Raw genomic sequence first — 144,179 nt, 5'->3', positions numbered from 1 at the left:
GGCACCGGATGCTGTCCCAGTTGCCCCTCTTCCAGGCCAGCTCTCTGCTATGGCCAGGGAGTGCAGTGGAGGATGGTCCAAGTGCTTGGGCCCTGCACCCCATGGGAGACCAGGATAAGTACCTGGATCCTGCCATCGGATCAGCGCGGCGCGCCGGCCGCGGCGGCCATTGGAGGGTGAACCAACAGCAAAGGAAAACCTTTCTCTCTGTCTCTCTCTCTCACTGTCCATTCTGCCTGTCAAAAAAAAAAAAAAAGAATTTTTTTATTTATTTGAAAAGCAAAGCTACAGAGAGAGAAGGAAAGACAGAGAGAGAGAGAGAGAGAGAGAGAGATCGATCTTCCATCTGCTGGTTTACTCCCCAAATGACTGCAATGGCCAGAGCTGGGCTGGTCGGAAGCCAGGAGCCAGGAGCTTCTTTCATGTCTCCCACATGGGTGCAGGGGCCCAAGGATTTGGGCTATCCCCTGCTGCTTTCTCAGGTGCATTAGCAGGGAGCTGGATTAGAAGTGGAGCAGCTGGAACTCGAACCAGTGTCCAAATGGCATGCCAGCACTGCAGGAGTGGCTTTACCACTGCACCACAGTGCCAGCCACAGCCAAAACTTTTTATACAAAAATTGTCATAGATATATCTAGATCTATATGTATCATTTATCTATCTATCTATCTATCTATCTATCTATCAATCACCTACCTAGGCCCATAAATTAAAATTGAAAAAGCAAAACTGCTAGAACCTTAGTAGTCAGGAGTTATATTTGCATTGTGAACTTAAGGATGATTCTTGTACTCTCTTTTATACTTTTCTGTATTTTCCATATTTCTTCAGTAACTGTGAGTAATGCTTAGAATCAAGGAATCCGTTTCTTTTACAACGGCCTGAGCCTATGGTGGGGAAATAGAAGCTAGGAATGAAGCTGTCTTGTAGGAACTTCAGCAGGGGCTGGAGCTGTGGCGCAGCAGGTTAAGCTGCCACCTGAAATACCAGCATCCATATGGGCACCGGTTCAAGTTCCGGATCATCTGCTTCTGATTCAGCTCCCTGTTAATGCACCTGGGAAAGCGCTGGAGGATGGCCCAAGTGCTTGGGCCCCTGCCACCCATGTGGGAGACCTGGATAGAGTTCCAGGCTCCTGGCTTTGGACCTGGCCCAGCCCTGGCCATTGTGGAGCGAACCAACAGATGGAAAGATTTTTTTCTTTCTCTCTTCCTTTCAAATAAATAAATTTTAAAAAGAAGAAGAAAGAAGAGAGTGACTCATGGAAGCTTGGTTTGGGTTGATTTTTAAAGATGGTACAATAGACCGGACTTTTAGGAAGTGAGAATACATCAGGGAGGGTACAGCCGAAGACCCCAGATGGGGAAATTAATGAGAACCACCTGCCTCACGCGGGCCCTAGGAGGTTAGATCAGTGGTGGTGGGAGACGTTGGTTTTCAGAGGAAGAGGGACAGCTTCTTCCCTGCCAGGTAGGAAAGAAGGCAGAGAGGAAGGAGTGGAGAAGAGCTGGAAGTGGCCTCACGAACAGTCATGTGCACTGGTGCTTGGCACCGCTCCTAGGGATGGGGCAGGGTTTGGGCTCTGGGAAGAAGACGCCTTGCTCAGACGTCTGCAGGTCCACGTCCAGTGCCCGGATCCCTCTTGCCTCCTCATTTCAATACCTTCCAGCAACCAAAGCTCTTCCCACTTCCGTATCGTCTTGCACATGGAACACAAATGGATGTAGCATGCTACCAGATACTGACCTTCTGTCCTTTGCGCATGCCAGCACTGTATATCTCTAATGTACCCAAAGACACAACGGTATCATCATTCTGTCTCCACCTCCCGAGTGAAATTCCATGGTGACTGCAAAGCTTAGACATCAGGAAGCAGCTCCTTTGCCTGGAAATGTAGGACTTCTGACAAACAGCCTTATGTTATCCATGCGTCTGTAAATATCTAGTTGCCTTCCCGTCAGATGGAGAGGTCCTTGCAGACAGGGACTGTGTCATTTATCTGCCTTCAACCTACAGTTCCTGTCAAGTTGTATTTTGTAAATATTTACCGACTTGATGATCCAATCATTCGTCAATCTCTTAAGTGAGATGATGAGAGTGGATTCTCTCGAGTCTGGACAGGAAGAATCTTTGAGCAGACGATCTGTTCCAGCACCCATCAGATTATACCAGATGGGTCATTTGCTGAGCACAGGGCTAGCCCTGAGGCTGTAGATAGAACAAATTTAAATTCATGATGAATTCATTAAAAATTCCAGGATAAGAAATCTTTCAGGACCACTAATGACATCTCCATTTAAAAGGAAATTAATTCTGTGTGGTTTAAATGTTATTATAGCGAAGTGCAAATGAACATAATCGTGATGAGACCCTGCTTCTGGAAAGGATTCCATTAAAGAGTCCGTCAATCATCGTGGCTTAGCCATTCATTAATCCTGCTCCACATCTTCTGTGTTGTGTCACTTTTCTCGGTTCGTTCAGCCAACGTGTGTTCCAATCTGTTCACACAACACACGGGCGGTTGGAAAAACGCAGCAGCAACGGAAAGCTGTGGAGGGCCTTGCAGCTCCAAGTGTGGTCTGGGATCCACAGCACCAGCATCCCGTGAGGGCTTGTTAAAGGGGCAGCCTCTCATCCCCTGCCCCAGACCTACTGAATCTGACTGTGCAATTTAACAACATCTCCAGGGGATTTTTGTTCAGTCACTGGAATTTGAGAAACACCAAAGAAATCACTGTTACCCAGTGGGCAACATAGGACAGGCAAATCAAATGATTGCTTAATGATAGAAAATCTTCTCAAGGCGTACCTACTGGACACCTTATTTACTCCTGCCACCTCAATGTCCCCATCCCAACACCCTCATAATCTCCTCACCCTGCCCTAGTTTCCTTTTTTTTCCATGATACAGATGGTTTTCTCACATGTAGGACACATGCATTTTGCATATAGTTTACTCTCTGTCTCTTCTTGCTGGAATTTCAATTGTTTGTGCTGCCTGACAGGCCAGAAGCATCAATGCTTGAGGTCTTTCAGGGGTCCTGAGGCTTTCCAAATACAGAACAAATGTGCCCCGGGAGTCCAAAGGTGCTATGGCTGGCCACTTCCAGGTCCCAGGGACTTTTCCTGGAGTCTTCCCGCTGCCCTCCTTGTCCTGAGTCAGGTGTTTGGAATCTGCAGACCCCATGGCTGGCACGACCCTATCACCCAAACTGGGGACACGTTCAAGATTGTTGGGCTGAGGGATGTACGTGTGTAGGGGACTATTCATAATTTTGCAGGAGTTCCTCATGAGGACCTTCTCAATCAACTGGGACCCACTGGGTTCTGGTAGAGTCTACGTTCAGTTCCAGGAGGGATAGATTGAAATGTTGCCTTCATATTAGTTCTTCTCATATTCATTCATATTTCAATGTTTTTGTGGCAAAGTAGTTCCAGTTACTTCGCTGCCATTCTCCTATGGAAACAGATCATTTAGATACATAAGCTTGTATTTTTGTTTCTACCGTACGTAACAATGCAATTTTCAGTCTGAAGAGGAAAAACATAAATGTATCTATTTCTCTAGAATTGGATCAGATGCAGGAAGGCTTGTTTTGCATCCCAATGCTAAAGTAGAGGAAGCAGCATGTGCAGGAGCATGGTGAGGGCGAGGGCAGGTGTGAGAGGTGGGGCCCACAGCGTCTCAGAGCTTGGGTTACACTGTCTCTGCTCCCTTTCCTTTCGCCCAAACGTGGAGCGTGTGCCTGGATCGCAGACCAAACAACAAAATAAACAAGCATTCTCTCCGACACATACCTTTTGTTCTTTCTGTCCTGAGTTCCAAGTATATATTATACATACACTTTTATTTATTTTGGGGGTTGAGCACATTTGATTTTTTTACTATTTACCAAGATAATGTAGAAAAGGAACCATTTTCATGCTACCTTTAGTAAAGCAAAGACTGACATGATACGTTGTCATGGGAACACAGCACCATCACTAATGAAGGTGTGGCATGATGCTTGGTGTTGCTCACTTCCACTGTCCTGCCTCTCAGCTGAGATCTGAGCTCATCAGGGAAGGGTCACGCGTATACTTTTGTCTAGACTCCTGTGGTCCCAAGAAACAGAAACCATTTGAAATGTCAAGTTAAAAAAAAATATGCCCCTTTGGAAGGTTCTAGGAGCAGCATAGAATCAAATGCAGGTGCTGTAGCCGGGCCGGCAGACACCGGGAAGTGCACACAGAGTGGAACCCTGCTGCCACCCTCGGAGTCCTTTGCTTCCCTCGGTCTCCTTCCTCTGCACCATCTCTCTCTCCTCGCCTGTGTCCCAACAACAAAACCCACTGTTTCCTAGACTTTGTGTTCATCCAATAGGAGCACCATTGGCAGCTTGGGTGGGGAAATTTTTGTCAAACTGATTTTCCTGCACATTTTCTGATATTTGCTTCTTTGCCCTGGCCCAATGAACACCAGTAATGGCTCCTTAAGTGTTCTTTTTTTTTTTTTTTTTTTTTTTTTTTTTTTGATAGGCAGAGTTAGTGAGAGACAGAGAGACAGAGAGAAAGGTCTTCCTTCCGTTGGTTCACCCCCCAAATGGCTGCTACAGCCCGTGCTGCAACAATCCGAAGCCAGGAGCCAGGTGCTTCCTCCTGGTCTCCCATGCAGGTGCAGGGCCCAAGCACTTGGGCCATCCTCCACTGCCCTTCTGGGCCACAGCAGAGAGCTGGACTGGAAGAGGAGCAGCCGGGACTAGAACCGGAGTACCAGTGCCACAGGCGGAAGATTAGCCTAGTGAGGCGCGGCACCGGCCTCCTTAAGTGTTCATTGAAACAACCTTAAAAACGGATGTTCCTCACTTAGCAATGGTTTGACTGACTTCTCAGTTTTATGATGGTAAGAGAGCAGAGCATACTCCATAGAAATCATACTTTGAATTTTGAATTTTGATCTGTTCCTAGGCTAGACATATGCAATAAGACACTCTGGTGGGGCCGGCACCGCGGCTCACTAGGCTAATCCTCCGCCTTGTGGCACCAGCACACCGGGTTCGAGTCCCGGTCGGGGCGCCGGATTCTGTCCCGGTTGCCCCTCTTCCAGGCCAGCTCTCTGCTGTGGCCAGGGAGTGCAGTGGAGGATGGCCCAGGTGCTTGGGCCCTGCACCCCATGGGAGACCAGGAAAAGCACCTGGCTCCTGGCTCCTGCCATCGGATCAGCGCGGTACGCTGGTCGTAGCGCACTGGCCGTGGCGGCCGTTGGAGGGTGAACCAACGGCACAAGGAAGACCTTTCTGTCTGTCTGTCTGTCTCTCTCTCTCACTATCCACTCTCCTGTCAAAAAAAAATAATAATAAAATAAAAGACACTCTGGTGATGCTGGGCTACAGTAGCAGCCACAGCCCCCAGCTACCCTACAGTCACAAAGGGAAGTAACTGATACCGCACTGTGTGCTTTGTTGCTAAGCCATGATGTTTAGTAGCTTGGGTGTATGAAATGGCATTTTTCATGTGATGTTGTCGCCTTATGACAGGTTTGTTGGGACCTAAGCCCAGTGCAAGTTGAACAGCCTCTATGGAGCTGGCATGTGGTATAGTACTGGCAACGCTGTGAGTGCTGGTTCACGTCCGAGCTGTTCCACTTTCAATTCCAGTTCCCTGCTAATGTGCCTGGGAAGGCTACAAATGATGGCCTGAGTGCTTGACACCCTGTCACCCACGTGGGAGACCAGGGTGGAGTTCCTGGTCCTTATTTCAGCCTGGGCCAGAATCCATCTATTGTGGCCATTTGGAAAGTGAATCAGGGGATGCAAGATCTTCCTCTCTGGCTCTCTCCATCTCTGTGTCTTTCAGATAAATAATCGTAGCCCTTGTCTCTAGGGTTGAGGAAGTTTTTTTTTATACTATTTGTTACTATTGTAACAAATTTTTATACTATTTGTATACTTTACTTAGTATACAGCTAATCGTATGTGTATAAAGTTAATTGAAAATATATGTTAGTAAAAAGTAAGAATGGCAATAGGAGAGGGAGGAGAAGAAGGGTGGGAATGCGGGTGGGGGTAGGGTGAGAAGAATCACTAGATTCCTAAAATTGTATTTATGAAATGCATGAAGTTTGTATACCTTAAATAAAAGATTTCTGGAGGGGAAAAAGGCACCAATATAAAAAGAAAAAGAAAAAAAGGTGAGGCCCTTCTGTATTTCCATGCATTTCCAGATGGCTCTGACGATGTGGTACCACAGGTGCAGTGTTCACCTCCAGCAGAGTTTCAGTGTGTCTTACTTCAAATTCCCAAGAGAGAAAGTGGTTGCTCAAGCTGCACCCATGGAACTGCCTGGCCGTGTGAATGGTCATAGCATACTCACAGGCCACCACGGCCTGCTCCTACACATGGGCTGAAGGGAGGAGAAATTCTTAGAGGGGAGACAGTGATCGGGCAGGTAGCCCCTGAGAGTTAACTATTTGTTCTCTCCCCATCCCCTGCCCTGGGGGTGGGGGGAATCTAGAATTTGGTAAGTGCCTGTAAGTAGGTGTGTTATTATTGGCTGATTGACTGAGGGTGGGGCTAATAGGACGAGTTCTCAGGAACTTGCATGGGAGGGCCCACACACAGGGCTCCCTCGCCTGCCTTTGCCTTTGGAACCAATGACTTCCCTTCCCTTTCCCTCTAATGCTGTCCTTACCTTTTCCATTTTCTCCACGTCCACATTTGTTCATCTTGCAGTTTGTTATGCCTCGTGCCAGCTTTCATATCCACACACACGTGGTCTTAGTGCTTCTTACTCTTCTTGCATACCAGATAGCGTAATACTAATTTACTAAAGCTTGGTCATACTCTTTATAGTTACAAAAGCACATGAACCTGCCCTAATGTATCCCCCAAACTAACATACTTTCTCCTGTGGTGTTTGCCTTGCACAGCTGTTCACCATTTGAAGAGGCCATAATAGTTTTCAGAAATAAAGAAACGACTTACGAATAATATCCTGCCTTTAAATAAAGAAAGAAAGAAAACAGTGCCCAGGCTGAACTCAGAATGGTAATGAGCTCAGGCAGGAACCCAACTGAGACCTCCAAGGCCAACCCACCCAGCTGGGAGATTTGCATTTTATACAATCCATTTTATTATGCTATAAATCCCACCTTTTTTTACAGTTACAGGTCTTAATCATCAGGAAAGTCATTTCTGCACGTATCTTTGGTAAACGGAATTAAAATTTCCACATGATCTGAAAAACGCTAAGTTGTTAATAGCATCTCCAGGACGTTGTGGCTTGCTCTGACCTCTGATGATTTCATCATTGTTAAGGCATATAAAATCACAATTTAGGCTGATGAGCCCAATGTAAGTCTCCAGGCACTTTTCTGTGCATTTTTGCTGCATTTCGATATTCAAACTAGGAACAGTTGTTTTATAAGCAGCCTGAGTAAAAATGATGGAGAATGATGGAGATAGCAATGAATAAAACCAGTGTATCAGGGCTGGTGTTGTGGTACAGTGGATTAAGCTGCCACCTGCAACGCTGACATCCCCTATTGGAGTGCTGGTTCAAGACCTGGCTGCGGGGCCAGCACTGTGGCATAGTGGGTAAAGCCGCTTCCTCCAGTGCCAGCATCCTGTATGGGCACTGGTTCGAGTCCCAGTTGCTCGCCTTCCAATCCAGTTCTCTGCTGTGGCCTGGGAAAGCAGTAGAAGATGGCCCAAGTCCTTGGGCCCCTGCACGTGGGAGACCCGGAAGAAGCTCCTGGCTCCTGGTTTTGGTCAGCATAGCTCCAGCCGTTGTAGCCAATTGGGGAGTATACCAGTGGATGGAAGATCTCCCTCTCCCTCTCCCTCTCCCTCTCCCTCTCCCTCTCCCTCTCCCTCTCCCTCTCCCTCTCCCTCTCCCTCTCCTTCTCCCTCTTCCTCTCCCTCTCTCTGTATAACTATGACTTTCAAATACAAATAAATAAATCTTTAAAAAAAACAACCTGGCTGCTCCACTTCTCATCCAGCTCCCTGCTAATGTACTTGGGAAAGCAACAGAAGGTGGCCCAAGTTCTTGGGCCTCTGCCAGCCATGTGAGAGACCCACATGGAGTTTCTGTCTTCTGGCTTTGCCCTGGCCTAGCCCCAGCTGTCACAGCCACTTGGGAAGTGAACCAGAGAATAGAAGATCTCTTTCTCTCTCTCTCCTCTCTCTCTCTCTCCCTACCCCCTCTCTCTGTATGCGTGTGTGTGTGTGTGCGTGTGTGCGTGTGTGTGTGTGTGTGAGAGAGAGAGAGAGAGAGACCCCCTTTCTCTCTGTCACTCTGCCTTTCAAACAAATAAATACATCTTTTTTTTTTCAGGGACATCTTTTTTTTTTTTTTTTTTTTTTTTTTTGACAGGCAGAGTGGACAGTGAGAGAGAGACAGAGAGAAAGGTCTTCCTTTTGCCATTGGTTCACCCTCCAATGGCCGCCACGGCACACCGCGCTGATCTGATGGCAGGATCCAGGTGCTTCTCCTGGTCTCCCATGGGGTGCAGGGCCCAAGCACCTGGGCCATCCTCCACTGCCTTCCCGGGCCACAGCAGAGAGCTGGCCTGGAAGAGGGGCAACCAGGACAGAATCCGGCGCCCTGACCGGGACTAGAACCTGGTGTACCGGCGCCGCTAGGTGGAGGACTGGCCTATTGAGCTGCGGCGCCGGCTCAGGGACATCTTTTTAAAAAATCCAGCATATATTATAAACACCACTGCATCTACTGATGGCAAAGGTCTGGCCTGTGAGCTAAATAAGACCCGGAAAAACCACATGGTGTGGTCCATGCATAGGCAGCTGCAGGTGGGACTCGAAATTTAATGTATCTTTAGCAGGCAAGCTTTTAAGTTGGTAATTGTGTAAGGCCCACGAGTGATGTTATAAATATTCAAATGGCCCTTGGCAGAAAAATGCTTCCCCATCCCTGCTTCATTTATGACATCCAATCGTAATGTGTAACTCGCAGTGTTTTTGGTGTTCTGTTTAGTACTTGGCTCTTAACTCTGCCTTCCCATTTAGAATCTTTTCCTCAGACTCCTTTTAGCCTCACGTATCTGAAGTTTTAAACTTGTCCTTTTCATATCTGCTGACTTTTAGGTCACCGAGCTTTTTGAAGCAGATTCAAGCAACTTTCTTGGATGTAGATAAGAATTTGCTTTAGAAGTTATCTTTGAGCTGTTTGATAACTAAACTTATGAATGACATGTGCAATTCTATGGGAATAATTCTGAATTTTGCATTCCATGGTATTTATCAATTCTGTCTGGATTGGGTAAAGAACATAGAGAGAGCATTCATAAGACAATCAGTTGAACAAGCTGTTCTTGATTTAACCATGATGTGAAAGCCAGTGCTTCCTTGAAGACATCTTTTGCATGAAGACATTGATTACGTCTATTGCTATAACCTGCCAGTGCGGCTCCATAGTGCAGAATGAATACTGAGCAGGAAGTCAAGTGGAGCCTGGCTCAGGGACCTGCTTCCAGCCTCTCCCTGCTCCTGAGGACTCGGGACTGAACAGCCTTGAGTGTGTCAGCTGAGGCTTACAGATCATGTTATCACACCCGGAGTGGATGGCTGGTGCAGTAATGGGGTGATAGGGAAAAGACTGTTACCTAACCATCCATGTTACGACATGGAAGCTGAAGCACTCGGACACATCTGTCAAGGATGTGACAAGTCCTGCCCGTGGGTGTGACAAAGCCATTTTGTCTAAAGGGTTTGGGGCTGTGAAAAGTCGCTGAGTCTGATGTAGCTCACCTCACCCACTTCAGCCTCAAGGCTGCCCCCAGTTTATGCTTCTAAATGCAAGATGGATTCTATCTTGCCCTCTTTAAAACTGTTTGATTTTTTCCTATGATTTGGAGGGGGAAAAAGTACAAGTGAGTTGGTGAGACCTCTAGCGCTAGCGTCACTTGGCCCCTGGCCACTCCAGTGGCCTCAAAGCTCTCCCCATTTGCCCATTCCGGTCAGGCCTTTCAGAGCTGTGTGGAGCTTCTGCAAGGAGCCATTTTTCCTTTCATGTGTGCGTGTGCATCCAAAGGGCCCTCCCTCCTTCGCCCCGTCACCCCTCGGAAAATCCCTAATCATCCTTCCAGGCCCAGTTAAGAAGTTCAAAATCATGACGCTTGCACTGACGGCTCAGCCCCTGCAAACAACTGAATTAGTGCATCTCTCCTTGCAGACACAGCTCATACTCAGGCATCTATGCCAGCCCTTACCCAGTCGCCTGTGACTGTTTTCTCCCGAAGACTGAAGTTCCTCACCTTGAGCACATAACAAAGACACTTGGGAAGATTTTTTTTTTTCTAAACTCTTATTCTTAGGTCACACCCTTGAAGATTCCGATTTAGTAGGTCTGGGGTGGGGTACAGGAGTCTTCTAATTCTAAGTGTTCCAGGTGATTCTGATGTGCATGCCTGGTTGAGAACCATCTTTCTGAACTGTGAGCTCTGGGTAGGCCATGAGCCATGAGCCATGGCCACACTTATGTACTCTCACATCAGGAACCTGGGCACGGCTGTCATTTTGCTGAACAGTGTTGGGCAGACAAAGAGAAGATTCCAGTGTGAGATCAGAAAGAAATCCTTCCATTTCTGGAGGGGTTTTCCAGCCATTGGAAGAGTGCCATCCTTTTCCCCTGTACTGAATATCAGGCTTAGGGCTAAGCAACCAAAATCAGCCCCACCAGGGCTGCCAGATTCAGGCAAAAATAAGTCTCTCCCAACCCCTGGGCTAACTCTTTCACACTCCTGGTTTTCATAATCATTGGAAAACAACCCTCAAGGTTTTAGCAGCCAAGATGGCCAGTAGAATGAACCTGGTCAGAGCAGCCTGGCACTGCTAACAACTGTGGGACTTTGCTTTTAAATGTACGCCCTGCTTGGAGAAGGAAAACTCATTGTGCAGGGTCCTGCATTCCTAGCACAAAACATGATATGAAGAAGAATTATGATTGCAGCAACCACAGCGCAGCTCTACTTTGGGGCTCTGCCAGAGTCCCCATAAAACCCTCCTTTTTCTGGAGTCTACACCATGCACTCTGATGTAATCAATTTAAGAGGTTTTATGAGATGCCAGAGCATGTTACTTAAAGCATTCCCATTTATTTTGCCTTCCTTTATGTTTTTATTACATGGAATTTGAATTACATCCATTTGGCAATGTTTTACAGTGGAGGGAGGCAGGGGTCCATCAGGAAGAGAGAAGGAATTTGTCAGCCCAGGAAAGCTCATGTGCACAGACCGTGTAGACCCCAGTGGAGGGGACAGAGATACAGGTGCCTCAGAGCGCCCCCTCAGCAGGGTGAGGTAGGGAAGTTCCTTTTGTTCCCTGGGCTGACTTCCCTCCTATGATTTTTGGGTAGTGTTTCTAAGGGCTAGCTCTACCCGCCATTGTTCTGTTTCAGAGCCTTCAAGGATGTCACGTGGCCATCACAATAAAGCCCGCCTTCCACCTGGTGATATTTTCATCCCCCAAGGTCTGCCTTCAGTCTGCCTCTACAACTCGATTTCAGTTCTTCTCAGCAAAACACGAGCTGCTATACTTCCTCTTGATGCTGCCTGCTCACCGGACTTCAGATCCTACCCCATGGTCAAGGCCCAGAAAACTGCTATCTCAGCTTCAACATTTCTCTTAATTCTTCCCGATAGAAGGGGTTCCTGCTCTGATTGCTGTGGCGCTGCATTGGTACTTCTTACGGCCATGATCACTTGTATCTTCATTTCTGCAGTATGTGCCCTCTCCTTTTCAAAATCCAAAGTCTGGAGCAGCGGCGGCCTCAGCACCTAGTCTGATCCCTTGCACAGCCGAGGGACTCCACCAGTGCCTGTTCCGTGACTAGGTATACACTGACCCCAATAAGAAGTTCTGGGATGAAGACACATTTGTCATTTAGCTTTTAATAAGCCTAAAGTGCTTGTTCTAGAGGCTGCTCCCAGAATCACATATCCCACCCTAGAGCAGCCCCAGCCAGCACGCAGATCTGCTTTATGCTTCCGTTGGTCACCCCACCATCCCCACCCGACACGCCCCAAGCCCAGGCCACAGCCAGGCCACTTTGCTTTGATGCCAAGGATTGGCACTTGGATGGTGTCTTGTAGAAGATCAGGTGAGCCAGAAAAGACTTTGGAGTGGAATAGGAAAGAGCTCTTTCTCCTCTCTGAAGGGGGTTTTCCAGCTGCAAAGATAATGCCACCATCTACCTCTGTACCGAATGTCTGGGGTGGGGCTACGCAATCGATGTCAGCCCCACGGGGCCGGGTGGAGGGAGCAGAGAGGGAGAGATTGGGGGCGGGGGGTTTGAACACTTTAATAAGCAGCTGAGGCCAGTCTTTTGAACTGAGTGCTATCTTCAATGCTGCATTAAAACCTCAAATAGAGTGTCTTTGTCCTGGCCTGGGCCCTCATTTTGAACACATGTGACATTTGGCCTTGGCTATTTAAAGAGGAGAAACCCTCATAAGACATTGCCTGACTCGTGCCTGAGACGAGTGCTCTCACTGTGCGTTCCATGGCGAGTTCTGCCTCTCCGATTGCATTGCATGCGCCGAGCGGTCCACCCTCAGTGTCTCTCACGGCTTCACCATCACAGGTGCAGCCACGACCAGCTGCTCCTCTGGGGCCACAGGCACTGCTGTTGGTTTTGAGCAGATTCAAGCAATCGTCTCCATGGATCTTGGAGAAAAGTCTGCTAAGATGGATTACAGGTGCTAATGGTCACCCCTGGCCCAGTGTCCTCTTCTCTCCTTCCCCTCCGCCCTCCTGTGGCTTTCCTCTTGCTCCCTTCAGGACTGCTCCAAGTGGAGAGCGCAACTCCCATGACGATCATAAGAGCCAACATCTACGGCGTGCGTGGCAGCAGCTGCACGCTGACCTTTAATCCTCACGACAGCCCGCGGGGTAGCACCATCTGAGTCTCTGTTCTACAGAGGGACTCGGAAGCAGAGAGTACCCGGGCGGCTCGGCCGGCATCACAGCCCTGGGGAGGATGCGACCAGACCGGCCAACCCCAGAACTGTTCACCTGGGGAGGCACTGGAAGGGGAGGGGAGGGAGGGCGTGGGGAGAGAAAGGCAGGGCCCATGCCTGGCAAGGCCAGACTTGACAGAACTTACTGGGAATGGGGCACAGAGTGAACGATGTAAACTCTCTGTGCCTCTGCTTCCAGAGGTGCAGACGGGGGAGAATAACAGTATCCACCTCGAAAGGTTGTTAGGAGGAGTAGCTCACGCCTGGGACAGGCAGCGTCTCTGGGAAAGGAAGTGGCCATAGTAGCACCGCCGTATCAGGGTGTTGATTTCCAACCCAGGGCTATCGGTGGCCCATCCCAGAAGGCCTTGCTTCCAGGATCAGCTGTGGAACTATGGAGCCATCCATGGTATGGTCTCAGTAATTGGAGCTTCCTGAATATCTCTTTCTAAAAATAAAAAAATGTGCAACTCTTTAACAAGAGGAACCCTTTCTAAGGAAGGACTTTCTGGCTCCACAATAAGCTATGGTGAACCTACGTAACCATCAGATGGAGATTCTCCAAAGAATGATAGTGATAGGTTGAGAATAGCAGAACCTTGCAGTGGGCACACGCACGCCAGGCTGAACACTGTGCCTACGCCAGGAGGTTGAGGCAAGGGGAGGAGGATGACATAGATATATATATTTTTTAAAGATTTTATTTATTTATTTGAGAGGTAGGGTTACAGACAGTGGGAGGGAGAGACAGAGAGAAAGGTCTTCCTTCTGTTGGTTCACTCCCCAAATGGTCGCAACGGCTGGAGCTGTGCCAATCTGAAGCCAGGAGCCAGAGCTTCTTCCAGCTCTCCCACGCAGGTGCAGGGGCCCAAGCACTCAGGTCATCATCCACTGCTTTCCTAGGCCACAGCAGAGAGCTGGATGGGAAGAGGAGCAGCCAGGACTAGAACTGGTGCCCATATGGGATGCTGGCGCCGCAGGCAGAAGATTAACTTACTGCACCATGGCGCCGACCCCAACATAGATATTTTGAAACAGTGATCCTTGGCTGCAAGGATCCATAGCCAGAGACCGAGATTAGACAGATAGCTGTTGGGCAGACAGCCTTGCGGATTCGTGCTGTAAGGTTGTAGTTCTGGCAGAGTCTTTATAAATAGTTATTATCAGGCACCTGGGTGTGCAAACACCTCTTCCCCACACTCCTGGCTTTATTTAATTTTCTTTTATTAGAGTTCGTCAAAAGGGACCCCATTTTAATTCTCGTAACTTTTACAGTGATATAATGTTCTTATATAGTGGCACATAGCACTCGTTTATTTAATTTGCACAATAATTTCTGAGACACAGTAGATGTTATTATCCTCAGTTTTAAAATGGGAAAACTGGCCGTTGCTGTGGCGCAGCAGGTTAATCCTCCACCTGCGGTGCCGGCATCCCATATGGGTGCTGGTTCTAGCCCCGGTTGCTCCTCCTCCAGTCCAGCTCTCTGCTGTGGCCCGGGAGTGCAGTGCAGGATGGCCCAAGTGCTTGGGCCCTGCACCCGCATGGGAGACCAGGAGAAGCACCTGGCTCCTGACTTCGGATCAGTGTAGCTCCGGCCATTGTGGCCATTTGGGGAGTGAACCAGCGGACGGAAGACCTTTCTCTCTATCTCTTCCTCTCACTATTTGTAACTCTACCGCTCAAATAAATAAATAAAATATTTTTTAAAAAATGAAATAAAATAAAAATGGGAAAACTGCAGCACCTGCTCAACATCAAAATTGGGTGGGGTGCCGAGCGAGCATCTGGACACGGGCACCGGGACGGCAGCCGCCCCAGCACTCAGGTCACCGAGCTGCCAGGAGAAGAGCAGGGAGCCATGCAAACATATCCTAGAGGCACCTGCTCCTAGTCAGGGGGCCCCTGTCCCTGTGTGCCTTTTCAGCACAGAGCAGACTTGCCACAACCTGCTGCTCGCGTACCTAGCAACCCATCGTGCCCATGAGCACCCTTCCTCCGTCTTCACCCCCCACAGCACACAACGGGAGAAGCAGGCGAGGGAAAGAAAAGTACCTGGCTATGTCTAGGGAGACTTAGCTACAGGAATTAATCCTGCTTTAGCACCAAGATGGCCGAAACGTGCGATTATTATGGGGAACTTATGTTGTCAATTGATTTTTAATTTGACATTATTTCTACTTACTTTCTTAGGGAAAACTCTGACTTTTGCTCCTCTGACCTTGGGGTGGACATCTCAAGCTCTCTACCAGGTCCTGCTTGTTATTTTCACCCTTAATGCTTTTTGAAAAAATAAACATTTTATTCGTCATTCCCTGGGGCTTTATGAAGTTACGAAGCACAGCCACAATTATCACTTCTCAGTGGGCAGCAACAAAATTGACGCCTGCGCCCCAGCCCTCACCCGCTGCCTGCGTGGGGTGTCTCACCTCCTCCAGCCCAGCTGGGAACAGCTCCTTCTCTTTTCCCAACTCTGCTGGTGCAGGGAGATAAAAGCGAGGAGGCTTCCGTTTTAAAGTCTGGTCACAACCCTGTGTTCCGCATCCACTGGCTTTTGGTTAGACAGCATGTGCTCTTTGAACAAAAACTTCACCAGTTATTCTCACCTCTAAAAAACAGAATGCAGCTTTCCCAGATTCACATACTTTTTCTTCTTCCAATAGAAAGACCCTTAGGGGTCTTTGCCCTGGGCATCCCAGGCTGGAGTAATTCCATTTCAGCAGCCAATCACCCTCAGAGGCTCCACCCACCCACCCTGCCCTGCCCTGCCTGCACAGTGCATTTCCCACTGCTGCAGGCTGATGGGTGTGGCTTACACTCTTCCCCATAACTGGGAAAGGAAGAAGGGGTCCCCGATCCCAGAGTCATTGATTCATTATGCAACAGTGAGCACCTGCTGTATACCAGGCACCGTGCTAGTCCTAAGGATAGACGTGATAGAAGCCCTAACAAGGTTCTAGGGGAGAAATGAGTCACTTCAGCCTGTCTGCATCCTTGGAGTTCTGTCTGCATCCTTGGAGTTCAAAACCAATGGAGAGGTATTCAGGAGTCTGCCAGTGAGGGCTAAAACAGGACAATAACAACACGGCGATAAGGCCCAGCAAAGCTTGCTCGAAGGAGGCGGCTTAGGGTTCAGTTTCTATCATCTTACAAAACTGCCCACCCCATACTGCAGAGTTGAACCCCTCCAGCCCCCCTGCCCCCAAAAAGGCAGAGGCTGCCCTGGGAGCTCTGCGAGGCAGAACAGGTAGGTGCAGGCTGGCTCCTCCAAGGGCAGCCAAATCCGCACGAGAGAGAAAGGCAAAGGCAGAGGCCCTTCTCTGTGCAAACGACGTCAGTTTCTTCTCTACAAAGAAGAGTGAGGGTGCGGGGAGGCCCAGGAGTGTGGTCCTGGTGGCTGCCTCTCCACCTGGGAATGCGACACTGGGGAAACGGAGATGCCCCAACCCACCTGTTCCCTCCCCTGATAGAAGGGACAGCCCAGCGGGGTGGGGTGGGGGACAGAAAACAAGACGGTGGTTGAATTACAGAGCAGGTGATCTCAGCCTATGGTCAGAAGGTTGGGCTGGGCGCTGCGGCCGGCCGGGCAAGCCTCAGGAGGGTGAGGGCACCCCATTGCTCAGTGCACACCCTGATCTGAAGATGCGAACCAGGCGGGGGTGGCTGTGCGGGAAGTGACCGAGGTGCAAGTCCTCTGCCTGCCTCTCCTTTGCAGTCAAGGACTAAGGAATGGAGCAAGCGATGCAGGCAGAGGATGCTTCCCAGGGCAGAGGCTGGCTTGCCCCTGTGCCTACCACAGCGCCTGGTACGTGTGGGTGCTTGGCAACAACTCATTCGTAGAATTCACATCCTATCGCCTTGGCCACCAGCCACCCCCCCGGGACAGACCACTTCTCATTTGTGCCTGTTTCTTATGACTGCAGAGGCCCCAGTCCGAGTCACCTTCTCACATCCCTGAGCCTCTGTTGCAAGCACTCCAGAGAGATGTTTGCACAAAGCCGGGGCGCTCGGAGGCACAGCCCTCTGCAAACATGGTTTTATTATTAGAAGACGATGAATTTTTAAAATGCCAATTCTGGCCTTTTCACCGGGACAGAGCATAACTCAAGTCTGTATACAATTTCCTCCTCCTTTGTCCGACACCTTGCAGGCCTCAGCTGTGTGCTGAGGGCATGACTTTGGGCAGCGGTCAAGGCCACAGATACCCTGGGGAGCCAGGCAGGTCCTGTGAGCCATGGAGCCCTCTGGCCCCCAGAGTGGCGCTGCCCCACCCCCTGGGAAATGTTCAGGAATAGAGGGCCAGTGGTGACTTGTCAAGAGAAGGCAGACATCTCTGATGTTTAAATGCCGGCCTTGAATATATATTTATAATTTTGGAATCTCCAAATGCTGTGATAGTCTGACATGGGCTGAGTTTTCTTTGTGCTACCTGCCCCAGCAAACTGTCCTCAGATCCACTGCAATGTGACCCTAACGCCAAGCTTCTGCAGGTGCACCCTGTGGGTGCAAGCAAGGGTGCTGAGGCCTCCAGGGGTCAGCTTCTGTGTGGACCGTGAGGAACAGGAGCTAGGTCTTCAAAGCTTCTCCATTCAGGTGACATTCCAAGTACATAAAATTCACCATTCCGAAGTGCACAATTCAGCGGCGTTTAGGACAGTCGCACTGTTGTGTGAGTACAACCACCACCTTTATCCAGTTCCAAATAATTCTGTCATCCCAAAGAAAATCCCACACCTGGCCATCCGTCACCCGCTCTGCTCCATACCCTCCAGCACCTGTGTTCTGCCTCTACAGATTGACCCGGTCTGGATGTTTTGCGTATCTGGACTCATAATATGAAATTGATCTAGGCGAGAAGGAAGCTAGCAAGGAGGAGCTGAGGCCTCAAGCCCCTCCCTGCAGCCCCACCTGCTCCAACCAAAACCCTCCCTTTCTGTGCAGCGGAAAACCACAGCGTCCTCGAACCCGCTGCTTAGAACCCGTGCTGGCCAAAAACAGTCAACGTGACTGTCAGCTGCATTCCCATGACAACTTGTAGCTAATTATAATGTCAGTGCAATAAAATTACCATGGCTGACACTCCTACTCCCATGATGCACCTGATGCCATGAAACTTTTGCGATTTCCAAAAAGAGCAAGGAAGTAGGTGGGAATCAAATCCCATCCAAGCCTCACTCCTGATCAATATTCAATTAAACTCGCCCCAGACACCACTCCTATGCCTCCAGGTCATACAAAGGGAAGACCCTGAGTCTTCTTGAGTTCAGCTCACCTTCAAGCTGCCTGTACACCCTCTTGAGTATTTTTGCTTTGGATGCAAATAAATATTGTTCTTCTGCTTAACTTTCCCCCCTTCTCATCCCTGAATTCCTACATTGGAGACAGAAACCTGGACCCAGCCATACTGTGACTTGGTTTAATTTAGTTTAATGTTTTCAAGGTTCATCCCTAGAGCATATTCAGGATTTCTCCTCTTTTTCACGGCTAAGTAATATTCTATTGCATGTATATATCACATTTTGTTTATCTCTTCAGCTGTTGATGGATACTTGGGTTGTTCCCATGTTGCCTATGATGAATAATACTGCTATGGACATGCTTGCGGAACTGGTCTTGTTCACCGTTGTATGCTTAGGGCATTAGGCCTGCAATAAATGCATGTTAAATTATTGGGTGAGAGGGCCAGCATTGTGGCACCTTGTGTTAAACTAACACATGTGACACTAGCATTCCACATGAGTACCTGTTCAAGTCTTGGTTGCTCCACTTTCTATCCAGCTCCCTACTAATGTACCTGGGAAAACAACAAAAGATGGCCCAAGTACTTGGGCCCCTGCCACCCGTGTGAGAGACTCAGCTGGAATTCCAGGCTCCTGGCTTCAGACTGGCCCAAGACTCTGTCGTTGTGTCCATTGAAGAGTGAACTAGAAGATAGACAATCTCTCTCTCACCCGTGTGTGTGTGTGTGTGTGTGTGTGCACGCATTTCCCTCTCTCTGTAATTTAACTCTTTCAAATAAATAAATCTTAAAAAAAAAGTTGGATGAGTGTGCAAAAAAAAAACATTTGTGGAAAAACATACCAACGTAATAGATTTTAAGCTCAAAGCTTAAATGTTTCTATTACCTTATCTCCAGCTCCAACGCACACAGTTCACACTGCTCAGTGCTTGACCAATGTTATGGGTGCTGACAATGATGACAGTATGAGCAATGATAGGGAAACTGAGAATGACATTATTCTCACCCTGGTTCTGGTGGTAGCTCTGGACTTTATAGAATCATAGATGAATTTATAATGGAAGGACTGGATACTTGAAAGACACTCCAACCTGTGTTTGATGTTCCTTAGCTCCCACAGAAATGCAGAAGAAACAGGCATTGCAGCACAGGGGGTTAAGCCGCTCTGGAAATACAGCATCTGAAATCATGCTGCCGGTTCAAGTCCTGCGTGCTCCGCTTCCAAGCCAGCTTCCTGCTGATGCACCACGGAGAGCAGCTGATTATGGCCCAAGAACTTGGGTCCCTGCCACCCATATGGGAGACATGAATGGAATTCTGGGCTCCTGGCTGCAGCCTGGCCCACCCCAGCCATCATGGCCATTTGGGGAGTGAACCAGCGAATGGGAAGGTCTCTTTCACTGTGCCTCCCCCTCTCTCTGTCATTCTGCCTTTCCAATAAATACATCTTTAAAAAAGAAAAAAACAAGGACTTGCAGAAGACGAAAACACACATCCTAAACTTGGAAAAGAACATCACGTTTGTCCCCACCCTGCACCAGGAAGCACTGGGACCGTGGCCCACAGGGCAAAGCTGTCACACGCGCAGACACAGAAGCCGCCAAGGGACAGGAGTGGAAGAGAAGAAGCTGTGAAACCAACACTGACAGGCCTTGTGCAGAGAGCCAGGTGAGGGCCAAACACTGACTGATGAAAGAGCCATCCCAGTGGGAGAAGGAAGAGCAGTCAGACACTGGCCTTGCTCAGTGACACCTGAACAGATGGTAACTATGGCCAAGGTGTTTGTGTGAATACAAACCTTGTCCTAGTGGCATGTTTTGAAGTGTAATGAATTGCACGGTTCTGTTTTTGGAGTGTCACTTTCAGGCTATGTGATTTGGAGAGCTTGGAATAATCAGTGATCCCACATCCATCTGTCCACCCACCCGCCCATCCATCCATCCATCCACCCATCCATGCATCCATCCATCCATCCATCAGACGTTTATGGGGCAATGACTATGTGTGCTCAGGGGTAGGCTGACAGAGGAACTCAGAGTTGATTGATTAGGTATTAGGTATTGAATAGGTATTTACCAGGATGGGCATGGGTTGTAAAGAGGAAAATCAAATGAGAAAGATGGAAAGCTAAGACATAGAGATAAGTTTTTTTAAAGACTTATTTATTCATTTAGATGTCAGAGTTACAGAGAGGAAAAGGCAGAGAGAGAGAGAGAGAGAGAGAGAGAGAGAGGTCTTCCATCTGTTGGTTCACTCGCCAGATGGCCACAACAGCTGGAGCTCTGCCGATCTGAAGCCAGGAGCCGGGAGCTTCCTTCATGTCTCCCACACAGGTGCAGGGGCCCAAGGACTTGGGCCATCTTCTACTGCTTTCCCAGGCCACAGCAGAGAGCTGGATGGGAAGTGGAGCAGCTGGGATTTGAACTGGTGCCCATATGGGATATCAGCACTGCAGGCGGCAGCTTTACCCGCTATGCCAAGACGCTGATCCCGACAAGGTTATTTTAAACTTCTCGTAATACAGTTATACATTTAAAATATTTGGGATGATCTATAGCTGGGAAATAGTTGAAGAAAATGATTTTAGAGTAAAATATGAAGCGATGGTTACCTGCCAATTTCCTAAAGGAAATTGAGGTGATTTACAACTTACAAATCCCTTACTCTTAATAAAAAAGCAAGTCCCATTTTTCTGAAGTTATGGCAGCTGCTCCTGGCAGCCCACAACGGCCCACTATTTCATGCGCAATGATTTCTTTTCTTTATTAATATTTTATTTATTTATTTGAGAGGCAGAGTTACAGACAGGCAGAGGCAGAGACAGAGAGAGAAGTCTTCCATCTGCTGGTTCACTCCCCAAATGGCCACAACAGCCAGAGCTGCGCCGATCCGAAGCCAGGAGCCAGGAGCTTCTGCGAGGTCTTCCATGCAGGTGCAGGGGCTCAAGCACTTGGGCCATCTTCTACTGCTTTCCCAGGATATAGCAGAGAGCTGGCTCAGAAGTGGAGCAGCCAGGACTCGAACTGGTGCCCACATGGGATGCCAGCACTGCAGGCAGCGGCCTTAACCCGCTACACCACAGCGTCAGCCCTGCAATGATTTCTTAGTGAGCCAGGGCTTCCTTGGGTGGGCTCAACCCCCTGGTGTGCAGACTAGGGAGGCGATGTGCCAGCAGCCCTCAGCCAAGCACAGAGGCAACTGCACTGGCCTGAGTCCCCCAGCAGGCCCGAGCCCCACCCGCTCACTCGGCCCCGTGCTCATACGGGACCTCTTGTGTTGGTTTCCTTTCTCTGCCTTTCTCTCTTCCCAGTGCTTTCGGGGACCTCCTCACAGCTTATTTGCATTCAAGTCTTTCTCTCAGAGTCTGTTTCAGGAGGAATCTAACTGTTGGATCTCACACACACACACACACAAAATGCATTTAGAGTCCTAACCTCCCACTTCCCAACCTGTGCATGCGCAGTTGTTTGGAAGTAGGATCTTTGCAGGTGTAATTTAGTTTAAGGTGAGGCTGTCTTGGATGAGGGTGGTCCCTACCCCAGTGCAATGCTGTCCTTACAAGAAAAGACGAGACACAGATGCAGCAGAGAGCAGAGCGGTGTATCTGAAAGCGAAGAATGCCAAGGCTGCCACTCTCTCCCGGGAGAGTGTGTGGAAAGTGTCCTCTCTCGGGACCTCGACAAGCAACCAGTCTCCCTGATGCCTGGACTTTGTACTTCTGACCTAGAGAACTGTGAGAGAATGAATTCCTGGTCTTCTCTGCCACCTGAGTTATGGTCCTCTATTAGGACACAACCTATGGCAGAAGGGAATGCTTCACTCTTTTGAAATTCCCCAAGCCTGGGGCTCCTTGCCCATGTGCTTCCTAGTGGTTCATGATCTGTTGTCCAACGGCAATGGCTGGAGAGATCAGGCAGAAGGGATGGGCGAAGGACACCACTGGACCCTTCTGGAATGCTCCTGGGTGGTTCCAGCCAATGAAAGAAGCCATGTGACCTGGCAGGACTGGAAGAGCCTGATGTGGCCTTGACATTTACAGATCTTTTCCATCTACATCCATAACAACCTGCAGTACATGGAGCTGAGCTTGTATGCCTTTTAAATGCTGAGGTATGGTGCTTGCCATCTTTAGATAGATCATGATACCAATAGATACTGGAAGAGCATTGAATTATGGGAGTGTATAACTCTAGAACTTTCTTCTGTCAAACTATACGTTCTAAACTTCTTGGCTGTTTATATCTCTGTTTCATTCTTGGGAGTGGGGATGATGGGGGGAGGCGGGGAAACACAATCATTTAAGCTCTCTTGAAAATTACCTTAATCCATTATCAAAACTAAATCTTAGTCTCCAAACCTTCAATGTTTCTATCATCTGTTATGGAGTCAGCTACCTCTTCACAAGCTTGCATGCCAGGTCTCTAAGAGTAAATCTGCTTTTATGTGTCTGACCTTGAGCCTGGAAGATGGAGGAAGATCAGCACAGCTTGATAAAGACACTGCAAACCCACTCCTGAGGCTGGGGAGTGGGGGGTGGCGGGGAAAGAGGGAGAAGCTCATAGGTCCTTGGTAGTAGCTTTGAGTTTTTCCCCTGGATTTTCCTGCCTTAGGCCAGAGTCATCAGCAAGGCGCCCAGAGCGGAATCCAGCATGGGCCAATGGCTGAAAGTGGCCCCACCGATTTGGAAGTCTCTTTTAAGAATTTGATCCTGTACTGTTCTGCAGACAGGGGTTGCCATGGTAACTCCCGGGGTTGGGGGGCATCTTCAACAAGACAGAAACATTCCAGTACTTGGAGAGGGTTGGCTACGAAGATCCATCTTGACAAGTAGTTGGCGTTTTAATTTGAAGCCGAGTCGGAAACTCTGCCTGCAGCTCTGAGTGACCCTTGGAGCAGCAGAAGGCTAGTGATCAAAGTAATCCGTAATGTCTGTAATCATGCTGCCAACGGGGCAGAGCAGGGCCCGAGGCCCTTGGGGGAGGTCGCCCCTTGAGAAAGCAGCCCAGCCAGCTAAAGCCCTGTAAGTGCTGTTCAGAGCAGCGTCCACGCTGCCGATTCCCCCCAGAGAGAGAGAGATCAGTGCTCCCTCACTTATTCACTCACTCCCCCTCCTATTCCCCTCCCAGAATCTTCCTGTCTCTCCAAGTTCTTTTCCTTTGAAGCAGTTCCACGCTGGATTCATTTGAACGGGAAGTTCAATCCCAGCTGGTGACCTTGTCCCTTAGCCTCCCTGGGCCACAGTGGGTGTTGAATGGAGATAACACCGTTTTTGGTGGAGGATGCTTATGCAGTCCATAAATGACATCTGTCAATCGCTTAGTGCAGATGGAGCACGGTGCCATCCGGGAGACACTGGCCCCTTCCCTGCTTGCAACGTTTCCTATGTGGTCTTAGTGTTAGGAAGAGTGACTCCACATGAGTACTAGAGATAAATACGCCATTCCTATCGTCCTGTGGGTGTTTGACTAAAATGAGAGTTTGATCATAGTTACAAGGAGAGACTCTCATGGGGAAAAGGCACAATATCCCAACAGAGTTGGAATGGGATGAGCAAAAATGCCAATCAAGCAACAAAATCTTGACATGACCACCTGTGTGAGTCCAGACTCCTGGGATGGCTGGGGAGAAGGAAGTGCAAAAGTGTCCAGACAGCACAGTGATGCGAATGTACTTGATGCCACAGGACTGTATGCTTGAAAATGGACTAGATGTTCAATTTCATGTTATATGTATTTTTAGCATAACTTTTTAAGAAAGATTTTATTTATTTATTGGAAAGGCAAAGTTACAGAGAGGTAGAGAAAGAGAGAGAGAGAGAGAGATCAATCTTCCATCTGCTGGTTCATTCCACAGTTGCAACAGTCTGGCCTTGGCCTTGGAATTCCATTGGGGCTCCCACGGAGGTGGCAGGAGCCAAGCGCTTGGACCATCTTCCAAAGCCTTCCCATGTGAATTACCAGGGAGGTGGATCGGAAGTGGAGCAGCTAGGACTTGAATGGGCACCCATATGTGATGTCCGTGACACAAGAGTCAGCTTGACCCACGGCACCGCTACACCAGCCCCTCAGCACAATGTTTAAAAGGAGTGTCAAGTAGCTCCCTGGGGAGTTGAGCCCCTATAGAACAACAAAGTATAATACAATGAATGCATCCAGCTGACAGTTAAATCCATTTGAGCTTCTCATTAATAGCAACAGTGGTATACTTAACCCAAGCTCTGCAAAGTAAACAGGCTCTGGAAATTTTGAAAGCCAGTAAGAGAAGGAAAAGTCATTAAATCCCACACATCACAAAGCTCTTTTCCAATCCTTTTGAACTAGGATGTTATGTACACACAACACTAGTAAGGCTTCAGGCTACCTTTAAAACATCTGATTCTTCTCTCTTAAATGCCTGTGTCTTTTACCCCAAAGGTAAATTGATCTCCGTGGAATTGCAAAGTCCTTAGATTGCACATCTCTGACTTGGTTGCTTTTGGTACAGGCTGGAAAGTATTTCAGGGCCTCTGACTTCTCCTAGTTAGACACCCACTTCCAAGGAACACAGCCTCCACCCAGAAGGCTGCTTCTCATCTGTGGGACAGGCTTCAGTTGGATGCTAGGAAAATAGTGGTGGCTTCAAACGTTATTAGATTAAGTTACCACTTAAAATAACAAGTGCCAGAAGTTAACTGAAGAATCTTCGGCTGCTGGCCTCGGGCTTTTATAACAAAAACCTTTGCAGTGGATCACTTGCAAACCTGTGCAGTTTTGTTCCAGGCTCTGTCCCCAGAAAAACCACAAGTCACTTATGCAACTGAGAGAAGCCGGAAGGAGAAAGACTTTCCAGGGCAGCCCGGGCCCAAGGCGCCAGGACAGGTGCAGCAGTCACCAAGTGGTTCCGGCTGTTCTGGAGTGAATGGGGCCAGGGCTCCAGGTATCAGAGATGTGAGGACACTCATGGGGCACTGGACAGGGACCCCACAGGGCATGAACCAGTCTGTTCCTGCCATTGGGCTCATGGGGTGCTTTTAAAGGGAAGGAATCGTGTTTTCCCATGACAGGTGAGGTGCGGGGCTTACCCCTGGGAGTCCTTGCACCAACCCCGCCATCAGAACAGCTCTGCCTGCCTCCTGCCAAGTGGAAGACGCCTCAGAGCCAGGGATCGAGGAGGCCTTCAGAGTTCCGCCAGCTTCCATCCCAGCAGCGACACTGCATTCGGCCGCCTGGGGGAGGGACCCCGGCTGCACACCGAAAGGCAGGTGTCCAGTCCCACTGGGACAAAGAGAAGCGGGAAGACAGCCGTGAAGTACGACTACAGTGCTGCCCAGCACAGCCCACCAGGAGGGCTGTGAGTGCTGGGAGGGGCTAACTGCCTGTGTTGACGGATCGATGGGGAGCCACTGAGGGTCCTATCAGGATGGCAGCATCAACGTCAGATCCAAACTCTCTCAAGCTCTGCCTCTTCATAGCTGTGTGATTTAGGGTGAACTACTTCCCTCTCTGTGTTTAGTTTCCTCTTCTTCAAAACGGGCACAGGAATATGCATTTCAGAGGGTGGTTGTGAAAGATACGTGAGGGAAATGTTATTTTTACACTTGGACGGCTGTTGCAGATCAAGACATGACTGCCTGCCAGTGTTATCACGGTCGGGAAGGAATAAGAGCACCGCGCTCCTTCAATATAATTGGCGAACAGATCTGGCTGGAACCCAAACCATGGGTAAGTGCAAGTAACCTTTATTCTCCTTCCATCTCAAGTCCCTCTTCCCAGGCTCCAAAATCCAAGCTTTGGTAACTCATTTGGTGGCAAACCTGGAGCCGGATTCAAGGCAGGCCCACGACAGACTTGGGCCCACTTTGTGTGCAGACTCGCACATTCTGTGCTGCATTGTTCCCGTGTTTGTGGGTGGGCGGTTAGACCACGGTGCCCAGTTGCTTGGTCAAACACTAGCTAAGTTGTGAAGACATGTTCAAGGTGGGATTACCATCTGCAAGCAGTCGACTTGAGGTAAAGCACCATTCCCTTCACTAGGGGGTCTCCATGTGGGTTTTGCCATAAAAAAAAAAAAGGCACCTCTGGGGGCCAGCATTGTGGCGTAGTAGGCTAAGCCTCTGCCTGTGGTGCGGGCATCCATATGGATGCCGGTTCTTGTCCTGGCCACTCCTCTTCTGAATCTGTTACTGGTGAATGGCAGGGTTCTTGTCTTAGCGCAAGAAAGAATTCAGGTGTGAGACAGAGTAGTGGAAAGTAAAATAGCAACGTTTATTAGGGTAGGGACATCCATAAGAACGGATGGGCACCTCTCCGGACAGGACCTGAGAGAGAGTGCCCAGTCGCTCGGACTGTGTGTGTGTGGGGGCGGGGGAGTGAGGTTACATGGTTGAGTGGAGAAAATACACCTGGGCAGGCCAGGCGGGCGGCTCAGCAGAGAGGCAGAGGGCTGAGCGCCCAGTCCGGTTGAGGACAGGGGTTTTTAAGAAGATGGGTCTTGTTTCCCCACCTCTGCTCCTCTTGGAACAGAGGGCTTCTTGGATGTAAATAGAAAAACTTCTGAGTTTTCCCTTGAAGGTATATTTCCTCCTGAAACAAAGGACTCTATGGATGCAAATGTTATCAGACAGGAGGAAGGGTGAGCAGGACCCCCTAGAGAATTGGGATCCGGAGCAGAGTGTTTGAAATGCAGATACTGGGCTTCATCTGGGAGATTGTGGAAGGTTTGTCAGGCAGAAGGGGTGGGGACCCCCCCCACACACACACCTGGCAGGTTATCAGGTAGAAGGGGGCAGGGCAGGGCAGGATGTGAATACCGGGCTGTCCCTGAAACACCATCAGGATGACTTTGAGATGCAGATGCATATGCTGGACATAGATGTCTTTTCTTTAGGCCTTTGTCACACACACATAAGCTCATAACTGACTTCCTACCTAACAAATCCAGCTATGAATCAGCTATGGTCGTCTGGGCAAGCAGTGGAAGATGGGAGACCCAAAGGAAGCTCCTGGCTCCAGATGGGCTCAGCCTCAGCCATTTGCGGAGTGAACCAGCAGACAGAAGACCTCTCTCTCTCTGTCTCTCCCTCTCTCTGTAACTCTGCTTCTCAAATAAATAAGTAAAATCTTTAAAGCAAGACAAACCACCCCCGGCTGGGGCCTTCAACAACAGAAATGCATTCCTTCCCCTCCTGGAGGTCGGATCAGGATGGCGGCAGGGCTGATTTCTTCTCGGTTGCCTTGTGCCTGGCTGCCTTCTACCCCTTGTGCTCGCATGGCCGTTTCTTGGGTTTCCCTGTCACTCCTAAGGACACCAGTCCTGTGGGATTAGTGCCCAACCCTCAGGCCTCACTGGGCCTTAACGACCTCTTTCCAGAGCCTGCGTCCACGTCTGTCACACTGAGGGTGAGGGCTTCAAGACACGAGTTTGAACAACACAGTTCAGTCCTTAGCTTTGGTGTCCAGTCTCTTGACGCCATCCTCAAGACGCCATCACAGAAACCCTGCTTGAGTTCCCAGCCTGCCCTGCAAATGTCATACTTGCCGTTCTCCACTCTCACATGAACCCATTCCTTAAATCACGTCTTTAGATATGGATCAGTGACATGTAATAGAGTTTTTATATACTGCCTATCACATTGACTATATAGCTGGACATTTTGTCTGGAGAACCCAGACTGATATCCTGTGTGTTAGCAACCATCTCAGTGTCCTTCTAAAGAACTCTGTAAGGGAAGAGGGGGAAGTTGCTGGCCCCTCCCTGCTTCAGTTGTGAAGTGGATTCAGCACATGGCAGTGACTCTGTGACTCTCAGGGTTCTAAAGCTGGCGGCGGGGGTGTGTGTGTGTGTGTGTGTGCACATCTGTCTTCTGCCACCGTGAACCGGGCTCTGCAGGGCCCCAGGGTCTGAGATGTCAGGGCGCTCTCCCGGAGTGGTGTTGGGTTGAATAAAGAATACGAGGAACCTTGCTTCTCCAGGGCAGCTCACTCCATCCGAGTCCTGTTCAAGAGAGACTGGCCTTCGGCAGCGAGCCCCATTAGATGAAATGAAAACTCTTTTATTTCCGTAGAGAACACACTTTCTCTGTCTTTGGCGGTCCAGGTTTCCAGCCACTTCATCTCCTCCGTTGGTCTTATGAATGTCCTCAATTGTAATGCGGAGCTACCAATTAAGTCTTCGAGCACTCCCCGGGTCCCCTGCCTCCAGCAGGGCCACAGAAATCAAGGGTTTTGCTGATAAGTGACTAATCTGTCTGAACATATTCATTATTGTGTGAACAGTCAGGGCTTTGAAAACATTCTAAGATGACCTTGATAATGAAATATTTTCCCTGTGATTGGCCTCTTCATGGCTCACACTAAAGAAAACTTCCTTCTGTGTCAGAGCTGTCAAAATAAGTCCTCACGGAACGAGAATGAATGCAAGCGCTCACGGGGTTGTAACAGTGAGGACTGGTGAGGCTAGACTGCAGGAACAAGCAGCTCCCCGCACGTGGCCACTTAACAACAACCAACACTCCTCTCTTGCTTGTCCTTCCAGGCCACGGGCTCCGTTCTGGGGTCTTCTCCCACCAGGACCCAGGCTCCCAGCTGTTTCTGGGCATATATTTCTTACTGCTGTGCCAGAGGAGGAAGAGCACGCTGAGGGCACTCCCTTGGGTGGTGCAAAGCTCAGACCCACAGTGTTGTTCAGCTCTTGCTCTCACAGCTCCTTGGCTAAAATTGGTCACATGGCCCCACCCCATCACAGGGGCCAGGAAATAATGCATGCACCCAGGAAGCAGAGAGCTGTGGGTAGCATGCATAACTACCACAACACTATTATGCATAGTAATCTACTCATAGGAGTCTCCCCTTATCTGTGCTTTATTTTTTAGATTTATTTATTTATTTATTTGAAAGTCAGAGTTACACAGAGAGGAGAGGTAGAGAGAGATCTTCCATCCGCATTCACTCCCCAATTGGCCACAATGACTGCAGCTGCACTGATCCGAAGTCAGGATCCAGGAGCTTCTTCTGGGTCTCCCACGTGGGTGCAGGGGCCCAAGGACTTGGGCCATCTTCTACTGCTTTCCCAGGCCACAGCAGAGAGCGGGATTGGAAGTGGAGCAGCTGGGTCTCGAACCAGTGCCCATTTGGGATGCCGGTGCTTCAGGCCAGGGCATTAACCCGCTGAGCCACAGCACCAGCCCTATCTATGCTTTTGATTTCCATAGTTTCAATTACTTGTGGTTAACTATAGTCTGACAATATTAAAGAAGAAATTTCAGAAATAAAAAATTCATAAGTTTTAAATTACACATGATCCGAGTAGCATGATGAAACCTCAGGCCATCCTGCTCTGTCCCACCTGGGACCTGCACCATCCCTTGTCCCGTGGATCTGCCGTGTACACGCATATCCCCTGCCTGTCAGTTGCCTAGTCACTGCTACAGTTCTCAGATCAATTGCTATGATATTGCAGTGCTTGTACTCAAGTTGTCAGTATTTTACTCAGTACAGTCCCAGCTCATGAGAGCAGTGATGGAAGGAGGCACCCAGGCAGAAAACATCAAGGACAGATGAACCCAGGTACTACGTAGCAATGCTGCAGGAGGTAGAGGAGAAAACACAGCATACGTAGGGTTCAGGACGAACTGTGGTCTCCGGCATCCACTGAGAGCCTTGAATGTGTCTCCTGTGAATGAAGGGGAACTATCCTTTTTTAAAGATTTATTTATTTATTTGAAAGTGAGAATTACAGAGAGAGAGGTGGAGACAGAGAAAGAGGTTTTCCATCTACTTGCTTACTCTCTAGATGGCTGGGCCAGGCCAAAGCCAGGAGCCAGGAGCTGCATTCGTGTATCTCACATTGGCCATCTTGTGCTGCTTTTTCCAGGCCTTAGCAGGGAGCTAGATTAGAAGTGGAGCGACTGGGATTTAAACAGGAGTCCATGTGGGATGCTGGAATCCCAGGCGCTAGCTTTGCCCACTATGCTACAAAGCCGGACCGAGGAGGAACTATTTTATCTGTGACTTGACAAGCTTCCCAGGCACTGGCTATGTATTATGCCCTCTGTAACCCGAGACCTAGCCATCTTCAGAGTTCCTGAGCGTGTTTAGTGAACAAGTGTCCTTTCCCCGGGTTTCTCCATCATGGACTTTTTTTTTTTTTTTTTTTTTTTTTTTTTTTTTTTGACAGGCAGAGTGGACAGTGAGAGACAGAGAGAACGGTCTTCCTTTGCCGTTGGTTCACCCTCCAGTGGCTGCCGCGGCCGGCCCACTGCGGCCGGCGCACCACGCTGATCCGATGGCAGGAGCCAGGTACTTGTCCTGGTCTCCCATGGGGTGCAGGGCCCAAGCACTTGGGCCATCCTCCACTGCACTCCCTGGCCACAGCAGAGAGCTGGCCTGGAAGAGGGGCAACTGGGACAGAATCAGGCGCCCCGACCGGGACTAGAACCTGGTGTGCCCGAGCTGCTAGGTGGAGGATTAGCCTAGTGAGCCGGCGGCGCCGGCCCATGGACTTTGTTTTAAATGAAGGGAGATAGCTCCTCGGCTACAAGCAGCCACCCTGATCTTGTTGGAGAAGTCTGATGAGCTCTTTAGGACGGAGTCAGGAAGAACCACTGCTGGGTTATAAATAAGAAACTGCAGGTTGGTGGTCACTCAGGGTGGGCGGGATTTGGCCACCTGAATATCTCAGACCACTGTGTGGTCCTGGTCAGATCAGGCCTCCTGTGTGCAGGGGTATGTGTCGGGTCAGCCAGTTCAAGTGGCTGAGACTTCACCCCTAGACAACAGTTGGGGGTGGGGTGGGGGCGGCTAAGGAATGACCCCTTTTAATATGAAACTCCCTGTGTGTGATCAACATGTTACTCTCAAAGAGGAAGAAAGGCTGAGTAAACCCTTTGCATGAGACAGCATCCGGCGAGTGGGAAGAGATGTCCGAGCTGCTCTGTGACCGGGCAGGCTGTGCAGGGCTAAGCACCTGGAGCGCATATGTGGGCTGGTGGCCGGGTGGCCAGCAAAGGGACGCCAGGCTGGAGTGCCTCCCTCTCCATGATGTCAAGGGCAGCTGTGGCCAAGGCCATGGGCCCAGAAGGCAGAGGTGCACAGCAGGAGGTGTGAGGGCCCCAGGGAGAGCACCTAAAGTAGGACAGAGCTCAGACTTTGGAGACACGTAGGGCTGGTTCAAACGCCACCTCCAGCGAGTTCCCAGCTTGGTGCCTTTGGGTGTATTCTTTATTTCCTTTGAGCCTCCGTCTCCTCTTTAGCCAAGCAGGATTAACCACATCTTGTAAGGTCAGTGTGAAGATTTAGGGGATGGTATATGCTGAGCACTGAGCTCGGAGAGTGGCAGGTGCCGACAAGGTTTGACAACAGGGACGGGTGATTTTATTGTATGAGCACCAGAGAGTGCTTGGGCAAACCTTTACAGCATAGCCATCCGCACACCGAAGCTGCATGGCGTATCGCCATCCTGAAAGGAAGTCCCTCGCTGCCCACTTCATGGCCATCCTCAAAGAATGTGAGCGTCCATTTTTCCTTTCTCTTGCTCCAACTCCTTTCCAACCCAACCCCTCAGAAGCGCACACAGGCACTGAGAAAATGTTTCAATGTACCACCTGCCCTTCCTTAGGAGCCATCGGACCCATGTTCTCTCAACTTTCTTGACCACAGCCCACAGTCAGCTGCACAGGTTAACAAAACCATCTGGGGGTCGTGGGTGCAAACACTAGATGCCTCCTCATCGCGCTGAATACAAGCACCGCAAACCCAACCTCTCTCTCCTGTGTACTCAGAGAAACACCTGCAAACGGGTGCTGAGGCAGTAAGGGGGAAGGTGCGCGCAGCACTGTTGGTAAACACCTGTCTGGGACAAAGACAGCTTTGGTGCTGCTCCGTAAATCGCAGTCCAGTGAAAGGCAGGGATGCTACATGGCGGTGACCATGGCCTGCAGCGGCTCGCAGCACAGGGCTGCATCTCACAAACATTCTGAGGAGTGCAGGATGCAAATCTGAGGGCGATGGGTTGCACAGAGCTCACCGACAGGCCAAACTTAACTCTATTCTCCCAATGTGTGTGTGGATCTTCAATAAGTTCATGCAAAATGCATGCTATGAAAAACTGCACTTGGATTTCACATTTTTTTTTATCAAAATTAACTTTTAATTTCATTTTCTGTGAGCTTTTGGAAGTGCCCTCTTACATGATGGTACAGTTATAAAGAAAATCAGTGGTGTTAGGAGGGTAGGAGTCGGAATGCTGGTTGCTATGGGAGAGGCAGGGAAACGAGGAGACGAGGACAACACAGTTGGCTTCTGAGACACCAGCCCTGTGCTAGTTCTCAGCAATGCGAAGCCAGGCTTCAGCTTCATTCATTCATCTTCAAAACACACATATTGTTTTTATGTTCCTGTGAGTTTAATATGGCTCACAATAAAAAACAAAGGCTAAAAATAAACAAAAATACATTTTATGTCTCACTAGGGGACACGCAGTATAGCACAGCAGGGTGAGTATCCCATTGATATCCCAAGAGTATTGGCTCAAGTCCTGGCTTCTCCGTTTTTTTTAAAGATTTATTTATTTATTTGAAAGTCAGAGTTACACAGAGAGAAAGAGAGAGAGAGAGAGAGGTCTTCCATCCACTGGTTCACTCCCCAGTTGGCCTCAATAGCTGGAGCTGCTCCGATCTGAAGCCAGGAGCCTGGAGCTTCCTCCAGGTCTCCAACACGGGTGCAGGGGTCCAAGGACTTGGGCCATCTTCCACTGCTTTCTCAGGCCACAGCAGAGAGCTGGATTGGACGTGGAGCAGCCAGGACTCAAACTGGCACCCATATGGGATGCCAGCACTGCAGGCTTTACCCGCGACACCACAGTGTCGGCCTTGTCTTCCCCATTTTTGATCTAACTTCTTGCTGGTACACCTGAGAAGACTGAAGATGATGGGTCATGTACTTGGATCCCTGTCACCCACATGGGAGATCTGGATACAGTTCCCAGCTCCTGGTTTCAGCCTGGTGCAGCCCTACTGTTGCAGCCATTTGGGGAGTGAACCAGCGTATGTAAGATCTCTCTTTCTCTCTCTCTCTGCCTTTCTAATAAGCAAATAAACCTAAAACATATAGAAACATTTAGATTTCCATGAGTTTATTTACACACTAAAACAAAAACATCACAAAGAAATAGACCTTTATGAAATGAAGTGCACTTCTACTTGTATTCTATCCGATATGGTTCAACCCTAGTTTTTGTGCCAGCTTGAACTGCTAAACTGATTTCAGAAGCCACCAATGGGCTTTGACCTATACAGAAGGACACTGCTCAAGGTGAGTGACAAATACCAACATTGCACCTTGCCTAGGGCAGAAAGGCTATCGGAAATATTTGGTCAAGGCGGAAGTGGCAAAGGCGCCCTAATGCTCGTGAGGAATTTACCTCTTCTTCATCCATTTGCAACTCAACAGTAGAACCTTTTCCCTGGAAAACGCTTCTAGTAACAGACTGCTGGTTATTGTACATAATCAGGCATCTTTATCATCTGATTCAAACAGCTCAAAAATGAAAAAAAAAAAAAAAGAAGATGCAACAGTTTGGGAGCTGTTTCTAGGGTGGAGTGACAGCATTTCCAAAAGGCAAACCAAAGTGTAGCACCAGGAAATAAGCAATGGAAACGATTTACAAATGTAGCCGGGGGTGAGAATTGCAGCAGGCACACCTGAAGAACGAGGGATGCTGAGATGAAAATGGAGCCATAATGGAGCATCCCACGGAAGGGCGCTTCGAGCAGGACCGTCCTGTTGCGGTTGGCAAATTATGTGAAGGGAGCAGCTTGTCGATGAGAGAGCTCCTCACCGGCCAGATAACAGAGCAGCAGCAATGATCAATAGACAAACCTCTGGACACTCTGTTAGTGCTAAATTACTCAGAACAGTCCTTGCCGGTGCCTCCATGTTAGCACTCCCATGGCTCAAAGCCACAACCATCATGCTTTGCGCAAAGGACACCATGCACCTGCTTGGACGGACCCATGCCTTTCAGGACCTCTGCCTTTCCCACAGACTCCCAAGCCCAGCAAAGCTGGGTCCCACACAGGCTCCAGAACCCAGGTGGGTCAGAATGGGAGATGGTTGGGGGGATACTTCCAGGGCCCCAGAGCCATCCAGCAAAATGCCAGTGGGTCATTTGAGATGATTCTTCCCTGGGCTGGCCTCAGACCCTTCCCCAGGGAGAAGACCTGAGGAAGGCAGGCTCTGGTTGTTCCTATGTTCTTTGGGAAACACTCTATTCTGCATGGAACGGCCAGGTGTTACCCTGTGGCTGGGGCCAAACTTAACTACTGCCCAGTTCTTGCATTGAACCACAAGAAGGTGGAGCACAAGCATTGCTCTGATAAATACGATACATGCCTGGCGGGGAGATAGAACCAGAACCTCTGGCAGGAGCTGCCAGGGAGCAAAGACACAGTCTGGGCTCTCTGGGGGCTCTGAGTGATGGCAAGGCCGCCGGAGTCCAGCCCGGTCATGGGGTGGGCTGCAGCAGGGTGGGGGAAAAGCAGTAGCAGAGCTCTCACATGCCCCTGGGTTCTGCACAATCACTGAGAATTTCCAGCCGCAAAACTAAAAGTTTTGCAGCCTTCCTCTCCCTGAGCAGGGAGGAGAAATGTTCTGCTCCATCACTGGGGCTTCACAAATCCTCTGTTGCCTCGTGTGTGGGAGGGAAAGCTGTCGCCCTGTGCATCTGGGCCCTGCACACTTCACAGTGCGGAAGATCAGGGGCTTTTGTCCCCTAAAAGTGACAATACAGGAGGTGCAATGCCAGAAGGAAACAAAATGCATAACCTTCGTCCCCCCAAAACAGGCCGTGGATAGCAGCTTGCAGTTTTACAGCTGCGTGTGTTGCGTGCCTCCATGTGTGTGCATACATAAACTAATGGCAGGAGCAAGCCCCAGACAGAAAGATCAGACTGGAAAGGAGACGTAGTCTGTGAGGCAAATACTGGCACGGTCAGACTGGGCGTTCATCGCACAGGGTCCTCTTCCCCCCAGAACTCAACTGTTTATTAGCCCAGTCTCTTGATCAGAAAGGCCAGCTTCCACCCTTTGTAAGGGTTGAAGTACATTTGAGGGAGCCCCTCCAAGGAAGATCGGGGTTTGATAAGTCCACCAGAAAAGCTTTATTAAACAAAGACAATGCTTCCCAGGAGGTGCCCACTTCTTGGTAAAAATGGAAATTAAGCTGCCTGGCTTTTTTTCCTGTCCTACTTGTAAATGCACCCAGAGGGTAATAAGACATGAGCACATCCAATAACTCTCATAATTGAATAATAAATAAGCATCATGTCAGGAGAGACTGTGTGAGAGAGTGATGCCAACAGGCTGGACCAGCCCCTCCCCAGGTGGAGACAGATCAAAGAGGAAATACAAGGATAAAGCTCCATGGATTTCCTGACCTTGGCATTTGTCCAGGAGACACAGCCACAAGCGAACAAACTCCAGAATGCACACCTCACACACACCACCAGCAGCCTGAAATGAAAAGGTGGGGTTGTCTCAGTGTGGGCTCAGACCGGCACTGGCAGCTACAGGCCAATTGCCTTGAGTACTTAGACCATCACGAAATTGGATGGATTCTGACTTCAGCATCAATCAGGTTCTTCACCAGCAAAGGGAAAACCGTGTGTGGTGGGGGAAGGGGAACAAGGTTCCTGAGTTGGAAAATTAACATCACGGAAGGGATTTAAGAGCTCCAAGAGCATATAAATTCAGTGCCCTGTATAACTCAATCTGTGAAGCTTTTCCTACATCTTTAACAGTTCCCAGCAAGTTGGGCCCAGTGGTTTGGGCAATGCGTGAGGCTCCATCCAAGCCTGGCGTGGGAGAAAGTGGAGCCCATTCGTGAAAGCAAGGACCATGGGCAGCTGTGAGGCAGGAAGGGACGGCTGCTGTCTGTGTTAAAATCCACAGCTCAGGGTGGGCATTTGGCCTCGCCGCTGAGACCCTGGTTAAGATGCGTGCAGCCCAGGTCGGAGCGCTAAGATCTCAGGCTCACGGCCACCTCCGGGCTCCAGCTTCCTACTAATGCAGACCCTGGGAGGCAGCGACCACGGCTGCAGCGCTTGGGTCCCTGCCTCCTGTTCTCAGCTACTGGTTCTGGCATCAGCTCAGCTGGCCATCATGGTATTTGGGAACCGAACCAGCACCTGTGAGCTCTTGCTCACTCTTTCTTCAGCCTCTCAAAGAAATAAATTTTGTGAATGCATAGCTCAGGCTTCTTGGAGAGCTCAAGGAGGGGTACTACCTAATTAGAAGGGCGGCCTCTCCCTCCCAACAGCTTCTGTCTGGAACGCCAGGGCCACCATTAACGGAAACACCCAGAGCTTGCCTCTGGCCATGCTCCTTGGGGCCCTGAGGGAGGGAAGGGGGAGTGGCACCAGTAAATCGTGGTGCATCCTATTAATGTTATTAGCATGCCATGCAGAGTAGCAGCAATGAACCGGGTGTCATTTAGAAATGACAGATACTGTCTCTATTTCAGTCCTCAAGTGTCAAACAGTGCCAAAGCCACACACAAATTAATCTAACTTCTCTGTATTCATTTTATACACTTAGTATAGAACCCGGTACACAGGGCTGTTGATAAAGGTTGTGGCTGATGTCTGAGAAGGAGGGAGGGGAGACAACGAAGAGAGGAGGAAGAGAAGGAGGTACTAATGATGGTGACCTCCTGGAATAATTTGGCACAGTATTTTCTGAAAAAAAAAAAAATGGATTAAGTGATCTATACTATTCCTTCTAATCTATGAAAAACTACTTTATTTTCCCATTCTGTCCAAAAATTCCATAAAGATGAGCATTTTATCTCTCAGTGTTGAGCACATAAGAGTTGGGTAATAAATACCTATTGACTGATTTTATGAGTCCATTTAATAGATTGGAAGTGGAAAGACTAAGTGTGTTCCACCACGAGACAGCTTGTTAGCATTATCGTGTAAAGAGAAATGGACTAGGCAGAGTCGCAGAGGGAAGAACAGGTGCTTGAATAATGAACATTTTCAATGTCATTGCTAAGCCCACCTTTTCTGCTGGGACGGGAACAGTAAGAAAGCATCGAAGCTGTGATATTGCAGCAACACCTTTCTTGAAGAGGGGGAATCATACAGAGCCACTAGGAACTTGAAAAATCAACCCTGGTTTTTTCTTCAAGAGCTCCAACTTCTTGTTCTCGCTGTCTGTGAGAGTGAGCAAACTCTTGGTCCCTACCGTCCGTTCATTCATCCAAAGATTTTCTTTAACTGAACTTCCGCTAGGTACTGTGCCTGGTCTATGTCAAGCCAGTATGCAAAGTACCAGTGGTCCAGGGAGCTGGCAATCTAGTAAGTCTAATACACACTCACCTATTACTACAACACATGGTGGGATATGGTGAACACCCCGAAAGAATGCCCACAAAGGCTAGCTACAAAGTGGTAGAGATGCTGCCAGAGAAGCACGTGCCACCTCCATTGTTGCCTGAAAATGGAGAAAGGGAAGGTTGACTTCCTGGCTCTTGAAACCATTACACTGCAGGTGCATGGGCAGGGGGTGGGCTTTCCTGCCCCCAGTCACCTCCTGGACTTTTTACTTCCCACTCTTCAAGAAACAGAGTGAGGGCTGGCATTGTGGCACAGTATGTTAAGCCTACTCGTGCAATGCTGGAATCCTATATGGATGCCAATTGGAGTCCTGTCTGTTCCACTTCCAATCCAGCTCCCTACTGACATGTCTGGGAACACATCAGAGGATAACCCAAGTGCCTGGGCCCCTGCACAGGAGACCCAGAGGGAGTCCCAGGCTCCTGATTTCAGCCTGGCCCAACCCTGGCCACTGTGGCCATTTGTGGGAGTGAACCAGTAGATGGAAGACATCTCTCTCTCTCTTTCTCTTTCATCTCTCCCTCTTTCTGTCTTTCAAATAACTAAAATAAATCTTAAAAAAAAAGAAAGAAACAGAGTGACCTTTGGCTTTCTGTGTTGTGTTTCAGGGTCTTAAACACTGAGACCACATCGAGCACCCTTAACAGTTGTGCAGTCCAGAAGCTGAATCCCTGATTCCAAATCCACAGCCCAAGAGAAGGACTAGGGAAGGGGACTATGTGTCGCGGATTCCGCACTCCCCACCTGAAACAGTGCTGCCTGTTTTCAGGGTTATCTACACCGAGAGCACTCAGGGTGAACTCTCCCAGCATTATCAGGAAGCAGCATCGTTGCCTGCCCTGCCATTACACACGCTGAAAATATCAGATCTCAGCTTCTGTCAAGGAAAATCATCAACCCTGTGCACACACACACACACACACACCCCTAAGGTTTCTCTCTGCTACCTGTGTTTACATTTCTGACTTTCCATTTCACCATGAACTCCAGAAACTTCTGGATGAGTCTGGGTTAGTACACCTCAAAGACATATCGTCTCTGTGGTGGTATGGGCGGCAGGGTCTCTTAGGAATTAACTGGCTGCTTTGCCTCACTAGAAGACACCACTCAGCCTTTACAAAGAGCTATTGTTGGTTCTGTTTTCTTTGCTTACAGGAGAAAATCAGTCTGAGAGGTTACCATCAACGTCGATGTTAAAATGCCGGTGGAGGGTGAAGAATAACAGAGACAAGAGACTGAGAACAATTTTCCTCCCCAGACGCCACGTGGGCCCCAGCATGCCCAGCATCCGCTTCTAACCAGAGGTTCACGATCAGAGGGTAGCATATCATTAATGTCTATGAAATGCACTTCCCCTTTGTTTTGTTTAACATGCAAGTAATCATATACTCAATGCAGCAAAAGAGAAGATACAGATGAATAAAAAGACGTAAAACCACCAACCAAGCTGTTACTACCTGGGGAAGATGACTGTACTCATCCATCAAAACTGTGTGTGCGCACGCGTGTGTATTTTTAAATGGAATTAAACCTCAATACAATATTTTGTGACCAATTGCCCCTGTAATATATCATGAATATCCATGCATACATAGCCATACATATACATATGTTCATTATATACACACACAATTGCACATCATCCTTTGATTATTTTTAATAGTTAGATAATACTCTGTTCTGCAGATGGACTGTAATTCCACCTATTGCTCCAGCTCTCTGCTATGGCCTGGGAAGGCAGTGGAAGATGGTTCAAGTCCTTGGATCCCTGCACCCATGTGGGAGACCTGAAAGAAGCTCCTGGCTCCTGGCTTTGGGTCGGCGCAGCTCCAGCCACTGTGGCCATTTGGGGAGTGAACAAGCGGATGGAAGACCTCTCTCTCTCTCTCTCTCTCTCTCTCTCTCTCTTTCTCTCTCTCTCTCTGCCTCTGCTTCTCTGTAAATCTGCCTTCAAAATAAATAAATCTTTAGAAATTTATTATAAAAAAAAACCTAATGAGCACCCTGTACACACATTTGCAGACTTATTCACAATTTTCTCGGGCTAAGTTGTTAAAAATGGAATTACTTGGCCCATACATATTTTTGAAGCATTTACTATATATTTCTGAACTGTATTCTAGGAATATTGCACTGAGTTACACTTTTACCATTAGAATCGAAGAGCTCCTCTTTCCCCAGACCTATGAGAGGCAACGTCTAAAGTCCTGGCTACCTACCATCTCTGCCAGGGTTTCCTCCTTCTCTGACAGCAAGTTATGGAAAGAGCCCCGCACCACTCCTGTGCACCAGACAAAGGAAGATGGGCAGGCAGCCACACACTAGAGGAATAACTAAGATGTGCTGTCAGGACCTGGTGAGATTTTGCTCAAGAGAAAGAAAGATCGAAAAGAGCGAGGTGTCATCCTCAGAGATGTGCGGCTCTGATCTCACTCCTTCTTTTCTGTCTTAAAGCAGCCACACCTTGTATGTACATAGCACCACTCTTCTGAGAAAGTTAAGAGACTCCAGCAAGATTTCAGTTCTCAGTGCTGTTCCAGGTTCAAGAGCAGTTGACCCTGGTGCACTTTGACCTGGGGTAATGTAGCACACCTTCCCTGTCGTTACAGTCGGTATGGGTTTGAAGATTGGTTTCATGGTGGCAGCCTGTAGGGCAAGGTAGAATGTTGAGACCCTGGCCCCACTCCTGTGCTCCCTTAAAATATGCTTCTCTTTCACTTAACATGTACAAGATTTGAATAAGAATTTATCAACCCCAGAATCTATGGTGGAATTGCCTTTTCACGTGATTCTTGGTGTCACGCTTTGTTGTCCTTTGCATATCAAATAAAGGAAAACTAAGAGCTGGCCCCAGCTACTCTACAGAACCCATGCCACGCCCTGTGTTAGAAGAACCCTCTTCATGTGCCAGCAACTCTTTGAGGTCATGACTACAGACATGCCACAAAGTTCGCAGGGTAGGAATCCCCAGCTTTTGCACAGAGCTCTGAGGGCCCTGTGATGTTGTTATGTGTCAATTTGGTTAACTCAGCGTATCTGGATATTCGGTCAAACACTAGTCTAGATGTTTCTGTGAGTTTTTTTCCATGAGATTAGCATTTCAATTGTGGAGGACAGCAGATTACAGTTCATAACGTGGTTGGGCCCCATCCAATCAGCTGAAGGCCTTGATGGAAAAAGAGTGCTCTCCTTCTGAGAAGAGGGATTTCTGCCTGCAGGTGGCATTCAGCTTGAAGTGCGGTATCGATTCTTTCCTAGGTCACCAGCCTGCCAGTCCACCCTGGACTTGCCAGCTTCCAAGATCGCATGAGTCAATTAATTTAAATCTCTTCTCCCTCTTTACACACACACACACACACACACACATGCATGCATGCATGAGAGAGGTCTTCAAAGGAGCCACGGAAAATGCAGCTTATGAAAACACTGCATGGGCTCAAAAATTTGGGGGCACCAAAATAAACTCTTACTAATTTGCTCTAGTGTGGTGGAATGAGAAGGCCATGCCAAGATGGTCGCTGGCAAGTGAACGTCAGTTACTCAGGAATGGCTTCAGAACCCACCTGGCAAAGGAGCCTGCCTGGCAACAGACAGTGATTGGTTAGGGCATAAACTGCCCCTTGAGCAGATTGGCTGCCTTGGCTATATATGCTGCTGTACCAACTGAAATAAACGAGTCTTCGAGCTGCTTGCTTCTAGCTTGCTTTCACCCGACTCCTTGTGTCTGTGTGGTGACTCCACGCCTTTTGCCCCCACCACACTCCTCCTCTTAGAACGAATCCACAGCAACACTCTAGTGTGTCTGATCAGGATCTAGTTTGGGGCACTAAGAAGGTGAAGATCAATTTGAAAAGTGTTCCTGTCAGAGTCCCATGAATCATGCTACAAGAGTTAAACTGGTTGCGCTTATGCAATTCTGATGGAAAACTGAAAATTGAGCAAACTTCCTGCTTAATGGGCATCGAAATTGTGGTGCCCAGGTCAGCTGCAGAGGAGAGTAGCGTTTTCAAAGAGAATTTTTTAAAGTGGGATCAAGATCTTGATTGTTGAATAATTGTCACAGGAGAAGAAACAGCTTTACCAGTAAAATCCTGAAGACAAAGTGCAATCAAAGCAACGGCTACTAAGTGGTAGAAGTGGTGCAAAAGCATGCCAGTCAAGAGCATAGGTCAGGGCAAGGTTTTGGGGTTGCTCAAGGCATTTTTCTTGCTGACTTTCGGGAGGGCCAAAGGATGATAATATCTGCCTGCTATGAGAGTGTTTTGAGAGAGTGAGCCAAAGCTTAACAGGCAAGCACCACCAGACAGTCCCCAACAGGGCTGCTGTTCATCCCTCTCGTCTATAAGGATGCTTTTGGGAGATCACTCGGTATTCACCACACAGTGCTAATTGGGTTCCTGCTGACTTATTCTGATTTCCAAAACTTTTTTAAAAAAAGTTTTATTTATTTATTTTGAAAGTTAGAGTTGAGAGAGAGAGAGAGAGAGAGAGCTGTCCTATCCATTGGTTCACTCCCCAGATGGCTGCAACCATCTGCCTTGGGCCAAACCAAGGCCAGGAGTCAGTAGCTCCATCTGGGTGACCCAAGTGGGTGGCAGGAGCCCAAGCACGTGGGCCCTCCTTCACTGCTTTCCCCAGGCCATGAGCAGGCAGCTGGATGGGAAGGACTCAAACAGGCACCCACTTGGAATGCCAGTGTCGTATGTGACGGCTTTACCCGCTGTGCCACAATGCCAGCCCCTTGACTTCCTAATCTTAAAAAAATCTTTAGGGATCCCCATTTTTCTCCTGTTAAGAATGTAAAGGGCGGGGTGGCAGGTATTTGACGCTTGGGATGCCCACATCTCATATTGAAATGTCTGTTATAATTGTCCACAAAAGGGCCTTGAACCTGAGGGAGTTTATGTTGATAAATAAGATTTATATTTATATTTTTATCTTTTAATCCTATTTTTTCATGCATGGGGGACTGAAAAATGTTTATGGAAAAATTGAATTAAAAAGTACTTTTATTTTAGTGCAAACATTTTTGAAACCCACACATACTTTTTTCATAATGTGCATTTTCTTTTAACTTTTCAAGGACCTCCGTGTGTGTGTGTAATAAAATTTTAAGTTTATAAGTAAATTTCATAATTTAAAAAAAGAACATGGGCTCAGTGAAAGATTTTCTTCCCCCCTGCTAATCTCATTTATTGTGTTCAGAGCCTGAAATACACATACACAGAGAGAGAGAGAAAAATATATATATATCCTTGAATATATATGTATCATGCAGGGTTTTTTGCTCTGGAGAACCCTAAGAAAATCCCATTGCTGGGGCCAGCATTGTGATAAAATGGGTTAAGCTTCTTCCTGAAATGCTGGCATCTTATGTGGGCACCAGTTCGAGTCCCAGCTGCTCTGCTTCCAATCTAGCTCCCTGTTAGTGTGCCTGGGAAAAGAGTGGAAGATGGTCCAAGTGCTTGGCCCCTGGCCACACACTTGGGACACCAGATGAGGTTCCTGACTCCTGGCTCCTGGATTCAGCCTGGCCCAGCCCTGGCTGTTGTGGCCATTTGGAAAGTGAACTAGCAGATGGAAGATCTCTCTCTGTCTCTGCCTCTCTCTCTCTCTCTCTCTCTCTCTCTGTAACATTTTTAAATACAATTTTATAAAATAGAAAATCTCATCACCACTTTGTAGACAGGGCTTCTACTTTATCTGGTCTCAGTATGAACTCCAAGAAGCCAGTTCATGTGAGCTCCCTTTATTCCTGGCTTTCAGAGGCATGCTCAAGGGAGAGTGAGCCAAATCTACACCCTGACACCAGTGTCCCTGGCCACCCGAAAGCAAGCTATGAGCTAGAAGCCTGGGCTCCTTGCATCTGGTCTCATAAGTGTGTCTCCAATTGAACAAGATGAGCAGCTCTGAGCAGCAAGCCCACGGCTCACATGCAGGTCCTGCCAGCTTGCCTAAACCCCAACTTCAGGCTTTTGACCTCCGTGTTCCTCTGCCTTGCACAAATGTTGTCACTTAAAAAGAACTGGGCAAGAGCAGAACTCTAATTCCTTTTTTTTAAGATTTATTTATTTATTTGAGAAGCAGAGTTACAGAGAGAGAGAAAGGTCCTCCATCCACTGGTTCACTCCCCACATGGTCACAATGGCTGGAGCCAGGAGCCTCTTCTGGATTTCCCACACGAGTGCAGGAGCCCAAGGACTTGGACCATCTTCCACTGCTTTCCCAGACCATAGCAGAGAGCTGGATCAGAAGTGGAGCAGCCAGGATTCAAACCAGTGTCCATATGGGATACCGGCACTGCAGGTGGTGGCTTTACCTGCTACACCACAGTGCTGGCCCCTCTAATTTCTTTCTTCTGAGTAGGTGGAAACCACCTAAGGACCCGTTCAGGTTCTGAACATACTAACTATGGAAGAAAATCTTCACCTGAGCCCACATTTTTTTCTAACTATGAACTTTATTTTTTGAATTTAAAAAAGTGTTGTTTATTCATTCTTTTGTGATGAGGAGAGGCACAGACAGAGATGGACGGAGTTCCCATTCACTGACTCACCCCCCAAATGCCTAGGAGCCTGGAACTCAATCCAAGTCTCCCAGGGGATGGCAGGAGCCCAACTACTTTGGCCATCACCACTGCTTTCCTGGGTCTGCACTAGCAGGAAGCTGGAGTCAAGAGCAGGGTCAGGACTCAAACATGCACACTGTGATACGGGATGCAGGCATTCCAAGTGGTGTCTTAACTGTTAGGCCAAATGCCTGCCCCCTGAGCCAGTGTTCTTAGTGTACATGAGACTGGGCAAGTTTATAAGGAATACAGATTGTGGGGAGCAATCCGGACTGGACTGAGTTACTGGAATTAAGACTTATTCTATGCATCTGCTCTCCCACAATATGGCGCTGGGAGAGGAGTAAACAGCTTCCGCACAGCTGCCTCCAGTTCAACCAATAAACTGTAGGACTTGCTCCTGATTGGAGGAGAGCAGCGTACTCGGCGTGTGGGCAGCTGAGTTGGGATTGGCGGAGGAGGACTATAAAGGAGGAGAGAGACGGCATGCACCAGGAACATCTATGGGGAACATCTAAGGGGAACATCTAGCTGAAGGAACACCTGTGCAGCCCCCGAGAAGAGCCGGCCGGTGGTGTGCCGCTCCCCTGCGGAAGTGGGGAAAGCGGCCAGGGGGAACTGCCCTTCCACGGAGGTGGAAGGGATAGTAGCCAACCCGGGAAGAACCAGCGTTAAACCCGGGGAGGGCCGAGCAGACGATAGAACAGCGCAGGGTCCTGTGTCGTTCCTCCACGAAGAGGGGGAGCGACATAATGGTGCCGTGACTCGGATATGAAGCCTAGGCAGGGCTTAGTGTCGTTCCTCCACGAAGAGGGGGAGCGACACAGATCTATTTCTCACAGGGCTAAAAGCTGGGAAGTCCAATATCAGGGGACCTGCAACTGGTGAGGGCCTTCTTGCTGCATTATCCAATGGCGAAAGGCAGAAAGGCAAGAGAGAGCATTTGTGGGCATGTATCAGACTGAGTGAGAGGAGAGAGATGGAGGGAGAGAGAGAGAGAGAGGTGAGCTCATCCTTTTTTGTTTGTTTGTTTATTTATTTATTTATTTTTGAAAGGCAGAGTTACAGAGAGGTGGGGGGGGGGAGAGAGAGAGAGAGAAAGAAAGAGAGAGGTCTTCCATCTACTGGTTCACTCCCCAGATGAGCCAGGTGCTTCGTTGAAGTCTCCCACATGGGTGGCACCATCCATCTCCTGCTTTCCCAGGCACACTAGCAGGGAACTGGATCAGAAGTGGAGCATATGGCTGTGGCTTTACCTGCTACCCCATAGCGCACCCCTTGAGCTCATCCTTTTTTTTAAGGAACCCACTCCCAAGATAACAGCATTCATTCACACATAAAGGCAGAGCCCTGTGATCTAATTGCCTCTTAAAGGGGCCACCTCTCAACACTTGCCCTGGGCGATAAGATCCCAAACCATGAACTCTGGTTTGAACACATTCAAACCACAGCACCAAGCATCCACTCTCTCAGTCCTTCCGTCCCAGAACAACTTAGCAGCTCCACCTTCCCACGCGGGCTGTCTCCTTTTTCTCCCGATCTCTCTCTAAGGCCTGTTACCCACAGAGCTGCTCTGCTCAGAGCGCCCACACTCAGTTCTTCCTGGGTTTCCAGAAGTCTCTCAGGGCTGCCTCTGCCAGCTGCTCACTCCCTTGGGTGAAATGGCTTCAGCAAACCACTCCAACCTGCTGTTCTCTCCTTCCTCTGCCACACTTTCCTCCTTTCATCTTCTTCCTCTGCAGGTAAAAAGGCTTGGAAGTGGGAGGCAAGGGGAGGAGAAGAGGAGCAGGACCAAGGCGCTTCCTCTCCTCTGTTCTTTCTTCTCAAGTCCAGGCGGAGTAAACACATACTTCCGCCATGTGAATAGATGCTTCCGCAACTGCCACCGGAAAGCATCAATATGTTGTAACACGCAAGGGGATGAAGCCATGAGAAAGCCTGTCCTCGGCTGTTGGGAGACACACAAGGGAAAATGACAACACAAGAGGCACGGGCTCCCTTTGGTTCCAGGCAGATTATAATGTGAAAAAACACCATTCGTGGCTCATCGCGGACACTTCACGCGCTATGGAGGCAGGCTGCCCAAGAAAACGTCACCATTTTATAATTCTTGTGCCGATTTCCCGGGAAAAGATTTACAGAATCATCCGGCCTCTTTATTTCCACCGTCTCCCCTCCCCCCATCCTCAGCGATGCCAGAAGCAGCTGCTGTTGCCTTGGCAACGCGACAGCATCCACTTGTTGCTCTTGCACCATCTGCACCCAACCTGGGCTATGTGGAGGCTGTTTGCCTCCTTTTCCTGTGTGCCGTCTGCGAAAGTCAGCGTTGTGGTTCAGCTTTTGACCTTCGGGAGCGGGTCTACGAGGGCTGACAGAGCCCGTTCCTGTCTCAAAGCCCGGAGTGAGCCGTGACTCATTCATTTGGATTCAGGTCTTTCCCGTAAGACCCCTGCCGAAACGCACGTCTGTTGCTGGGGAGACAGGACCCAAGAGCACATGACAACCCCGTGGGGTTAGTCCGTTTTCTTGCAGAAAACAGAATCTCAATGGACAGAATCACAGGGCCATCATATGAATGAAAAGACAGCTGTGTTAGAAAATTGTAGGATTTTTACTGATTTTTTTTCAAGCTGAGTTATTTCTCTTTATCCCAAAAGGGATACAATTCAGTGATTATAAAAATAGCACTGTATTTGCCTCTTAAAACAGATTTGGAAAACACAAAAAGGTTTTTAAAAATTATTCACAATTCCGCTACATAGACAATTGCTATTACCCTGTTTTGTTAGTTATTATTTTTGTATTGTCTATTCCTTTTTAAAATAATGTAGATCTGCTTTATAAGCATAACTTTTTTTAAGATTTATTTATTTGACAGATAGAGTTACAGACAGTGAGAGAGAGAGAGAGAGAGAGAGAGAGAGAGAAAGGTCTTCCTTTTCTGTTGGTTCACTCCCCAAATGGCCGCCACGGCTGGAACTATGCCGATCTGAAGCCAGGAGCCAGGTGCTTCCTCCTGGTCTCCCATGTGGATGCTGGCGCCCAAGCACTTGGGCCATCCTCCACTGCCCTCCTGGGCCACAGCAGAGAGCTGGACTGGAAGAGGAGCAACCGGCACTAGAACCTAGCACCCATATGGGATGCTGGCGCCACAGGCGGAGGATTAACCAAGTGAGCCACGGAGCCGGCCCCTATAAGCATAACTTTATATCTATAGGTGGAGCTTTTTAAAAAAAGAGATTTATTTACATATTTGAAAAGCAGAATAACAAAGAGAGAGGGATATATCTATCTGCTTATTCATTTCCTAGGTGCCCACAACTGCATAGCTGGTGCTGGGCCAGGCCAAAGCCCGGAGCTCAGAACTCCAATGGAGTCTCTCCCATGGTGGCAGGAATCAAAGTACTTGGACCATCATTCACTGCCTTCCAGGTGCATTAACAGGAAGCTGGGTCAGAAGCAGAGTAGCAGGGATTACAACCCTGGCACTCAGACATGGGATGCAGGCATCTCAGAGTGGCTTAACCCGTAACTCATTGCACTACAATGCCTGCCCCAGGGCTAGGTTTTTTTTTTTTTAGCTTATTTATTTATTTATTTGAAAGGGAGGAAGGGGGAAAGAGAGAGAAAGAGATCTTCAGTCTTCTGGTTCACTTCCTAAATGCCCACAACAACCAGGGATGGGCCAAAACAAACCCAGAATCCAAGAATTTATCTGGTTCTCCTATATGGGTGGCAGGGACTCAAGCCCTTGAGTGTTTACCTGCCTGTTGCCTCCCAGGGTGGACATTAGCAGGAAACTAGACAGGAGGCAGAGTTGGGACTTGATCTTAGGCACGCCAATGTGGGAGGATGTGGGCATCCCAAGTCGCTGCTTAACCTGCTGGACCACAAACACCCTTCCCTGTTGGCCCTTCTTGCCGGTTAGAAGCATTATTTGAAACATGGTTTTTTCTCTCTCCATCTCCCCTCTCCCACTCCTTCTCTTTATGATGTATTTGTTCTGTGTTAAAGAAACAGAACACTTTTCCTCTAGGGTTTTCGACCATCTGAATTTTGATGGTTGGATTCCCATGTTGTCATTGACTATGTTCTTCTGTCCCTGATACTTCCTACAGACTGATAACTAAATCTAGAGGTGTGAGCAGGGTCCCATGTGTTCCTTTGGCTGGAATACTTGTCAGTGTTGTTGTCTGCTTTCCAGGAGCTGCACAACATCTCCTTGTCTCTCATTCTGTGAGGTCAGCAGCACTGACGCTCATTGCAGATCCATTATTTCATCAAGAATTTCAGAATGTCTTATCCTGAGCTTGCAATCACGTCTCCATTCATTAGCTGCAATACTTCTCCAAAGAGAAGCTTCTCCTCTTTCACTATGTGATGATAGTGAATACAGCACATACAAGAAAAGCAGGATAAATGCCCAATTTATTGCTTATAACTCGCCAGTTATCAAAATAATGAATTAAGTGCCAAACACAATTCAAGGGCAACTAACTAGCTTTTAGTGTCATTGTGAATGCATGGATTTAAACGTATTCGACGTGTTTTAATCCACTGCAGCTCCAAGCGCCCGTCTTCAGTGGGGGAGAGCCTCTTCATGCTAGCTTTTGAATCTTTAACAGGACCTCTTTTTTTTTTTTTTTTTTTTTTTTAATGACCTTTTTACTTTGGGCTATGAGGAGATGTTCCAGCTCATCTTAAACATTTTCTGCTCCAGGACTGGAGCATCCAAATAAATGTACTCATTTTTAAAGGTCTGTCCAGTGGACAGAACTAAGCACCATCCCTTGGCCTCTTCCGCTACTCTTCCCATTGCCCCTTATCGTTCTCCTCTGCTTTCTCCTTCTCTGCCACCTGCTTTACCTCTGCCTCCGTCACAAGAAATACACCACTTCAGTCACTACAAGTCAAACCAGAACTAGAGGATTGTCCTTCTTATGCCTGTAGCTCCCCTGGCTCACGCCAGTGACACCAGCAAAATGACTCACTTGATTCATCCACAATGCACCCACGTTAAGTTACCCCCAAACTTAGTGCTCCCCAAGCAACAGTAAACACTCACTATAGCACAGTTTCTATAGTCGGCACAGCATAAGCAGCTTAGCTTAAGGCTCCAGGTCAAGGTCTCTCATGAGATCGCTGAAAAAGTGTCAGCTAGTGTTCCAGTCATCTAAGGCTTGGCTTGGGCTGGGAGGTCCTATTGCTGTAGCTGACCAGCTGATGCTGGCTCTTGATGGAAGCCCTTGGCTGCTCTTCACATGGGCTGGAGAGAACTTAGGGCATGATTTCTGCCTTCCCCAAACTGAATGACTCCAGAAAGTCAGGGATAAGCAGCAATGGCTTTTACGATCCAGCTTAGAAACCCCACATTTTTGTGCTAGCAAAGTCTGTTGTTGTGAGTCACTATGTCTGGTTCTCATTCAAAGGGAGGAAAATTAGTTCCTACTTGTTGAAAAGAAAGCAAAAATCCAATGTTTTGGAAAAAAAATGCTTTGAATCTGTAGATCAATTTGGGGAGTATCAATATCATAGCATTGAGTATTCCAATCCATGAACAACAGGTCTCTTACATTCATTTAGATCTTTTAAATTTTATTTTCATGAAGATTTATACTTTTTGATGCATAGATCTTATATTATTTTGTTAAACTTATACCTAAATATTTACCTTTGATGCTACAGTAAATGAGATTGTTCTTAATTTCATTTTTGGATCCATTGCTAGCATGTAGAAATACAGTACTACTTGTATAAAAAAAAGAAAAGGAAAGAAAAAGAATGCCAAAGGATTTGTTGGTGTATCTCTTTTTACCCTCTAGATGCAACTTACATTCCTACACGTGAATTACATTCTCCTCTTCCAAAGACTCCCCAGAATCTCAATCCCTTAGAGGGGAGCTCAAAGCCCAGAATTCTGTTACCTCACTCAGGCCTGGAGCTGCAGGTGTGGTTCATGGAGTACAGCGCCTCACAATCTGAAAACCAGTGATCTAAAGGGAGACGTGGTTCCCCACCCTTCTCCCCACAGACTTAACATCTGATGGTGGGACAAGCAGGGGCTGATCAATACAGACCCCACCGCCACCATTCAAAACATGGAAAAATGGGAGACACACGGGAGTCTCTGACCCATCGTGATTCTGAAATCCATCAGGGCGAATGTTGAATCTCCTTAGGACTCGAGACCTTAGGATGAGTCTCCACTGCCCCAGCTCCAGTACCTGGGCTCGTAGGTCCCCTCTAGGTTAGTCTTTTTTTTTTTTTTTTTTTCCTGAAAGGCAGCCTTGTTTCCTCCGGGGTAGTTTTCTGAGCTTTCTTGTTTGTAGAGGCCTGAGGGTCCAAAGATCCCTTCATTTTCCGTGGGCTCTGTCCCTTTTCATTCCAAGCCTGTGATATTTCTGCCCATCTACTCTCTTAAAAACTTCATAGATCTGGGCCGGCGACGTGGCGTAGCTGGTAAAGCCGCTGCCGGCATCCCATATGGGGCTGGTTCCTGTCCTGGCTGCTCCACTTCCCATTCAGCTCCCTGCTATGGCCTGGGAAAGCAGTGGAAGATGGCCCAAGTCCTGGGGCCCCTGCACCCACGTGGGAGACCCAGAAGAAACTCCTGGCTTCGGATCTGTGGCCATTTGGAAGTGAACCAGCAGATAGAAGCGCGCGCTCTCTCTCTCTCTCTCTCTCTCCCTCCCCTCCTCCCTCCCTCCCTCCCTCTCTGTAACTCTTTCAAATAAATAAATAAATCTAAAAAAAAAATCTTCATGGATCTCCTATGATTCTTATTCTAGCCCATTCAGAAAAAAACACACCCACAAACCTCTCTACAGTCTTCCTATGGCCCTTTAGGATTTCATTCATACTTTCTACATATCGCCTAATTCCAAAGATACTTCTAACTCTTGTTTTATCTGTTGCTGTGTCTTAAATTACCCAGAAGCTTAGTGGCTTAAAGCAACACTAAGCATTTATTCTGTGACAGTTTCCATAGGCTGGAAATCGGAGGGCAGTTCTGGGGGGTAGGGGGAGTGTGTCTTGAAGTCTCCTTGCAGAACCTGGCCAGTGCTGCTATTATCTGAAGGCCTGACCACAGCATGACCAAGACTGAGGGGTCTGTTTCCAAAGTAGCTCAATGATATGGGGGGGGTGGTGAGTTGTTGCCAACTGTTGGCAGGGAGACCCTGGTGCTTTCCTATAGAGGCCTCTCTGGCGTGAAAGCTGGTCTCAGAGCAAGCCTTCCAGGACAACAGGGAAAATGCATCCCTTGGATGATCTAGACTCAGAAGTTGCACATCCTAAGTTTTACACTGTGTGTTAGAAGTAAGACATGGAGTCTGGCTCACGTTGAATGGAAGGGGAATTAGCTCTACGTTTTAACAGTAGACATACATTTTAAGACCCCCAGAAAGACTACCACCAACAGTATAATTACTGAAAGTGGCTAATTTTTTATTTTTGTCTTTTAAGGATGTCTTACTAAGGATTTATAGTTAAATTACTGTATTCCAAATTCACTTATAATTGTTCTCTGTGTGTGCAAATGCAAAGTAAAATACAGTTGGTTTGGTTTAGTTTCCCTTTGAATTTTGGGGCTTTCTTCTCTGTTTTGTTTTATCACTTTATAAAATAATTTCAAGATTTTGAAGTCAAATACAGAACAAGTGTTATAGTCAGAGATGTCTAGCTTTGTTTCTGAACCCTCTACCTGCTTTGACTCTCTCCTCTGTATTAACTACGTTTTAGCTCTTTATTTATTCCCCCTTCTTAAAACATAAATAACTTCTTAGACAAACACGTACCTCCCCATGTATGATACAATGTGCGTGTGATGCACACGATACTTCACACTTCTTTCTTCATCTACTAGTATAACCTGAACTCGTTCTGTGGCAGCATTTGACGCTAATTGTCAGTTCTATCGCAAATAGTCATCGTTGTGTAGTGGATATAGTTTATTCAACCAGTCCCTCATGTAGGGGTGACCTGGAACTTTGTAGTCTTTTATTTATTTTACACTATGAATTTATTTAAAGTCTTTTACTATTACAAATTGTGAGGCAATGAACTGTATCATGCACGTGTATATCAGTCAGTTCTTCATCAGTGTGACAAAAACCCTAGAGAAACTACTTATGGAGGAAAAAGATTTATTTTGCCTCATGGTTTTGTGGGTTCCCAGTCCAAGATCAGGCAGACCTCACTGATATGGCCATAGGGTGCAGCTGGAGGGTGGCGGTGGCACAGGAAACAGAGGGTAACAGGGTCCAGCTCTCAGCCCACCTCCTACAGAGGCCAGAACATCTGGCCTGCAGGCTGTATAAGGGCTGCAAAATCATTAGGTCTGGCCCTGCAAGTGTAACCACAGGTGGGACTCAAAATTCAATAAATCTATAGCAGACTAATTTTTAAATTGATAATTTTGTGTCTCCTGAGAATGGCATTATAAGTAACTAAAGGTTCCTTGACAGAAAACAGATTCCCTACTCCTGTTTCACTGGATCAAGTCTCCACCTTCCTGGCACTACCAAACCCTTGGGCTTAAAAGCTTGCTTAAACCATTGCACTGTCTTTCTACACTTTTCCAAAAATGTATTTTTACAGCTATAATTTATTCCATGTTGTAGATTGCTTAAAAATAAAGTGCCAGTTTAGCAGATAAAGATAGCGTTTCTTAGGTTTCTAGTTCTACAGAACAGTTTCATTTATTTATTAATCTTTATTTTAAAACCACTTTATTGAGGTGTGGCGGAGATACAAAAAGCTGTACATATTTAACATGTAAACTGGATTCCAGGGCCTGGCCTCGCGATGGCATTTTCATGTGTGGATGCTTTTTAAATTGATGTTTTGTGGTAGGCAGAGAGCGACTGGAGCTTCCTATTCTGCTGTCTTGCTGGCATCACTCTACTTATTCATCTTCTCATTTCTTTTTTGTATATTCTACGTGCAGTCTTTTTTTCTGTATAACTGTAGTTCTTTAAAATGTACACAGAAGGGTTCTTTATTAGAAATGTAAGTCTTTGGTCATCATTGATGCAAATATATCCTCAATATTTCATTTTCTTTTCCATTTCATTTATTAGAGATTATTTTGGCATACAAAGATTAATATTTTATGTAATCAAGCATTGTGATTACCTTAATAGATTTTTTTTAAAAATCTTTATGCAGTGCTTCACTACTTCAGAACTCAATTATGTGTCCACTCATGTTATTTTAGAATGATTGGGGGAATATGTTTCACGTGGAGAAAAGTGCATCGGCTGTAAGTTCGCAGCCTGATGAAGCTTCGTGAAACAGGCACACTGACTGTATCAGTTTGCTAGAGCTGCTGTCACGAATCCCACGGCCTGGGCAGCTTAGACAACAGAAATTTGTTGTCACTGCTCTGGAGGCTTCAAGTCCAAGATCAAGGTGTCGCAGGACTTGTTCCTGCTAGGGCTGTGAGGGAGGATCTGCTCCAAGCTGTTCTCCTAGCTGCCAATGCTGTACTGCTCATCTCTGGCATTCCTTGGCTAGGCAGTGTAGCACCCCAAACTGCCTTTTGGGGCATGTGGAATTCTCCCATTGTGTGCAGGTCATCCCCAAATTTACCCTTTTTCTATGGACATCCATCACATTAGATTAGGCTTCACCTTAATCACCTCATTTTCACTTGATTATCTTTGTAAAGACCCTATTTCCAAAGAACACAGTCTAGGTACTGAGAGTTAGGGCTTAGCGTAAATGAACGGTCTTCAAACAGGTTGCAAAATGAGTATTATGAATTTCAAACTTTTTGCACCCAAATAAACTCATCATTTTAAAAAGGTATGTTTATTTATTTGAAAAGCAGAATGACAGAGGGTGGGAGAGGGAGAGAAATCAATCTTCCACCTGCTGGCTCACCCCCTAAATGCCTGCTATAGCCAGGGTTAGCTCAGGCCAAAACCAGGAGCCAGCAATTCCGTCAAGTATGCCACATGGGTGGCAGGAATCTGAGTGCTTGAGCCATCATGTGCTGCCTCCCAGATGCATTAGCAGGAAGCAGGATGGAAGTGCAGAGTGGCCAGGACTCAAATCAGGCACTGATACTGGAATGCAGACAATGGCTTAACCCCTCTGCAACAATACCCACGCTTAGGCCCATGTCTAACTCCATTTTTTTCATGGAATTGCTGAGGCCTCCTCCTATTTTGGAAGGGAAAACAATTCTACTTGTAACATTCCTGCATCTAGAACACAGATCAAGAAACAGCGTATTACCAGATAGCTAGAAGAATCTCGCACCCTTTTCAGTCATAACCCTTAGCCAGAATGCCACTCTTCTGATTTCTCACTTCATAAATTACCTTTTCTATGTTCTTGAACTTCATATAGATGGAATTGCACACTATGTATTCTTTTGTGTTTCACTTTTCTACCTCAAAACTATGTCTTTGAGATCCTTCTATGCTATTACATTGTTTAATGAAGCATTCATTCATTCGTTTTCATTTGTAAATAGCATTTAGCAAGGCAGGAAGAGTGACGTAACTATCCTGTTTATTGTTGATGGCTTCTTACATTGTTTCTAGTTTTTGACTATTATAAACGCATTGCTCTGAAACCCTGTACACATCTTTGGGTGGGCTCAGGCTCACAGGACTTTTAGGTATATGGAGTAGAATTTGGTTAGCTTTAGTAAGTGATAGCAAACAGTTTCGCAAAGTGATTTTCAGCAGTGTATGAGTTTGGGGTGTTTTGTGTCCCCAGTGCTCCTTTGTGTTTACTTATACAAACAGTTTTGATGAGATGATGACAGCATAAAATCCAAGCGCTGATCTTGTCATTGTACCTCTATTATCTTGTTTAATCTTTATTTTAATGACATTATTAGCTGTATGTCACAGAAAACAAAACTATCAGTAAGATTTAGCCTACATAATAGGAACTTGGTAGAATTTGAATCTAGATTTGTCTGATTGCTAGGCCTGACTTTCAGTACAGCAAATGTAGACCTAGCTGCAATGGAGGAGATGGGGAGTACCTCGGGCATCAGGTGTAGCGTGAGGGAGCTGGTGTGACTACTGCAAAGGGGCTCAGGTAGTGGTAAGAGGCAGGGACAGATCTACATCTCTGACTGAAGGCTACTTTGTACCACTCTTTTTAGGACACTAAACATGAACAAGTTTTTTTCTGGTCAGCTCCAAATATTAGTCAATGAATAATTATGTTGAGGGCTGACTCTAAGAACAGGTGGATATGCTTTACATTCTAAAATAGAGTGACATAAGCCAGATTGGGGGGAGAGCGTTAGAGCAAGGGGTCAGGTCTGGAGCAGCCACAGTTGCAGTCCGTGCTCTCATTCTTCCAGTTGCTGGATCTGCATTTCTGGCTCTTCTGCCCTGACCTCCCCCCGGCCTGCTCTCTAGGTCATATCAGAGCTGCCTACCTGACTAAGAGCATACCCGAGAATCAAGTCCACTCTTATCATGGCCCCTGTTTGCATGGCCTTGGCTGGCAGAGTGGTCATTAACGAGGAAAATACTCCATGGGGTAGGAAGGACAAACACGCCGCCAAATGACAACCCTCTACTCAGTAGAACCAAGTGTTGAGGGGCTGCTTTACTTAGCTGCTGTGCTGGGGACTTCCTGGTATGGCATGTTGGTCACCACAGTGACTTGAGAGCGAACATACACCTCTTTTCTCTCCATGTGACAGCTGTGGGAACTGAGTCCCAGCAAGGTTAAGAAACCTGGTTGAGGTTACACAAGCGGAGAAAAGCAAAAATCACAGTGGTGTTTATGGTAGGAATGCAAAATTTGAAAGTCAATTAATGTAACCTACCCCAGAAACAAACTAAGGAAGGAAAATCATATGATCCTATCAATAGGTACAGAAAAAACATTTAACAAAATGTAATACCCATTCATAATAACTCTTGATGAACTAGGAAGAGAGGGAAACTCCCTTAATTTGATAAACAACGTCTACCAAAAAACCTGCAGCTAGTGTCATATCTAATGGTGAGAAACTAGAAGCTTTCCTACTAAGACTGGGAACAAAGCACTGTTATTACTCTTCAACATAGTATTGGAAGTCCTAATTAGTACAATAAGACAAGAATAGGAAGTATACTGATGGGGAAAGAAGAAAGAAACTCTATTTACAGACAATGTGATTGTCTAGGTCAAAAGTCCAGGATAATTAACAACTATTAACCAAAAAAACTTCTGAAATTAATGAATGATTATAGCAAAGTTGCAGAATACAAAGTTAATATACAAAACTCCAATTATTTTCTAACATACCAGCAATAACCAAGAAGAATTTCAAATGAAAAACACAATACCACTTACATTAGCACCCCATTCAAAAAGAAATACTTACATATAAACAAAAAATATAGAATATATATGATAAAAATCCCAATAATCTGATGAAAGAAATCAAAAACAGAACTAAATAAGTGGAGAGATATTCCATATTCCTGGATAGGAAGATACAATACTGTTCAAGTTGAGGTTCTTCTTTGCTTGAGCTTCTTGATGTGTAAATGTGATGTAATCTCAATGAAAATCCTGGCAGGTTATTTTTGAATATTGGCAAGCTGACTCTAAAGTTTATATATAGAGGCAAAAAACCCAGAACCACTGAAATAATACTGAAAGAAAAGAACAAAGTCAGAGGTCTGACATTAGCTGACTTCAAGATTGACTATAAAGACCCAGTAATTAGGACAGGGTGGTATTGGTGAAGCAGCTGACAAATAAATCAATGGAACAAAATAGGGCCCAGAAATAGACCCACATAATTTTATCAATGGATCTTTGACAAAACAACACAATGGAGCAAAGATCCTTTTCAATAAATGATATTGGAATATATAGGCATACACATGCAAAGAATGTTTTTAGACATAGACCTTACATCCTACACAAAAATGAATTCAAATGAATCACAGACATAAATGTAAAAGGTAACTATGTAAAAAGTAACTAGCTTCCTAGAAGCTAACATAAGAGAAAGTCTAGATGACCTTGAGTATGGTGATAATTTTTTAGATACAACAAAGTCACAGTCCATGAAAGAAATATGTGATAACCTGGACTTCATTAAAACTTAAAACTTCTGCCCTGTGAAAAACAATGTCAAGAGAATGAGAAGACAAACTATAGGAGAAAATGTTTTCAAAAGACACATTTGATATAGCACTATTATCCAAAACATACAAAGAACTCTTAAACTCAACAACAAGAAAAGATTTTAAAAAGGGCTAAAGACCTGAACAGATACCTCATCAAAGAAGGTACACAGCTGGCAATAAAGGATATAAAAAGATGTCCCACAACATGTATCATCAGAGAAATGCAAATGAAGGCCACAAGGAGGTACGACTGCAGACTGCTCTGCCCAAACTGAGAGTAATGAAGACATGAAAGGCTGGCAAGTGTGTGGAGCAACAGGAATCCTCACTCACACGCAGAATGGCACAGCCACTTTGGAAGACAATGGGCCATGTTTTATAAAACTAAACATACCTTGACCATCCACTCCTTGGCATTTATTCACACCGAATGAAAACATGTCCACACAAAAGTCTGCACACAGACACTCACAGCAGCTTTATTCTTAACTGTCAAACCTTGAAGACAATCAAGATGTCCTTCAGTTGGCGAGTGGATAATTGTGCTATAGCCAGACAATGGATTATTGTTCAGCACACAGAGAGACACACAGCCTCTCTCTCTCTCTCTCTTTCTCTCTCTCTCTCTCTCTCTCACACACACACACACACACAACACACACACACACACACACACACACACCTGGTATCAAGCCATGAAAAGAAGCTTAATGTGGCCGGCGCCGCGGCTCACTAGGCTAATCCTCCGCCTAGCGGCGCCGGCACACTGGGTTCTAATCCCGGTCGGGGCGCCTGATTCTGTCCCGGTTGCCCCTCTTCCAGGCCAGCTCTCTGCTGTGGCCCGGGAGTGCAGTGGAGGATGGCCCAAGTGCTTGGGCCCTGCACCCCATGAGAGACCAGGAGAAGCACCTGGTTCCTGGCTTCGGATCAATGCGATGCACCGGCCGCAGTGCGCCAGCCGCAGCGGCCATTGGAGGGTGAACCAATGGCAAAAGGAAGACCTTTCTCTCTGTCTCTCTCTCTCACTGTCCACTCTGCCTGCCAAAAAAAAAAAAAAAAAGAAGACGCTTAATGCATATTGCTAAGCGAAAAAAAGCCATTCTAAAAAGGCTACATGCTATATGGTTCCAATTAGAGGACATTCTGGAAGAGGCAAAATCATGGAGACAGAAACAAGGGGCTGCCACAGGTTGGTGGGGAGCAAGTGATGAATAATCTGAGTGCAGAGAATTTTTAGGGCCGTGAAACTCTTCTGTAAGATTCTACACGTTACTTTACGATTGTCCAAATCCATAGGAATGCACAATAGCAAGAGTGAAATGGGCAGGTTTTGTAGTTTCTAAGATGCTGCTTGGAATGCCCATCTTCCACATTGGAGTGCCTGGGTTCAGTCTCAGCTCTGCTTCTGAATTCAGTTCCCTGCTAAGGCACACCCTGGCGAGCAGAGGTGATGGCTCCCGTTCGTGGGCCCCTGACGCTCATGTGAGAGACCCAGACTGAGTTCTGGGCTTCTGCCTTCAACCTGGTCCAGCTCCATCTGTTGTTGGTATTTGAGAAGTCAACCAGTGGATGAAAGGGCTCTCTCCTTTCTCTTCTCTCTCTAATGAGTAATAAATTAAAATAAAAAATGAACCCAAATGCAATTATGGACTCTGATTATAATGATGTGTCAATACAGACTTATCACTTTCTATTTATTTATTTTTATTTGACAGATAGAGTTAGACAATGAGAGAGAGAGAGAGAGAGAGAAAGATCTTCCTTCTGTTGGTTCACTCCCCAAATGGCCTCTACGGCCGGCTCGGCGCCGATCCAAAACCAGGAGCCAGGTGCTTCCTCCTGGTCTCCCATGCAGGTGCAGGGCCCAAGCACTTGGGCCATCCTCCACTCAGGCTCATCACTTTCAACAAATGTGCTACTCTGGACAGAGAGGGAGATGTGGACAACAGGGAGGCTGTGCGCGTGTGGGGGCCAGGAGTACGGAAGAACTTCCTGTATCTTCTCAAATTTGTTACAAAGCTGAAGCACTCTAAGAAGCAGTCTTCAATAAAACGTAAAAATAAAGGAGTACTGATCTCTCTGAGATTACCAAGACAGAGGCATAGGCCTTGGTCCTAGTTGATGGCATCCTCACTTTGCCAGGGCTGGCGCTGTGGTGTAGCAGGTAAAGCCGCCACCTGCTGTGCTGGCATCCCATATGGGCAACGGCTCGAATCCCAGATGTTCCACTTCCGACCTAGTTCTCTGCTGTGGCCTGGGGAAGCAGTAGAAGATGGCCCAAGTCCTTGGGCCCTTGCACCCACGTGGGAGACCCAGAAGAAGCTCCTGGCTGCTGGCTTCAGATCAGTGCAGCTCTGCCATTGTTGCCATTTGGGGAGTCAACTAGCAGATGGAAGACCCTCCCCCTGCCTCTCTGTAACTCTGCCTTTCAAATAAATAGTTTTAAAAAATAAATAAAACACAACAGCAAAACTCTTTATCCTTGTGAGACTTCTGCTAGAGTGAGAAAAACAGATGAAGAAAAAAAGTAAGGAAATAGAAACGAACACAATTGCTCCCTTCCGACCAAGGATGTACAGGTGGAAGTCTGGACGTCTCTGAATTGTGAAGTGTGTCTTTAAGGAATCCACGAAAGTATATCATCAATTTTCTCTGTATAACAACTAAGACAATCAAAAGGCACCAAATGTTTCTCTGCTAAACTGCTGAAAGTTTACTCCAGACAATGCAAGCTTTACAAAGTGGATTCCAGCATTGTGATGTAGCCACCCTTACTTACAAATCAGGTAATGAGTGGGTATAGGGACTCCTCTTCTATAAAAATATCACACTGGTGGGACTTTAATCAGTTCCAACAGTGTCATCTAGTTTTGTGCCAGTGCAATTGTCCTGGAAAGTGCAAATTTTCCATTTTAATCGGCGTTCACCTAAAACACTGGGTTTGCTTCTAATTCGTTAACGTGAACACTCCAGACTATGTCCCGGTTTCAGTAAACTTGTGGGTTCTTTTCCTCCTGTATTCTAATGTATTGTTAGTTTCATGACCTGACCGGCTCACAGACACAGGTGTGTGTGTACTGTGCCTCTGTCACAACCCACACAGGGCAGCCAGAGCAGAGCGAGAGCCATTTAGGAAGGAGTAATGGGCTCAGTGAGTGCCTTGCTCTCGGGAGGCAGATTCTGCCCCAGGTGGTATTGACAAAGAGAAAAATTGATTCACTGAAGACTCCTGCTTCAACCCCGGTGAGCTCACCTCGGACACAGCCTGCTACCTCCTGCTTAGGAGTCTTCAAGATCAGTGGGTGGCCTTCGCGTCCCTGCAACCCAGTTCTGGGATGGGGCTTCCAGGAGGACGGAACTGCCCTCTGCCTGCTCCAGCGCAGAAATGTGCTCCCAGAACTTGGAGAAACAAGAAAATGATGTGCTCTGGGCGTTTTTAATCTCTATTTTAATGTCTCTGACAATCTCGTGGTTAATTAGCAATTTGCTGCTCACCAATATGCAAACAAATGACAAGCACAGGTTCTCCGCATCGGTAATTATTTTGCTGATTTACAAGCCACTGTCTTCTCTGTGTAGGTTTTTCTCTGTGTGTGCACTCATGCATCAGGGATTGCATTATTTTTAGACGCATTCGCTGCATCTTTATGCTCTAATACTTCCAGACTTCAGTAATTACAGTATTTTGAAAATTACATCTATATACATAGATATGCATTTTCCCCTCAACTCCAAATGCATTTGTCAGGGGTTCTTTTCTTTGCTAAAAGAGCGGGGAGTAAGATTTATCAAGGGGCTGTAATCCAAACTGCAGAGAGTCAGCGCAAGATTGAAAGATACACATTTCTGCTGCTGCCAAACCCTTATCTGGAATCGGAGTCTTGTAATATTTGATTTTCTCCCAAGCAGCTCTGGTGAGCCGAGCCACGGTCTGCGTTATCCATCTGCCTACTTTGGAGCAGAGTGTTTTACTATTTGGCTTTACTTTTTTTTTTTTTTTTTTTTTTTTTTTGCCAAGGTATTAAGGAAAGCTCTCATGTTAAATTAAGTCAATTAATAAATGGAGACACATTAAGCAATCAATTTTGTCAGCCTATCTCCCCGGCATTATGTATGGTTGGCTGTAATCACAAGATAAATGCAATGTGCTGATCTATGGTAATGTTCAATAATACATTCTCCGCCAGGCTCAATTCATCAGGGAGTTTCGGTAGGAGAGGCATTCGTTATTGGCTGTCTCTGCACCTCAAGGATAACATTCCTGTCCTTTTGATTGGCTGCCTCACTGCTGCAAGATTCCAACCGTCTTATTTTGATGATGAATATGAAGGCACGCTAAGCCGGGCTGGAGCGGAGTGTCTGTGAGGCTGCGCTCTTTCCACAGCCCGAGGACTTGCAGCTGCCTGCTCTGCTCTCCCGGGCCAACAACCCCCCCCAAAAAAAGTTGTGATGCTTTTCTTCACCCAGTGCTTTGGGGCTGTGTTAGATCTCATTCACCTCCGGTTTCAGCACTACAAGGCTAAGCGGGTTTTCTCCGCCGCCGGGCAACTTGTCTGCGTTGTCAACCCCACGCACAACCTAAAGGTGAGTCTCGCGCTCTCTGCCGGTGCACGTCGCCCCCTCCCCACCCCCACCCCCCGCCCGCCCGGCTCTGCTCGGCTCAGGGTCGCGTCTTTTCTTGTGGGTGGGCGCGGAGGTGGGGGGCGTCCGAGTTCCTCCCTCCTGCACGTGCCGGGAGCTCTTTGCAAAAAAAAAAAAAAAAAAAAAAAGCCCTCTTTCCTGGTGCTAGGACCCGGTTTGCCTCTGCTGGTTCTTGCTCCCTAGGTGGCTCTGTGCTGGTAGCGACAGCGCGGTGTTGTCCTGACTGGCAAGCGAAACTGGAGTCGTGGTTCATGTTTCTTCCCCCACGCTGGTCAGCCTGAGTCGGGTGGGGGGCAGAAGCGAGGGTGGTGGCGGTATGTGGGGAGGTGTCCCTATCTCTCGCCCAAGTATTTGTGTGCAAGCGCTCAGGAGACGGGATTTTAAAAGTTAACCCACATTGGTGCCCGTCCCGTGTATCTGGAAAGGCAGGGAAGCACGAGGATTTTGGAAGCCCCTTCTGGCTACCCCTGGAGGCACCTGCAGGGTTACACACGGAGATAGGGATCCGGGGGCTGGCGCCTTCTGCAAAGTGTGTGTGTCCTTGTCCCCAGCCTGGCTGTGTGTGTTGTCGGGAGGAGCTTGGCTGGCTTCCTTCCTGCTAGCTAGCTGAGCGCCTTGCACTGAGGACGCCTGGGGGAGGAAGGCTCGGCTTCCTTCGACTAAGGGGAAGCGGCTCCCAGGAGCCCGGTGAGCAGCTGGGTGCTGAGCTGCCCGTGCGGCTGCCTGACTGCCCCGCTGGAGTCGTCGCCTCTGCATTTGTGCATCTGTGCACTGCCCTTTAGGAGAGCAGCCCGAAAATGAGGTGCCGGAAGGATCGCTCCTCCTCCTATAACCGCCAAGACTATGGGGAAATGAATGAAAAGCCACTGGGGGAGGGGTGGCGGGGGCGCCCGCAGCAGCTGCACTCCCCAGCGGTGAAACTCGGGGCTATCTTGCTGGGTCCTGGGATCAAAGGCGGACTTGGGAGTTTCTTAAGAGGTCAGATCTGTCATTCTGAGAATTGCCCTTGGGTAGAAAAAGTGCGGCTTGTTGCTTATCACTTTATAAACTCCCAACAGTCAGACTGGTGCCCCCTGGCCATCCCTGGAAATCCCCCTGGAAGGACAGCCACCTGGAGCCCTGGGGGCCATAAACCAGGGCGATTCCTGAGTGGAGCCGCCAGTGGACTGTTCTGGGGCAGCCCTGGTGCACCTGACCTAGGAACTGTGGCTCCCAGGCTGGGACCAATACCATCTGACACATGCATTTGTGCTTGCCCTGGCTTGCTCACTTTTTCCTCTTGTTCCCCTATTTCTTTTTTTTTCCCCTTTGTGGCTTAGTTTTATAAATGATAATTCACTCTCAGCCATTCTTGGCAAAGCAAGTGCATAGTATGCATATTAAAATAGAATTCTGAATTCCATTTTAGAGCCACTTTTGGGACTGCATTCAAACTCCCATTATTTTGTCACTTTACATTAGTTAAGTTCCCTGCGGCAAGAATTTTTGTTTACTCCTGTTTTGCATTTTAATACCTTCTAAGATTGTTCGCGAGACTTAGCCTCTCCAAAGTTTGGATTTCTCTGGTTCACTGACCGCGGCTGATGGTGGGAAGAGATGCTGTGGAGAGAGCCATCTGTGTTGTCTGCCTGGATACGGACAAGTGGTCCTGCCGCTGGGAGTCACGGGTGGAGGCCCCGAGTCAGCTCCGGCTGGCTGTGTGACCTCTATCTAGCCATACACCGTCGCCGAGTCTCCCCCTCTCTTCTCCGCCTGCACCGTGGACTTAAAAAGGCCGGTCCCGACTCCTCCATACCTTTGTGAGGCTGACAAGGGATACTAGAAGTGGGTGTGCTGTAGCTTACTCTCCTCTAAAAATAATGTGTGCTTTTCCAGATGATTTATGGGGTTCCAATAGGAACTCCAAAAGTTGTCACTGCAAGCCTGCAGGCAACTTCGAAATAATATAGGCAGTAACATCAAAATTGGTGGCATGTGCTTTGAGAGGCTATTTTCTGTGGCTCACCCTTTCACATACCATCTCACTCGGTTTTTCATTTCCCGTTACCAAAAAATAAATAAGTAACATAACCACTTGGAGGCTTTGCTCACTACAGGTAAACACAGCAAGGGAAGGACTGCTAGGGCATGGAACTAGGCACGCTATTCAGAGGACTGCTCCAACCAAGAAGAGACCCCTGCACCCCAGGGTGCCCCTGTGGGGGTCTTCACAAGGGCCCAGGTCCAGGTGGCCCGTTGAGCAAGCTTATATGAAGAAGAGCATCAAAGTTCAAAAGCAAGTTCTCTTTCTAAACATTCATTTCCATAAATAGACCAAAATATGCCTTGGATATAATAAGCATCTGATTTATCTAGGAGAAAAATATCCTTAAAAAAAAAAAAAATCCTGTGGCAATGTCCACCCAGAGTAGCTATTGATCTGTGCTACTCCCCTACACTGTGTGGCAGCTGAGCACGCTGAGAAGGGACTGAGGCTAGAGAGACTGCAACCTGGCTTTCCATCTTCCAAGTCCCAAAGGCCCAGGAGGGTCTGTGTGCTCCTGTTTTGCACATTATCCTCCCAGGCTTGTCCCAGGAATTCCGCCAGCATTTCAGGGGCTGAGGCAAGGGCTGAGTTATAACCAAGCAGACAAACTCGTGTGTGTTTACCGCACTTCTGTAGGTCACCTTCAATCTCAATCTTATTACGGTGATTACTCAGTAACCTGGGATCCCTTCAAGCAAGCTGCTGCCTTTCCTTCTAAATGGACAGCAGAAACTTGCTAGGGACTGCAGATAATCTGGTTAAGGCCAGCACACCCCTTAAAGTGCTCTTGAATTAAAAGGGACATTTGGAATAACTAGCCTTGAACACAAGACCAGCATCAAGTGAGTACCAAGCTGTGGGATGCAGATGCGACTCTGAGTTTCCTGGTATGTGTGTGTCTTGTCTGTAGGGATGGCTCCTTGCACAGTTTAGGGTTCAAAAGGAACACACACACACACACACACACACACACACACCCCGAGCTTTCCTTACCCCATGACAAGTGACCAGCAAGGAACCCATTTGCTTGGCAGCCGCCGGCACCCCTTCATTCCCAGAGGTGGTGGCAGCATGGCCCACAGGCTGCAGGGGGCGCTGGTGAGGGCCCTTGCTCCTGGTCCTGATTCAGCATCCCTGTCTCCCCATCGCCCTTTGCTTGGTTCCAAACCAAGAAAGCCTTTGTCTCCTGGCTCCTGTCCCATCCACACTCTTTGCTTCTGCAATGCCCTGCCTTCTGAAGGGTGGGACAGCCAGGCCCTGCACCAAAGCTGCTCCAGTAGTGCAGGCTGGGGCCCCTCTGGGGTCGGGCCTCAGTTTTCCCAAGCAGCTAAATGGAGGCTGGCTGAGTGACTTCCTCCTGTTAACCACAGCCTTTGCTAAACACGTTTCTGGGAGACTAGCAAAAGATTCTCTGGCAAACTTCCCAAAGGCCCTCCTTGATCCTTCTACCCTGCGCCAGCGCTGAGACCCCCACGCCCTCCTGGGCCTAGGAACTGAAGTGTTCTTACCTCTCCAGGGAAGGGAGGCTGTTCCTGCCTCCCTCAGCTGGTCCCTGCAGCTCCTCCGTGTTGTAAGCCATTAACCTTGGGTTTGCAGACAGGAGCATGCCCGCACGCACACACACACACACACACGCACATGCATGCACACACGTGTGTGGACACACTGGATGGGAGGGGCAGATGGGGCAATGATGGCTTTAACTCAAGTGGCTGCTAGATACAGATTGAAAACTGGAGCATTTCTGGGCTAGTCCTCGAAGCATCATGCCCCGGACCTCCTCAGACCAGTTTCAATGAATGTGTGCTGAGTTGCAGATGGGATGTAGGGTGGGGAGCCTTGGGGAGGAGGAGATAGAGGAGAGACAGGGAGAGAGCTGTAAGCCTCTGTGGTTCCCGGTTCCAGGGGCTCATCTTTGGAAATCCCCCTACCCCCGCCCTGGTGGCGGGTGTGCTTGCTAACCCTGCTTGACACAGCACAGCAGGTGGCTGAATGAGAGCTAAAGACCTGACCATTGTTTCCAGAGATTTAGCCGGTGGCCGGTGGCCTTCAGAGTGCGCAGCGTGAATACCTACTTTAAAGTAGTTGAAGGTTTCTTAATAGCCAGGACGTGGGTGACTCAGTTCTTCTCCGCTCTGCCCCCTCCGAGGGTCCATTCCCTTTCTCTGCCCCGTCTGGAGCCACTTCCCGACTCACTGGCTCACTAGCAGCTGGCTCGGAGGGGCCGGGGAGAGGGTGAGGGGGAGACCTGCAGCTGGGGCTTTCATTCTGCCAGCTTTATTCTAAAAAAGCTCCGCAGCCCCCTCTCGCCCTTGGGTTTCTGTAAATATTCTATGACACTCCACCGTACGGGCACCGAGCGGTCGCGCGGCTTCTCTGGTTAATGGTGATTGCAAATGAGGCTCCCGAGTCCCATAACAGAGAGCCCCAGAGCCCCGAGCAGTGATTTGGTTAGCTGCGTGCCGGTGGCGGAGCTGCAGAGCAGGCTGAAGCCGGTGGCGGGGAGGAGGTGAGCCGATTACCTCCCTACTGCATTAATCCAGCAGTGCCAAAGCCAATCTTGTGGAGTTCCCTTCACCATGATCCATCAGCCTGCAGGGACTGTTTGGGGGGAAATTAGAAAACCGATCCTGAACGCTTTCTCTGAAATCCACAGAGAGGTCAGGGTTATTTGGATAGCTGCCCGGGGGTAAGACAGCATTTTTTTTTTTTTTTTTTGGCAATTAGCAATAGGGAAAAAAAGCAACTGTCGGTGAAGTTATTTTACCCTGAGAAGTCCTCTTGGCCCAATCCGTTCTGTGCCCCATATTGAAGTGACGGTGATCTGTTGAGACACAGGTGTCCCATGGAAGGGGTCGACCTGGACGATGCAGAGCTACACTCCCACGGGGTCTGCAGCTCAGGGAATGACGGGAGAATGTCAAAGCCAGGAGACTAACCTTCCTTACTCTGAGGCCAAGAGGGGAACTACCTTGTGTTTTAGCTTCCGGTGGCTGATGTGATGGATCACCACCAACTCAAGGCATCAGACCATGGAAACCTGTGCTAGCCCAGCTGGGAAGCAGAGATTCAAAATCAACCTGGCCATGCCCCCTCCAAAGGCTCCAGGAAAGAATCTCACCTCTCCCAACTTCTGACAGTTCTGTGTGTTCCTTGGCTTGTGGCTGCGTCCATCCAGTTTCTGCTACATTGGTCATGCTGCCTACTCTTCTTCCCCGCGTGTCTCCTCCTTGCTGTCTGGCTTGATTGAGTTGGGGGCCCACCTGGATACCCAGGATAAGCTGCCCCTCTCAAGGACCTTCATTTCATCATGTCCTTTGTCATGGAATAGTCACTGTTCGGCCATGTAAGGTAATATGCTATAGTGCCCGGCACTGGGAGTGGACATTTCTTTGTGTGTGTGTGTGGGGGGGGGGGGTCAACTCATTCTATGACTTTGCAAAGTCCACCTGTTTATAGTGACAGAACTGGGACTGAGAGTTAGGTTTCCCAATGCCAGACCTACAACCCTGCACGAGCCTAGGCTACCCCAGCATCCTACCCTGGGCCATCAGTGTGACCCCAGGGGCTGAGCCACCTCATCACCGGACACACAGTTGCTCAGCAAATCAGAGCCTCTAGATCCTCCTCCTCCTCCTCTTCCTCCCACCTTGTTCTCCTACACCCTCCATAGGTTTCTTTCCTTTTTCAAATAATATAGGGACCACAAATGTGTGCATGTCACATCTTAAAGACTAAATGGTGACGAGGAACACGGTCCAAAAGCTAGAGCTTTATAGTTCGCCTGGGGTGCATACTTTATAAGTGCAAGACATCAAGGTGGGGAGGAGCAGTGGGTGTTGGGGACAAGCGTCCAGCATGTGGGACATAGGCCTGAGTTCAAATCCTGCCTACACCACTAGCTGATGTGCAGCTTTGGACAAATGACTCATGCTCTTAGGGGTTCCTCCTTTTATGTCCTCCTTTGTACAAAGCAGAAAGCAGTGCCCCCTTCCTTGGTGGCTGTGAGTTTATGTAGCAGGGGTGGGGAATATCTGGCCCGCGGACCGCCAAATCATTTGATCCGGCCCTGTCAAGCCAACTGCAGGTGGGACTCAAAATTCAACACATCCATGGGGATGGCGCTGTGGTGTAGCAGGTAAAGCCACCACCCGTAGTGCTGGCATCCCATATGGGCGCCGGTTCAAGTCCCAGCTGCTCCACTTCCGATCCAGCTCTCTGCTATGGCCTGGGAAAGCAATAGAAGATAGCCCAAGTCCTTGGGCCCCTGCACCCACGTGGGAGACCAGGAAGAAGCTCCTGGCTCCTGGCTTCAGATCAACACAGCTCCAGCTGATGTGGCCATATGGGAGTAAATCAGTGGATGCAAGACACACACACACACACACACACACACACACCCGCCCCAGCCGCCTTTCCTTCTCTCTCTGTGTAACTCTGACTTTCAAATAAAGAAATAAATCTTTTAAAAAAATTTGAATACATCCATAGCAGGCTAATTTTCAAGTGAATGATTTTGTATGTCCTAAGAATGATGTTAGAGATGCCCAAATAAATGACCCTTGGCAGAGAAAATGTTCACCCCTGGAACTAGGGAGATGTTTGCCATGGAGAGCGGGGTGAACAGCAGTGGTCACTGTGACAGAGGTGGCTCTTTGCAGCTGGCTTCCACCCACACTCCCTACCAGCCATCGGCCCCAGCCCTCCCACCCTTGCTGCGATTCTCCGCACTCACCAGTTGTCTGTTTGGGAACTCATTTCTCCTTGAAGGGAATTTTGAATAGCACAATGCCTTGCCTTACGTAAAAGTCAGATACCTCTTTAATGTTTGGCTTCTGAGAAAGTCCTGCACCCTGTTGGCTGCTGAGCCCCCAAGTCCAGTGGGAGAGGGGCTGGATCTAAGGAGGACACGTATGCCCACAGTGGGACAACTTCTGGCACAGTGCAGGGTGCTGTCAGTCACGGAGCCAGGAGCCATGCAGACAAATCACCTGCTCCAGCCATCCTGAAAACCTGCCCCTCATGACTTATGCATGATGTCATTAGCAGCAGCTCGAGTCTGCACATGGGTAGGTGGCTCTGCGATTTGGAGGGTCTCCGTCTGCGCGCTCACTGATGCCACTCAGAGATTCGGGAGGGTGGGCAGAGATCCGGAGGCGAAAGCAGGGTGCTCCCTGCACATGTGCGCATTTTCTCTCTGCCCCTCAGTCCCACGCATCAGGCAGAAAGAGCTTCTCTCTGAGGGCTGCAGGCATGAGGACAGGGATTTGAGGACACAGCCGTGGGATGAAGAGCGAGAGAGAGTGAGAGAGAGAGAGAGAGAGAGAGGTTCTGGCCCTCCCCAGGCTAGAAACGATTCCTGGATCCCACTGACATCAGAGAATTAAAAATCATCAACCTTGGCTTTGGGCCTTGGTTCTCTACACTGCAACCTGAGTTTCTACCTACCTACGCACATACACACACACACACACACACACACACACGATGGTGGTTTCAAGTTGCCCACCTGGGTGGGCCCTGAATAGCAGTATGAGATCACAGGTTGCCAAGCCCAGTGGCCAGGGAAACCTGGTCCTAGCACAGTGTAAGAAAAAGTGGAGATGAACAAGATTCTTCCTGTGCACCTGTCTGTGACTGACCATTCCATTCTCAGGAAAGAGGTAAGGCGAGAACACAAGTGGGGAAATCTGAGCAGAGTCCATGGGTTTTGGAGTCAGATCTAGTTTTGAACTCAGTGTTGCCTTTCTTAAGCAATATGTCTCTTTTTGAGAGCTCCCTTCCTCTCTCTCTTTGTCTCTCTGTCTTTCTCTGTCTCTCTCTGTCTCTCTCTCTCTCTCTCTCTCACACACACACACACACACACACACACAATGAGTTCCCATTCACTGGATCATTCCTCAAATGCCAACAACAGCTGGGGCCAACGCTGGGAGTCAGAAACCAAATCTATGATTTTTATGTGGGTGGCAAGGACCCAACTGCTTGAGTCATCCCCACTGCCTCCTCAGGTTTGCATCAGCAGGAAGCTGGAGTCAGGAGACGGAATCAGATATTGAACCATAGTACTCCGATATGGGACACGGGATTCATAACCAGTGTCTTTACTGCTGGGCTAACTGCCTCCCTATCCATGAGTAATATCTTTGACTTCAGCAACCCTGCATTTCCTTGTGGTCATTGTGAAGATTAAATAATGTGACAACATACACAGCTCAGATGTGACCCAGGCTCTTGGGAGAGTGACCAAACTTCTGTTCATATTGGATGTTGGAGGCGAGTAGGAAGGGAGAGTGAAAAGACCTTTCTGTTGAGTGATCAAGATTGAAGCAAAGCATGTTCAAGCGAAGAGAGCCATACGATGTTCTAGTTCAAGGTTCTGTGTAACCAAGGCGGCTCAAAGAGATGAAGGGAGTTGCACCAGGTTACAGTTGATGAGACCGTGGTTGGATCTAACCCTAACATTCTGCATTCAGACCGCTCCCTGTCTGTGCCACCACACTGCTGGGAGACGGGCAGAGCCATGGAGGACACCGCCTCTCTGATATGTCCCCACAGCAGTGTCGGACAGCTTCTCAGGGGCCTGTGTCCTCTGGGCCTCACCAGTTGGGCAACAGTGAGCATTAAGGCAAATGTCTTTCTAGTGTCTCGAGTGCTAGCACACATGTATAGTGAGGGACAGGGTGAGCAGCCACAAGAAGTCACCAAGGCCACACAGCCATAACCCAGACTTTCAAATAGCAGGCTGGATCAAGTTCTGCCACCTGAGGTTCCATTTGTATCTTGACCATGGTGGGACCAGGATGAAATGCCTTCAGATGCCAGCCCAAGATCTGTAGCAGAAGAACAGGTGGATAATTCACAATTGTGGTCTAACTAGAAATGTTGGCTATAACTCACAAGATGCTGTATCTCTTAATAATTTCTTGATCCTTTAATGTATTTTTAATCATAAATCCGTGATGAGGGAGCCACGTGCTACAGGGCTGTCTCCAAACCTTGGCATCAAAACCCCAGCAAGGAGAGAGTAGCTAGAGGCAGGGAGTGGCTGGACCTGCCCCCCCGCGCCCCCCCCATCCCCCGCCCAGGACAAAGCAGAAGGGAAGGCAGTTGTCTTTGAAGCGGGAAGATGACTTGGTTGGGTTAGCTCAGCACTACAAAAGCCCCACCAAGATGGAAACAAAGGCAGATCAGGAATGCAGGTTTCACAAAGGAACGACCAGCAAGTCCCACCACCTGCCTCTTTTTTCTTTCTTTCTTTCAAGATTTACTTATTTATTTGAAAGGCAGAGTTACAGACAGAAAGGGAGAGACAGAGGGAGGTCTTCACTCCCCAAATGGCCGCAACAGCCAGAGCTGGGCTGATCCAAAGCCAGGAGACAGGAGTTTCTTCCAGGTCTCCTCATGGGTGCAGGGGCCCAAGCACTCGGGCCGTCTTCCTCTGCCTTTCCAGCTGCATAAGCAGGGAGCTGGATCTGAAGTGGAACAGCCAGGACTTGAACTGCTGCCCATGAGAGATGGCAACACTGCAGGTGGCAGCTTTACCCACTACACCACAGTGCAGCCTCATAAAATACTTCAGGGAACTCTGCCATGACTTTACCTAAACGCCCCCGACTTTAGGACCTTTAGGTGTCCTATAGAAAAAGGAAAGTTGTGGACTAGCGCCATGGCTCACTTGGTTAATCCTCTGCCTTGTGGCGCCAGCATCCCATATGGGTGCCGGGTTCTAGTCCCGGTTGCTCCTCTTCCAGTCCAGCTCTCTGCTGTGGCCCGGGAAGGCAGTGGAGGATGGCCCAAGTGCTTGGGCCCCTGCACACACATGGAAGACCAGGAGGAGGCACCTGGCTCCTGGCTTCGGATCGGTGCAGCGCCAGCCGTGGCGGCCATTTTGGGGGGTGAACCAACGGAAGGAAGACCTTTCTCTCTGTCTCTCTCACTTCTATAACTCTACCTGTTAAATTAAAAAAAAAAAAAACCTAGAAAAAGAAAAAGGAAGTTAGTTTACCATGGCCATTTTTTTAAAATGGGTCACCTGGTTTGACAGGTGGATGGGAAGTTGGCAACTCACACTGGTGGCCAGGCCTGGGAAGTGAGCTGGTCTTGTCCGTCTCTGCCTCTCTCTCCAATGCCCCTGGGCGCTGCCCACACTGGAAACACACGTGCTCTCAGGCACCGGAGGAGCATTCAGCAGGCAGCCCTCCCCCTGACCGGAAGACGAAAAATCTCTTCATGCAGAAGGAAAAGGGTGCTTGTAAGAGAAGGTGGCGCTTGTCCTGTAGCACCTGTTCTCGGAGATCCAGAGGCCTTTGAAATCTGCCTTCTCGTTAGCAACTATGCTCTCTTGCTGATTTTTTTTTCTAAAATCAAACAGGAATGAAATTTTAAATGACCATTTTCTACCCAATTTAACTCAGCGTCTACCTTGGTTTCTGGAAATCCCTTTCCTTCACCCCCTCCAAGCATTTTCTTTTTCCACACCGGGGAAAGGAGGCACGCAGGTGAGATACGCAGGCTCAGAGCCGAGTGGCAGATGGCTGGAGCCAGGGGCGCTGAGGGGCAGTGTGGGAGATAGGACACAAAAGCATCGCAGCAAGCCCCAGCCCTCTCATCAGCTCGCCCTGACGGACACCTGCGACAGGTCCCCAAGGGCCGCGACTGCTCGCAGGAGAGGCTGCAGGAGGGTCTGCCCTCGGGGTCTGCTCGCCCCCCGCACAGCTCAGCATGGTGGCATGGGGACCAGAGGATCCAGACCAGCCTGTGCCACGCGGAGCCCTGCCCAGGCCGCCTCGCGAGCAGGAGGGTTGATGAGCATATCAAGAAGTCGCTGCCTTGAAGCCAAGTGATGCATCTGTTTGCGTCAGCGTGCTGACGGAAGCAAGTGGCAGAAACACAACACCCTCCAAGAATCAGAGAGGAATAGAAGCAGGAAGGCGAGCTCCCAGGCACTCACCACCCTCTCCTGGAAAATACTTGGCCAACGAAGCTTGCGCAGAACCCGGGGCCGAGCTGGCACTGGCCATTCTGGCTTCTTCCCTGCGGGCCCATGAGCATGTCATTCAACCTTGGCTTCCCCGTGTGTCCAAGGCCAGGGTGATCTTGCCCTTGGCCTTCCTCCCAGGTCACCTTTGATGTACAGGAATGGGTCTTCACGTTGAACCTATTGACGCACTATCTTGGGCTCAAATGAGTTTGCAGCCATTTTCACCAAGTGGTGGAGCAAACGGTGAATAAAATGGAAATAAACTGGGGAATTCAGTGGGCTAATTTCCCAGCTTAACTTATTTGCGGGGAGGTTGGGGGAGAAAACAGAAATTTAGTAGAAAAGTGAAAGTTCCAGATATATTTTCAGTAACTCTCCATCAAGGACTTCAGCCTCAGAGGTGGATTCAAATTTAGTTGCGATGTTCACAGCTGTGTGGCCCTTGGCAGGTGACTTAACTGCCCCAGGCTCCATTTGCCTGGACTGAAATAAGACATGTGGTGTGAAGTTAATGAAGAATTAATGTGAGAGGCCTGTGAAGAGCAGCACCCTCTTGCCTTCGTAAACACCGGCTTCTTTTTGTTTTCTTCCCTCCCTCCCTCCCTCCCTTCCTTTCTTCTTCTTCTTCTCTCTCTCTCTCTCTCTTCCTCCCTCTCTCCCTCCTTCCTGCTCTCCCTCCCTTCCTCCCTGCCTTTCTTCTTTTCATCATTAAGGGAATCTCCAGGAAATTCTCACATTATTTGATGAGTGGCTTAGAGAAGATCCCTGGGAACCGGAAAGCATTTGAAATTGTGAAAGGAACGGAGCCTTGTCGCATGGGGAAGCGACAAACGCTCGAGAGGGGGAACGACTCAATTAACTACTCCAAAGGCACCAGATGATGCTGAGAGAGTCTCGTCTTGTTATCTAGACACGGAATTAATAAGCCTAGTTCTCCTCTTTGGGAGAACTGGGAACAGAAAAGGGAACACAGTGCCAGGTACTGGGACGGCAGCTACCTGCACACTTACCGCCCAGCTACAAAAGTAAGTCACAGTCAAATGCAGGTCTCCTTTACTCCTTGGGGGTGTGTGGCTATGTCCAAGCAGGCAAGGTAGCAATGTGGCAGCCACCAAGTTGTCCAGGCAACTGGGGGCAGCCCGGAATATCCAGCAGTGGGAAGCAGGACCACGGCCGCACGGTTGTGGACCATTTCTTGCCAGGCCCTGTCTCCAGGAAGTATCAAACCCCACCCCCGACCATTGCAGTGACCCCTGGATCCATGTGAAGCCCAGGGTTCAGACTGGCCCCCCTCCCACCACGTTCTCTCCTGGGTCTGCATCCTTCTCCAAGGGTGTCTCCCCGGCTCTGTATCTCCGGGCAGAGCATACAGGACCAGCACACCCTCAGTGCTTGGTAAGCATCAGCGTAATTCATAAACTGAAGGCTCAGGACTGCAAGGACCGGCAGGAGAGTCCGGGAACTAAGCAGGTTATCGAGCCAGACGCTCCAGAACACAGGACGCAGGCGCGTACTTCCCAAAACGCACTCTAGCATGGACACCTGGCACTGGGGGCAGCCGGTCAGTGACACTTGGCCCCACCTCCTCCCCAGGTGCCCCCCTTGCGAGGAGAATACTGGGCTTCTGAACCTGGGCTATGTCTGGCTCATGGGTAAGGCAAGTGACACAAGGGAACGTGGTGTGATACCAAGTGCTGGATGCTTGGATTCAGCCCTGTGACGTTGGACTTGGCGATTTAGCTTTTTTGGCACCTCAGTTTTCCCATCTATGACATGGGAATAATAATAGCCCCTATCTCCTGGGATTGCTCTGAGGACTAAATGAGTTAAGATAGGAAGTCAATGCTATACCAGTGTTAGCTATTATAGCAGCTGTCTTGGGACTCATCATTACCAGAGGTGAGGAGGGTGTCCTGTCCAGAGGTCCTGATGGCAATGGCAGTGAAAGGGGCGAGAAGAATCTGCTGGCTTCCATCTACTGGACTGTAACTGCTTTATTTGGTCATAAGCTGCTCATCTAGTTCTCCACCTGCCGTTGAGAAATGCTTTCAGTTCAATTTTTGAGAACCCCAAATGGCTACAACAGCCGGGGCTGGGCCAGGTCAGGAGCCTGGAACACAGTGTGGGCCTCCCACATGGGTGGGAGGTACCTGGACCGTCTTCCATTGCTTCTCCAGGCCCACTCACAGGGAGCTAGCGCGGAAGTGGAGCAGCCAGGACTCCGATATGCCATGCTAGTGTTGCAGGCGGCAGCTTCACCCACTGCTCCACAGCGCTGGCCCCTAACTTCTCATTCTCCGTGGGGTTTGAGGCCCAGAAGATTCTCTCCCTCTTCTCAAGTAAGCAGAAGCAGCCCCAGGGAACCCAGGAAAGTCAGGAAACAGGTCTGTGGGATGGCGGGGCCTTCACGATTGGACAGCCTTTTCTGTCCCCTGATAGAGATAAATGTTGATAACTCAATGATGATGAAAACATTGTGAAGTGTCAAGCACAGCATGTTTAGTTACAAAAGCTAGGAATAATTGCTTCAGCCTGGCTGCTAAGAAAACCAGTTGTGGAGGCCAGGTTAATTCTAGGGAGAAATGGGCAAGTGGGGATTAATTGTTTAGAATGTAATGACTGCCGTGACCCAAACTAATGAGAGCAGACGGCAGTTTCCAATTTGAATTTCAGGAAGGAAATAGGCTGACTGGTATAGAATGGACAGACTGGCCTTTTTTTTTTTTTTTTACACAAGCCTTGTTTGGGTAAAAATAAGAAAGCATTTTGCAAGAACGGCTTCTAAGAAACTAGCCAAAAGTCTGTGCCGGACGCCTCGGGAAAAACTCTTGATTGATTGTTAAAAGCCTTGGCTGAGCTCTTCCCGGAGGTCCTGGGCAGGTTGGGGGACTGCAAGGCCAGGGTGAGTCATCTGCATGCTGGGGAGAGGGAGCCGGCTCCAGGCGTGGAACCAGAGCAGCCCTGCCACTTCCCAGCTCCGACCTTGAGCAGGTCACTTTCCCTTTCCGAGTCTGTCCCCGTCTCGCTAAACCAGGATGGATAACGGCACTGATTCTGCCAACCTCAAGGGCCTATAGCAAAGAGCAAATGAGAAAATATCAGGCCAAATACTCAACAACCGTTGAATCGCCATGTGGGTAGAGAGGATTATTTGGAGAAATTACCCCCTTTCTGGTTCTTTTATTGGCTTTTGTAAGCCTGCTTTGTCCTAAAAAGAACTCAAGCAACCTGCTTATTTTCTGTAAGTTCTTGCAAAGCTGTGAGCGCCATGTGGAAAAACTGTCAGGACAAGAGCAGGTGCAGTACAGGAAAAGACCCAAGATGGTTTGTTGAGTCCAGCTGGACAGTGGCCTGAGGGCCCCAGGAGGGAGCTGAGCTACTCTAAGGGTCCTTGGGAGGAATGACCTTGATCTCTGCCCTTGCTAGGTCTTCAGAGAGCTAAATGATGGAGGAAAGATGAGCAAGAGATGAAGAAGTGATTCATTTGTTCAAGTGTTTATTTACTGGGCACCTGCCAAGGGCAGTGGTGCCAGAATGGAGAGATGGACAGGGTGCTCGGGGGTTGCCTGCTTAGCGGGCCCCTCATGGGAGAAGTCCCAGATCCTTCACCGGTTTCCCAATTCATTTCCAGTTTCCTCCCACCTGCTCTGCCTTCTGAGCTGCCATTGGTACAGGGGATGCCGACCAGAACCCCCCTGGACTGTCTCCACTCACTGGCAAGCAGACTTACCCAAGTCCCACTGGGAAGCAAGGGCTCCGCAGTCGTGCTTCCACGTTCAGAGTAGGTGCTCAGAGGGTTTAGACCTGCTGCTCCGAGGACAAAGGCAAAGTCAATGAAAAATAACAGGCATTGCCAAGAATGGCAGAACTTAGAACCCTTGTGCATTGCTGGTAGGAATACAAAATAGTGCATCTGAGGGCCGGCGCCGCGGCTCACTAGGCTAATCCTCCGCCTAGCGGCGCCGGCACACCGGGTTCTAGTCCCGGTTGGGGCGCAGGATTCTGTCCCGGTTGCCCCTCTTCCAGGCCAGCTCTCTGCTGTGGCCCGGGAGTGCAGTGGAGGATGGCCCAGGTGCTTGGGCCCTGCACCCCATGGGAGACCAGGAAAAGCACCTGGCTCCTGGCTCCTGGCTCCTGGCTCCTGCCATCGGATCAGCGCGGTGCGCCGGCCACAGCGCGCCAGCCGCGGCGGCCATTGGAGGGTGAACCAACGGCAAAAGGAAGACCTTTCTCTCTGTCTCTCTCTCTCACTGTCCACTCTGCCTGTAAAAAAAAAAAAAAAAAAAAAAAAAAATAGTGCATCTGATATAAAAAAAAATGGTATGGAGTTGCTGGAAAAAACTAGCATAGGGACTCGCATTGTGGCATAGCAGATTAAGCTGCTGCTTGTGACGCTGCCATCCAATACCGATGCGCTGGTTCGAGTCCCTGCTGCTCCACTTCCAGTCTAGTTCCCTGCTAAAGCACCTGGGAAAGCAGGGGGAGGATGACCAAAGTTCTCAGGCCCTTGTCACCACATGGGAGACCCAGATGGAGTTCCAGGCTCGCTGCTGGCAGCAGCCTGGCCCAGCACCAGCTATTGAGGCCATTTGGGGAGTGAGCCAGCAGATGAAAGATACCTCTCCCTCTCTCTCTCCATAACTCTGCCTTTCAAATAAATAAAATAAATCTTTTTAAGAGTAACATAGAATTACCTTATGACTTAAATTCCACTTGTGGGTATATACCCAAAATATTAAAAGCAGACTCAAGCAGATATTTACATACTCATGGGCATTGTAGCATTATTCATAATAGCCCAAAGGGAGAAACAACCCAAATTTCCTTCAACAAATGAATCTCTAAACAAAATATGATATAAACATCTAATGGAATATTATTAAGCCATAAAAAGAAATGAAATTCTGCTGCATTCTATATCCTGAATAAACCTTGAAAATATTATGCTAATTGGAATAAGCTAGACACAAAAGGACAAACATCATATAGGTCCATTTATATGAACTATCTCAAATAGCAAATCCACAGGGCAGAATATAGATTAGATGTTGCCACGCATAAGGGCAGGGAGAAAAAGGTGGAGTTCTTTCTTAACAGTCATAATTTCTCCTTGCAGCAGTGCAAAAGTTTGGGGAAGTAGAGAGTAGTGATGATTGTATAAAATCGTGATTGTCATTAATGCTACTGAATTGTACACTTAAAAATAGTTGAAATAGTGAAATTTATCTTTGATATATTTTACCACAATAAAAAATATAGATTGCGCTCAAAGCAGCAACAACAATAAGACCAGGTCCCCAAACAAAGCTGGGCATGGTAGGGCCCTTGCTTGCTGGACTCTTTCATCCATGCTTCTTTCCCCTCTCTCTGAGCCGCCTGGGGCTGGTTAGTCCTCCTGTTCCCCCGTCTCCTCCCACCACTGGGCTTGGATTCCTCTTCCATGCTCCCGAAGTGGCCCCATTGAGGACAGTCCAGATCAGCCTCCTTGGCCATCTGCTCTCGAAGACAGTCACTCCTTTTCTCAAAGGACGCACGTTAGTGGTGGGATGCCATCATGCGTTGCTTAATGATGGGGATATGTTGTGAGAAGTACATCCCTGGGCTGTTTTGTCATTGTGTGAACATCATGGTGTGTACTTACACAAGGCTTCATGGTATGGTCTACTACACCTCTATGCCATATGGAATATTGCCCATTGTTCCTGTGGTACAAACCTGTTGCTAGAGTTTAGATGTCAGTTTGGGTGTCCTGCATAGGCCCCTGTGTTAGGGTCCTGCTACCCTTAAGGTCTTATGTTAATGGTGCATTGCCTAGCACAGAGCAAATGTTCAGTGAAGAAGGGTTTAACCAAGCCAAACTCTTCAGAGTAAATTTGGGAATAAAGAGAATTGTCTCTTGATCGACATAAATGATGTTCCCCACTCTGTAGAACCACCTGGGGACCACACGAGAAGCCACTGTAAGCCCAGAGCTCCACGGTCCTGCCTGACCCACCTTGGGCTGTGCCTCACCCTTGGGGAATCTGCAACCCCAAGCAACTGCTGCTTTCTGGAGCTCTCCCTCCCCCTTTCTAGAGAGCTGCTTCTGGGTACTTGGAGCTTGTATTCTGCAGGTCTGTCCTCCTAGACTGCACCAAGCCATCAGCAGTCATGACAGGTGACCAAGTGTTTGTGTTATGGCTGTGGGCAGAGCTCAGAGGTACAGAGGCACAGGCCACGTGCATCAGATGTGTGGTGGAGTCTCTCACACTTAGCCTTCTAGCATAGCGTAAAGATGTTCTCACAGTCTGTGGCCTAGTTTGAGACTCTGAACCATTCAGACAAATGGCCTATGGAGCTACCTGTGAGCCTTGCTGTGGATCTTGCAAGTGTTAGGGGCTGGCCTACACTTCAGCTACACAGCAAAGTTGTGTCCTGGGACAGAAGCCTTATAGAGTGTGGTTCTCATGTCCTTGAGCCCCAGAGCTTCTCAAACTACAAGATACTGCTATACTAAGTAGAGATTACACACACACACACACACACACACACTACATAGACTGTACAAAAGCACTTCAAAAATTTGTAGAAAATGGAATTAAAACAAGCTTATTTTGGTGCAAAGGATGTTGAAATCATGTATAGCTTTTTTTTTATAATGTACATTCTCCATGACCATTTTGAAGATCCTCCATATGTGTGTGTGTGTGTGTGTGTGTGTGTGATGGGATGGAATTTTTCAACAGGCCTGAGAGAAAAACACCCCTTGGTTTTTCTCTAAGGGGAAGAAGTGCAGAAAGAGAAACAAGCAGTACTGTTTCACCCCAAACTAGTTGGTGGGAGAGATGTCAGAAGAAGGGTTAGCTCTTGCAGTGGGTCTGGCTGGGGAGCAGCCCGGGAGGCCCACCTAGGACACAACAAGTGCTCCACATTGTGATCTGAGAGCAGGTTACTGGGTCATGTGCATGTTCAAATCCAGCAGGCTGCACACTTGAGATTCATGCAGTTTACTCAAGGCGGTTTTTGGAGCCAGTGCTCTCGGGCCTGCCAGCCGTCTGCCCTGGAGCACGCTGCCAGGCCTCGCTCAGAAGCCTCACTTTACCCCATTGCAATGTGGGTGAGATCAGCACGTGCACCTCCCAGCACTGGGGAAGCAGTGAAAGAAGTGAGCGCTCCATCGGTAGTAGTTCTACATTTAGGACTATTAAGTATGTGATATCTACTTAAATATCACATGTAGATGCCTTGAAACTTGGAGATGTGAGGGTTTATTTTAAATGCACACACAAACAAAATGAGTTCATTCCAGCCAAAACTCTCCTCCCTTCTAACTATGCTGTCAATACCACTGATTTTCACTGACTCGTTCTGTTTAAACTGCACTTGAGTCTAGATGCTGGCTTTTCTGCATGGTAAGCAGGTTTCCCCTTCACCGTCAGAGACTCTGTGGCTGAATTTAATCCTAAAGGAAACTAGAGCATGTTATTGGAAATGGTTCATTGAAATGACCTCTAGTGCTCTTGTCGTGGGCTCTACCTTGGGCCCCCTGAAAGAGGCTTGGTCCTGGCTGCATTTGATTCCTTATGGTAATGCACTGGCTATAAAAATACTCCACGTGGAAGCTCAGCCTGGATGCAGGGAGATTTTGACTGTTCTGTTAGGTAAGCTGGGTGTTAGCCAGCTTTTCATCAATGTCAGAAATATCGGAAGGGAGCTACTGAGGAAGGAAGAAGCTTGCCCTCAGTTTATTCAGGTTTGCTTTTGGAGGTTCACAGTCCAAGATCCAAAGGCATTGTTAGTGTAGTGTCTGCTGCATGTGATTAACGGCAGGACACAGGCACAGGCAGGATCACGTGGCAGGCCAGGGATCACAGGGAAAAGTTAGTCTAACTGAGCCGATAAACCACCCTTCTCACAGAACTACTTTCTTTTTTTTTTTTTTTTTTTTTTTTTTTTTGACAGGCAGAGTGGACAGTGAGAGAGAGAGACAGAGAGAGAAAGGTCTTCCTTTGCCGTTGGTTCACCCTCCAATGGCCGCCGCTGCAGCCGGCGCACCGCGCTGATCCGATGGCAGGAGCCAGGATCCAGGTGCTTTTCCTGGTCTCCCATGGGGTGCAGGGCCCAAGCACCTGGGCCATCCTCCACTGCACTCCCTGGCCATAGCAGAGAGCTGGCCTGGAAGAGGGGCAACCGGGACAGAATCTGGCGCCCCAACCGGGACTAGAACCCAGTGTGCCGGCGCCGCAAGGTGGAGGATTAGCCTATTGAGCCACGGCGCCGGCTAGAACTACTTTCTTCAGGTCAGACTCCCAGAGACCTAAGGACTTCCCACTTGGCCCAGCTCCTAAACTCTAACTGGATCAAATCCCCATCCTTATTCAATTCTGTCAATGCAAGACTTTGGGGAGCAAGCCCCCAACATACAGGCCCTTTGGGGTTATCCAAATTGGTTTCCAAACCACAACAGCTGGAATAGTAGTTTTAAGTCCCAGAAAATATCAAATATGCCTTTAATAATACAGTGCTGTTAAATTATGTTGTTTCCACCATCAGTTTCAAAGGGAGAGGTGGGCTTCAGCATAGACTCCAAGAGGCTTTCAGAGCAGCATCCATTCTCTCATCAAGCCCTTACCTGGTGTCTGCTAAGGACAAGGGACCATCCCAGCATGTGGGAAGAAATAAAGACCTTAAATGACTCTCCACTAGATGAGATGTGGGGACTGGGAACTGTATTTATTTATTTATTATATTTATTTTATAAAACAGTTGAAAATTTAAAGATTTATTTATTTATTTGAAATTCAGAGTTACAAAGAGGAGAGGCAGAGAGAGAGAGAAAGAGATCTTTCATCCGCTGGTTCACTCCCCAAATGGTCGCAATGGCCAGGACTGGGCTGATCTGAAACCAGGAGCCAGGAACTTCTTCCAGGTCTCCCACATGGGTGCAGGGGCCCAAGGACTTGGGCCATCTTCTACTGCTTTCCCAGGGCATAGCAGAGAGCTGGATCAGAAGTGGAGCAACTGGGACTTGAACTGGCACCCATATGGGATGCTGGCACTGCAGGCAGTGGTTTTATCTGCTATGCCACAGCTCTGGGCCCTGTATTTATTTATTTTTAAGATTTATTTATTTACTTGAAAGCCAGATCCTCAGAGAGAGAGGGAGAGAGAGAGTGAGGGAGAGAGAGAGAGATCTTCCATCTACTGGTTCACTCCCTGGATGGTCGCAAGAGCCAGCCCTGGGCCAGGCCAAAGCCAGGAGCCAGGAGCTTCACCTGTATGGGATACTGGCATCACGAATGGTGGCTTTACCTGTTGTGCCACAATGCCAGCCCCAAGACTGGAACTTTAGCAGGGGAGGTGGATTGCGCCCAACCCAAGCAGAGTGGAAGGCAGTCAATGACAGTCAAGAGAAGAGAGGGAGGAATCTAGTCCCCTGCGTTCAGCCCAGTCCACGTGTCCATCTCCCAGGGACAGTCCTGGAGGGCCCCGAGGTTGAAGTTGGTGTGAGCGTCAATCTCGAGAGGTCTGGTGGCCTGGGCGGGGGCGGGGCGGAGGGGGTGGCGCACTGCAGCCTCTGCAGCCCATAGCCTGCTGGCCCCTGTCACTTCTCTTTCCTCTGCCACCCACACAGAGCACTTGGGTCTTCCTAAAAGTGCCCCACCTTTCCTGCAAGGCTATGAACTCCTAGAGGGCAAATCCGTGTTTAATTTGAAGAAATGTGTCTAACGACGCCCCCCCCCCCCCCCCCCGCTAGGTGCTGGGGTTGTGCTACAGCCCGTTACAGGGGATGAGGCAAGCGACAAGTGCACAGGAACACGGCTTGGGGAGTCGAGGAGGCCTTGCAGAGGAGGCTGCTACCTGGCCCACCAGACCACGAGTGTGCATTCACACCTACCGTGCGCCCTGAGCCATCCTAGGCTTTGGGGCTGTGTTAGTGGCTGAGATCGGGTCCCTTGTCATCTAACCCAGTGAGGAAGAAAAAGCTTCTGATAAGTAAATGAGTATATCAGGCAATGTTAACTGCTTCACAGAAATTAAAAGAAGTAACCATAAGGAGGAGGCCATTGGCTTGGTGGTTAAGACACCTACTTGCTGCATCTGAGTGTGGAGTTTGAGCCCCAGCTCCAGCTGCTGGCTCCAGACCCTTGGAGGCTCTGGTGAGGGCTCAAGTGATTGGGTTCCTGACCCCACACAGGAGACCTGGATTGTGTTCCTGGCCCTCAGCTTTGGCCCAGGCCCAGTCCTGGCTGTTGCCAGGATTTGGAGGAGTGCACCAGCATGTGGGAGCGCTTTCTGCAAGGCAAATAAACTAAAACAAAATAACAAGTGACTTGGAATTAGGTCATCTAGGAAAGGCTTTTCTAAAGTGCAGTGTGAGCACAAAGTCGAATGAAAAGAACATCCCAGAACCAGCCACGTAAGGTTTGGGGGAAACAGCTTCCTGCAACAAATGAAGACGTAGCCTGGGACTCTGGGGTCCCAGCACCCTCTGGGTGCTGCAGGACCTGGGTGTTGGTGTCCATCAGCGAAGAAGAAAACTTTGAGTCAGGGAGCGGGAGGAAGTCAGGAACAGGTGGACAGGGCAGGTGTGGAGTCGGGGAGGGGCAAGGATCTGTGAGAAGTGAACCTGCCCTAGAACCCTGGGAGCTCCTAGTAGGAGAGTAAGCAGGCCGAGGGGCCATCAGTATGTTGCCAGTCAGAACAGGAGGGCAAGAGAAGGCCAGAGACCTGTTAGAGGCCCTCCCGCCATCCAGGAACGAAATGACAAGGACCCACACCCACGAAGGTGGCTGGGAGGCAGCAATCACAGAGCTGATCATAGAGACAGCAGGAGGTAGAAAATGCGGGACTTTGCTCGCTGGCGCTCTGCCAGGCATCCTGGTGCCTTCCCCGTTACAGGTGTGCCGCTGCTGTGGAATGAACAGATGAGGCACCTGCCAGCAGCTCAGGAAACAGCGAGAGGGGGAAAGAGTGGCAGCCACACAGGGCGCCGCCTCCTAAGTCACTTCCTGCTCAGCGCGATGTTTCCTAGAGGCCGCTGGCTTTATTTCCGGCACCTTGACCTGTAGCAGGAAGGTGAGCTGGGAGACACGGGTCCTCTCGGAGGACCACTCAACAAAGGTGTGAAAAGGCCAGTTCAGGAAGGGCTGGGAGCTGCGCTCTCCGCTGGGGGCGAAATCAATTTCCCTTCCTGTGTTTTGCAGAGCTCTGGTATCCCCGGCAAGCCCTTCCCTGCCTTGTCTCTGTCATCTACATTTCCATTTATTAACGTGATGCTCCCGGAGTGGAGATAATGATTTGAAAGCTCTAATTTTGTTACATTCTGGAGCCTGGCTGCCAGCAAGGCTGATCGTAATGAGATTTGGGAAGGAGCCTGGCTCTTAGCTGGGGTCAATTCATCTTTGGGAGAAAGCGCTACCATCAAAACGCCCAGGAATTATTAGCACTTAGAGGAAAGCTGAAGAGACCTATTAATGCGAGATGCCTGGAGAGTTCTGAAGTGTGAGGCGCAATTACATTTCGTATTTATTTCTCCTGGCTTCATACTTAAGGGTGCAGAAAAGATGGGTGGGGAAGACCGCGGGAAGATCAATAGATATTTATTAAGCACCTGCAACACAGTCATGCCTCCTTCCCCTCGCACGGTGCTCAGCAGTGAGCATAAGCCTGGTGACAAGAGGGGATGGACTATATTTTGATTGGTTTGTTTGGGGAGAAATGAGGAATCGAAGGGTCAGAGAGAAGAATTCCCTTTCTCTAAGAAGTGGCAGAGCCGGATTTTAACCTGGGTGTTCCCATTCTGATCTGCAGTTTTGTTAGTGCACCAACCCAAGGCCCTGTGTGTCACATCACCGAAGAAACTTCTAAACCGGGACACCTGGCTGGCACCGGCCCCACCCCCTGAGATCCCACCTGAGTTGGATGAGGCCAGGCTCCGACTCTGAGCTTAGGGAGTAGGGGAGAGCGAAGACTGGGGTAAGTGACAAGTGACAGCATGGAGGCTGTCCCCCACAACTCCAGTTCTTCTTCCCTCCTAGTTTTATCAGTAGCAGTGTTTTATTGACAGCAGCAATGGGCAGGACCTCATCTCATTCAGTCCTGCTAATAACCCCTCAAGGCAGGGAGCACCCTTGATACACACAGAGAACAGGGTATGGCACAATGGAACACACACCTAGTTGGGAAGAAAAAGGAAGTGACTTTAAGTTCAGCCAGTTTCTATTTGTGTGGCTTTTGTACTTACATTCACTGAAACCTCTTAAAGTCAAATTTGCCCTGTGCATAAAATGCATTGCACAGATTGCCCCTAAATTATAGTGTTGTGAAGACTGCAGCAGAAGACGATGCATAGTTGGCCTTTTAGGGCCTGCTGTGTCGCATGGTCCCACTGATAATGACAGGGCAGGGAGCTGAGGCTCAGAGCTGGTAAAGAACATACCTGGCTTTGGACAGACCCCATCAACACCACGCCCGGTACTGTAGGACCTACAGGATGCTTTCCCAGTGCCTGCCTGGCCCTAGCAGCAGTCGTGGCTTTTGTTCCAGCCTCCAAGAGCAGGCAGGATGATGCTGGATGGGGAGAGACAGGAGTGGCTTCCAGGTGTGTCTGGATAGCAGAGGGTTGGAGACTAAAATGCCTCAGATACTTAGGGAAGCGCAGCACAGACTAAGCTCTCTAGAGCCAAGAGTTTCCATTCAGATAACTGGGGGATTTTAGAGCTGGAAGGCATATCAATTGCACATTTCACGTAAGAAAAGAAAATTGGAAAAACTCCAAGAGTAGAAAGAGACTTAAGGTTTCTAAAGTAGTAGCTATAAAAAGACCTGCCTGGGAAAATAGGGCAGACGCACCTTGCCTGGAGCTGTTCTGAGGATTCAGCTGAAAGAGTGGACAAGTGCTCTAAAAACTCAAGAAGCGGCAGTTCTCAGCCTGGGCTGAGCTGCGTGAAGCGCCTGGGAGATCTGCAGAACTCAGCTGCAGGGGCCAAAGCCCGACAGACTGAGTCAGCACCAGGGGTGGAGGTGGAGGTGCGCTGCGGTCTTAGCTCAGAGCTCACCAGTCAGCTGGATGCCGTAGGTAGAGCTGAGAGACCACGACTCCCAAGCATCACGCAAACCTGAGTTGTAATTACTTCCTTGTAATTTTTTTTAAATGTATTTCAGTGGCAGAGACCAATACAGAGAGTTCTCATCTGTTTTTCGTTTTTTAGAGATTAATTTATTTATTTGAAAATTACAGAGAGAGAGAAGGAGAAGCAGAAAGAGAGAGAGAGAGAAGTCTTCCATCCATTGGTTCAGTCCCCAGATGGCCACAACGGCCAGAGCTGAGCTCACCCGAAGCCAGGAGCCAGGAGTTTCTTCCGGGATTCCCATGCGGGTACAGGCGCCCAAGGACTTGGGCCATCTTCTACTGCTTCCGCAGGCCATAGCAAAGGGCTGGATCAGAAGTGGAGCAGCCAGGACTCTAACCAGCAGCTTTATGCACTATGCCACAGTGCTGGCCCCGAGAGCTCTCATCTCTTGGTTTACTCCCTACATGCCCACAGCAGCTGGAGCTGGGCCAAGGCTGCAGCCAGGATCCAGGAACTCAATTCAGGTCTCCCACGTGGGTGGTAGGAACCCAATCGCTTGAGCCATCACTACAGCCTCCCAGGGATTCAGAATTAATTCAGAATTAATCTCTAAAGCCAGAGCTGAGAATAGGACCCAGTTATTCCTATGTGGGACATGGGCATGCTAACCAGGGTGTTAAACACTAGACTAAATGCCCACCTCAAGTTGTAATCAGTTTATTATTCAAGTAGTTCACGCTGACTACTGTGGAATAGGGCATCCGCCCTTGGCTGAGGCTCCAGTGAGAGTTAATAGCTTTGATCCCAGAAGGGATGGGATAAATCAAAGGAGGCGCTTTCTGTCTGGGACAGTTTAAAAAGAGTTCTGGAATGTTTGCCTCTCTCTAGGGCGGCCCAACTCTGTGGCTTCCCGTCTTCATTTGCTCTTGATCTAGGAAATTAAGTAGAATCTCCCGGAGGTCAGGCTTAAGGTTGAGGCTATAGAGAGCATGGGGCAGGAGGCGGGAGGGGCTGCTGGGTAGCAGCTTCAAAACCAACTCCCGTTCTGAGATTTGGATGAGTTTGTGTCTCCCCAGTTGGTTGAACCCCTAGCTCCACACAACAGCATTTTTAAAATCTCTGCATCAGTTTTTTCATAGCATGTGTTTTCCACGGACTTTTTGAACCACCCTCATATATTTTTATATGTGCATATTTTATAATGAAAACTTTGCTTCACTTTTTCACAGCATTAGTTCCTTCAAGTAATAATGCATAGCTGAAGCTTAGTTCGGAAAAGACTCTAATTCCAATGCAGTCTATTCAGCTACAAAAATAAGTCCTCTTACTTCAGTCTGTTTTCAAATGGTCCAATATGCTGCCTGCTACACTTGGAAAAAATAAATGACTACTGGGAAAATATGTTCACCTCTAAGAAAATTATATCAGAGTTGAAGAACAAGTCCCCAAATTACATCCCAGAAAGAAAGCAATTTTTCTGCTCATTGTTTCTGATTTATGACAGCGGGAAATTATATAGGTCTGAGTCCAGACCCCAATGTTTTGAGAAATATGTCATGTCACAGCAGCTAAGCAGGTGTCAGGGCTGGCGTCAGGGAGCTGGGATCAGTAGCTCCAGGAGCCCCCTGGGGTCTGCGTGCCACTTGCAGCAGGGGATATGTGACACAAGAGCAATGGTGTGTTCGCCCAGCTGGGAGCGTGCAGGTGGGAAGCATTTCCTGGACCAGCTGTCAATGGCCTTCATAAATCACTCCTGGCCAGTGCCCAGGGCCTCATCCCTACTCTGGAGGGTGGTGCTGAAAGATAAGAACCAGACATCAATTTGGCACGTGCAAAAGAGCCTCCAGCTATTCCACAGGGAACAGTTTGCTCTTGTTCTCTCTCTCTCTCTCTCTCTCTCTCCCCCCCCAACCTGCCGAGCAACCAGTGCTCTCTTGACTGCCTTTCTACCCCACCCTCCTGACCACCAACCCAGTAACCGAGAACAGCAACCCCCTGAAGGGTCCTGTCTAGGTGATAATATAATTGAGGGGTCCATTTACATAACACTTGCCCGGAATTAACATCTTTGTGATAGTTAATTAGGACGATGGTTAGAATTTTTTTTCTACAGGGATTTTCCACTTTCAAGTCTGGTTTTCTTAAAGTACCAGTATTTCTTGGCCGTCTACTGTCTACTGGGTGTCAGGCACTGTCCTAGGCTCTCAGGCAAAATGGCACAGACCTTCAAAGCTGGTGGCTCAGTTAAAGAGATGAGAAGTCAGATCAATATAACACACTCAAGTTGGGCTGTTAATATAGACATGCTTAGTCAAGAATGAAGATACAGTCTAAGGGATTCTTTAGGCTATCTTAATAGGCAAACATCACAGAGGGTGATGGTATAGTCCAACCTTTCAACAATGCAATCAAAAGACTTGGTAAACACTGGATGTACGATTCTGCTGCCGGTGTAACTGAGCACACCATTCTACAGTAAACTGTTTTTTATAAAAGTAGGAGGAGGACACTCAAGGAGTGTGTTGTGCTGTGACATTGCAGTAGCTGCCACCTCGCTAGGTACCAGGAGATATCTGGGAACCATTGTATATGCAGTCAGTTGTTGACCAAAATGCCATTAGGATGAGCATGACTGTCCCTATGCTAATAATCCTACGGCTGCCCTATCCAGCTGCCACAAACCAGTTCTCTTAAACAAAAGAGATGTATTGTCTCCCGGTTCTGGAGGCTGGCAGTGTGGAGCCATTAGCAGACTTGGCTCCTTCAAAGGGCCAGGAGGGAAAATCCGTTCCATGCTTCTCCACCAGTTTCTGCCAGCAGCAGGGCTTCCTGGGCTTGTGGATGGTATACTCTCCCTGTGTCCTCACGTCACCTCCTCTCTGTGTCGCTCTCTGAGTTCAAATCTCCCCTTTGTAGAAGGACAGTGGTCATATTGGAACAGGAACCAGGCTAATGACTTCTTAACTCAATCATCAGTGAGGACGTTATTTCCAAATAAAGTCACATTCATGTCTACAGAAGTTTAAGACTTCGACATCTTTTGGGAATGCACAACTCAACTCATAAAGGGTCCACATGTATGTGCAAAGCATCAAGAGTCATGAGGCCACATCTGCTGATGGCTTTCTTACTAGTAGAGACCTGAAGCAGGGCAGGGTGTCACGTGCCAAGACAGGGAGAGCAGAGACCTAGCCAAGCTGGCTTTTACAGTAGACCTGCTCTTGAGATAACCTGTTAACCCATCAATCCATTCATTGCATGGATGGATTAATCCATTCACTAGGGCAGAGCTCTAATCACATTTTAATGTGATACCGTCTGATCCCATATCTTCATATCTCATAATGGGAATTAAATTTTTGGAGCGAACATGCTGCATTCAGACAGGAGCGCCTGAAAAGGCTGAGTTCCCTGGTAAGGCTGATGAGCTCAGAGGGCCCCAGAACAGAGGGAGGAAGGGCAAGAGAAGCCGCGGGTAACCCATAGGTTCTTGCAGAGGCAGCCGAGTCTGTTTGCTCCAGGAGGGGATTGAGGATGCTGGTGGAGAAGGGGGGAGGGGAGAGGATGCCGCTGTTCCGTTGTACACTGGAATTTCTGGCACCAGCACCCAGCCCACACCAGATGTCTACACGCTTCCAAGTTATCAATCAAGCTAACACACTCTTCAACAAAATATGTTCTCTCCTCCCACCTTTGCAAACACAGCCTCATAATAGCCTGGAGTTCCAATGGCGAATCCTATTTCTTAGGTTCCCAAGGGGCTCCTCAGCCATGTGGGGGAACCAGCCCTGACCCACAGCCCACCCAGCCTCTCCTTATCCTGTTCCCAACTCCACCCCATACCTCCACAGGTGCAGGCACCCCAGCCTATACACAGAAGCAGCATCCATCGCCATGCAACACAGATGCCCGACTACCTCTTGGCTTAAGAGGGTGCACAGTGGTGACATGATCTGTTCTCAGGAACCTGTCATGGCTGTTGTTCCACATTTAGCCAGCACCTGGTTTGCTTGTCCATTTCTCCAGTAGAATAGAAGCAGCTGGGGAACAAGGACTGTGCTGTATGCCTCTCTGTCTCCCTAATGCCTTGTCACATGACAGGGTTTAAAGGTAAAAATGGTTTGCACGAATTGCCATCGCATCGTGGTGGGCTGATAACAACAAACTGTCTGTGTTCCAATCCCTGGATCTGGTGAGTGCTGCCTTGCATGGCAATGTCATTGCCTATGTGATTAAGTTAAGGATCCTGAGCTGGGGACAGCACCCCAGGTTCTATGGAGGAGGGGCAGACACTGGATGCCATCACAGATGTCCTTATAAGAGGGGAGTGAGGAATAGTTGACACAAACACACAAGAGAGAAGGCAATGTGAGGACAGAGCAGAGAGAGATTTGAAGATACTGGCCTTAAAGATCAGAGTGATGCAGCCACAGGCCAAGGAATGTGGGCAGCCACCAGAAGCTGAGAGACAGGGAACGGATTCTTGCTGGAACCTGCAGAGGGCGCAGAGTTCTGCTGTCCTTGATTTTGGCCCAGTGATAATTATTTCAGACTCTGGAGCACCACAGCTGAGACAGTACAGAATGCTGTTATTTTATGTCACTAAGCTTATGCCTGGATTTCAAATTTTTTCTGCAGCAAAATAAACTTATCAGGCCTAGTGTTGTGGCTCAGGGAGTTAAGCTACTGTATGCAATGCCAGTATCCTATGTTGGAGCACTGGTTCAAGTCCCTGCTGCTGCACTAATGATCCAGCTCCCTACTTGATGTGCCTGGGAAAGTGGCAGAAGATGGCCCAAGTACTTGGGTCTGTGCCACCCGCATGGGAGACCCAGATGGAGTTATTGGTTCCTGGATCCATCCTGGCCAAGGCTGAGCCACTGTAGCCATTTGGGGAGTGAGCAAGTAGATGGAAGATTCCCTCTCTCTCTCCCACCATCTCACCCTGCCTTTCAAATAAATAAGTCTTAAAAAAATAAACTTATCTTTCCATTCCATTTGCTACAAACTTTTGGAGGTACCCCTATATCTGTATGTGTACACACATGCTCAAAATGATCCACACGCTAAGTGATTTTAATACATTAATTCATTTAATCCTCAGAATAATACTAAAAGGCTGGTGGAAGTATTGTTCCTATTTTACCCAGGAGGAAAATAAGGCAGTGGCTGGTGGGTAGCAGAAATGAGATTTGGTTGCTTAATGGAAATTCCTAACCGTTAAGCAGTACTGCTCTCTTCAATGGCGCATTATTACCCAATTCACTGAGAGAATTACCGGGTTGGTAATAAGCCTCCAATGCCTGATTGGTACTGGTGTCATTGCTGTTCAGGGCTGCTACCTGCAGCACGTGGAGTTTCCCTCCCCAGGGCGGAGGTCCTCTGAACCATCGCGTGGAGCTGGCCATTCCAGAGCAGGGGAGAAGCAAGTGAGACGCTGCCCACAGCCAAAAGAGGCCCTTGCCCACCACCCCAGGGAGCGTCCTCCTGCTTGCTGAGGCGACACAGGCGAGGTGGGCCCGGCACTGCGAGCACTCGCACCCAGAGGAAGCGTAATGACAGGGTGAGGCTCTGAAGGGCTGCTCTTGCACGGGTTCTGTTGACATTTGTATCCGGATGAATGCCCTACCTCAAGCATTTTACAACTCAGCTGTTCACAGTTATAACAAGAATTTTAAAAATAGGTGCACGCCGTTTTCTAGTCCACGTGCTAGTGGAAGGACGTGGCTGTCAGTACTCTGTGTTTCTGGCCGGGAGGTGGCCGTGTTTCGCTGGAGGGCATCTCACTGCCTGGTCTTGATGGCAGCCCAGCCCTGAGGATCCTAAGGGGAAAAGGCAGGCAGACCCAGGGCCGCCAGCTTGCCTGCCTGTGGTCTGTGAGTAGAGGCTGGGGACCTTGTGCAGGGCCTTGCCCCGAATAGAAACATCAACTGGACTATACTTGAGTTTAGCTCCTTCTCATGTCAATCAAGGCCTAGCAGAGCAGGGAAGCCAAAGGGCGCAGGCCAGCTGCCCGGCCTTCCATGCTGCCTCCAATGACCTTGTGCGAACCTGGGCAAGGTCACTAAGTTTCTCTGGGCCTCTGTTTTCTTGCGTCTAGGGCAGTGCTGATGGTGGTCCCTAACTTTCAGCTTTGTGGTGAGAATGAAATGAGATGGTGCGTACGGTGTGCTTAATGAGGGTTTGGTATCTGGAAAACACGGCACAAGTAGTAGCTATCGTCATTATTGATGATACGGCTCCCCATCAGCTGTGCGCCAGGTGAAGAAACCAGGTGCCGGAAGTTCTGCACCTCATCTAGACGCTGGAGTCACATTGCAAGCTGGGGCAAAAGAATGGAATAAGGGTCTGTTTGATTGCTTTTCCTGCCATGCTTCTCAGTTCCTGGCTGGGAGACCTAGAATCGCCAGGAAAAGCCAGGTAGCACGGGCTTTCCTGCTGGATTAGGCTCGTGGGCAATCGTCCCTTAGTATCTGGGGCACTGGTTCCAGGATCCCTTCAGATACCCAGATGCATGGATGCTTATATAAAATGGTGTCATATTTGTGTGGAACACGTGCACATCCTCCTGGAGACTTTAAATCGGCTCTAGAGGACTCCTCATACCTCACACCAGGTAAACGCTAGGTACAGAGCCATCCGAGGTTGTTTAGGGAATAGTGAAGGAAAAAGCCTGTACGTGTTCAGCATAGACACAGCATTGTAAGCCCAAGGACAGTTTCAGCCTGTGGTTAGTTGAACCTGCAGAGGCAGAACTTGTAGCTATCAAGAGCCGACTGTATGCACACATGCATACGTCCTTACGCGCAGCCCTCACACACAGAGAGAGCAGGATCTGAACATCGGTGCCCTCCACATTCCTATCCTGAAAGTCAGCCACCAGCGTTCTAGCTTTGTGAGCTCGAGTTGAATGCCCGGAGTCCTCATAGATGGGAGTCACGCCCTTCCAGGAGGGCTTGCAAGACGGTGCCTTGCTTTCGACCATGTGAGGATGCAGCAAGAAGGCACTGGACAGCAAGTCCTCTTCAAGCTGAGGCAGTGACCTGCCTCTTTCCCACACTCGCCGGCTCCTCTTCTCTGTTGTGGGGGAATATTATAGGTAACAAAGCTGAGTGTGGGTGGATGGCGGGACCAGTACGGAGGCGGGCACCAGGTATGGAGAGTGCAGCCCCCCCCCACTTCCCTGCCATCCAAGGAGAGCCTGGAAGGTCTGGGTGGGCTTCAATATGCTGGCTTCCTTCCCAGTCCAGGGAAGAGACGTAGTGTCACGTTGCCACCCAAGGAAGGGTTCTGCACCTGCCAACACTTGAACCTGTTAAGAACACCCAGAGTTTCTCAAAATGTGTTAACTCCCCCTCCTGCTACCCCATGTGCCATCTGCAAAGGTTTTTGTGTGTCGCTGCTATATCTCAACACTCAGAGAAAGCTCCCTCGCTTGGTTGCTAGTTGGTGTGTGTGTGTGTGTATAAACCCATATGTGTTGCAGGAAAGCATGGCATTAGGGGGAATCTGTACCCCAGGCCCTTAGAGATTCTCTGTCATAATAATGATCTTTGTAATCATTATAATGTTAGCCACCTGCTGCTCCTGCGTGACCATGAGGCTTAATGGGACACTGTTAATAAAATGCCTTGAGTCCTTGGGAGAAAGCTCTTCAGCAGGCACTATTTTTAACCTCTTTCAGGTGGAAAAAAAAGCGATTTACTAGGATTCAGACCACATCTTGCCACTGCCTTCCAAGTCCTACCTTACCCCTAGGACCTTGGGCCAGTCACGTGCCCTCCTTTTTCCTCAGCTATAAGATGGTCTCATGTTTGTCCCCTCTCCTGAGGTCTGGGTAAGGACAAAGTCAGATAATCTATGTGAACATCTGGAAAACCAGAAAGCTTGGAATCTGTTACCAAGCCTGGTCTTGCCTTGTCAACCCTCGGGCCAAGTTTTGGCATCAAACAGCTCGGAGACCCACTGGAAGCTCTTAGAACTCCACTGCAAACAGGGCTTGCCTGTTTCTTCTGCACCTTCACCAGTGCAGGGGGAAACCCTTTCAATGGATGGTGTTGGACTGAACGAGCACGCTGGGGAGAGTAGCTGGGATCTCCAAAAGTTCAGATGCAGCCCAGGATTGCAGCGCAGGGCCACGCATAGGCCTGAATCCTCCTTGTTACTGGGCCAGGCTCAAGGTTCTCGGGCTTCTCAGAATCCAGAGTTGCCTGCCCTTTGGAAGACCCTTTCTCCAAAGTGGCCTCCCACCCTGCCATCAGCATAGGGGAATGCGCATAAATGCTGCGTGAAGTCCCAAAGGCTTTGGGGAACCCACGTGAGAAATGAACGTCATTTGAAAAGGTTGAAGATGACCTCTTGGAGTTTGACTTGGGCATGACAAACAGCACATGGTATTTTAACAGGCAATCAGGGGTAGGGTTGGGAGAGAGAAATGATGAAATCATACACTTGAATTCACGAGAGGTATAATTCACAAGCAGTCGTTTCTGTTTTTAAATTGAAAATAAAAACATTACTCAAAAACCAAAAATAAAGAAGAAGGGGATGTACCTGAGGAGCAGAAGTAACACCCAAGGGCAATAAACTCTAGAAGACTGGCTGGGGGCCCCTTGGCAAGAAGCCCTGGAGGGCTTGACGATGACAGCCGGTCTCTCTCGTCCTGAGCGATGGCTTTAGAATCCTGAAATGGTTTCCCAAGATGCCAAGAAAATGTCACCCCAGGAGTTTCTATTGTAGTCATTAAAGGTACTTTTCCAGAATATTCCATGACCTAGCAACAAAGCCCAAAGCAACGTTTTCAAAGTTTAGATTGGCTGAAAATGCTCCTCTTTCATGAGAAATGCTCATTGCCCCCGCTCTGGCCAGAGCACCAGTTCCTCCCACTCTTTGTGTCCTCCGCCTCATCCTGCCTCACCCAGTTCAGAGCAGAGGCATCTCTGTCATCAGCACCCCTCCCCCCCAAGGTTTACCAGCTGCTCTGACTCAAGCAGTGAGCTAAGGTTTTGGAGGCAACTTGTAATTCTTTAACTCTCGCTATAACGGAAGTTCTACTGTTATTCTAATTTTACAGATGAAGCTCACAGAGGTTAAGGAACTTCCTCTGGATTGCATAGCAAATGAGGGGCTGAACCAGGACTCAAATTCAGGCTTCCAGAGTTCAGGTTCTTAACTTCGTCCAAATTTTGCCTCTCTCAGGTGTACCAGGACTGTACTTTCGAGATATTTCCACGGAAGCCAACCAAAAGACACGGATATCCACACTGTATCTTTTCTTTAAAAGAAAAAGATTTTCTTTTAAAATATTTGAAAAGATAAAATATTAAAATATTTGAAAGACAGTTTAACAAAGAGAAGGAGAAGCAGAGAGAGAGAGGTCTTCCATCTGCTGGTTCACTCCACAGTTACACACAATGGCCAGAGCTGTGCCAATCTGAAGCCAGGAGCCAGAAGCTTCTTCTGGGTCTCCCACATGGGTACAGGGGCTCAAGGACTTGGGCCATCTTCTACTGCTTTCCCAGGCCATAGCAGAGAGCTGGATTGGAAGTGGAGCAGCTGGGACTCGAACCAGCACCTATATGGGATGCTGGCACTGCAGGTGGCAGCTTTACCTGCTACGCCACAGTGCCGGCCCCACACTGTATCTTTTCTTTCTTTCTCATCCTGAGCCTGATTTCCAGAAAGCCCACCCCAGGCTCTTCTGGCACTGTGTGTGCAGAGCCTCTCTCTAACTGAAAGGGCCGTGTAGATAATGACCCAGGGGGCCAGGGGAAGTCCACCTCTTCCTATCTCCAGAGCTGTCTGTAACCAATGATCAGCAGTGATATTGCAGAACCAGATGTCAGCAGAATCTATTCAAATGAATCGTTCTTATAGAAGATCAATTCTAGATTCCCATCAGTCAAAATCCTTTGAGACTTTTGTTGTACCTGAGTGAGTGCAAACAGAGGAGCACCACACATGGATAAAATTTGACGGTCCTTTATTGCCTGCGGGTGGAGAGTGGGCTCATGCCCTAAATAACTCTCCATCCCAAAGTCCAAAGCTACAGGGTTTGTAATGGCAAAAACCACAAAATTGGGAGGGGAATTCATGGTTGCCAAGATCAGGGGGAATACATGGTTACCCGGGTCAAGCTGATCTAAAATCTATGCAAAACTAACATCGATTATATTCTTGACAATACTAGTTACAATCTTAACAATTTCAAGTATAATCTTGACATTAATCCAGGTATTGGTTTTAATCATTGTAGGACCATAGACAAATTACATTTTTATCATTAACCCAGGTATAGCCTATCCACTTCCAAGCTCAAGCGATCAGGCCAGGGGGTTTCTATGCTCTGCCAAGTGTGATGTAGTGGACTGCTATTGTCCGACTGTTTTAGATCATAGTTTCAGACCGGAGTCTCACAGTGGGTGGGGTGCCTTCCCAGAATGGAGTCTCAAGTACTCCGAAATGGAGTCCCTACTGTCAAGGTGTTACTTCACTTTGTCCCTGACTCCCAGCCTAGGAGTGGAGAAACCAACAAGTCCCAGGCAAGTGCACTGGGTCAAAACTCCAGTCCCAACTTTAATCCCTGTCTTGGCATTTTTCTATTTCCAGAGGGTGATTTGCTCCGTTTCCAGGACACATCAATACCTACGTATCTAAGCCAGCAAACACCAGCTGCCAGTGGCAGAGTTTGAAAAATGCCTCCTGGATTTTAAGTATCCAGAGTGGTTTGCAGCAGCACTATATCAGCCCGACAATGCACGCAAGAGGCAAGATGGATGTGGGCTCCTGGTGCTAACCATCCCTCACCCAGGCACCAGGGCTCAACAGAAGTTCATCCATCCGTTCAGCCGCGTGGCTATTATGGAACACTTCCAGTACATGAGGGATGGGGCTAGGGTACTTGTCTCACCCCTTCTTCGGCAGATCAAGTAGGGCTGGACATTCTGAGGATCTTCGTGTTTCTTGGGTGAGGATGGAGAGTTCATGGTCCACGATGTTAGCTGTGGGCTGTTGTCTAAGCTTGGCCACCCTGGCTGAGCTGCACCTTGAGTTTGCTGTCCCAGGACTTTGGGCTGGTTTAGGAACTCAGGGACCTGAAAATCAGGACTGGCTCAAACCAGGAGCCTGTAACAAAGCAACAGTCCTCAGCCTGGGCTGCTGATAGAAGTTGTAATAGAAGTATGGGCCGGCACCGTGGCTTACTTGGTTAATCCTCCGCCTGCGGTGCCAGCATCCCATATGGGCGCTGGGTTCTAGTCCTGATTGCTCCTCTTCCAGTCCAGCTCTCTGCTATGGCCCAGGAGGGCAGTGGAGGATGGCCCAAGTGCTTGGGCCCCTGCACCCATGTAGGAGACCAGGAGGAAGCACCTGGCTCCTGGCTTCGGATTGGCGCAGCATGCCAGTCATGGCAGCCATTTGGGGGGTGAACCAATGGAAGGAAGACCTTTTTCTCTGTCTCTCTCTCACTGTCTAACTCTATCTGTCAAATAAAAATAAAAAGAAGAAGTTCTAGTAGAAGTAGATTGGCTTGGTTTGATTTAGTCTTTACTTTTTTTTTATGTCCTCCCCTCACCTACATGACTTTTAAAATAATTATTTTACACTCTGAACAGACATTTGTAAAATATAGAAAACCACTAAGGTTTAAAAAAAACCCTATATTCTTTACATTAATACAAAAATTTTTTAAATCATGCCTATAATTATCACAGAGATATCCACCTTTGTGTAGTGTTTGTGCCTTTGGTAATTGTGATGTGTTTATATTTTTATAAAATCATTAAATGCATTCTGCACATGCAGTTGAACCTTGAACTCTTTGAAAAGCAGTATCTATGTGAGCATCTCCCAGCTTCAGTGTGAAGGCAGGGTCTTCTGTGTAAGCAGCTTGAGGAGCCCTCAACCTCAGCATCCTCTGACTTGCCCAGGCTGGAGCACAAGGGCCTCTCAACTGAACTTTTCCTCCTTGTAGTGGAGCAGGTGATTCTGCCCATCATCAGGGGCCACGCCTGGGCATCTCTCCATGAGGCAGAGCCGCGCCATCTCTAGTGGGCATGTATGATACCGTACCATTTATCTGGGCATCTGTTCCAATAACCAGAGATTTTGATTCCGCGAATCTGTGGACACAGAAAACATGTCTCATATTCGGAATGATTTCCAACATAGTCTATAAATTTCCAATGTAGCCTTAAGCATGGAAGAAAAATTATGGTGTCCATTTAAAGGTCTCTACTCTATGAAGCCCCCAGTATCCCCATTTCCCCCACCCTAACGCCCAGCAGCCCGACCAATTACCTTAAGGCAGGAGCTGCTGAGAGGTCAGAGGTGACCCAGGGCAGCCTCAGGATTTATGTCTGTTTCAGGACTCATTGACCCGCATCCATTTCTTTTATGAGTCAGAACCAGGCAGGGACCATCAATATTGTCACAACAGGGTTGGAAGCCCGTCCATTCCCCATGTGAGGCACAAACCAGAGGACTCACGGCCTCCTGGCTCTCAGCACTGTCAAGTGCAGAATGGGTACAAACCCTAAACAGAGTCATACTTTGAGACGTGTGATAAATGCAACCTTATTTTCTCACCAGCTGAATTGAATATACATTTTTGAGCTCCCATACCATCAAGGGGAGAAAATCAATCTTAGCCAAGTTGGAGATCCCCAGAATTGAGTTTCAGTTTTGAATGGCCTATGAGGTGGTGACCTCCTAGATGTTTAACTATTACAGAAAAGAATGCATGTGTATGTACATGTGAGTTTATGATAAATTTTATTGATATAAGGATTATAAGCACAATATAAGCACAATTTACAATGTTCTTTATTTTTAATTCTGTACAGCCACCCAGAATATCTTCACTGGTTTTGCCGAACTCTTATATCCGGAGCCAACCTACTTTTGCAATTCAACCATTCTTTGCCAAAATCAGATTGATAACTATCCCAGTCAGCAAAATTACCACATCATCAATGATTCCAATATTAATATTGGCTGATTTTTTTATGTTAACAAGACAAAATGAAACAACAAAGACAAATGCCAGATTATCACTCACTCAATGACTTGAACAACTTTGCCAAATTGGATGATAGTTTAATAGGATAGCTTAATGATAGGAAAATGAAGTAATGTATCTTCAATTTTTTGTGTGTTATTTAACACAAAGTAATAGCTGTATCCCAGCACACTTTTAAGTCCAATTTGCCTATTAACATTTTCTCATCGCTTTCTTCAATCTACTTTAGATAATCAAAATAGGAAATGAAGTCCTGATTTGTAGCACTTGCCAGTTTCCATTTTGTAAATACTCCCTCAGGGCTAATTTCAAGCTATCAATGTGACATCATTGTACATAAAGTTAAAGAGTTGTTTAATATTATTTCATATTTCCACCATAGATTTTTATACATACATTTATAGATATGTAAATAACTTCAAAGCATATATAATACCGAAATGTAAAATAATTCTGAGCAGACAAGTTTTGAAGACTTATCATCAGTGTTTTTGGAATGATTTATTTGTGAATGTGTATCATTTCATTTTAATGATGCTTGTGTGTATCAGTCCACTCATAACAATCAGTTCCTGAAACTACAACAATTCGCTCTTGTGAGCTGATACCCTCCTGGGCAGAGGTATTGTCAGTAGTTGGAGCTGCTGGGCATCCTGTCTAGCTCTTGCCAGGAAGCCATACTGACACCCACTGAGAGTCCTGGCCGCTGACCGGGCTCTGGTCTGTAGTCCCTACAGGTGGCTGCCCTGCCCTGCCTTCTTCAGGCACTGGGTGTCCGCTCTAGGTCCTGACGTGCTGGCTCACTCCCTTCTCTGCCCCTTTATGAATGGGGATGCAGATCTGAAAATCAGCAGGAGGTCTGGGAGATTCTTTTTCTAATAATGTATAGTGCTCTACTTTCTGCTCTACTAAATCTATTAAACAGATTCATGTGAATTCAGATCTATTTTTGTACTCTCTGTGCTGGCCCACTGATTGCCTGTCTTTTCAGGCACCAGACTCAAACTATTTTAGATTCTGTAGCTTGATTACACACTTTCCATTTTGATTGGCTGGTCTTCTTTACTACTATTATTACTTATTTTTCAATAATATCTTGACTGTACTTATATTTTTTCCCATAAGCTTTTAAAATCAACTTGTTCAACTGTGTTTTAGAATATAGCTTATTTTTTATCATCTTGCTAAATCTGGGACATGTCAACACATTTATAATAGAGGGCCATCCTATTGAATAAGTTTGTACTTTTATTTATTTAAGTTTTTCATTTCCAATATAACTTTTTTCTTATAGCTTGTGAATATTTCCTACATATTTTTATTTTTATCTATTTATTTTTTTGACAGGCAGAGTGGACAGTGAGAGAGACAGAGAGAAAGGTCTTCCTTTACCGTTGGTTCACTCTCCAGTGGCCACTGTGGCCGGCACACTGCGCTGATCCAATGGCAGGAGCCAGGTGCTTCTCCTGGTCTCCCATGCGGCCATCCTCCACTGCCTTCCCGGGCCACAGCAGAGAGCTGGCCTGGAAGAGAGGCAACCGGGACAGAATCCGGCACCCCAACCAGGACTAGAACCCGGTGTGCCGGTGCTGCAGGTGGAGGATTAGCCTATTAGAGCTGCAGCGCCGGCCTACATATTGTTTTTATTGATGCCACAAGGTCTTATTTGAGTACATGAAAGTTATCGACATATTTATTGCGTATTCTTTACTGAATTCTTCAACTTTTATTATAATTTTTCCAACTGATTCTCTCCTTTCTAAATGTTGATACTAATTCTTTCTTTCCCTATCAGACTGCATTGTCTACTCTCTGTGGATTGTTCAACAGTAGTGGTTTAGAAAACATTCTTGAGTTTGTGTAAGATTTTAGTAATGCTTCCAGAGTTTGCTCATTAAAAATAATGCCAGTGTAGTTGATAAGAAAATTTCTATCTAGTCCTATTTTTTAATGATTGATTAATATATTGGTTGATTGATTTGAAAGGCAGAACAACAGAGGGCCACACAGAGTGAAAGAGATCTTCTCTCCTCTGTTTTATGCCCCAAATGGCTACAGTAGCCAGGTCTGTGCCAGGCCAAAGCCAGAAGCCAAGAACTCCATCCTGGTCTCCCACATGGGTACAGGGACCCAAGCACTCGAGCCATCTTCTGCTGCTTTCCCAGGTGCATTAGCTTGGAACAGGATCAGAAGTGGAACAACAGATGGGACTCGATATGGGATTCTGATATAGGATTCTGGCATAATAAGCAACAGCTTAATCCACTATACCGCAACACCAGCCCTTTAGTCCTGTTTTTCAAAAGTTTTCCTGAGCTGTAATTCACACACCTCTTAAAGCATATAATTCAGTTGGTTTCAGCATTTTCTCAAAGTTGCACAGCCATCACCACTATATCATTTTAGAACATTTCTCTGCGTTACCTCTCCCCCTGGTCCCTGGCACCCAATCTACCTTCTGTCTGTGTGGATTTACCTATTCTGGACATTTCATGGAAAAGGAACCATACAACATGTACTCTTTGGGACCAGCTTCCTTCCCTTAGCATGGCTTACTCATGCTGGAGCCTGTAATAATAAGAACATATGAACAGTATTAATAATAAACTTACCTACACAAAATATAAAATGATTCTGTTTTTAAGATGTAATACATAAAATCACTCTATTTGTAGAAGTTCCAAGCATTCTTTTAAGGAATCAATCTCTTCTGTGTAGTATAAAACTACATGCATCTCTACAAAGGAGTTGTTGATAATTAGACTAACAATTAAGCATCTTGTAGCTGCTGCTAATCCAATATACCTCTTCTTGTCCTGGCAGTTTTGTATAGAAATGCATTTTGTCAATCTCCTTCCCACCCTTCTTAAAAATCCTTGAGTGGCCCATCAGGGCCTTGGAGACAAAACCCAAACCCTTTACAGAGTACACATGGCTGCATGACCTCTTAAATATTCCCACCCACCTTGACCTTGACCACACAGCCTCCCAGGACTGCTGCACTACCCACTCATTTTTGTAGCTTTCATCACTGGGGAATTGCACAAGTCCTTGCTTTTTGTCTACCTGAATGTCTTTTCTTTCTCCCTTTAACCTGCCCTTTGTCACGATAATCCCCACTCATCCCCCAAGGCCCAGCTAAACTGTTACCTCCTCTGTAAGACTTTCGCTGGCCTGATCTCTCTCGTGGTCTCTCCTCTGTGCCCCCACAGCACTCCGGGCTTATTTCCATCATAGCACTGATCACGCACACACATGTCTTATATTTGTCTATTTGTTAGCCTATGCCCCCAGTAGACAATACATTCTTTGGGGATAGGCATTGGGTCTTATTGGTAATGCTGTATAAATGAACAAGTAAGTAACGCTAAACCCTTTAGGCATATCAATAGATATTACCTGAGCACTTGCTGTGTACCCACCAGTGATCTGAACAAGAAAGAGTTGTACAAAATGCAGCCTTCATTTTCAAATTACTTAGAAGATTAAGCCACTTCTGCACATTCCCTACCAAGCAGGCTTTATGGTCCATGTCTGCTTCAGTTCAGACTTCTTGTTCTGCCTTCTTTAGCTTGCCTAATGCATATTAATTTGGCATGGCAACATGCTGAGTGATCTGGCTTGCAGAGTCTCACCAAGGACTCTGATCCCTACTTTAGAAAATTGCATCATCCCAGCATAGCCACTCTGCCTATCTCAAGACACGAGCTATGGCTCTTAGTGATGATGCTATGGTTTGGCTGTGGTTTCATTGTGACCCTCAAGTGTTCATGTGTTGGAAATATGCTCCCCAGTGTGGTGAGGTTAAGAGGTGGTGGGGCCTTTGGGAAATGGAGCTGAATGGGAGTTCATTCTTGGCACAGCCTCTCACTGTAGCTTCCTGTCTCCCTGGGTAGTCTCACCCTCTTATGGATCATCCTGCCATTAATATGCCATCCCTTGGGGTGGGTCTTGTGGTACAATGGGTTAAGCCCATGTTTGGGATGCCTAGAGCACCTACTGGAGTGCCTGGTTTGAGTCCAGGCTACTCCATGCTTCTGATCCAGCTCCCTGCTAATGCACCTGGTGGACAGTAGATGATGGCTCAAGTATTTGGGTCCCTGCCACCCACATGGGAGACCCATATGGAGTTCCTGGCTCCTAGCTTCCACCTGTCTCAGACCTGGATGTTGCAAGCATTTGAGGAGTGAACCAGTGGATGGAAGATCTCTCTCTCTCTCTCTCTCTCTCTCTCTCTCTCTCTCTCCCACCCCTACCCCATTGCTCTGCCTTTCAAATAAACAAATCTTTCTAAAATAAAAATATGCCAGCCCCCATGAAGAAGAGGTAAGCCAAGGGTCCCTTGCCAAAACTGGCATTGTTATCTCTGGACTTTCAGTCTCCAAAACTGCCAGCTAAATAAAAAACTCTTTTCTTTAAAATTTGCCCAGTCCAGGGTATTTAGGATTTAAAACACCTGACTACTAGAGACAGCAAATGTAGCTCCCTGGTTTAGTGGATGAACACTACTGCTAATCACTCTCCTTTCTGTCCAGGGACCACACCCTCAAATCCAAAAGAAGAACAAACTCAACAGTTCATTCCGTGCCATATTCCACCTGGCTCTATAACTCACTACCCGCATCATTAGGTTAGGGCTCATTGCTGGAGCAAACTGAACTCATGCCACCCTGCCACTTTGTTGGAATTTCTTCCTCTCCTATGATTTTCTGGTTGATTCTCTTGTGAGGGTCCTGTGAAGGGCATTTTCCCCTCCTGTTAGCTGCCTCTTCCAGTGAGTCAGCAGGGACGAGCAGAACCTCCATCCACCTTGATGCCCCTTAGGGTCTTCATCTGCTGGCCTACACCAGTGCCTAGAACACAAGGAATATCAGGTGGTAGCAGATTCTTACTTGGGTAACCAATGCACTTGACCTTGTCCATACCCAAGATTACATAAGACACTGGAGGTGAAAACACTTTTAACATTGCTAACATGGTGGCTCAAGGAAAGAGGTTTTTCCTTTTAGGTTTATTTATTTATTTGGAATGCAGAGTTACAGAAATAGGGAGAGAAAAAGAGAGACAGAGACAGAGACAGAGACAGAGACAGAGAGTCTTCCATCTGCTGGTTCACTCTCTAAATAGCCACAATGGCCAGAGCTGGACTGATCCAAACAAGAAGACAGGAGTTTCTTCCAGGTCTCTCACATGGGCATAAGGGCCCAAGTATTTGGGCCATCTTCTACTGCTTTCCCAGGCACATTAGCAGGAAGCTGGATCAGAAGTGGAGCAGCTGGGACTTGAATCGGTACCCATATGAGATGCCAGCAGTGCTACAATGCCCCAAAAGACTTCTTGAATACAGAGATGGCATAAAAATGAATAAGGTTGTTAAATAAATGCTGAGGTTGTTAAATAAATGTGAAAGGCTCTAGGCACACACATTTCCAGTGTATGCTTTAACCACTAATATTATGAGGCATATTATATTCACTACAGCCTTATGTCATGATCATATATCCAGGATATGGGGCCAATCAAAAGTGTTGTAGAGCCCACTTCTACCTTTCCACCCTCGTCTTGCTTTCAAAGCTCTCTGTCTAAATGATCTCAACTTGCAATATCTTTCCAACTAGATAACGGTGCAAAAGCATATTCAGTAGAAACTGTACTTTGACTTTGGAATTTGGGTCCTTCCCTGGGCTAGTGTTATGCACTGTGGCCTCTCTCATGACCTGAACAACAGCCACCACAACTTCCAGCCGTCCACTTGTCATGAGAGCAATAACAGATAATTCAGTACATGCTGTGTTGCTAAGCTACGATGTTCAGTAGGTTCGGTGTATTAAATGTCTTTTCCACTGTGATAGTTTCGATTTATAACAAGCTACCACATCATGAGTCAGAGAGCACCTGTGATCCGCCTGACTTCTCCTTATTCTGCGGAGCACCCCACCAGTCCTTGACTGGACCAGTCCTGTCTGTGCGAAGGAGCTCCCACTCCTCAGCAGAGCTCTGTTCTCACCCCACTTCCCTTGCACTGTTTCTGATCTGAGTGAAAGGTTACCCTCAACACAAGCTTCTGCTCTAAGTCAAACCATCTGATACTGAAGGGAGTGCAGTCTCTGTCGCCTCGTGCCCTCTGACCTTGCAGAATCCTATGACTTCACATATGACAGGTGCTCCCGAGCTCCTGGTGGCTAAAACAGCAATGCTTCCATGTCCCCCCACCTCAACACTTCACATAGCACACTCTAATCACTCCACAGACATATGCTGATTGCTAAGGACCCTGGGGAAAACTAGTTCTAAGCCCAAAACCAAAAATTGGCACAGGCCGAGTTTACCCTTCTCATCAGAGAGTTACGGAAGCAAGGCCTATCTTTCTCTCCCACGGACATAGCACCAGGAGAGGTCACCCACAAAGATGATTTCTATCTCATTACCAATTCAGTTCCCATGGAAGCCCTTACCAAGGCCCTTAATTTCTTGTGTTAAAACAACAAACGAGACGACCCCAGCACAATCTCTAATAGGTAGCATGGGTCAACAATTATTCATTTGTACTAGTGCTTCTCGCATGACGGGCTCAGATGAAAATTTGTCCTCTTCCTGGCAAGAGCCATAAATTAGTTTTATACCACTGTTAAACCCAGAGGCGAAAAACGGAAGGGATGGGAAGTGGGGGAGGGTCACTGGCTCCTTCCAGCAGCAAAGCCACCAGCTATGTCGTGGGCCGTGTGGACAAGGGATATGAGGGCATAGAGGTCAGGCATATTGGGCTGAAAAGAAATCGACACAGAGCCTCCGAGGCTGGAAAGTGGCTTCTTTGGCCATCTACACTAGAGCTTGCTCTTCCTTTTTATCCCTGATATGTGGCAGGTCTGGGGAATGAATGAACCACTACAGGATTGGATGCACATAGCAATTGTGTCTCTCTTAGTCATCTGAGTAAAACCAATTATGTCACATCTGAATGAGTTCTCCATAAGTTCTCTGAAGCCACAAGAGCCATTCAAAGGATAGTACTCATCTACATTTTCTGATATACGTTGTTCCACCAGCAATCGAGCAGGGAAGAAACAGCTTACCAGATTACACCTGTAATATCTAAGCACTCACACTGAAAGAAAAGCACACGCCAAAATGTTAGTGGAGGTACTGTCAGGATGATGGCATTCTGCAAGTTTTCTATTCTCTTTTTTATGCTATGCAGAAATTTCTAAAATTCTTGTGACAAGAATACCTCATCTCCTAATCAGAAGAAAACTTTAAGTTTCAAAGCAATGTATTATCAGCCCTCGGTTACCTGTGCTAGAAAAAGAGAACGCGCATGTAGATCATCTAGAAGATGGGGGAAATCACCCGTGCTTGACTTTGGAATATGTTACGCACATTTTTTCCCCAGAAGATTTATCTTCCTAATTATGCTTTGCTCTTTACTTAATATTAGGATTAGTTCTAAGTCCTTGAGCTCCCCTGCCAACTAATGAGCTAAGCTGGATGACAGGGAGAAGCCAGTTTGGAAGGAAATGAAATACGAGCTGCAGGGAATGCATATGGGGATACCTGAGAGTTGGCTGTTGCACAGAGGGGGCGAAAGTCCTGGGGCTCTGCAGCCAGACATGCCTACCAGCCCCAGGCCTTGGGAAGGACCCTGCTCCGTTCTGGGCTTCATACCTTTGTGTGCACATTGTATATAATGGTTCCCACCTCCAAGGGTGACATGAGGATTCAGTGGGATGATGATGTGATGGGCTCAGACTAGACACTCAGCAGGTGTCAGCCAGGACAACGGTGTGTTTCAGGCTTTATAATACTTTTCTCCAAATGGACTTCTCCATTTACAACATGTTTTAGCACATTCTTCGTACTATCCAACAAGAAGCAGGTGTAATAATTCTCATTTTACAGTCATGAAAAGAAGAAAGAATTCATGAAAGAAGCTGCCCTTGGTCATGTAAGGAGCCCACACCTTCTCCACAGGACCCCTACTCCCCACCCCATCACCGAATCCTGCTCTGTGCCTCAGTTGCCTTTCTGAGTCGACAGATTTCATTAAGTTGCATCATGAGATCTACCCCATAAACCCGTGATACTCAGCCAAGGAATTACTGTTAAGGGCTTGATCAAGATCAAGTGCTGTGGAAACACAGACTCCTTGTCATGAAGCTGGTTCAACAGCAGAGCTGGGATGGAAGACTTATCATTTCTATGTCTTGTGGAGGATGGCTTTAGTGCCGTTATCAACTTGTCCTCCAACTGAAATATTCGCCAATGTTAGAATCATGGAAGAATTTTTTTTTTTTTGCAATGGTGGGACAGGAGGAGGATAAAGTCTTCCCAAACTCCCATTCCTTTACAAGTGATTTATGCATTAATCAGTTGCTTTTAAAACTACTTATAGTGAATTCTGTTTCCTTCTTCTCCTGACACTCAATAGAATTGAGCCAGGATGACCTTCTTGTCACTCTTAATGTCTTCTCCCCTCTCAATGGCTTCAGTCTTTAGAGCATAGAAATTAGACAAGATGAAACAGTTCGCATTCAGTCCAGTTTAGAAAGATCCACGTTGTCACGTTAAAACTTTGACTTCTATTTGAGCAGTGATTCATGAACTGAACAGCTCCAAATGGGAAGTGGTTCAGGACTTTGTTAGAATGTAGCGGAGGAAAAGCTTTTGTAGGGTACATGCGGAAGCAGAGCAGAACCACTATTCGGTTCAGCTGTGAGCACTGCCTTATTTGGACTATCTTGGTGGAAACTGCAAGGTGAGGTAATGTCCAGCTAGCCGCTTGTGACTGGTTGAGCTTCAGTTTCGTTTTGCTTATGTTGGAACCCAGGGCCTCAGAATGCCCCAGTCTAAATGGCTTCCCATTGAGATACTTTAACACACTTCTACAACAAACTGGACAGGACAGCACGCTCACCATTCTCCAACAAATCCATCTTGACCCCCAAAAGCATTTTCTCCCCCAAATAGAAAAATAAGTCCCTGAGGATTAGGACCACATTTGCTTTGTTCACTGTTACACACCCAACACCTCCCACAACACAGAGGAAATGCTCAATGCATATTTGGTGAGTGAATGAATTCACTACCTAAGAGCAGAATGGATGGCTGTCAACAGGCCCTGCCAAAAGGCCTATTTGAAACCAAGAGGAGGGAGCTGCTTTTAAAGCCGGGACAGGGAACCCTAATTAAACTAAATACTGAGAAATTACTAGCAGCCGTAACAAACGGAGAATTCATTAAGTAAAGCCAAGCTCCCTCCTAAAAAATGGATTTTAATACTGTAAAAGAAAGATGATAACCCACCTTCCCATTCTCAGCTTGAGAATCCCTCACTTCTCCTCCACCCACATGACATCCTGTATGATCAAGCTCTCTGCTTAGGGACTCTGTGTGACTCACAAATCAAGTAGTTATCTCCTGGAACAGGGCTGCCTGTTACCTCCATTATGAAGGTAACAATGGAACCTGCAGGTTGTTAAAAACTCAGAGAAGAATGTCTGAGGCCACTAAGCACCTTCTGTTTGATCCCTAAAGGAATGTTAAGGATGTTGGTGAGGCATGATGTCAGAGCTAAAGGAAGCGTGGGCCTCACCACTCTGCAGAGCGTGGCCTGTGACCCAGCTGCTTCACAAACCTAAGAGGTAGAGAGAATCGCAGGATGCCTACCCTGGCCCAGACCTGCTGGTTCCAGGTCTATATTTTAGCAAGATGCCAAGAGAAATGGGTGCCCCGGCAATGTGTTTGAGGATCCTTAGTCGAACCCACTCTCAGCGGAGCAGTGAAAGGAGTTTTTGCCTTGAAACTGCAAGGGAAGTTAGAGATTTATACAAGTGCAGGGCATAAAAGCAGGTGCTTTGGATCGGTTGAAGCTTTGTACGTGTTTGCCCTTCTATAACACTCCCTAGGTACAGGGACTGGCAGAGAGGAAGCAGGCCAAGCCTTTGGGGTGATTCTAAAGGTGACCTAAGCTGTATGCATTGTACAGGTTGGAACAACCCTAGCCTGGAAGAAAACCAAGTAAAGACTGATTTTTAAAGACTTGGTCTCCTTCCTCTTGGGCCAATTAGAGAGTTTAGAACTCTTGTAGAATGTGAGCAGCCTTCAAGGGCGGGGGAAGTGTGAAGAAAATAGGACTAATGTCCCATTGTTGAAATGTAGCCATGGTAAATTCTGGAAAGAAAGACATATAGCGGGACCGTTAGAATTGTCTTGAAGTAGGTTAAGTTAATTATCTTAGCAACACTAATAAGCATGTTCCTTAGAGACACACGCTGACTGTAATAACTCAGAGATGAATATTGGATGAATGAATTATTAGGGACCAACCCAACTGCTAACCTCCCAAGCCCAAGGGGCAGCAATTCTCTCTTTTGCTTTTCCATGCCTCAAGCCTAAGACTTTTATTAAGTGTGTACCCAGCTACTGGCAAAGATTTACAGTCAATAAAACACCTGCCCCCACCTCGCTTCTGGGGATTTACTTGGAGCTGTCAGTGGCTCTTCGTGGCTGTGCTGGCTCTCACTGCATGCTGCGGACAGAGAGGAGTCATTCATCCTGCAAGGTGGTGCAGAACCCTAAATAAAACCTGGGATCATTCGCTGGAGCCGCCACTGGGTGTTCTGTTTTTCCCAAATTTTGAGTCAATACTCCCACCTCCTAATTCCTGCCTCTCATACAACAAAGAGGTCAAAGGGCTGCCCCAGGTCTGGAAGCTGCAGTATGGGTGCCGTGGGTGCTGTTGGGCTGCCCCAGGTCTGGAAGCCGCAGTATGGGTGCCGTGGGTGCTGTTGACAACCTTTACTACTTTGAAAGTCCCCTGGACATTCTGCATCCCACACCGCAGGTTCACTATCAGCCCCTTGAAAGCTTTCATACAAAGGTGTGGCCATCAACCCCGAACTGGATATCCAGATGCGACAAAAGCCAGTCATCCCAGAAACCCCATGGCTGTCTCTTGGTGGTGGGGACAGTTCTGGCTGTCAGGAAGCAGATTTCTCTGCCTTTGGGTTAATTCAAAGCTCAAGTACTTTACTGAGGGCTGGGAAATTTGAGCTGTGTGTGTGTGTGACACTATATCTTCATTCTGTTAAGAAATTCAAAACGGTCATGATGTTTTTGTCCCAGGAGTCTTTGGGGGTGCTAGCCCTCAAGATGTCATCAACATATGGAAGCAATGCCCTCTCCTGGAGCTGGAGTTCTCTGAAGTCCTTAGCAAGTACTTAGCCTGAATAGGGTGCAAGCTTTTTGAATCCCTGTGTCAAGTTCATCCAAACAATACTGCTGTTTGCTTTTAGTCTTCTATTCAAAGACAAATATCTCTAGTGACTCTTGGTTTAGAGGCACACAAAAGAATGAGTCCTTTAAACACAGTAAACCAACCAAAGTCCCCAGACAAGGTCAGTAACAGAGTGTATGGGTTTGCGAGCATGAGCGAATGTCCTTGACTGTTTGATTTATGGTCCCCTCAGATCTTGAACAAAATGCTACTCGACTGTGCCTAACTTTTCAACAGACAGGATAGGAGTGGTGTAAGGTGACTTGCAGGGGCAGATGAGCCTGTGTTCCAGAAAAACGACAATAAGAGCTTGTATTCCCCCTTCTCACTTGTTCTCTCAAGGGATGTTGCTTGAGGCTTGGAATTCTCAGGCCACATGCATCAGCCTCACCTTTGCTGGGACAGCAGTCCTTGCTTTTTCTGGTCTCCTGTCAGCCCAGGCTCCCATCCATGATGAGTTATTTTGTGTGCTGGTTTAAAGGAGCAGCTTGGAGGACACAGATTTGCTCGTGTGACACCTCGCAATCCCATTGTCCTAGAGCAAAGATGACCTTGGCATTTAATTTGGCTAACACGTCACACTCCAACAAGGGGGTGGCATATTCTGGCATATGCAGAGAGCTGGGCTTCAAGTTGGTAGCTCCCAGTTGACAACTAGACAATGCTGAAAGGGGGGGGGGGGGCTTCTGTAACGACTCTCCCGGAACTCTCATGACTTTCACGCTTTCTTTGTTCAATTTAGTCAGTGCAGTACTCAAAACTGAGAAAGTAGCTCCAATGTCAGTCAGAAAAATCAATGGGCTTGTTTCCTGCTGAGGCTCCTGGAACCAGATAGGGATGGAGCCCTTTCTCCTCACAGGATCTCCAGCCCCTTTGTTTTCCATCACTTGCAGCCACTTCTAGCCTGATCAGCACCTTTCCTTCCACCACTTTCTTGTCCAGCCTCTACTTCAAACACGGATGTTCCCTTGTCCAGTGGCCCCCCGGCTTGCAACAGGTGCATTGCCAGGAGCCTACTTTTGCTTCTCCTTTGTAGAAGGTTCCTCTCTGGGAGTCTTCCCTTTGTTCTCTGGGGTCCCTGGGCCCTTACCACCTGCCTTCCAGTTTGTCTGATTAGTACTAGTATCAGTAGGGTGGTACCTGGAGATCTTCTTTTGTTCCAAAGTCTCTTTCCTGGCACTGAAAACCTTAAAAGCAATTTCCATCAGTTGTGATATGGGGAGGTCAAAGACCCCTTCTGTTTTCTGTCACTGTCTTTGGGTATCAGCAGGTCTCTGAGCAACGAAGGTCTGGTTAAGTCTCCAGGGTTACCTGGATTCACATCTGCCTATTGTCAATATGCTTTGTAAATTCTTTCCAGAAACTAAGGGTTCTCTTGTGACTTTTGCTAGACTACCTGTACTTGGCTAAAACTTCACTGTTTCAGTACCCCATTTCTCAAGTCTACCAAAATACAATTTCTGTAATTCTCAGTGTAGGGCTTCCTGGTTGGGTCATTCGCATCCCACTCACAGGAGTTGGGCTGGGACAGCACCACAGTGTTGCCTCCCATCCTAACTTTCCTGCATGGGTTTTGCTCATGTCTACAATCAGCTTCTGCTCAGGCTTTTCAGTGGCCACCACCTCTCCTTGGCAGAGCACAGAGGCATTAACAGCTTTGGGACAGCTGCCCTGTCAGGATTATGAGTGGTGAAAATGTAGAAGAATAACCCTTTCATCCATTTTGGGTCATTCCAATATAAGAGTGTGTTACTCTCCCAATTGCACAAATGAGAGGCTGGAAACAGGACATACTCAGACAAACCCCATCATCTGACATGGGTCATTTTTTCCTCTAATTGGAAACTCGTGTGATGGAAATTGCCCTATCTGACCAGAGTGGCTCCCTGACCTAATTGAGTGCCCTGCCAGGTATCTGAGGGTGGGGAGAAGGACCATTCCCCCTTCAGTACCTCATTCCCTCTCTGGGGTTGGGGGTGCTCTTTGCTTCTGCTGGGATGACTGGAAGCAGGCCTGCTATAATTTCTGGGTTGGCTGGGCCAGGTGCCTCAGGCTGTTCTTCTCCCTGGCCCCATATGGTGGTTGGGAGCAGCAGGAGCATTATCTGTTCAGTAAGTTTGTCTTCCAGTGCCTGAGAATCAGATAATATCTTCTCCTTTTTCTTTGGAGGAATTTCTTTACCATTATTCCAGGTATATTGCACTTTCTTTGCATCAGTTCATCTATAGTAGAAAAGACTACAAATATGGAATTTCCTCCCATTTTCCCTCTTTCTCATAGAAAAATTTCAGCTAAAAAGTAGTAACATAATGTGAGGATCCACTAACCGGCCACTGACCACTATCCCCCAGATCTCAGAGAATAATCAGGCCAGATTGTGTTACAGAAAATCACCATGTCTTTCTTGTAGGTTCATAAATAAACATTTCCCAATTCTGTAGAATACAGCTGAAAAGTCTGCAATGTGGACTAGAGCTCTGATTACCCATTTGTCTGAGCCCACTGGACCTACTTGAAAGAAATCAAGTTATAAAACAGGTTTATCAGGTTCCAAAGTGACTTCTCAAGGCAGAATTTCTTTCAACTCTGAGAAAGGAAAGTCCTTCTAAACCTGATGTCTAGCCTTGACTGAATCAAATTAGCACAAAGAGATTACCTTGGCATCGTCCTGTGTGAGCTCACTACTCACCAAGGATGCCTCCCTCAAGTCAAGCCTAGTTTCTTTCACCTGAAGAGCACTTAAGCCAACAGTGGTTGGTCAGCAGGCAGCCACTGGGGAGCATCACTGAGGTTAGCAAGTGCTCAGGTAGCTGCAGGACAGCTCCTAAGAGGGTGTCAACCAGGGGCCTATATGCCATGCGGGAAACATCCGCTTTGGGCTAGGGTCCCTTTGCGGTCGCCAGTGTGCTATGGAACTCAAAATAAAAGCTGAGTTTGCTCACCTGACGCACAGCAAGCCTTCTCTGCCGTTGGGATGGTGGAAGGAAGTAGGTGTTTGTTATTCAAAGAGCAGAGTGAGGAGTAGGGGTGACTAGCTCCCAGACTCCTCAAGGGATTAAAGGGATGACCCTGACGTATTAAAGTTGGGGGTCAAGTGCGAATGAGCAGCTTGTGTGGGGATCTTTGGTAATTCTGCAGCTGCTCATGGTCTTTCTTCGGTCACACAGGAGGATGGCATGTTCATTTGAGAATGCTGTGATGGCGAAGTAAACTCCCATCTGTCTGTGGTCCAGGGGTAAATGGTTATTACTTTGTTTGACCAGGGCCTGGGGTTCCTGTGAAGTATCTCAAAAGGCAGCTTAGCAATAGTATGTCAGCTCTGCAGGTGACCATTGAATTCTGAATCCTGTGGTCTGAATCATGGTCAACCTAACCCATGCATCACTCCTTTAATCTAAGTGAGTGAATCTTCAGTAAGTGGCTAATTTTCAATCATAAAATTGGAGCCAAGGGAACTGCAACCTAAGAGAGAGAAACAGGGGTCTGATAAGGTCTACATCAAAAGCATTAGGTATAGGGGCTCAGTTTCAAAGGCATTCATCCAAAGTTAGAGTAACCCTACAGTTTTGCTGTGGCAGTAGTTCCAGTCCTCTGCTCCTTAGTAGAGGCTCAGAGCATAGCCCTTCTTGCCACCAGGACAAAAGGGCAGGGCTTGTGCCACTGCAGGTGTGGCTTTGAGCCTTTTCAGGGCTTTTTGGCCTGGGAGGATCAACCATGGCTCTGCCTTTCTAAGTAAGTCCGTGGGAGGATTACTCTTCTTGGGCCTGTCCTTGCACTTCCACTGTCCTTATCTTCCAGTGCCCCTAGCTATCAGCATCACAGGCAACCAGATGCAACCAGACCAGTATAAGGGCCACATGAACAAACAGAAAAAGGAAAGAAAAGAAGTCCTAGGGTTTTTTCCTAAGCCCATGAAATATGCTCATTCAACAGTGACCCAGAGACAAGGGCCACACACCGTCATCCCCTCTTTCCTCTCTTTCTCATTGTTTGATGTATCACAAACAATTAAGTACCCAAATCTTAAGTGTATATCTAATGGGTTTTACATTTATGTCTTTACAGAGTCACCATCCAGATCTAGTTAAAATAGTTCAGATGCCCCCCCCCCCCCACACACACACAAATAACCACTCTTCAAGACTCTATCACTGTAGATCAGTTTTGCATGCTACTGGACTTCATACAAACAGAAATTTTAAAAATGTTCTCTTCAGTATCTACCTTTTGAAATGCAATGTGGTTTTGAGATTTATCCAGGTGTTTGTGTTAGCAATGCATTCCTTTGTTATAGTTGTAGTATTTCAATGTGTGAACATATCATAATTTACTCCTTTGAAGCACATTTAGGTGGTTTTCAGATTTTGGCTATTATGAATGAATGCTGCTATACACCTTCATGTGAATGATTTTTGTTCACATAACATCCATATTTACCAGGTGTTGATTAGAACTGTGAAAGGTCTCAGGTTTTACCCCACTTTCTTTTGGGGGGCCTCAATCAGCAGTACTTGGGCCCTCCAACCCTACTTTTAATCTCACAAGTTTCATGGATGCTAGTAGAAGATACGGGACTCTTGACCAAGGGAAGGAGGTTGGGTTTTGTCTTCAGCAATGGCAGTAGCCAGTGTATTCATATTGTTGCCCTATTTCTCTTAAGATCCAGTTCCCACAGGTAATACGAATAGAACCAAATGGTGCTACACTTAAAGTAAGCTGTTTTACAATAGTTTAGAAGACCTGAACCTTTAATAATGTGTAGCAAGCATGCTTTTTTTTTTTTTTTTTTTTTTTTTTGACAGGCAGAGTTATAGAGTGAGAGAGAGACAGAGAGAAAGGTCTTCCTTTTCCATTGGTTCACCCCCCAGATGGCTGCTATGGCCAGAGCTACACTGATCCGAAGCTAAGAGCCAGGTGCTTCCTCCTGGTCTCCCATGCAGGTGCAGGGCCCAAGGACCTGGGCCATCCTCCACTGCACTCCTAGGCCATAGCAGAGAGCTGGACTGGAAGAGGAGCAACCAGGTCAGAATCCAGCACCCCAACCAGGACTAGAACCCAGGTTGCCAGTGCCACAGGCGGAGGATTAGCCTAGTGAGCCGCGGCGCCAGCTCGCAAGCATGCTTTCTTACCTCCTAGGACAGATACCATCTCTGTGGCCCAAGACCATAAGAAAACCTGCCCTTTGTTCCAGAAAGATACACTATCTTTATATTTCAAGGTTGATCACTATATAAACATCTTTGAAATGATAGTTCAGGTTAAAGATATATAAAAACGCAAATAGGTGTTGTAGAAAAGTCTCCCAACAGCTGGAGAAGGACACCAGGAATGGAACTGCAGGGTCAAAGGGTCTGGCTTTAGTAAATCCGGCCAAACACTTTTCCAGAGTGATTATATCTATTTTTACCAGCATCAGCAATGTATAAAAGTTTCAGTTGCGGGGCCGGCACTGTGGCTCACTTGGTTAATCCTCCACCTGTGATGCCAGCATCCCATGTGGGCGCCAGGTTCTAGTCCCGGTTGCTCCTCTTCCAGTCCAGCTCTCTGCTGTGGCCCGGGAAGGCAGTGGAGGATGGCCCAGGTCCTTGGGAGACCAGGAGGAGGCACCTGGCTCCTGGCTTCGGATCAGCATAGCTCCGGCTGTAGAGGCCATGGTGGGGGGGGGGAGTGAACCAACAGAAGGAAGACAAGAAGTCTCTCTCACTGTCTGTCAAAAAAAAAAAAAAGTTTCAGTTGCTCCACATTCTTGCTAACACTTATATTGCCTATTTTGTTTTAGCCATTCTGGTATGCCTTTTCTCTCTACTACCCCAAGGACTCTTCCACATAATAGGGCTGCTTAGATATTATGTATAGTTTGGGTTCAAAGCAACATGAGTATCATTGCCATTACCAAGTTTTCATTTGTTAACTATATATGAGGGGGTACTTCAAAAAAATTCATGGGCAAATAGAATTCAAAGATGTTTATTTTGGTGTAAAAATGAGAAATCCCTTTATATTTTTTTCATAATATACATTTTCCATGATTTCATGGATTTCAAAAATTTTTGCAAAAAGAATTAAAAAAGTTTATACCAAAATAACATCTCATTCCATTTTTCCATGAACATTTTGAAGTATACTCATATTAACAGTCATATATCAAATGAGATATGGGCCATGTATGAATGATATTCTGGGAAACATTTATAAACATTATAGACACATAGAAACATATTTCTACAAGGCAGGAGGTGAGCCCCAAACAGGGATTGCTGAACATAAAGGAATGTAGCTTCCTGTTTAATGCCATTCATTACCTGTTACTGCTCTTGAGAGCCTTGAAGAAGAGATATGCAGTGAAAGAGGAGGGGTCATTGGTGGGGAGAGTAGGGAGGTCGGTGCCAGACCTGCTCCTAGGATTGCCCAAACTTCACCAGCCACGCTGTACCGACCAAATGCTGGCAGGTGTTGATGATGATGATAATGATGACGACAGTGACAACGACAATAATGGCAATAGCACCTATGTTCCTGGTGCTAAGCCAAGCCCTTTATATGTTACAGCCATCATCCATTGGCCAGTGATTAGGTGGAAATATTCAATGGAATGCTTTTTGCTAATGAAAACACTGATCGTAGGTGAGAGCTATCAGGGAGCTCTAAGTGGGATTTTGAAAGGTGTTAGTGTTTTTATGAGATACGCTTCTAGAAATCAGGTAGGGTGAATTTCCTTAGCTTACATCCCAATCAGCTAACTGTTCAACAATAGCAGCAGTAATGATAAAATTTTTTCACTTATTGCCCTCTAAGTATCATGCAATGTTTGTATCTCATTCAGCCCTACGCACTGCTATAATTCCTATTTTATAGATGAAAAAACTGCTGAATAGAGGTTATAATTAGTGATTCCATGGCCTCACAGCTTTTAGTAGCAAAACTAGTATTGATACCCAAGTAGATTTGACTTCAAACGTCTGTGTTCTTTCCACTCCACAGCTCTGTTTTTCCATCTACCTTTGGTCAAACAGTACACATCCTATTTTAATGACAGACTTACAAGAAGAACTAACTTGCTAATACTGACCACTTGGGAATTAAGCCTGCCCTTGGAAGACAGCCGGTTGTACTTAGATTTGTGCACATGAGTGTAGAGCTGACAACCATCCCGAGAAGGACCTGTGGGCTCCACCCATGACTGTGCTGCACCAATCATCTCCCGACAGTGAGACCACTCCCAGTCTCAGTCACCCAGGGAAGAGGCAAGTCCTCATGGGGGTAGTGAGGATTCTGAGAGAGGTCCCAGGCATGCAGGAGAGCAGATCTGCTTCTCCTACAGCCTTGCTTTCTGGGACCTAGAAGACTTGGAGGAGTATGACTACGTGGGCATGAATTCATCCGTGGTGAGAGATCTGGGGACAGATTGGAAGCCAGAAAGGGGCTCCCTGAAAAATCCTGGAAGACAAGCCTAATATGACAGCCAGGAATGTGACCTCCCCCAAGCTCTCATCCAGTTTTACAGCCTGGCCAGAGCCAGTTAGGACTGTGTTAGCTTCATCTTACTCTGACTCTGCAAACCAGCATTTCAAAGGTACACCAGGGAGCATGAAAACATGGCCATAAATGCTAGTTTCCAGTGCTTTCCCTGTTCCATGTAGACACCCGAAGTCCACGTCCTCCATAGCCACCAGCTGTGCAAAATCCACCAGGTGAGGTAGGCCAGAGCTGAGGTTTGTTGTCCCTAATGGGGAGACTGGAGAGAGGGGAAGGAGAGGAGAATGGGAGGAGGAGGGTGGGGATACACCAACATTCTAGTGACATGTGCACTTTGCTGGCTCTTCTAGGATGGGGAAGTTTAAGATCTAAAGGGGTTTATTCATTCATTAAAATAATTATTGAGTTTTTTTGGCACCTGATAATGTTCTAGACATACAGCAGTGAACACAACCATATTCAAAATCCCAAGAAACTTACACTGCAGAAGGAAAGACAGAAAGCATACAGGTCAATACATGACCTACATTCTCTGTATATACCATAATAAACATTATAATTATATAATATTGATAATGGCTATGAAATGAAACACAGTTAGGTATGGGGATTAGGTAGCTTTTTTAATAGGTAAGTAAAGAACAGCCTCAGAGTGGAATTATAGAGCGAAGATGAGAATGAAGTCAGGAAGTGAGTCTTGTGGGTGTTTGCTAGTGTTCCAGGCAGAGAGAATACAGTGCAAAGGCCCTGTGGCAGGTTAGTAGTCAGTATGTTCAAAAACCAGCAAGCAGTCAGTGTGCTTTACAGCACAACAAGCAAGGCAAGGGTGGGAACAAGTTAGGTGAGGGGCAACATATAATGCTTCTTGATGGTCGTGATGGGCAGTTTGGGTTTCATTCCAATTCTGGTAGGAAATCATTAGAATGTTAGTGAGAAAAGCTACAGTCTTGATGAGGGCAAGAATGGACACAGGAAGACTCAAGTCTTCTAGGATTGTCAAAACAAACTACCATAAGCTTGGAGGCTTAAAGCAGCAGATATATGTTCTCACAGTTCTGAAGGCTGGAAGTCTGAAACAGGGCCACACCACCCTGCAAGCCCTAAGGACAATGCTTCCTTGCTTCTTCCAGTCCCGGTGGCTCCAGGCATTCCTTGGCTTGTGGCCACATCACTCCAGTCTCTGTCTTTCTAGGGCCTTCTTCTCTTGGCCTGCATCTTCTCTATTTTTGTCCCTTCTAAGAACACCTGTCATTGGATTCAGGGTCCTCTTGGGTAAATCCAGGAAGATCTCACCTCGAATTACTTTTACAAAGACCATTTTCTTCAAATAAGATTACATTCACATGACGCAGGGGTCAGCAGGTAGGCCTATCTCAACCCAGTACAAGAAGGTTGATGCCTACTGCAGTAACCTGGAGAGGCAATGAAGAAGCAGCCAGGCAGGAAAACATGGCTGGATGGTGTGAGTTCATGAAAAAGTGAAATTAAAAGTTTATTTTGGTGCAAAACATTTTTTAAATCCACGTATCATTTTCATACCATGTATTTTCCACAAATGTTTTGAAGACCCCTTGTACTGGGGTTGGGAGAAGGGCTCATTCGTCCTCTCCACAGATATTTATTGGGTACCTTCCATATTCTACAAACTGGGCTGGGAGGGGAATACAGTGTTCACCCATCGGGAGCTCATGTCCAGTCCAGCAGAGTGAGTGGATAGTCAGCAAGTGTGTTGTGTGTTATAAGGGCATGTGCAGCACACAGACCTGGCCCAGTCAGAGAAAGGAACCCCTGGAGGATGGGTAGAACCCCACCAACGTTACTCTAGGAGTAACAGGTGAGGAGGATGGAGTGTTCCAGAAGAGAGCTGAATTTGTGCAGTTCCTGGTCATGAGATCATTGGAGAACTGAAAGAAACCAGGAATGGCATGTGGCCTTGGGACAGCGTGGTCATCAGACTGGCTCAGACCATCCAGGACACCTCTCTGCCCACCTTAACCTGCCCACACATCTGCTTCTGAAGCTCACTTTGCATATGAAACGGTTTCTAGAAACCCACCTCCTATCTAGGGATCTGCTGCTGACTCTAGCAACACTGTTGTCTACAACCTGGGGCTGTCAGGATCCACTGAGGTTGTGCTTCCTGCAAATTCATATGCCTCCCTCCAGTCCCCTCAACCCCCACCTTCCTGAAGTTATCCTACAGAGACAGATGCTCCTGGTTAATAGGGCTTCCAGCGATTAAATGTTAGCCTTTAAATCACACAGGCCCTGGGATTCACTTGCCATTTGCAATTAGAAAAGTCTCATAAAAAGTTGCTTTTAAGAAAGTCTTTGATCTACAAGGCTCATTACCATGCTCAAAACCTTGCAGATGAAAAGCTGAGCCAAAGAATAAATGGAACATTTGACTATGTAGTTTGACTGCCAGGCCGCCCCCTAACATGTGCAGGGCTCAAGGCAAAAGTACACGTGGAGGCCCACACACTGTGCTTCTAAATACTTAAAAGTAAAAATCAAGGTACTGGACTCTCAAAATATGTTCTATCCTCCTATCTTAATCATTACACTATTAGAATGAGCTGTGTGGCCACAGCTCCCAGCCAGCAACCGGTCTGGCAGCCTTCCTAACCCAACCACATCCTGCAGGATGACAGGTCTCTTACCAAGGCAGACACCCCCGCCGCCCCCTCCCCAGCCCGACCACACAAGCAAGCTCTGCTCGCACCCCTAAATATCCACCCATTGGCCACACTCTGCATCCCATGGTCTACCTTCTGGAAGAGAAATCCCCAAAATAGCACAGGCTGCAGGAAGCAGACTCAGAACTGCAGGGGAGGGAACACCAGTGTCACAGTGAGTGAGACCTCAGCGGAAAGAAGGGGCCGTCCGAGAAGGATGTACTTTTTTCTGAAGGGAGGTGAGAACTTCCACTTTGCTTGAAGCCCTGTCTAAATACTGATGGAGTTTGTGGATTCAGAAGGCTTCCATAGCCTAGGCAGCTCTCGTCAAGAGCCTCTGGTGATCACTGACGTCATACGTAAGGGTGTTAATTGTTAAATTAACAACAAGAGTCACTGTGCACCAACTTCCCATGCAGGACCTCTGTCCTCAAAGAGTTGTATTATGAGAGCCAACAGTAAAAGTTGTTCCTAAAGATTTATTTCATTTTAGTGTATTAGGTGGAAGATACATCTCATAAGTTTTAGTTATGCCTAAATGTCCAACCCCATTGCTTGTTTCCTTAGGTGCTTCCTTAATTAATGATAAAATTGTTCTCAAGGACTTATTTTCTTTTAATGGATTAAATGGAGGATATTCTTTTGTCTCATTTAAAAAAAAAAAAAAAAACACCAACCCAGGAGGCAGAGAGAGCTCCTGGCCCCACCCTGGAAGCACAGTGTTATCAAAAGAGGGAAATACCTGAGGCTACGAGTAACCCTGTACAAAACAAAAGGAAAGAAAGTACCTGTCTGGGATGAGAAGTTTCTTTTACAAAGCTTTTATTTTACTTCCCACGTTGGCAGCTGGGGGTGTGTCTGTGCCCGCCTCTTGGTCAGTGTCAAATGCAGCTTCTGTGTGCTATCTGCAGGACACCTTCATGATGAGCTCACAACGGTGGGGATATGTATATGCATATATATATGTATGTATAAATATATATAATTGGGACACGGGTGTGGGACTTTTGTATATGTACATGTATATATACACACACACACACACTATATAATTCTACCACATGTATTTCTCCTGCCACTGAGAAGGAAGATGTCAGCACCCCCAACTGCAGACAAACAGCCTTTCTGTTCCTTTCCACGTAAGGTGCTGGGCTTGCCCACCACTGGACTGGACACCGGGCAAATACAACCCCTGCCCTCAATGACTTCCAGCACAAGTGAGGAGAGAAGGCCATCAATTGGTGATTTTCAACGCAAGCTGAATAAGTTTTCTGAGCAGATCTGAACTGCCACAGGTGGATGCCCGGGTCAGAGAGGGAGGCAGCATTGCCCTCCCCTGGCAGCTGATGGTCTGAGCGCAGCTGGGGCGATGCCTGGTATACCTGAATAGCGTCAAGGACAGAACCAGTGTGATCCTCATACAGGCAGCGGTTGCTAACACACCAGTTCATGGTGCAAATATGTGTCTAGTCTCTGCACATCTGTACCGTACGAGCAGTGAGGACACATGAATTATGAGTCTCTGACCTGAAGGCACTCAGGCAAGAAAACATTAGTGTACAAGTTACCTAATACTGCTCGGCCAAGGCATAGGATCTAGAAACGAAAGAAGGGCGGTGGATCTCCAACCCATGGACTCAAAGATCCACTCCTTCCAGCCCTCCCCACAATCAGGGACTGCATTTATAAGAGGCTTAGCTCAGGGAGTGTCTGAGACTGCAGCACTGGTGTCTGTGAAAACATCTGTATTGGGCCCCTTTCGTTATCCTTCGCCCATGGGTCTTAAAAAAAAAGACATTTATTTATTTGAAAGTCAGAGTTACAGAGAGAGAGACAGGGAGAGACAGAGAGAAGATCCATCCGCTGGTTCACTCCCCAAATGGCCCCAATGGCCAGAGCTTGGCTGATCTGAATCCAGGAGCCAGGAGCTTCTTCCAGGTCTTCCACTTGGGTAGCAGGGGCCCAAGTATTTGGGCCATTGTCTGCTGCTTTTCCCAGGCCATGATCAGGGAGCTGGATCGGAAATGGAGCGGCCAGGACACAAACCAGTGCCCATATCGGGTGCCAGCGTACCAGCTGGCTTTATCTTCTATACCATGATGCAGGCCCCACACCCGCAGGTCTTGATATTAAACAATTTTGTCCACCAGAGTTGTCATTTCCCTGTCTTCTAAGTAATCAGTGGCACGGATAGCTCAAGACTTAAGGTTCCTGTGTGCATCAACCATTGTTTCCACAATCAATTCACATAATTTCTGAACACCAATTAAGAAACTTTATATACAGTGCTATCCCAGAGGTAAGATGCCAATGGCCTACAGTTTGGCATTAGAATTCAAGATTGGATGGTCCCAGTGGCAGAGCCAGGAATGTTAGGGAACAAGCTCTCAGAACATAAATCAAGGAATCTCTCTGACTTATTTTAACCAATCTTAGCTAATTCCTAGCACCTTATGTTGATTAACACACTACTGATTTCACCACTGAAAACCTAGGTGGAAGTGCTAATTAGTAGCCTCAGGTGTGAATCAAAATATGGCTATTACTTGAAGCGATTGTGGCTGTTAGCTTCAGGGTGTGGCCTTTTTCAATAAAATGGCAGATGATCACCTGAAAGTCAGAGTTCCTGTTCCAGGAATTGGCAGCCCCCTAGGGTGTAGCTTTAAAACACAGACATTTATATCCCACTCTCCAAGCCAAAGTACTTTAGAGACAATTGCAGACATGATCACGCTGTCTACATGAGACACTCCTCCATCTAGCACCAGCTATAACTAAGAACTGAATCTGGTGTGGAGAAAGGAGCTGGCTGTATATTTCTAATTCCGATGTCTCTCCCAGGTGATAAAGCCTCATCATTGTTTCCCGTCCCAGCTGAGCTTATGTCTTCACTGTTGGGTCCAGAGTTCTCCTGGGTTTGGTATTGCTCTAGATTTCCAGGAGGAAACACAAGAAGCCAGGACACCCCAGGAAAAAAAGGATGTGCAACAGCCCACCTTCAGCCCGGACCATCCTTCCCAGAAACAGGAGGTTTCTGGGAATGCAGGACCTCGCAGTAGTCAGCTTTCCATTACGTTAACTAACACACCTGGGGAGAACTGGGTGGGAAGGGGAAGATTTACCTCGGCTTCCAGCTTGGAGTTACAGCTCAAGACTGGGTGGCCCCATGAGTCTGGTGGTGGCTGACAAAGGCGGAGCAGGTGCAGAGGTCCCATCACGTGTTAAGCCAGGAAGCAGAGAGAGAAGCTAGGCTCAACTTGTCTTAAATAACCGAACCTCTCCCAAGAACTATTTTTTTTTAAACTTTTATTTAGTAAATATAAATTTCCAAAGTACAGTTTATGGATTACAATGGCTTTTCCCCCCTATAACTTCCCTCCCACCCGCACCCCTCCCATCTCCCACTCCTTCTCCCATTCCATTCACATCAAGATTCATTTTCAATTATCTTTATATACAGAAGACCGATTTAGTATATATTAAGTAAAGATTTCATCAGTTTGCATCCACACAGAACATAAAGTGTAAAATACTGTTTCAGTACTAGTTATAGCATTACTTCACATTGGACAACACATTAAGGACAGAGATCCTACACCAAGAACTAATTTTTAAGGATACTGACCCAAAGACCACCCACCAGGCCCACCTCTCAGGTGCCATAATTAGAGGAAGTCTCCAACACCCCCCCCCCACCTCATTAACATAAGACTTCAGAGTTCATCCATTTTGGGTCTGGGGAACCGATTCCTATTTAATCCATAAGAGACTCAGAGCAGTCCCACTTATTCTCCCTCCATAGCAGCTGACTCCCTGCTTGGATCAGGCATTGACTTTATCCCCATCCTCCGAGAGCTGCCCTGAAAAATTACCTCCTGCTGTCAGCCGGCTCTTCCTCCCTTTGTGTGAAATACCTTAATAACTTGGTTTCCTTCCTCTCCTTCACCCAGGACTAAAAACCTCAGATAATTAGCGGTCCCAAATAGAGACCCGAGGACGCTCGAAGCAAGAGCCTGTCATTCTAACTTGGGGACAAATCCTCTTCCAGCTGAAATGCATCAGCATGGCACTGCTCCTTGAAGCAGGTGGGAGGGAAAAGCAGTCCTTTAAGTGAGCTTGCCGACCACGGAGAACCAGCGCAGGTGGAATGTCGTGTGAGGTTTCCAGGGGTAGGGTTCCTCTTCGGAGGTCAGGATTCAGATAGCCATTACTAACCATGAGAGTGTGGCTGATCAAATTAAGGAATGAGTTTTTAAATTCAATTACACCCGCAGTAGAAATGGCCTCACTAATGCTTGGGGAAAGAATTATACCCAGTCTATAAAGTCTAACATTTCTAAACCCAATTTTGCACATTATTCTAAAGGTTAATTCAAGATCTCTCTTCCAAACGGGAAGTTAAATACAGCCAATGGAAGGAAGGCATCGCTGACTGACTGGGGGGTTTATCAGTCTGTAAGAGTTCATTAGTTTTAATTAGTGTAATCACTAATGTTGCATTAACAGTTTAGTGAAGGAAAGTAATTACTCACACATCCACTGTATTAGATGGGATGATTAGAATTCATTTTCCAAAACGATTAGCATTTTACCAATTAAAAGAATCCCTTCTCCCTGCCAGCAGCCCTGTGACCTCCCTCACCCAAGGATCGTTTAAATGAAACGTATTTTGCATCCGAAGATAGAGCAGAAAGAAATGAAGAATTAAGGCTGCGTTTATTCTTAGCGCCTTCTGGGGCACAGCAATTGCACAGGTCTCGATGAGTTTATAATGTCCCACTTTATCTGCATAGTCATTCACTCCAGTCTCTGGATTACATCCCTGGCAGCTTTATAGTGCAGTAGCATTAAAAAACAAGGTTAGCTGAAGATGAAATCCAAAGGAAGCAAAGAGAGTCAGTCCGGGTGGAATGACCGTTGCCTGGGTCCAGGGGTTGAACAAGGGGGAGACTTGGGGTTGGCCAGTCCAGTGTGCCAGCACAGCTCCCGGTGCCTACAGCTGAGTCTGGGTCTGCCCTGGGTGCTATCCCAGAGCCTTGCCTTAGGAGGCCCTGACAACGTGGTCCAACACCTCCTCTCCTTCTCCATCAACCAGCTCTTGTCATTCTTAGACATCCCATGTCCTTTCATACTCAGCTCCTTCAAATCGGCTGCTGTCCCAGTCAACAAGCACTTTGCCTGTTTTGTTAGAGAACCCACCCTCCACGCTTCACCCTTACTGGCATGAATAGCTACCTCTGCACTTGCAAGGTCTCTAGTGCACACTGCATTTTGGCATTGTTTTGTGCATTTTCTAGTTAGCATTCTGTTATGCTCTGTATTTTAGCCTCTTGTCTGTTGGACAGTGTATACATGTCTTGTGGGATGGCTTAATGAGTTATGAGCATGCGTCCCCCTGCCCCCAACCCCAACCTTAAGCCCCATCAGAGCTCGCTGTAGAAGGCCCAACCTGTTCAGATCAGCAGCCTCAAGTAAGAGGCAGCCAGGACATCTGCACACAGGAGGATCTTCCCTCTGCACCCGTCTGCCTCCCCCAGCACCATTTCCTAAGGACACCAACCCTGCCTGAGCGTCGTCTCCTGGGCTGCCCGGCCTCCGGTTGGTTTTAGCCAAGAAAAGGCACTGGTAGGAGATTGGAGGGAAGGGGCAGAGAGAGAAGAGGGAGAGAAAGAGAGAGGAAGGGGAGGTCAAGGTATTTCTTCCCTGCTTCCTCCTACTGGGACTTCTCACCCCTGATATTAGCTGCATAGATCAGGACAAAGATGGAAATTGGATCTGGGAATGGACAAGTTGGGAAATCACTCACCCAGAAGCCATTTCTGGATGGGAATTTGGAAGTGTTCTCTTATCGTGGGTCAGTTCTGGCATAAGAAGCCCCAGGTCAAAGGCAAGGTCAGGTTCTCCAGGCACTTATGGTGTGCTCTGTGCTCAGCCCAAATTGCTGCTCACATGTGAAAATCGGAGACAGGCAGCCATGGACCGAGCAAAGCCGCCAAAAGTCTTCACCCCAAGCCACATCACAATGGCAATGCCAACCTGATAGAACTCTGGATAGTGTTTTTAATGCCTTTTTACATCTGAGCCTCTAGCAACCCTTTAGATAAATGTTTTGCCAAGGAGAACACTGACTTAATCAAGGCTGCTGGACTAGCAAACAGGTAAACAGATCAGAATCTTTTGACACCCAGCCTGTGGTTTTCCAAGTCTGCGACCCCTGCCACCTTTAACTGATCTGGGCTCCGATCCCAGCCACAGCCTTATGAGCTGTGTAACCTTGGGAAAGCGACCCCATCTCTCTGTTCCTTTCATGCTGTTGTAAAGACTATGACAGAGACTGGGGATGGATAGTGGTTGGGGTTTTTCATGACAGCCTAACACCAAGTCCTCCGAGCACAGCAGCAAAGGGAGACCACCTGCCAGGCCCACGGGCGCTGGACGGAACAAGGGGAGACTCTGGAGCCTGACTCATGGAAGTTGTGAGCCCTTGACAGCTCCATCCCCGAGGATGGGAGGAATCACCCCCACTCAATGGTTAAGTGGTACTCTCTGGGGTGCGCTTTCGGCACAGCAGTTAAGATGCCCTGGGGGGGGCAGCATCCCATTTTGGGGTGCCCAGGTTTCAGTTTCATCTCTGCTTCTGCATCTCGCTTCCTGCTAATGGACACCCTCGGAGGCAGCGATGGTGGCTCAAGTGCTTGGGTTCCTGCCACCACCTAGGAGAACTGGATGGAGTTCCAGGCTCCTGTCTTTGGTCTGGCCAACCATGGCTGTTGCAGGCATTGGGGATATGCTAGCAGATGTGAGATCTCCCTCCCCCCCCCTCTAAAATACACACACACACACACACACAAATATCTGTCTCAAATAAAATGAAAATAAATAAATAAAAATTTAAATGGTACCCGCAGTAGGTGCATGGGGATTAAGCCAGATGGAAATTATTTTGGGGCGCTGGATTCTGTCCTGGTTGCCCCTCTTACAGTCCAGCTCTCTGCTGTGGCCCGGGAGTGCAGTGCAGGATGGCCCAAGTGCTTGGGTCCTGTACCCACATGGGAGACCAGGAGAAGCACCTGGCTCCTGGCTTCGGATCAGCGGATGTGCCGGCCGCAGGCCGCAGTGCGCCAGCCGCGGTGACCATTGGAGGGTGAACCAATGGCAAAAGGAAGACCTTTCTCTCTGTCTCTCTCTCTCTCATTGTCTAACTCTGCCTGTCAAAAAATATGGAAATTTATCTTTTCTGTGAAAAAAAAAAAAGATTATTCAAATGATAGCTCCCCTCCACAATGCCTTACACTCAGTACTACTGCATGGAAGTCAGTTCCGTTCCCCATAGTTAACACTGAAGCGACTCAGAGGGCTCACTAGCAGCACGCTGGAACACAGCCTGTTCCTGTAGCACTGAAGATGCACAGTCTCCTTTGAGGCAGGGCCCTGGTGAGGGTGCAGAATGAGTGACAGCAGGCTGCCCAGTTGCTGCCATTGAGGGGCAGTGCAGGGACCCCTGTAGCTCACATTCCTGGGGCAGGAGGCAGACCCTGGCTGTTGGAGCTAACAGCGCCAGAGCCGAGCTGACCTGGCACCCACCTGCCTCCAGGTCTCCCCACTACCAGAGTGACCATCTCGATGTGCCATGTAGAGGGCTGTGTGGGAATGTGTGTGTGTGTGTGTACATCCTGCATGTCAGGAGTGTGTACTGTGTTTGGGCATGCATGCATGTGCATGTGTTTCGCATGCACGGCTGTGTGTGCATATATGTGTGTCTATCCTTCATGCTCTGAAGAAAAGAAAGGCAGCCAGGCCTTTGCTATTAGCCACAGTGAGTCAGGGGAGGCAGAAACTGGCAGCAGTGGTAGTGAGCATGGAACACACAAGGCCCCCTCCCATCCTTTCCACTTCAAGAATGAACTGCAGCCAAGTGAGAAGGCAAGGGCCGGGGTACCTGAAGTCCGGAGGGGGTTTGGAGAGCTAGGGCGGAAGGGACACTGCCTACCTGAGGGCAGCCTGGGGATCAGGTGGGGGCCGCGTGCCTGCCATGCACTACACAGCTGCCAGCCCCACTGCATGGCCCAGATCCTGCAGGCTAATTAAAGAAAGGCAGAGCTGGGCGGGGGCGGGGGAGCCGCAGGCAGACACGACTGGGCAGGAGAGAGGTAAGCGCTCCTGTGTTCAGAGTCAAGAGGTACAAATACGAATCCCAGTCTTTCACTACCAGCTTTGGAACCTCAGGCTTTTTACTACCCAAGCCTGCTTTCAACTGAAAAACATGATAGCCTCATATCTTAGGAGGACCCTAGTCAAAAACTTAATGAATTATCCATTACCACCCACACCAAGAGACTCAGTATCTACCGGGCTTGCGGCTGTATCCCTAACGCCTGCAGGGTCTGGCCATGGCAGGTGTTCAACAGATTCAACAGGGGGCTGGTCAGAAGGTGCCATCACAGCCCCTGGTGTTTTTAAGGGCATTTGTGGTCATGCTGCCTTGAAGAACAAAAAGTTAAGAGAGTCGCAGGGTGGAGGCTGGAGGATGGTGAGCCCCTGGAAAAGATGAGCCCGGAGCGGTGGGAGTGGGCCTTGGGTGGCGCAGGGTGGGGGTGGAGGCAGAGTCTCGGGTGGGGCTTCCTCCCCGGCCACTGCAGTACAACTGCACCCAATGGGCTCTGCATCCCACCAGGTGTCTTAGGACCCAGAGCCCAAGATGGCACAACCCTAGGAGCTCTAGAAGGATACATGGAGAGGGTGGAAATCTTGTTCACAAAATAATAATAATGACAAAGTAGGAGGAAAAAAATCCATTGACCCATATTCCTTCATTAAAAAAAAAAACAGTATCAAAAAAGCAGAAACAAAAGAATGGATTTTCTTGTCCTTTATGATTGATGACCATCACCATGTGTTATTTGAAGGGCAAAATTGCCTATTTGCTTGGATATTTTATTAAAGAATCAGATAGGCATATAAATATTGCATTTTCTTAACTAAGTGTTCTGAATCTCAGCTTCCCCTGAAGCACCCACCAGGGCTCTGGTTGTTGTAAGGAAGTGGAACTTTCTCTTCCACCTGGAGAGCCTGCTTTTACTACCTGGAACACCAGGGGAGTCCCAGCGAGGGGAAGACAACCTCAGTCCACTAACCTGCTTCTCTTTCCTTCCAGTATGTGTCCAGCCGACGCGCCGTCGCTCAGAGCACCGCAGAGCAAGGCAGCTTCCACTCTCACCATCTCACCCACCATCACCGCCATCACCGCCATCACCGCCACCTGCGCCACCACGCCCACCCCCACCTCCTCCACCACCAGGAGGCAGGGCTGCACACTGCCCAGGTGACCCCCTGCATGTGCCCCTTGTTCTCCTGCCAGTGGGAAGGCCACCTGGAGGTGGTGGTGCCGCACCTGCGGCAGATCCACAGGGTCGACATCCTGCAGGGAGCGGAGATCGTCTTCCTGGCTACGGACATGCACCTGCCGGCGCCGGCCGACTGGATCATCCTGCACTCCTGCCTCGGCCACCACTTCCTGCTGGTGCTAAGGAAACAGGAGAGGCACGAGGGGCACCCCCAGTTCTTCGCCACCATGATGCTGATCGGGACCCCCACCCAGGCCGACTGCTTCACCTACCGCCTGGAGCTCAACAGGAACCACCGGCGTCTCAAGTGGGAGGCCACCCCCCGGTCTGTCCTTGAGTGCGTGGACTCCGTGATCACCGACGGGGACTGCCTTGTCCTCAACACGTCGCTGGCCCAGCTCTTCTCTGACAATGGCAGCCTTGCCATCGGGATCGCTATCACGGCGACCGAGGTCCACGCGACGGAAACCGAGATGTGAGGCTGGAGCCCCGGGACGCCCACACCCAGCCCCCGGTGAACTTTGCCTGTGCTCCTGGGACCGCCGGAGGCCAGGATGCCACACTCCTTTTTAGTCTTCTCCTCCTTCTTTGCTTCTTTCTGTTCTTGTCTCAGGTACTTTGTGGTATTTAGTATTTGTCTGCCATGGGGCATTATATTCTGTAAACATTGTGTGATTTAAGATCTTGGTGTGACGTTTGTCCTGTTCTGTTGTTATAATTTTATAGAATGTCTGTAAGGCTCAGTCAGAGTAGTTATTTCCTGCCACCACCAATTCCTTTCCAAAATGGGCAAAAGCTACCCAGACCATGAAGCAGAATGCTGGGGTTGGAGGGAGACCTGGTGTCTGAGCCATTTCTTCCTTCTTGGTTTGCCCTGTTTCAGAGAGAGCTCCATCTGCAATAGGTGAGGGCTGTGGGGTGGGGAGAGGGACCTGGCCAGCTCAGAGACAGATCGTGCTTCAGACCAACTGGATCCAACTCTGACACCTTCCCAGGAACCTCTGGACAAAGCCCAGCCTCACTGACCTGAGGAGACCATCTCCTCCCCAGACAGCAGGGGGCGAGGCACAATAAGTCCTCCGGGCTGATCCCTGGGGTGCGGAAACTGGTCTGACATTGAACCTCTTTACTTGGGCTCCCATGGCCTTGTACTCAGGCTGTGCCATCTTTCCCCTTTCTGGAAGCAAAGCCCTCAAGTGTTTGGTGCTTTCCTGAAAAGGCCTTTGCCCTCTGCTAAGCAAGAAGTAGACAAGGATGGTGAACATGCAGGGGAAGAGAGAAGGCAGAAAAAAAGAAAACCTAAAAATTCTCTCACCTCCCGGAGGGCATTCCCTGCTGAGAATTTTACCATCAGTTTCTAGAATCGCCCAAGCCCCTTACTAGGGGAAGTTCTTATGTATCAAAGACCCACTTAGTTCTGGATACTTCCTAAATCAGAGCCATGACGCCGCCTCCCACACGAGGAAGACAGAGGGCTGCCCCCAGGGCCTCAGACCTGCAGGGCTGGCCCTGACCTCCACCCACCGGGAGCTCCGCTTTGCTGTCTCTGCTTTCTAAAAGGCTTGGAGCACCCCATTCAGCACCTCACCTTCCCCAGTGGTCCGGGTGTGCAAGCAGCACCCTGTTGCACGTTGCACGACAAGGCCAGGGAAGTCTACATTGCACCCACGTCGTCTCTCATTTGTTCATCAAACAATTCGTCAGCGTCTTACAGGAATGTCTCGTGCATTTGAAGCGAATTCGCATCTTTGAGTCAACTGTGTCTTTTCCTTTCTAAGTTGGGTGCCTTTAAGCCTCCCCAGGAGGACCTGTCCTCCCTCCTTTTGGGTGTGTCTGTTCCTCCGCTCCGGTCATTCTCCAGACACCGTGAAAGTGTGGCACCCAAGGGCCGTGCCGTGCTCACTGGAATCCAGTGGGCCTTCTGCCAACCAGATGTCACTCTCTGTGGCCCCTGCCTCACCAGTCACCTCGGCTGGATCCCAGCAGGCCTTCTAGGGAGCACTTAGTTTCAGGCAAATGGCCTGGCCGGCCATCAGCCATCTTTTCTCCGCCAGACATATCAGATCCTGAAACACGGCCCCCTTCCCCCAATAACTGAGTAATCCTCCAGCCGCTTCTGCTGCCAAGGATACCCCCAAGCACCAGAAAGAAGGTGCCAGGCAATAAAGGATTTAATAACACAGACCCTCTCGTCACACATGATTGTTGGGACCCTGAGACTTCATTCTGCGAGAGTCCAGAGGGGGCAATAGGCATTGTGGCACAGGTTGAAGCAAAGCCAGCTTTGCAGGTCCCAGGAACAGTTGAAGCCTGCTTGTTCTGAGAGTGCTCAGACGTGGCCCAGGGCTCCAGCTGCTGCCCTTGAACCCCGTGGATGCTCTGGAATACTCGGGCTGGTTGTTCAGCACTGGGAGACACTGGCCCTCATGGCTTCCCACTTTCTCCCCGGGCCTTGTCCAAAACCCAAGCCCTCGTTGGCCATGAGTCTGAGCCTCCTGGAAGCTGCAACCTCTCCTGGATTCCAACACTCTGTGGTTTTGAAACCATTTGTGTGACATCGCAGGGGCCCCCAGAGAAGCAAACAAGACCTCACAATCAGCATCCACAGGGCCTTAACATTCCTGCAGGCATCACCTTTGCCTTTCATGGTGCCAAATGACCTGAGCCAAACTGGGACTGAATTCCACTTATTAGTATTGCACCCAAGACTGTATTAGGAATAAAGGATCCCAGGTATGAACCTGTGTGTTGGTTATTAGAAACTCTTAGGATTAAGGGTTGGAAAATGTGTTATTTTCTTATCCCTATGGTGCTCCCAAGAAAGCCTTTCTCTTCATAGCCACATGTGAAGAATTGAAGAAAAAAGAGGAACCAACAACAATGGAGAATGGAAAATGATCATCACAGAGTGTGTATTGGGGCTCATTAGTTCCCAAAGGGTTCTCCTACTTGAGTCTCAGGGTAATCATCATTCGTATCTTCAATAGACCTAAAAAAAAAGTTCAGAGACATGAAATGACATTCTCAAGGTCATACATCAAGAACGCAGTATGAGTTCCCAATGGTACTCTCACCTCTGCAGTGGAATCTGGATGTGAGATTCAGCTGGGTCTTGGTTCTGGGGTCACTGGAGGAACAGAGAGAGAAAGACTGGAGTCCTTCTGGATTTGCTGGATTTGCTTTTAAAGGTGTCTGGTCAACCTGGAAGCAGGTCCCTTTGCCACTCACAGGCTGGGATCTGGCTGCCTCATTCACACCAAGGTATGGATTTAACAACTCACCTTCCAAGGAGTATTTACATTTTATACTAAGGAGTATTTATAGTTTAAAAAGATGTCTAGGGCCAGGTGTTAGGCACAGCAGTTAAGCTAAGCTACTACTTGTTTGGGATTCCATATGGAGCGCCTGGGTTCTAATCCCAGCTCTACTTCGGATTCCAATTTTCTGCTCATGTGCTCACTAGGAGGCAGCACCTGATGGTTCAGTACTTGGGTCTCTGCCATCTACATCAGAGACCAAGACTGAGTGCCAGGCTCCTGGTTTCTGACTAGTCCACACCTAGCTCTTGTAAGAATTTGGGGAGTGATCCAGCAGATGGAAGATCTCTCTGTCTCTGTCATTTTCTGTCTCTCTGCCTTCAAATAAATGGAAATAAATAAATAAAAATTAAAAGGATATCTAAAGAGACAGAAGCACTTAGTAGTGAGAACTGAGTTTCCTGTACTTGAACATCAGCATCCGTGAGAAGCGAGAACATTATTAGGAGGCATGGAGACAGGCAGCTTCCACCACTTGAGTCTGTGCCTACGTGAACGTCTGGTGCTGCAAGCTGTATACAGAGAAGATGTTGTTCAACAATCAGTATCCACGTGAGTCTGCACCTGGGCTGGACACCATCACTGCTGTGGCTACAATGACCCTCTTAGACATGGATCGGAATGGTAACCCTAGTAGTGCTCATGGCTGCCATTTGAATATAATCTCATGGAATCCCTCTAACAAGCTTAGGAAGCAGGTACTATGTATTGCACCATGTTATAGATGAGAACCTTAAGCTTAGAGAGGTTAGATAACTTGCTTAAGTTCACACAGCTAACAAATGGCACAGCTGGGCCTGGAACCCAGCAGGTCTGGTTCCAAAGTCCAGGTGTCTGACCAACATGTCATTTCATGTCATTTCCATGAAACTGTGGACCCACAGCTCAGAAGGATCCATCACCAAGTCTGAATGGCATCAAGACCTTCTAGTACTTGAGTATTACCTGTGCCCTTTTCTCCTCCTTTTCTCCCTCTTTCTTTAGCCCAAAATCCAGTGGTGTAGCAGAAATGGCTTATAATATGGAAGCTTGATTGTTAGGGTTTTTGCAAACAGATTATTAACTACAATCATTATTTAAAATTACATTATATAAACTTATAATTAAGCCAATCATATTTGAAGCAAAAATAAATACTCAAAACTCATCCCTTTCAAAGGGGATTTCACTATTCTTTTTATTTTCTATCATGTCTATGAGAAACATGTTATATAATGAGGTGCCGATATACAGTCTTCCAATGCCACATTCAGTGATGCCATGGTGACAGCTTGAAATTAGCCATGATGCTGGGAGTATTTATACCACAGAAATTAGAAAATGCCTCATGCCAGGACTTTTCCTCCTTGAAAGCCAGTTGTTACACATTTTCTCACATGCCACTGCTTAGACAATGCTGATGCACACAACAGGAGGCAGGGGGGCATTGCAAGAAGCAAGACCCTGATGGCCACACTTGCAGGGGCACAGATAACAGCCAGGATGGCCAAACAACAACTTATTGGGAAAACCCAAGCTGTAAGTGTGAGGACATTCTATTTGATGGTTCTCATAGAAAAAGCATGGCTCCATACAACCTACCCTGTTGTCAATCCCAAAAACAAAAACAAATTGGACAAATTGGACAAATTGGACAAATTGGACTCTTCCATTACTCGGTCCCCCTGCTATTTCTTTCTCACCAAAACCTACTCTAAAATTTTTGGCCAAAACCTAATCTACAGAAATGCTTTACTTTGAAACTAGAAATTGGAAATATCCAACAGTTGAAAAGACACAGTAAACAGTGGGCTCAAACCTCATGTAGAGTTGTTACCATGAAAGTGGAACCCTCATGGAACATGAAGTTGAAAGGCAGAAAAGGCAACGAGCTGAGGAATGTCCCATGAGGCATGCAGTCTTCCTATTTCACTCACGGCAACCCAGCAAGCACCCTGTTCACAACCTGTGGCCCACCCACGCCAACATTCCTCCTAAATCACGGGTGTGGTTCCCACCAGGATGAAAGTCACAGGAAATCCCAGGCCAAGTCCATCGAAGCAGGCAGAACCTCCAAGGTCAACAGCAAAGCAGTTACTCTAATCCCGGTGGTTTCAACCTAAGGATGGCAGCCCTGAGACTTGTGGGAAATTCTACTTGGATCCAACGTATGGTGGGAAGGTTGGATCTTAAAGAGTTAGGCTTTGTTTAAAGTTTAGCTACAAAAGGCATCCAGAGAGGAGTCTCCTAGTCAGAGTCTCAAATTTTAGATTTTTTGTTGTTGTTGTTGTTGTTATTCTGAAAATTACCTTCAAGATCTGGTGTTCACCTGGAGAAAACTCGGGTGGAGAAAAATGTTACTGAAGAGTGATCCAAGAGATCTTTTGTAAATAAGCATTGATTCTTCCCTCAGACCAGGTCATCACATGAGTTACCTACATGGGTTTGTCTTTTCCTATATTGTATGAAAATATTTCACCTTCAGTATTATACTATAATTAAGCCCCCATGCTTTTTTGATCTTTTCTTTGTAGGGTTTGGAGATATGGAAGAGAAAGGAAATTGAGAGGCATTGTATTTAGCCTGAATTGATGTATATAGAATTTTTTTAGGCTTTCTTATGATGTTAAAGACAGTAAGAAGAAGCAATTTAGAATGCTACTTTACCTTTATTTCTACCCTGTCTCCCATGGAAAATGTCATTAAATTGCATTTGATATTGTTTCCTTGAAGCATCTGGAGTTGTTTCTTGGTGTTGGTGGTAAATTCTGCCTCTACACACACACAAACACACACACACGCACACAGAGAGGCTACTCTGCAACATGAGGGACTAGAAATGAAATACTACAAGGGAAATGATCAGAAATTTGCCAGCTGCCGCGTTTGACTTATGTTTCATTATCTTTCTCCCCTGTTCATTTTTGCCTTCGTATTAAAGTCATAATTGGATCTGGGGAAGAAAATGCTACCAGAGGTGAACAGAAACCCTGACAACTAACTTGCCCCAGAACCATTTTAGCCTCTGGTACCAAGAGGGACCAATGCCTCTCTCCCCGAATAGCAAGGGGACCAAGCTGCCCTGCCCTTCCCCAGCCTCCCCAGGCCCCTTAAGTGAGCTGCTCCCACCTCTGCCTGACAGCACTGTCCCTGAAATTTACTTCTGGGCCTATCAGATCAGTTGTCAAGGAAGGCTTCATGGTTTAATTCTTTAATTTCAGGCCACTGTTAGTTACGCGCAAGATCAGGATTGGGCAAGCGTTCTAATCCTATTGCCTGTCAATTCATTTTAACCTCAATCTTCTTCCCTACCTCCTTATTCCCAGAACCTGTTTGCTGCTCTCACAAAGGCATATAGAAAGTGTCTTGAATTGATCTGAGTGATCAAAACTGACCGTGGCCAGCATGAATATTCATGAGTCAGGGGATTTTCCAGGCCAGGTTCTTTCTTGGGATCATTCTGCCCTTACAATGTCTCTCAAAATTTCTCTCAAAATATCCTCTCAGACTTGCACTAAGGTTGTTCAGTACTGGAGAGACAGAGATAGGAGATAGAGATAGACATGGACATGGACGTGGACATGGACGTGGACATAGGGAGAGAGAGAGAGAGAGAGAGATGATAGAGGTAGAGAGAGAGATGATAGAAGAAGAGAAAGAGATGATAGGGACTTCCCTGAAAGAGGGGACAAAATGAGTCTCTTAAAACCCAGCAAAGGGAGGGAAGCACAGCTCCAACTCCATCCCAGAATCCAGGTTTTAGTTCCCAAACTTTACTGTGCTTAGGAATTAGCTGAAACACTCAATTTCTGAGCCTCAGAACCAGAGCTTGTGGCTCAGGGGATCCAGCATGGAGCCCTGGGTTCTAATGCTTAGCCTTCCCTCCAACACGATTCTGCTGGAGTTATGAGGCTCAGCACAAGGTTCTCAATGCCAGAGGCAAGAGCCTAGTGAGAAAAGGGGTTACAGAAAACAGGGAAGCCAATAGCCATCTGAAGAGGAGAAGCAGTGTGTCTGTAAGAGGGAGGAAGGCAGAGAAGGGGTGACCGGAAATGGCCATGCTTACCTTCCAGTGGAAAAGCCAGAGAAGTTTCGTCGGAGCCCATAAAGGATCCCAGAGTTCCCTGAAACCCAGTGTGAGAGGAGCCCGTTCCCTGGCGTCTGAGGATCAGAGTGGAAAGCGGAGGGACAGAGGAGCCACAGAAAGAGGTTGTGTGGGTGGAGCCAGGTGAAGAAGCTTGTCGGCTGCACCTGTTGAACTGGAGCCAGCAGAGGAGGCCAGTGTGGACAGGTCAACCCCACAGCCTGAAGCGACCTACGGAGGGGCTCATCCTGTAAGTCCCTACCTCAGTGGGAGGGGAATTCATATTTAAATCTCTGCCCCCAGCCTGAACAGACCTGGCAAATCCCTAGAAAGGTGTTTATTCATCCTGCAAAGCTACCCAGCTGCCTGAGCAGAGGTCACCATTTCCTGGTCTTCCATGGGGAATGGGAATTAGACTTCTTTCCCTGCAGCTCAGAGCTAAGCCTCATGTAAGCCTTGCCTCCAGGTTGAGTGTCAAGGAATCCCTGTATCAGCTCCTTTTCAGCACAGAGGTAGACAAGATAGTCCCTGCACACAAGGGGTCAATGGGAAAAGCATCCATTACGGATTAAAACCAGGGGCTTTGACAGCCACCTATCTAAGAGGTAATTGGATCTTCCATTCTCTACCCTCCTCTGGATGCCAATTCAGCTTTCAGTAATACACAGCAGGTGGATATTTCTTGATTTTTAGATCTGACTTTACAGTGTTGACTTAAAATAAGATTGACATGGAGGTAAAAGGAAGCAGCTTTTATTTGGGAAACAAAGAATTGAATCAGGACAGCCCTGAACAGTGTCGTGCAAAGCAAACACAAGAGAGATTTTTTTTTTGTTTGTAGGAAATTTCCACACAAGCTGCTGTCAGAGGCCGTTCATTGGCTGGGCAGAAATCCTAAATCACAAACCTGTTCTGACTTGTTGGTTAATTAGGATACTCCCAGCTGAGAGATGTTGAAGGTCAGCGCTACTGACTTCAGTTCTTTAGACAAGTCTATTGCACATTCTGTGGCTTGAACTTGAGCAGGCGTGAGGGCAATCTTCTCGTAATCTCCAACTCCACCGTAGGAAAACTTAGCCACATCATTTTCTTCCATTCGGGGCAATTCTGGGAGCTATAGATTTTAAAAATAAAACATGGGTGGGCATCTGGACCATCAATGTCACTTGGGATACCCACATCCCATATTGGAGTGCCTGGGCTCCAATTCTGGCTCTGCTCTGCATTCTAGCTTCCTGCTAATGTGCACCCTGGGAAGCAGCAAGCTCAAGTATTGGGGTCCCTGCCACCCATATGGGAGACCCAGTTTGAGTTTCTGGCTTCTAGCTTTGGCCTGGCCAAGTCCTGGATGTTGCAGGCATTTGAGGGAGTGAACAAGTAGGTGGGAGATTTCCCTAACCCCCACTGCCTTTCAAATAAAATAAATATCTAATTAATTTCAGTGAAAACAAAGCACAATAAGAAATCAAATGCCCCAAAGCATTTAACTGCTTCCAGGTCACTCAAAGGCAAGCCCATCAACCACCTCATCATTCTGCTTCCTGAAAACATTGATGCAATCTGGGCCCACCAGGAAAATGGCTGTGTGCATTCCCTAAACACCCCTCTGCATCTCTCCCAATCCCAGAAGTGTGCTCTATAGAAAAGAATACTTTAAAAGCAAGCAAGCTACTGAAGATAGCTTAGAGAAGTGGCCATAGTCCAAGAATAAGGTTCAGCTGAATAGGCTTTAGAGCGGGGAGGGCAGAGAATAAGCCTACCTCATAAAATAGAATTCACCCAATTAAATTTGAATTTTAGATAAATAACAACAACATTTAGTGTAACTATTCCCAGAGACCATATAATTTTTTTTAAAGATTTATTCTATTTATTTGAAAGGCAGAGTTACAGAGAGAGGTAGAGAGAAAGAGAGAGAGGTCTTCCACCCACTGGTTTACTCCTCAAATGGCCACAATGGCCGGAACTGAGCCCATCCGAAGCCAGGAGCCAAGAGCTTCTTATGGGTCTCCCACATGGGTGCGGGGTCCCAAGGATTTGGCCATCCTCTGCTGCTTTCCTTGGTGCATTAGCAGGGAGCTGAATATGAAATGGTGCAGCCGGGATTCAAACTGGTGCCCACATGGGTTGCTGGCACTGCAGGTCGGGGCTTTAACCCACTGTACCACAGCACCAGCTCTGATACCACGCAATATTAAGGACACATTTACACTGAAAAAGTATTAATGTCTGCCTGAAATTCAAACTTCACTGGGTGTCCTGTATTTTATTTGTTGAATCTGACAAACCTAAGAGGGAAAAGTCCACAAAATGAATTCATTGAGGGTTGCTGTCCAAAGCAAGCATTCAAGAAGGAGAATTCTGGGGGCTGGCACTGTGGCTCAGTGGGTTAACACCCTGGCCTGAAGCGCTGGCATCCCATATGGGCGCAGGTTCTAGTCCCGGCTGTTCCTCTTCCGATCCAGCTCTCTGCTGTGGCCTGGAATAGCAGTAGAAGATGGCCCAAGTCCTTGGGCCTCTGCACCCATGTGAGAGACCTGGAAGAAGCACCTGGCTCCTGGCTTTGGATCAGCGCAGTTCCGGTCATTGCAGCCAACTGGGGAGTGAACCATTGGATGGAAGACCTCTCTCTCTCTCTCTCTCTTTCTGCCTCTCCTCTCCCTGTGTAACTCTGACTTTCAAATGTATAAATAAATCTTAAAAAAAAAAAGGAGAATTCCACCACCACCACCCCTTGCTAAATTTGCCCATAATTTGGGGAGCCAAGTGTGTAGCCAGGTACCTTTGGCCACAAGGCTGTGAAGACATAGGCCTATTTTCTGAATGGACATTGGTGGCATGGAATTTGTCACCAGGATGGCTTTAGTTCCCAAAGTCTTATTAAATATGCACACTTGAGCAAAGCGAAGCCATGGCAAATAGAACATACCCAAGCCTTTGTGCACCATTCAAGATAGCACTACTGTGTGTTTGGCATGCTGGAGAGTCCAATAGGAAGGGAATATCTAGTCTGTGCCCTCAAAGAACTTCGCAGCACAGAAAACAAATGCTCTTACACCTGCATCAAGGAACTAGTGCGTGGAGTAGCAATCCCTAAATAGCAGCTGTTGGGGTGGATCTGGCCAACAACAAGATAATGAACCCAGATGTAGTTAGATGGCTTATTATCTGCAGCAATGGGGATACCCTGGTGCAGGTTTCCTGAATCCCAGTTCCAGTAGGACACCACAAGGGCCAGGTGTTGCCTGTATGCACAGTGGATATGCATGGTAGGAGAAAAGCCCTGAAGTTAGCAGAGGAACTCTGATCTTACACGGGGCTGCAAGCAAACCTGCCCATTTCCCACCCTCCTCCATCCCCACTTCCGGAGAGAGAAATTTTTATTACCCTGGAACATAAGAGAATCTCTAGAGGAAGCACTTGTGCATTTACTATCTAGGAACACAAATACCTTTACTCCAGAGGGAATCGCTCTCTCTGTACTTACGCAAACATTCCTGAAAAGATGGTTCTGGAGTGTTCTTGCCAAGACATGCAGAGATATGAGAGATTCATGGACAACTGTCCCCCAACAGCAATATACAACCTTGTGTAACAAAAAGTTAATAGAGTGATTTGTATTTTAACTGGTGTGGTTGAGGAGGAGCTTGATGGTAGAATTATTGTTAAAGAATGCTTTATCAAAGAAGAATATGAGCTTCTCCTACACAAACTTGTAAATGATGGCCATTTCTTTTCTTTACAAGAACAAGAGTCAGCAAATTTTTTCCTATAATGGGCCAGATAATAAATATTTTAGGTTGTGCAGACTTCATAGCCTCTATGTGTATTACAACTCTTCAGTTTTACCACTGTAGTTTGAAAGCAGCCTTAAGCAATATGTAAATGAATGGGTTCTAATAAAACTTTATCTACAAAAATAGGTGGTAGACTGGATTTGTCCCATGGGCTATAGTTTGTCAATTGCTGTCCTAGAACACACAAAAACTCACATCCAAACAGATCCAGCAGGATGATCAATTGTTGGAAACAACAGAAAGAATTTAAAAGGAAAAAGGGTTACATGGAAAAGCACTGAATGATGAAGAGAATAATAGTTATTGTCCTCTCTGGGGCCCCAGAAAGGGAGTCCTTTGATTGGTGTCATGAAGCCAATAATGAAACCAAAGCTGATCATCAATAGCACAAGTTTTCTTCAGGTGCCAAAGACCAGAGAGGCATGAGCACAGTTTGCAAATGAACTTCTCCACCTGTTGGGACCGAGGAGTCACAGACAGGAGGCAACAGGAATGAGGGGGCGGGATATGCTAATCAGTGGGAAGAATATTCATGGTTTTTCTGGAAAAGGGGTGGTATCATTCTCAGAATCAAGGAGCTACCTTCTTTTTGTCTTTTTGTGGTCTCTTCCATGGCAGTTGTCAACTGTCCTGGCACTGGTGGGAGTAGGTTTTGTTTTGTTTTGTTGCATGGAAATTAGGTTGTAATGAAGTTTGAGTTCTTTGAAAGTTACTCAGGCAGCCATATTTGGTTCTGCTGGTCCTGGCTGCTTAGCCAGGGGGAACTTCTAACTACAAGGCAGCCTGTTAGCTTCCTGCAAACATGCCTAGGAAGGCAGCAGATGATGGCCCAAGTAATTGGGTTCCTGACACACATGTGGGAAACCCAGATGGAATTTCTGACTCCTTATTCTAGGTTGAAACAACTTGGCCCTGCCCCTGCTATTGTAGGCATTTGAGAAGTAAACCAGCAGATGGAAGATCTCTCTCTCTCTCTCTCTCTCTCTCTCTCTCTCTCTCTCTCATTCTCCCTCTCTGTCTCTCCCTTTTTCTCTGTCACTCTGCCTTTCAAATAAATAAATGATTTTTTTGAAAAAGAGAAAGAAACAATGTTAGGGTGGGGTAGAGACTTAACCAGGCCTCACAGGCTTTGTCACAGGGAGCAATAAAGAAAATACTTCATCAGGTCAGTACGAGGTCCCTCTTGAATTCCAGAAGTACCCAGGGATTTGATAGGGTAACTATTAATTCTATAGGCAGTCTGAGTTCTTTCCCAACCATACGCATGGAATGAGACTCCTGTTAGAATCTTTTTGTTAAGACTTTAACAAGTAAACTAAAAAGGGTTTGGCATCTGGATTAAGTGAGCCAGTTGACTCTCTCTGCCCTAGTGAAGAATGAGAGACTTGGAGTTCCAAGGACATGACTGAAGAGAAGTCACTGCCAGTGGAATAATCCCTGGGTTTCTAGAATGTTCGAGTGCCAGTGTGGGATGGAGAGCACAGGCTGGGTAAGAGGCACCAAAGCCCTTTAAGGAGACAGCACTTAACCGGCAGACACAATCCTGAAACCATGAAGTAAATCACATGCTAAGTGCCGCGTATAATATTTACCGCCTCAAGAATCCCAGTGTGAATCCTTTCCCAAAGTGAGTCACCATCCCTCTCCATTTTTTTCATGTGAAACTGGATTTAATATATTGAACTCTCTTAAATCAAGGTATATCACCCCACTGGAGCCTTTCAAAAGAACGGAACGTCAGAAATCTCACAGAGGCCAGAAAAAGTCACTGCTGTGACGTAACAGGCTTAACAGAACCGCAAATGGAAACTGGTAGCTGTCAGAGCTGTTGTTCAACTTCCTGCCTCCCCAGTGAAGAGCCGGAACTCATCAGTTTGGACATGGAAGGAGAGAGCTGTGGGCTCCTAGGACCTGGGCATGCCGCTTAGTACCTAACGCCCTTGGAGTATCAACTTGACCGTGGATCTCAGGCCCTCCTCGAGTCCACCTGTGCGCTGTAAATACTGGCCCTGGCGCTGGATGGGAGGGAGAGGTCACCAATACTGTCATAAAAAGCAGCACGCAGATGGTAATTAACACTTCACACCTTCTGCCCGCAGTATGCAATATGCAAAGCAACAGCAGTTTGGAGAGAGGGGTTGGGCTTCCCATCCAAGCTCTCCCTCTTATTTCTTATGTCTCTTTCATTTTATTTTTTCATTTTTCCCAGAGAGCTGCAGGCCGAAGGCTGCACATTATGAAAGATTTCTCTGCCTGCTCACTCAAATCTCAGCATCTAATGGAGATTGGTCTTCATTAATGGATTCATGTACTCCTTCCCCAGCGCCTTGTCAAATAACAGCACAAAGCAACAACAGAGGAGTCCACACTCACCCATCTCCCAAGTCCACCAGGAGGAGGAGGCTTGTTTATTGCACTGTCTGGAGCAGAATCAAATTATGTATGGACCATTTAGATGCAAATGTATCATTCATTTAGTAAATGCGCTGCATATGCAGACAATTTAGCCAAACAATGGATCCGTGAGGATATCCCTGCTAATCTCCAAGTATCAACTGTGCATTTTCAAATGGGATTTGGGTTTTCTCTGACTTGATCAAACTTGACAAGTAATTTCTACCTAACATTGAGACTAGCTCTTCTCACCGTCTGCAGGTGAGAAATCCTATTTTCAGCTACAGACAAAGTGATGTGAAAGGCTACAGAAGAGGAGATGGTGCTAGCAAAATGCTGTGGCCACAGAAAATGAAACCCTTTTGTAACATCTGTTTTGTTTGGTTGCTTTGAAACAACAAAACGTTTCCATTGGACACACGCCCCATCCCCCACCCCCCTTTAAGCTTCCTGAGCTGTGGCAGGAGAGGCGCCTGAAAGAGCATACAATGGGATACCCTCTTGCACAAGGTCGGGCTCAGAAGCACCTCTGAGTCTCCGCCCCACGCAGGGCATGTGAAAGAGCCCCAGCCACTCTGCGTGTCAGCGAAAACAGCCTCAGGGAGACAGAGATACCACTTTTGAAAACTCTGGGGTTTGTTACAAGAACCTCACTTGATTTGGTTGTACTCAACAACTGCGTGATTGGGAGGAAGTGAAGGCAATAAGCGACAGGTTAGCGAGGTAAGATGGAATCAGGTGGATTTGTCTGTCGCACGCTAGGAGCAGGTGCTCAGGCGCCTCAGAGTGGGCTTGGCAGACAAGCCTAGTATGTTCGGCATCCTCACCCTGAAATCGGAAAAGACCCCCTAAAATTTACCCTGAAATGTGGC

The 144,179-nt window shown here is 47.7% G+C and overlaps 1 protein-coding gene across 1 annotated transcript; it reads left to right on the top strand.

The window, feature by feature from the left end:
* Positions 1–61,406: 61,406 nt before the first annotated feature.
* SIAH3 (siah E3 ubiquitin protein ligase family member 3) lies at positions 61,407–135,752 on the top strand. Its single transcript, XM_002712954.5, has 2 exons — positions 61,407–61,827; positions 129,547–135,752. The coding sequence occupies exons 1-2, from the start codon at positions 61,693–61,695 to the stop codon at positions 130,213–130,215; spliced, it is 804 nt and encodes a 267-aa protein (XP_002713000.3). The 5' UTR covers positions 61,407–61,692; the 3' UTR covers positions 130,216–135,752.
* Positions 135,753–144,179: the final 8,427 nt, after the last annotated feature.

The sequence above is a fragment of the Oryctolagus cuniculus genome, chromosome 9 (assembly GCF_964237555.1).
Source record: "Oryctolagus cuniculus chromosome 9, mOryCun1.1, whole genome shotgun sequence".
NCBI lineage: Eukaryota > Metazoa > Chordata > Mammalia > Lagomorpha > Leporidae > Oryctolagus > Oryctolagus cuniculus.
Note: the sequence above shows the minus strand (reverse complement) of the source record. Positions and strands in the feature narration are given on the sequence as shown.

Coding starts and splice junctions, on each gene's coding strand:
- SIAH3 (XM_002712954.5), top strand. CDS start 61,693: ATGCTTTTCTTCACCCAGTGCTTTGGGGCTGTGTTAGATCTCATTCAC. Junction 61,828..129,546: donor ACCCCACGCACAACCTAAAG/GTGAGTCTCGCG, acceptor CTTTCCTTCCAG/TATGTGTCCAGCCGACGCGC.